This window comes from Biomphalaria glabrata, chromosome 12 (genome assembly GCF_947242115.1).
Source record: "Biomphalaria glabrata chromosome 12, xgBioGlab47.1, whole genome shotgun sequence".
NCBI lineage: Eukaryota > Metazoa > Mollusca > Gastropoda > Planorbidae > Biomphalaria > Biomphalaria glabrata.
In genome coordinates this window covers 25,466,691-25,610,869 of record NC_074722.1, presented here as the reverse complement: position 1 = coordinate 25,610,869, position 144,179 = coordinate 25,466,691, and the positions used below count along the sequence as shown (strand labels likewise).

General features: G+C 35.3%; 5 protein-coding genes and 1 long non-coding RNA gene across 15 annotated transcripts; 2 read left to right on the top strand and 4 right to left on the bottom strand.

Moving 5' to 3' along the window:
• Positions 1 to 15,183: 15,183 nt before the first annotated feature.
• Positions 15,184 to 17,704, bottom strand: LOC129921915 (uncharacterized). The gene is made up of 3 exons (XR_008773864.1): positions 16,888 to 17,704; positions 16,477 to 16,545; positions 15,184 to 16,114 (listed from the first exon to the last, which is right to left on the bottom strand). It is a non-coding gene; the product is annotated as an uncharacterized LOC129921915 (long non-coding RNA).
• A 7,096-nt stretch (positions 17,705 to 24,800) lies between these two features.
• LOC106068475 (pre-rRNA 2'-O-ribose RNA methyltransferase FTSJ3-like) lies at positions 24,801 to 59,378 on the bottom strand. 2 transcript variants are annotated; one of them, XM_056005189.1, is made up of 18 exons: positions 59,374 to 59,378; positions 41,622 to 41,694; positions 35,124 to 35,276; positions 34,616 to 34,695; positions 34,401 to 34,500; positions 33,865 to 34,177; positions 33,251 to 33,359; positions 32,234 to 32,334; positions 32,050 to 32,124; positions 31,816 to 31,947; positions 31,557 to 31,692; positions 30,296 to 30,504; positions 29,652 to 29,811; positions 28,905 to 29,299; positions 27,734 to 27,818; positions 26,057 to 26,149; positions 25,693 to 25,787; positions 24,801 to 25,048 (listed from the first exon to the last, which is right to left on the bottom strand). In XM_056005189.1, exons 2-18 carry the CDS (start codon positions 41,686 to 41,688, stop codon positions 24,826 to 24,828), a joined length of 2,526 nt encoding a protein of 841 aa, XP_055861164.1. In that variant the 5' UTR covers positions 41,689 to 41,694; positions 59,374 to 59,378; the 3' UTR covers positions 24,801 to 24,825. The 2 variants fall into 2 exon arrangements, with proteins under 2 accessions (XP_055861164.1, XP_013083295.2); XM_013227841.2 differs by lacking the exon at positions 59,374 to 59,378 and having other exon boundaries at positions 41,622 to 41,765.
• On the top strand, positions 41,973 to 67,751 carry LOC106056823 (eukaryotic translation initiation factor 3 subunit C-like). 2 transcript variants are annotated; one of them, XM_056005186.1, is made up of 24 exons: positions 41,973 to 42,082; positions 44,768 to 44,909; positions 45,693 to 45,758; positions 46,562 to 46,638; positions 48,148 to 48,260; positions 48,607 to 48,732; positions 49,163 to 49,211; positions 52,986 to 53,074; positions 53,327 to 53,448; positions 53,555 to 53,696; positions 55,227 to 55,489; positions 55,704 to 55,803; positions 56,853 to 56,965; positions 57,133 to 57,256; positions 57,466 to 57,501; positions 57,823 to 58,020; positions 58,293 to 58,418; positions 61,910 to 62,063; positions 62,383 to 62,576; positions 62,686 to 62,889; positions 63,185 to 63,344; positions 63,920 to 63,940; positions 66,494 to 66,553; positions 67,314 to 67,751. In XM_056005186.1, exons 2-24 carry the CDS (start codon positions 44,815 to 44,817, stop codon positions 67,364 to 67,366), a joined length of 2,685 nt encoding a protein of 894 aa, XP_055861161.1. In that variant the 5' UTR covers positions 41,973 to 42,082; positions 44,768 to 44,814; the 3' UTR covers positions 67,367 to 67,751. The 2 variants fall into 2 exon arrangements, with proteins under 2 accessions (XP_055861161.1, XP_055861163.1); XM_056005188.1 differs by lacking the exon at positions 63,920 to 63,940.
• An 11-nt stretch (positions 67,752 to 67,762) lies between these two features.
• On the bottom strand, positions 67,763 to 81,542 carry LOC106056825 (rRNA methyltransferase 1, mitochondrial-like). 6 transcript variants are annotated; one of them, XM_056005191.1, is made up of 11 exons: positions 81,452 to 81,542; positions 80,741 to 80,928; positions 78,010 to 78,143; positions 75,350 to 75,465; positions 72,569 to 72,633; positions 72,066 to 72,108; positions 70,227 to 70,306; positions 69,022 to 69,124; positions 68,775 to 68,886; positions 67,978 to 68,088; positions 67,763 to 67,888 (listed from the first exon to the last, which is right to left on the bottom strand). In XM_056005191.1, exons 2-11 carry the CDS (start codon positions 80,890 to 80,892, stop codon positions 67,815 to 67,817), a joined length of 990 nt encoding a protein of 329 aa, XP_055861166.1. In that variant the 5' UTR covers positions 80,893 to 80,928; positions 81,452 to 81,542; the 3' UTR covers positions 67,763 to 67,814. The 6 variants fall into 6 exon arrangements, with proteins under 6 accessions (XP_055861166.1, XP_013069144.2, XP_013069143.2 ...); XM_013213690.2 differs by having other exon boundaries at positions 81,430 to 81,465; XM_013213689.2 differs by having other exon boundaries at positions 81,383 to 81,456.
• Positions 81,543 to 84,394: 2,852 nt separating this feature from the next.
• LOC106056826 (arginine/serine-rich coiled-coil protein 2-like) lies at positions 84,395 to 96,095 on the bottom strand. 2 transcript variants are annotated; one of them, XM_056006121.1, is made up of 9 exons: positions 95,863 to 96,095; positions 94,485 to 94,824; positions 94,263 to 94,342; positions 92,950 to 93,087; positions 91,798 to 92,076; positions 90,866 to 91,019; positions 89,996 to 90,165; positions 86,526 to 86,645; positions 84,395 to 86,090 (listed from the first exon to the last, which is right to left on the bottom strand). In XM_056006121.1, the coding sequence occupies exons 1-9, from the start codon at positions 95,926 to 95,928 to the stop codon at positions 85,833 to 85,835; spliced, it is 1,605 nt and encodes a 534-aa protein (XP_055862096.1). In that variant the 5' UTR covers positions 95,929 to 96,095; the 3' UTR covers positions 84,395 to 85,832. The 2 variants fall into 2 exon arrangements, with proteins under 2 accessions (XP_055862096.1, XP_055862097.1); XM_056006122.1 differs by having other exon boundaries at positions 89,996 to 90,138.
• Positions 96,096 to 102,531: 6,436 nt separating this feature from the next.
• Positions 102,532 to 139,152, top strand: LOC106056824 (DBH-like monooxygenase protein 1). Of its 2 annotated transcripts, XM_056006546.1 has the most exons (12): positions 102,532 to 102,722; positions 104,408 to 104,597; positions 110,238 to 110,370; positions 112,460 to 112,594; positions 118,011 to 118,193; positions 119,401 to 119,564; positions 120,600 to 120,676; positions 121,445 to 121,611; positions 127,375 to 127,474; positions 131,613 to 131,804; positions 134,621 to 134,828; positions 138,509 to 139,152. In XM_056006546.1, the coding sequence occupies exons 1-12, from the start codon at positions 102,700 to 102,702 to the stop codon at positions 138,737 to 138,739; spliced, it is 1,803 nt and encodes a 600-aa protein (XP_055862521.1). In that variant the 5' UTR covers positions 102,532 to 102,699; the 3' UTR covers positions 138,740 to 139,152. The 2 variants fall into 2 exon arrangements, with proteins under 2 accessions (XP_055862521.1, XP_055862522.1); XM_056006547.1 differs by lacking the exon at positions 104,408 to 104,597.
• The last annotated feature ends 5,027 nt before the right edge of the window (positions 139,153 to 144,179 follow it).

The following is a 144,179-nucleotide window of genomic DNA, read 5'->3' as shown; positions in this document are numbered from 1 at the left end:
TACGAGGTGATTATGTTGGTTTTATCTTCTGCTTGAACATCTACCACCTGATATGACCTAGATTTAATGTTAGCAAAAAAAAACATCGGACCCTATTTTACCCCAAACTTGGTATCCCATATTACCCTCAGGGTAGTACACTGAAAAGTTTGTTATTACAACCATATCGCTGCGCTGATCAGAATTTTTGACTGTTTTATGCTTAATATTTGCTTATGTATTCTATATACCAAATAAAATAGGATAGCTTACATTTTCTGCATTTAGACATCCTTAAAAAAAATGCGACGCAATGTAAAGAGAACCACCAAACTTTCTAAAACATTTTATTATCCTAATCTTGCAAACCATAACGTGAATTTAAATTGCGAATGTTGTTTCTTAGCTTAAGCCTCGTTTCCACTTCGCCAGATTTTATATAAAACCGACCTATGAAAAAATAGGCCTACCACAAATGCTCATATTACCCACCATCTCATGTTATCCCACTTTCCCCCTACATCCACGTAACGGAGGTGGTGGCAACCAGTTTTTCTTGAGCCAGAGGCGAGTTGCCCGTAAAGAATGACTTTCGGGATGCGGTTGTCCTCCATCTGACGAACATGACTGTAAAGGTGCTGGGAAGACCATTTCGCGTAAGGATCTCAGTATTGCACACGCTTTCTTGCTGTGTGATTTTCAAGATCCTTCGGAGACAGCGCAAGTGGAATGAGTTTAGTTTTCTCTTGCTCTGCGTAGGTAGTCCACGACTCAGTGACGTACATTAGCATGCTCAGAACGCATTCCTTGTAGACCTCCATTACGGTTCTTGTAGTGAGCTTCTGGTTTTCCCAAACTCTTGGTCTGAGTCAGTGGCGTAGCTAGAGTATATGATGCCTGGTGCGGTACCTCATCTTGATGCCCCCCCCCCCAAAAAAAAAAAAAAAAAACAACAACTAACTAATTAATAACGTTGCAAAACCTTACTTTTTTGTTCAAAATAATATGTATTCATTAATCAAATATTGTTAATTCTTTCATGACCGTAATGACCTTTCATGACCGCAGCATTATCATAGCCTTGACCCCTGCAGTCCATTATGTCTAAGCCATCCGAACGCAGTTTCTCCAGAATCATCTCAGCGATTCCAGCAGCATGCGTGTTCTTTGTGTCGATGAAGTCAATAAAAGACTCATGAACCTGCACCCCGTCATTCTCCATGACAACATACCGTAAAATTTGGGAAGTTTGATCCAGCTTTGAGATGTCAGATGTACTGTCAAAAATAATAGAGAAATGTTTGGCTTGTTTTACTTTGTTTTTTAGCGTGATCCCCCAATATTGTAATAAATTCATTTTGTATTTGTGGAGACATGTATGTATTCGGTCTGGAACAAAACTTAGTTCGAAGCACATGCTCCCTCAAGAGTGGATCGTGCTTTGATAGTAATTTTACTAACTCTCCAGGTTTTCGTTTCTTGTATAATCAAATCTTGGGCCTTGTTGTCAATATTGTTCCCTACTCTCAGGCGAACTTCAAGTTCCCTCCAAGCAAGCGATGACTGAATGTGAGCTCTGCTGGTCTCATGTTTTTCTATTTTCGGGGATAACCTCCACCACTCATTGAATCCCTCTTTGGATTTAAATGAAGATTTGGTACTTGATCTTGTCAGGACTGAGTTCTGGTCAGCCTGGGTCTCCTGTTTACTGTAGAGGAGAAGGGGGGCAATCCAGGTTGTTGGTTTCAAAACTGTTATTGTTTTGGGTTGTGTTTTATTTGGTGAGATGTTTTGAAAAACATAATGTAACTCATGATAAGGGGTGTGTTTTTTGTTCCTAGTGCAGGACGGTTGGTTTTTTGGATATATAGTCTAAGTGTAGAGACTCTAACTATTTTTGCTGTATGAGAGTGAAAATAATGGAATTAAAGATGTTTATATGTCGGTAAAGTGGCATTCTGAATCTTATTTTATCGTTGTATGTGTCATTATGATATTATCCAGGACTTGGGTACATTTAGCATGAAAATGAGTCTTTGACATTTTGGGGGCCTGTCCAAAACAACTACATGCGATGGATGCATCAATCTCCAGTGAAGTATCTGCTGTATCCAGACAGCATATATCTCTGAGTACTGCAACCTGAGGTATCTACTGCACCCAGACAACGCATATCTCTGAGTACTGCAACCTGAAGTATCTACTGCACCCAGACAACGCATATCTCTGAGTACAGTAACCTGAAGTATCTGCTGCACCCAGACAATGCATATCTCTGAGTACAGTAACCTGAAGTATCTGCTGCACCCAGACAACGCATATCTCTGAGTGCAGTAACCTGAAGTATCTGCTGCACCCAGACAACGCATATCTCTGAGTACAGTAACCTGAAGCATCTGCTGCACCCAGACAACGCATATCTCTGAGTACAGTAACCTGAAGTATCTGCTGCACCCAGACAGCGCATATCTGAGTACAGTAACCTGAAGTATCTGCTGCACCCAGACAGAGCATATCTCCAAGTGTGTACTAATGAAAGAGTTCAAGTCCATAAGGAGCGGAAACTCGTCGTCTGTATTTTAGGCTGTTACTATCTAATAATAATGATTTAACATGCCGAATGTGTTCACTATTAGCAAGTAATAGTAGCACCCCTTCGTACGTCTAAACATAAGTGTATATGCATGGCCAATTTCGTTCCTTATAATTGGATTACCAATACGCTCATTCCTTAAATTATACTGAAGAAGCTGCTGCTAGATCTCATACTTATATGAATTTAACTTTTGTGGTACATTCTATTTGGATTATACTGAAGAAGCTACTGCTGGATATAATACTTATATGAATTTAACTTTTGTGATACATTCCAAGTACCGATACCGCGCGTAGGTATAAAGCCATGTTGGGATTACCTGTTGGATTATCTACCTGAAATAGACTAAGAGAAATCACATTATTGGATAACCTTGGACAATTGTCTTTAACCTGTTGGAGTACCAGTTGAACAACATAAGTAGGAACAGAGGTATTAGTATTATTTTAATTTTGCTTTAATTTTTTTTGTATGTATATCATTTTGTGAGGTAATATTGTAATAAAGGACACTGCTCTAGGAAAATGTCAGAGTTTATACCTCGTCCATTTGAGGAGATAGTAGCCCAGGCTCAGATGTTGGGGTTTAAGGGCAAAACGTTAAAGAAATTTATAGAGGCCCAACAGAAAATTGACTCAGATAGACTGACAAGGGAAGCGGAGGAGAGAAGACATATAAGAGAGATGGAGGACAAACAACTAGCAAGACAACATGAAATGGATAAGAAAGACATGACAGTTAACGACAACCCACAACAGAATAAACAGTTAGACAAAAACCTAAAATGCATGACAGACAACGAGGACTTGTTATTCTACTTAGAACTGTTCGAAACGACTGCTACTGCTAACGACATACCCAAGACAAGATGGCCACTTGTCCTCACTCACAAGTTAAATGAAAAACTAAAATTGTTTATGATACAAACAAAACTGATACATAACACTGACTATGATTTTGTTAAGGGGGAGCTCCTAAAACAAGCCCAACTCACAGAAGAAGCCTGTCGAACACTGTGGCATGAACTTTCCCCAAAGACGGACGATATGAAAGATTTTTATGTCCATTTGAAAAGGACATTTGACAACTGGCTTAAAACATCACAAACCCCAATGACAGTAGACGGTATAATTGACCTTATAATGAGAGACAGACTTTACAGTGTGCTATCTTCTGAGGCCCTGAAAGATATTTTGCTACGAAAGCCTACTTCAGCCCAAGAGGTCTTAGACTGTATTGATCAATTTAGAGATGCCACGAAAGGCTCCACACATATTGTAAAGGGAAGTAACAAAGTAACTAGTAACGATATCCCATATGTAGCTTTTGGTGCCACTGATCAATCTAACAGTCGTCGCCCGAATAATATAAACACAGAGGGTACACAAGTGATATGCTATAGATGTGGAAAGGGCGGACACATTGCTCGATGGTGTCGGGTAAAGATAAATGAGAATAGAGGGCCAACACAGCAATGACTAAGAGTATTACCAGAAAGGGGGCAACAAGTGGGATTATTTGCATGTCACACTGATACATATAATTTTCTAGATTATAAAGATAAATCAGTTGGTGGATTGAAAATAGTTGAGGGATTTTTAGGAGATCGAAGGGTATCTGTCCTACGAGATACAGGGGCGAGCATAATTGGGGTCCGAGAAAGTTTGATAGAAGAAAGTCAGAAGATAGATGGGTTTTTCACTTTAAAATTAATAGATGGACAAACTTTTCAGTATCCACTTGCTTGGATAGACATTGATACTCCATTTTTAAAAGGAGTCTTTGTAGCGGCCATGTTCAAGGACCCAATAGCAGATATTATTATTGGAAATGTTGATCAGGCTAAAGCATTTTTATATGGGAATGCTGTTACTAGGGCCATGGCGAAAGCAGAAGACAATAGGGTCAAATCGGAAGATAATGACAGGATTGGTCTAAGTAAGTGGATGGAATTGGACAGTGATTTTAGAGAGGATCAAAGAAATGATAGTTCGTTAGTTAGATTATGGGAAAAGGCGAAAGCAGGAACGGTCGAAGATAAGAAAAAGGGATTGGTATCATTTATAGTGGAAGAAGGTCTACTTTACAAAGAATTTGAGAGAAAAGATACCCCTGGGGTAATAGAACGACAACTTGTAATCCCTACGAATAGACGTGAACTAATATTAGAAATAGCACACTCTACACCTTTAGCTGGACATATGTCTATAAATAGAACCAGATATCGGGTATATTCGCATTTCTTTTGGCCTGGGGTAGATAAAGATATAAAAACATACATTAAATGTTGTGACCTTTGTCAAAGAGGTAGACACCCAGGAAAAGCTGGAAAGGTAGAACTAGGGCGCATGAATATTATTTCCACTCCATTTGCTAAAGTTGCTATTGATATCATCGGACCACTCCAAATGACAGATCGGAAGAATAGATTCATTTTAACGTTGGTTGATTTGGCAACAAGATGGCCGGAAGCTGTACCACTACCTAATACAACAACACCAGTAGTAATAGAAGCTCTAAGTGCTATTTTTACTAGAATAGGATTCCCGGAACAGATACTCTCTGACAATGGATCTCAATTCAGATCCGAATTATACAAAGAAATATGTCAGTTTTTTAAAATAAAGATTGTTAAATCAACACCATTTCACGCCATGTCAAATGGGGGCGTAGAACGCTTTAACGGGACTTTGAAGTGCATGCTGAGAAAGACGGCCGAAGCAGAACCTAAGAATTGGGATAGAGCTATAAACGCACTTCTGTTTGCGTACAGAGAGGTACCAAATGAGTCTACTAACATTTCCCCTTATGAAATGTTGTATGGAAGGAAAGTCAGGGGGCCTATGTCAATTCTAAAAGATCTTTTTACTAATCAACAGGTAGAACCAGAAATAAAGAATGTGTTTGACTATTTATTAGACCTAAAAAGTAGGCTGGCTGTGGCTTGTCAAATAGCTCAGAATAATAGCTCAAAACGTAAGGAAAATTATAAAAGGTATTATGATAGAAATAGCAAAGAAAAAGATATTCAAACAGGTGATTCTGTGCTTTTACTGAAACCACAGAGACAGAATAAGTTAGCCTTGCACTGGGAGGGGCCTTATAAAGTAGAAAAAAGAATTAACAAGTTTAATGTAAAAATAAAGAAAGGCAATCAAGTAAAAATCCTTCATGTTAACAGATTAGTAAAATATCATGAAAAAAACAACACGGAATGTACGGGTAAGGAAAATAGTGATCTACAACTCTCGGGAAGTGCGTCTCATGTCTTGTATGGGGGTCAAGGGGAAGAATTATTACATGCGTGCATAGCGTCCCTTGTAACCGACCAGGAAGATGATAACCAAGAGGATGAAGTTACTGAGTTACCTACTCTTGAGAGTACAAATTCCAGGGAACATATTAGTATCAATACTGAATTAACCGAATTCCAAAGGGAACAGATTCAGACGCTAGTTGAGAAGTATAAAGATATAATTACTGATATACCGGGTAAAGCGAAGGTTAAATCATTCAACATTGAGCTCACAACAGAAAAGCCTATTACACTGAGGCCATACGCAGTTCCTATTCATATGAGAGATGTCTTAGACAAGGAGATAGAGAACATGATTCAAATGGACATTATTGAAGAGTCTCAATCGCCCTATGCATTTCCTGTCGTTTTGGTTAAGAAAAAAGATTCAACAGTACGTACTTGCATAGATTTTCGGAAATTAAACGCGGTTACCAAATTTGACGCGGAGGCTATTCCAGACCAAGAAGATCTTTTCCTACAACTTAATAGTGCCAAATTTTTTACAAAGATAGATCTAACAAAAGGCTTCTGGCAAATACCAATAGAAGAGAATAGTAGGAAGTACACTGCATTCAGGGTACCAAGTGGTCACTTTCAATTTAAATATCTACCGTTTGGTCTGATTAATTCTCCTAGTTTTTTTAATCGGACTATTAGGACCATTCTTAAAGGACTGGAAAATGTTGTGTTTTATTTTGATGACATTTGTGTATTCGGGCATGACTGGTCATCACACTTAATAGCACTAGAGAAAGTGTTGTCCAGGCTAAAAGAATATGGGTTTACTATCAAGCCAAGCAAACTTGAAATCGCGTATCCTAAAATAACTTTCTTGGGTAATATTGTAGGTGAAGGAAACATATACCCAGAACCCAATAACAGAGACAAGGTATTAAATATAAAAGCACCAAAAACGAAAAAAGAGGTTCGATGTTTGCTAGGTATTGCTAATTTTTATAGCAGATTTATACCAGCGTTCGCGGAAATAGTATTTCCAATTACTGGATTGTTAAAAAAAGGGACACCGCCGAGGGTCAATTGGACTCCAGAATGTGACCGGGCATTAAGAAAAATTCAAATGTGCATGACACGGGATCCTATACTGAAATTACCAGACGTTAATAGACCATTTATTGTGCAAACAGACGCGTCGGACATAGCCATATCATGTTGCCTTTTGCAGGAAGTAAAAGGAATATTCCATCCTGTTAAGTTCTTGAGCAGAAAACTGTTGCCCAGAGAACAACGGTATTCTGTAATAGAGAGAGAATGCCTTGCCATTGTTTGGGGGGTGCAACGCTTGTCCAGATACTTATATGGCGCTAAATTCACAATTCAGTGTGACCATAGACCACTGGCCTTTTTGAAGAGCGCAACATATGGGAATAATAGAATTTGTCGTTGGGCTCTATTATTACAATCATTTAACTTTAATGTAGAACATCTAAAGGGCAAACTAAATGTAATTGCTGACTTTCTATCTAGACTAACAGAATAGACCAACATGACATTGATTACAGATAACTGACATTTAATATTTATTCATTTCAAAGTTATTTGTTTGCTAGGATTGGGGATATGTAATTAACCGCCTTCTACAAAAGGTAGAATATATGTTTGCACAATATTTTTTGTTTACATGTTGATATGTATATATATATATATAAATATAATTATAATTGCTTAGTATGTTGTATATAACATTTACATTTCGGAAAATATGCTTGTTCACTGACTAATTTTTTTGTTTACATATAATTATTATTGCCTAGCAGGTTGTGTATAGTATTGACATTTCATGTGGATACATCTTTTTTTTTTGTGTGTTTTTTTTTTTACAAACTGTAGGCTATGTTTTAGTACCAAGATTACTTTTATTTGCTTGTTTATATATGTACGTTTGGAAAATCTCTTTATTGGAAGTTTGTCTGTTTTAAACGAACCCAGAAACAGACAAAAATTAGAGGGGGGAGAAATGTCAGGACTGAGTTCTGGTCAGCCTGGGTCTCCTGTTTACTGTAGAGGAGAAGGGGGGCAATCCAGGTTGTTGGTTTCAAAACTGTTATTGTTTTGGGTTGTGTTTTATTTGGTGAGATGTTTTGAAAAACATAATGTAACTCATGATAAGGGGTGTGTTTTTTGTTCCTAGTGCAGGACGGTTGGTTTTTTGGATATATAGTCTAAGTGTAGAGACTCTAACTATTTTTGCTGTATGAGAGTGAAAATAATGGAATTAAAGATGTTTATATGTCGGTAAAGTGGCATTCTGAATCTTATTTTATCGTTGTATGTGTCATTATGATATTATCCAGGACTTGGGTACATTTAGCATGAAAATGAGTCTTTGACAGATCTTGTTGAGAAAAGTATGCAGGGGAAGCAAAATAAGGATTCTTTTTTTTTGGCGAATAACACATCCACTTTCTAAGAACTTTCTCGCCGTTTGACATTTGCCGGAAAAACAAACCCTTTGAAAGCTTTCTAGCCTTTCCTTTTGCTGATTCTTGATGTCTATCTGCCTGTCTGAATTGACTGTCCATACGCTGAACTGTTTCAGATCCTTGAGTGACAAGGTGTATGCGAATATTATCTGTGACATCAGGCCAATCTCCAATGTCGTTCAGTCTAGAGTTTATTATCCTGCTTTCTGTATTGTTTACACTGTCTGATGGTTCATCTTCTTCAGTATAAATAAGACATGCTTGTGTGCTGTCCTTTAGTCTATAGAACCTGCGGTATTGAAGTATTTTCTTCTTTTCAGGATGTCGGCCTCATCATTGTTTTCTGGATTCAATGATAACCGTCTCATCTTGCTTTGTTGCTTTTAATTGTTCAGTTAATTCAATCCAATAACAGCTCGCCTATAGTCGGTGGACTCTGGCAATGGTGTGACTTGAAATTGTCTCGATGCTTCTTTAGACTTAAGAAATTTAAGAAACGCACCTCAGTGCGGTCAAAGAAACTGCTTTATGCGGATGACATTGTCACACTAAAGTCCTACCCATCAGATACCATTTTCTGTAATACCGTTGGGTCGGTAATGAGGGACCCCGATAGATCTGGGTATGGGGCCCTTATAGACTACACAGACCGGACAGAACCAGAGATGCCGATTTCTCCGTCTGAGCTTAAAAGGGTTTTGAGGCGCCAGCCAGACTAGTCAGTCTTGAGCACTGTTCATCATTTTGTTTACGTTACAGTATTACAATTAATTAGTTAGTTAAAAAAAACTCGTAGAAAACAAAGGTTAGCTTATTTAAAAATATTGACATTACAATAGAATTATTTCCAAAATTAAACTATAAAGAATCATAAAGAAATGAATAAACTAAGACAATTGTTTAGAGCAAGAGTTTAGAAATATATTTGTAAACTCAATATCTAGATTAAACCAGTGGACTAAACAATGAAGTAAAAAAAGGTTGGCCTATCTTCTTCTTCTTCTTGATATTACAGAGCATTGATCAGTGTAGTAACAACATGTACCGTGTGTCCGAAATCTAGTAAATTAGATTCAAACTGTTCTATAACTTACATTGTATGGAAGAAATAGTCAAGGAGATGAAACAAAATAGCGACATGACTAGTTTATAAATCGTTAGTTCATGTTTAAAATACAGTAGTTTATGTTTGTTCGTGTCCATACAATTAGTCGTTTTTACTGAAACGCTCAGGGAAATAGGAAATTAATACACACTGGGGAAATTTTGGTGCCCCTCTCCACTTGGTGCCCTGTGCGGCCCGCACCACCCGCACATTGGTAGCTACGCCACTGGTCTGAGTCTAGCGAAGGTCGAAGCAGCTTCCCTATGCGTTTTTTTTTTTAAATCTCCTCTTCTTGGTCGTCTTGAATTGTAGATCCAATGTAGCAGAATTCATTTACGGCATTCAGCTTTTTATCGTCATTGAGGATGGGGGATGGTGCTGTAGCAGGTGGCCCCATAACATTTGTTTTCTTCGTGCTGATGGTTAGACCATACTCTACAGGCCTGAGAGAAGCGGGACATTAGTGACTCAAAGCTCCTCTTGTGAGTGTGCCACTACCGCTACATTGTCCGCGAATAGCATATCTCTTACGAGGGTGGTTCTGATTTTAGCCCTCAGTCTGGCAATATTGAGAAGTTTGCCATCAAATCTGGAATGGAGATAGATACCTTGGGTGGATTAGCAGTCTTTTTCTTCCTTCTCGCAGTGAAAAGAGTATTCCAAAGGGAGTCGGGTCCAGGACACATCATTGTTTACCAAACTGAAAAGTTGCTTTTGTATTCTGTTAGTTTTAAATATAATTGTACATGGCGATTAAATAGAAAGTCTATTAAGTCCCCCAACAGTCGGCCTATAGAAAAAAAAACACAGCTCATGTCGTGCTTTACATTGAATCATTTGAATCTTTTGCGTAAAACTATTGGCCTTTTTTTGGCTTGGAAGAAAGTCTTTGCAATGTAACTTCTCAAATGGTTCAGACGTTTAATATTGCAATTAGTATATTCATTATGAATTTAGTACGAAACATCAAGTGATGCAAAATCTCTAAATTATTGGGTAAAACATGCACTTTGTAACAAAGTAAAACGGCGCATTTTTTTCCTAAGAAACTTAAAAACATTGCATTAGTATTCGTTTCTGTGAGGCACCTGTGTTACGCCGACCACCTTTCAGATCATTAAAAAAGATTGCCTTTGGCTTATGTTCGTCCCCCATACAAGATAGCCTACGTGCCATGCCCAGTGTGACTATCGGACTATAAGAAGCTGTTTGTAGTGCAGTCTTGCCACCCTGTGTCCATGATGGGATGTAAACATCTTTGGTGAAGGTGTTCAAGAAGTCCTAGTAGCTTTCTGTAAAGTACCAATGTCTCAGATCCACATAGAGGAGTTGAGGGAACCACTGCTTTGTCCACACTGATTTTTGTAGGCAGGCGGAGCGATTTATTTCGCCACACTCTCGCTTGAAGGCTTCCAAAAGCACGACTAACCCTGATAAGACGCTTATCAACCTCCCTTAAAGGCAATGCATGATTTGATACTATGCTTTCAGGGCCGTCCTACAGGTTGCGGGGCCCTATGCGAAATGGATTGCGCGGGGCCTAATTTGGGTTGTGATAAGGATAATACGTGAAAATTAAGATTTTGTATTAGAAAAGAAATTCGTCTTGCATTTTATTTACATTTTACTAAGTACAAAATCACTATCAAATTAACTTTACGAGCCATCTACAGTAGATAGTAGTTTCCCAACAAAAAGCCGATAAACATTCAGATCTCTTATAGATTTACTATCGACTAGCAAAATATTGGGGTGATCTTTGGGGCAGGAGTAGCTTTTATTGCGTGACTTCTGGAACATGATTTCCGTTTTACCGAGGTTTATAGTTAAACCAAAAGAGGCGGCAGCGTACGCAAATTCGTTGAACGCGAGCTGGATGTATTTTGCTTGCTTATGTGATTTCGTTGGTAGGCTATACGAATACATTTAATTTTATAGGCACTGGTTCTCTTCTATCAATCTGAATCTGAGACTTGGGTACACTTAGCAATTATTGGTATAGCTTCTTGAACGAGTGTCCGCGCACCATCGCATACGAAGGCAAGACCGCTCTACAAATAGCGGATGTCCTCGCGAATGCCGATATAGACTGACTGTTTATTTTTCGATAGCTGCTATGGGCATGGCATATATCCTGTATGGGGAACGACCGTATGTCAAAAGTGTTTTTTTTTTAAAGTGATCTGAAAGATGTTCAGCGTGACAGAGGTTTCCTCAAAAGCCCACAGAGACCTGCTTTGTATAAATTAGCTATAACTGACAAAAGAGCGCAGCAGGCGACTTCTGAACAACTGAAGACCTCTACAAAGGCCATGGAATACACATTTATATCTACTGCCGAGGAAGGGTACACGGCGAAAAGAGAACTTAAACCGACCACCTGCGTGTGATAGGTGTGGTAAACTAAGTAGATCATAGCTAGAAATTAATAGGCCATACCCGCGTGAAATACTGCAATCCTCCTTTCTTTTCGGATTCGAGGATAAAGCCTTATTATAATTAGAATAAAATTGAGAACAAGAACCAACGCCAAACTACAAACTAGATACTTTTCTATAGATGCAGTTGTACATAACCATTTACTACAATCTAAAGACCTACGTGTAGGCCTACATGTCATCAACATGCTTCTAATCTTGGATGACCATGTGTAAAATAGGAAATGAGATTTTGCTCGATCTTCGATCATGACAAAAAAGCTTATTTTTAGTAGGCCTATATACCGATATCAGGTTTTAATCCTTCAATGGCGCTCGCCTGAAAAAACAACAACAACACACACACAAAAACCTCCGAAATAACGGTATTAACAAGAAAATAAAATTAAAAAATACTTTTTAAAAAAGCTTATACGGAGTGTAATTGTAGCCTATCAATTAGTTTGGATCAGTCGTAATAATTTTTTTTTATAAATCTAGACCAACAACAGTTTTTCTGTGTGTTTAGAAATATTTTTACTAATTGAATTGGTTTTGTTTAGCGCTATTTCATGTTTTCTGCTTTCTCAATACGTTACACCAAAATTCACCAACGTCTTATATATCTTAGAAAGCTAAGGAAATTTAACATCAACAAAACAATAAAGTTTTTTATACAGCAGTCTAATCATAATGGAACACCAGCTTCGAGTTTTTTACAAAGCCAAAGAGAGTCGAAGTGCCGTCGCGCATCATTTTCGCGCATGGTGCAATGTGGAGAAATCCATGATGATGCCAAAGAAGAGATTTACTCCGTCAGTCCCTTGCAATGGGTGTAAAACTTTCGTACGCTCTATTTGATTAGATGTGTAAAAACTTCATCCATTTTCTGACAATCTGATATAATAGATAAAATTTTCCCGAATAAGAGATCTTCACAAAAGTTATTTTTTTCGACCACCCTATAAAATGCCACATTTTTTCAAAAAAATAGAATCTAAATTCCGAAAATACAATCTTTCAGTGTTTCTGTGTTTGGTTTATTTACACTAAATCTGGATGAAGACCTGTCTACCGTTCCGCTAAATGCGTATTTGTTACGATATACTAAATTGCGCGAAATAAAAATAAAAAATAGGAGGCCTAATACAGTTTTGACACTCCAAGCTACGCATTTGTAATCGTTTTTTTTATTATTATTATCGAAAGGACTAGGCTATATATAGGCATACACGTCTCGTGGGAAACAAAGAAAAAGTTCATCTCGGTAATATTGTAGCCTAAATAAAATGAACAAAAAAAAAAACTATAGCCTAATCTAAAATGAAATAGATCTAGAGCTAGATTTTCTTGGACGAATGATACAAAATAAGTATAAATAATAAGTCATAGTCATATGAATCTGATAGATCTAAAACAAATATTGATAGTCATTCATTAATTAATTATTAGAATTACTTGACTACCAACTGGGTATTTTTATTGCCAAAATACAATGTATTTTATGTGCATTTGTTAAAAACAACAACCAAAAATTAAGCGTTCAACGCAACTAGATCTAATATTAATAATATAGATTCTAGATCTAGAAAGCTACTTCTCTAATTCAGTTTTCTAGTTTAATTCTAGTTAGATCTAGATGTCTAGACCAGTAGATCTAAATTCTAAATCTAGCCAGGGTTTTTGTCATGGAATAGTTCTATAAACCTGCAGCCGCCTACTGATCACGATATGACAGACTATTGATGAGATACTCTCTCTACTTCTATATAATATATTATAATATATAGATCTACATCTATATATATAGTAACCTAGTAGTAGATCACAGTAAAACTCAATGTGTACTTCCGACTTTAGCTCAACAAGTCTACTCCAAAGTATACTAGTTAAGTCACAAAGTGTAAAGGATCATTACATATTCAAATAAAAAATTTATAGGCCTAAATGAATCGAATAATCAGTCACTAATTTGACTAATCTAAATTGTTATTTTTTAAATGGCAAGTGTTAATACTGTTATTGATGACTTCTGACTTGTACACGAGTTGCAGAGATTCTAGCTTTTATTTTGATGACATGTTACGATATATCAATGATATTTAGATAAACGCAAGTACCTAGAGGAAAAGAGAGAAGGACCATTTAATATAAGGCAAAGAAGTAAGATGTTTATAATCCATCAAACTCACAGAGGACTTGTGTCATTTGTGACGGCATTTCATGCATTTACAGAAGCTACAAACTATGCTACAAAAATGATAGGCTTGTCTTTGATTCCTATGACTTATGAGGAATGCTATGTTTCCAGAGGCTACTCAGCCCCAGCTGTGACCTACATATTATGCCACACTGAGCACAGGCATAACCATTGTCCACCTGTGGTAGAATCAGTTGCTGTTGTTTTTTTTGCCGTCTACCCTCGGCAATTAATTTTCATTTGTAAGTGACCTCCAGCTGTCTCGTTCTGAAGCTGTATGCAAACAGGTGCTCTCTTATTCTATGTCAGTTAAAGTAAGTTGGCGCCTAAGCTTGTCTGTGATTTTGTGTTCTGACTCTACTCTAAATAAATTATATTTTATTTTAAAAATGCAAAATTGGAAATTCTGTTCTGATGAAAAAAAAATTATTAAACTAAAGTAGATGTTTATGGTTCTTTTGTATTTATTTTTAAATTATTTATTCATTAAAAATTAATTGCTCATTAACATTTACTTGAAGTAAAGATCAAAAACAAAAATTCAATACATGATCAGCTCTCAATTCATGCAGATCACAGCCCATCACTTAAATGTATTTACTGTCAATTCTACAGACTATTCATTTCAAAATGTTGCTTTAAATTGTTATATGACACAATCAAAGTACTGGTACCTCACATTGATGTAGGTAGGCCTAAAGCAGCTGAAATAATGACAAATTTTCATTCACTAACTTGTATTGTCATTTATTATCAGACGTGTCAAAACTAATGACCTGTATATATAATTGATTAAGCAGGAGCATCAACAAATCTTGAACAATAATTGTCTACAGAAAAACTTTATTCTTATCCAAACAATATACATTTACAATGTATTTAAACAAGTTAATTTATACAAATCTGTATGGCCTAAAGATTATAGCGTATTTTGAGCATTGTGTGAATACCAAGTTACATTATTACATGAAAATAGTGTACTCATTTTTTAAATATTCGGGTAATAAAAATTAAAAACTAATATGATACACTAAAATTGAAGCATTAGTAAAAAAAAAAAAAATTTCACTCAAGATCTATGTGAACTCTATGCTTGAAAAAAATCCTTTTGAAATTAATTTTTTAAAAAATAAAATTATGGTATGGTTCTTAAGTCAATGGAATGATAGCAGCAATTATTTAACAATTTCATGATTATTCATTCATCTCAATATACCTATAACTGAAAAATAATTCATAAGGTTTAGATACAACCATTTGAAATAATGATTATAATTTTTTTCTTAATTTGCTTAATTCAAATCTAATATAAACAAGATTTCCTCTGTCAAGAAACTTATGAGGGAACAACATGCATGTTCTTCTCAGTAAGTTTTGCAAAGGGAATTAAGAATATATGATGTTGCTTTTTTTTGCCAACATTTTAAACCTTCGCACCAGGTTTTAGTTTTAAGGAGAATGCACCATATTTTATATGTTTACTTTTGTTTGATTCTTATTTTAATTTTTAAAAAGTAAAATTTCCCTTACATATCTTGCAATCTATGGGGCAAATGATATAACGTTTATCAGTTTCTGTGCCCCATGGTTAGCGAGGGTGTCATGTACCCAGGACAACAACCAACCACCTTTTGAAAAAAAATCCCATTTCAGACCTCACAATCTATAGGGCAGATGATGTTAAGGTCATTTGATTCTTTGGCCAGTGCATCATGTGGCCAGCACAACAACCAACCATCTTTTACTTTTCCAAAACGAAAGTCAGCTACCCATTAGAGTTAGGTGGACTCAGGGCAAGTGCTTTACCACTCATTCACTGCACTCCCTATTGTTTTAATGGGGCTCAGATTAATAGTTTTCAAGTACAATATCAAACAGATTTAAAGAAATACTAAATCCAAACCTGTTTGCTGAATGACAGGATACACATAAATATGTATAGAGCTTACAGTATAATATATATATCTTAAATTAAAATTGGTCCAAGACTTTTATTTTGCAATATGATGGGATTTTCCTTTCTGGTGGTGCTATGCAGGAGTCCAAGAATCTCATCTTTTCTCATAACAGAAAGTTATCTAGTTATAAAAATAAATAAAAGGATTTTAAAAAAATAAAAATATGTGTGACATATGTGTTGACCATGCTAAACGTATATATATGTTATTAAGTATAATTATATAATTTTGCCATTCTAAAAATAGTTTGTACCTAAAAGGAGCTACTGCGTTAATGTGTAGACATGGCCCTGACCTTAATAGTTATGAATTATTACTAAAGGTGAAGGCAGATATTCAGTTAATTTGATGGACATTGCACTCATCTAAAAGCAACTATAACATATATTATGATTGACATTTTCATGGAAAACTAGTTTTTCAAAAATACAAGTACTTCATCTTATGAGAAAAGTGCATAAGGAAAAATTGCAATGCCTTACCTTTTAGAGGTGCAACCAATCATTGACTTGTCAGGAATGCATGCCTTTTTCTTGCATTTCCAAATATAACTGTAATTATACAATTAGGCATATTGGCTAATTTCTTTTGAAAACATTCAAATTAAAAAATAATATTAAATTGAATACATTGTTGTATCAAACATACAAATTATCAGACATAACTTTGCCTAATTTCATCTAACAGTTTATTGTAAAGGAATGGCCTGCACAACAGCCAAGTTATATTAGGCATTCATGAAAGATGAATTTGCTTAAGAGTGTTATAAAAAAAAAACTAGAGAAAAATGTTAAATTCCATCCCAAATATTTGGATGTTGCTTGACCATGAAAATCATACTTCATAAAATATCTTTTAGATAACTAAAATAAAAATTGCATAAGAGTACTTACAATAAATATTGAATGGATGCCAATATTATTAATGTCTGCCCAGAGAGTAGAAATAGTATAAGTATGATCCTTGAGCCATTCTGGTACATCATCAGAACTGGTTGCCATGGTTCTACTTGTTAATAACTGAAACATTACAAACATTTTTTTAAATTTATAATTTATCACAGACTAGAAAAGAAATGTTGCCAGGAAAAATACCAATGGTTAGAATACACCTGATGATACTTTTGTAGCCTTAAAATGCACCAAAACTTCATTCATTAAATCTGATAAGAAACATATATGTATCACACAAGTCAAAGTTGATCAGAGTGTCATAGCAAATAATTAACTAGATATGTGAGTTTTATATTAAAGTCCTGAATTTCAGGGGATAGATCCATAATTGACACCACATCATTTATTATTTCATGAACTCATGGGTCTGGGCATGTAAAATGTTTTACATAATTCGGATGTTCCTTCAGAGTTGAAGATAGTTTACTTCCTAGTCCAAACCTCCCGCAGGACGACGGGGGATGGGATCGGGCAGGGTTTGAACCCTCGACCGTCGATAAATCCGAACGACAGTCCAGCGAGCAAACTGCACGACCAGGCAGCCATCCCCGCATGGGAACTATTATTTAATGTATGGGGTGTAGGCGAGGCATGGATTATAAATTGTCTTGTATAGATTAGATTGGGTAAAACTTCCAGTCGAAGGTAACTTTTACTGATAGATCTGGATCAATTATAAATTTATGGGATCTAGGCCTGCATAAATTTTATCTTTTATTTATATATTTTATGTACATATATAACTAGTCTAGAATCTATAATTATATCTTAATAATATTTTGTTGTAGATGTCATATAATATCTAAAATATTAAGTATAGATCAGTACATTTAGAATTTTAGCTAGTAAATATTTTTATATTCCAAATCTAAACTGGATCTATATATTGTATATCTATCTAGAATTTATATCTGTAGATTTAGTATTTTAGCTAGTAAAATACTTTTATATTCTAAATCTAAACTGGATCTAGATCTAATTATTCTAGAAGCTTAGATCTAGAAGACTAGTTGTCAAGATTTGACTACACTATGGCTAAGGCTAATGCACTAGCTAAGTAGGCCTACTAGATAGGTCAAGAGACAGAGTACTAATAGACACTTGCCTCGTTGGGCCTCTCAAATCAGATACAGACTTTAGAGACAATTTAGGAAGGTGAATTTCGATCCAATTCCAAGATCTACAAACTACAAGTTAGAGTCTAGCTAGAGGTGCTAGATCTAGTCTAGAAGGCTGATCAATTAAAAATAAAATCAATCATTTCTAAAGTGTGTAAAATTATATTTTATAGATCTAATCTATCTATTTATAATATAGAAATCTATGTCTACTATAATATTTTAATATTTAAAATGATATGGCTGATGATATTAATTATTTTAATTGAGGCATTGACATACAAAGTAACAAAATAATTAGATCTTATAGCCTACTAACTCATAGACTCTACTTATACTGTATTCAGTGTATTGTATAAAACCTTCGAGTTTACGTTCCACTGTCTTGACTTGACTACATTGACTAAAAAGGGCACTATCACGGTGACTATGATTATTTATAGATCTAGAATACTAGTCTAGATTATTATCTATGATGATGATGATTATCAACTGGTAGATCTATAAGTATAATCAGTTATAAACTATAATCACTGCATTCGTTTCATTCACTGTCTGTATCAATAATAGTGTGATGTGAAAGTGAAGTCTAGATTTAGATTAGATAGAATTGATACATTATACATCTACTTTCTACTATAAAAAAGTATTATTATTATAGATCTACAATCTTCATCTACTAATATTAGTACACTACAGGTACTAGCTAGATCTCAACAGGCCAGGCAATAGTGCCAATACACTACAGTTACAGTTACAGCTATGACTATAGTCACTATTTGACTATAGACTATAGATGATCGATAGATCTAGATCTATAAACATTCATATGATCTCATGTATGGTCTAGATCTAGAGAAAATAGAGTGGAAATCATGATTTTATTAGATCTATTGAATTATTTTTAAAAAAATAGGAAATCATGATTTTATTAGATCTATTGAATTATTTTTTAAAAATATCTAGAACCATAGTCTAAGTACTCTAAGACTGGGTGTTGTAGATCTATATTATTCTAGATATAAGAGATCTATAGAAAAGTTCGGTTTTTAAAAAATGCGCATTCGAAATTTAAAATACCCAGATTTAAGTATTAATATACCCATATTGGTAGGTCCGCGTTAATCATTTATTAGATCTATTAAAGCATGTCTATATAAAAGATATTATTATTTAAAAATATATTATTATATAAAAGATATAGTTGTGAATATTTACTAAAAAAAAATTAAAATAATGAATTTTTTTACTTTTGCCAATTAACACTCTGGCTGGCAAAAAGGATGACTCCTCAATACTGTGAAAAGACGATAACTGCATGAGTTGGTTTGGAATTGTATTTTGTAAGACTAACTTTTAAAAAAATATCCTTCAAGAGAATAAACGAAAAAAGGTTTGTCAGAAGAAAAGCTGGCTTGACTACGCAAATAATGGACCAGCCTCTCTCTCTCTTGATATCTTGTTAAGAACATTGGTGACCGGGAAAAGTGGAGGATTTGGTTACGCGGGACAGATGATAATGATTTCATATACATAAAAAAAATCCAGATTTTGTGTAAAATACCCAAATGTGAAAGTACTGAAAACAGCTATTTTAATGGGGTGGCCTTAAAAAAATAACTTTTGTGACGATCCCTTATTCAGGAAAATTGTATAAATCACAAAACATTGTGAGAAAATGGATGAAGTTTTTAGAGATCTAATAAAATAAAGCGTAGGAAAGTTTTACTCTCATTGAAGGTCAGTCCAAGTGACTGGAGGAGTAAATTTCTTCTTTTGCATCCTCCTGAATTTCTCCATATTGCACCTTGCGCGAAAAAAGATGCGCGACGGCACTCCCCCAGTAAAAACTAGGAGCTGTTGTTCCATTAGTATATAGTTCCATGGTCTAATTAACTTTGTCATCACCTGCTGGTATGGTAGGCCTTATACTTCACTGGCACAAAGACATAGACTAAATAGGCTAATTAAAAAAACATCATATATCACTCGAACACAACTACCATCTCTTGAAGAGCGTTTTCATGAAAGATGCCTTTCCAAAGCACTCACGATTCTTAAAGATAACCTGCACCCACTAAACCACTGTTACATAAGATCTGAACGAAGTGGTCGTCTCCTTTCCATTAGGACTAAAACAGAAAGATTTAAAAACTCCTTCATCCCACTTTCGGTCAGAGTGTTACAAGATTATCTGTCGTCATCGAGTACACAGAAGTCTAATTTATAAAGCGCTGGTTATGAGTGTGTATGTGTTTTCGTGTGTGAATGTTGTTCGTATTTGCATTTATATTGTTATTGTACAGTAGTTACGCTATAAGGTTGTCAATTGTAGTCAAACCGAATTTCCATTTCATTGGATCAATACAAATTATCTTATCTTATGATCCTATCAGTTGAGTAGGACTTTCACTCGCACCCCTATTTGACAAGTAAGAGATAGAGACCTCCACGTAGTGACTGCAATGAGGAACAAGTCCTCATACACTGGCTTGATCGTGCTTCACACACACACACAGCGCACTGTTCATCCTTTGTTTTAAATGTATGAAAATAAAATTATTAAAAAGTGGGTGGGCCATGAGCCTATACAGAAAGATGGAGTTTCGATTAACATAGGTCTAGGTCTAGGCCTAGGTCCTATAGGTCTAGGTCTAGGCCTAGGTCCTATAGGTCTAGGTCTGCTATATGATCGCCGCACCTCCGTTAAAAAGATATTATTAGACATGACCTGGATGGAAGCGATGGGCGTTAAAATAAAAAGCCTATATGTCTGACCGAATTATGGGGATGGAAAGGGTGACAAGGCTATCTCAGCCCACAAATAAAATAAAATCAAAAGAAAGGTACGGTAATTAAAAAGAGATTTTATGTTATCACACAAACTCAAAAGCGGCGCCCGACGGGTCTTCCCATGGATAAAGAATTAATTTTCAAGTCATGGTAGGCCTATTATATTGTTTTAATTGATAAACGCAATGTCGCTACAAAATAACAACAAATCTAGACCTTTAATAACACGAACCACTGAAGTCTATATTGAAACTCTCTTCTAAATACAAGAAAAACAATCTTTAAAAAATACTTTCCAAAAACAAAGCTTATACTAAGTGTTGTATCAATTAGTCATGTACCGTACTTAAATTTGTAATAGATATAGACTAACATTAATAAATCTGTGCAATTGTTTTTGTTTAGCGCAATTTCATTCCTCGTCCCATATGCTAGGACAAATTTGTACAAATAGGCCTACTCCTTCTTCCCTAGTGCTAAGAGAGCATGGAATGGGTTGCCTGAGCTAGCCAGGAAAACCAGTGGCTTGGCAGAATTAAAGTCATTGGTTAATATGCATGACTAAATGCATGACGCGTAGGACGTAATCATCTTTTTTGAAGTAACGTCTGTATTATATAAGATAATATAAGAAGACTACCTATAAAGGGAACTAATTCAGTTTATATCACCACTTCTGTCAGGACAGAGTTTTGGTCAGCCTAAAATTGAGCTAAACAAAAACAATTGGTAAAAATATATCTGTCTTTGTAACCTTGTTTTTTTAAAAAGTATTGTTAGGAATCTCCCTATCCAGGCTCGCTGCAAATTGCACCAAACGACACCACCAACTTAAAGAACTTGACAACTCTGGGCTTCAAAATAACGTAATAGTTTAATGTCAATAAATAACAGCCAACACTGTACAATTGGCATCACGTAACACAAGACTGTACAAATATCTCTCCGCCGTATCAACTCTTGCACTGGTCTCTCTGTCTCGTCTCGGACTTGTACTGAGCCGTTGTAACGAACTGTAGATCGGGCCTTCTAGAACCGGACAGAACGTCACTCGATCATTGTGGGTGGTCAGATGACTACATCCCTCGTGACGCTCCTGAGCTCTGTTCACGACGTCGATCCTTCCCGAACCATCATGTTGACACTCGTCTCGGCCGACCGTCGTAACTCGTCACAGTTGACCGCTCGTCTAGCGCTGGCCTGGGGCGATTTGCGTCGGCTGACTACACACTACCCCCACCTGTGCCACCACCAGGTTTATAACAGTATTATATATATATATATATTTTTTTTTAGGTAAATTCAAGCTATGTCAAGATAGCTGAACATTTAAATTGTTAAGCTAGTTGCAAGGAATCTCACAACATTCTATTCCAGAAATTTCTCTTTGCAATGATCTAGATCAGGGGTGGGCAACCTTTTTGTATCGAGGGCCGCATTGTTTAAAATTTGGGAATGGCGGGCCGCATATGTATAAACAACTTAGAAAGATACTCTAGCCAGAGAATGCTGACCATGTCCTTCAATGATGCATGCTTAATCAAGAGGCCCGAACAAGCCTCGGGGCACACAACCCTCCTATAGAACCAAAACTATTCCGAGAACTGCCTGATCTGGAAGCCACTGCGTGGTTAATCTCAGATATAGGATTACTGATCTGAACCGTCCAACATGTACAATGAGAACGAAAAAGAACAGATGTATGTGTACACAAATAGTGTGGAATTGCAGCTTCAGGCACCCATAAGACTCCAGTGGAAGTACTGACTGACTCAAACTTCTCTTTGATTGGAGTCATGTCCTCTGGAGCAGAATCAGCTTTTGCACTAAATGGTGAGCTGATGGTATTGAAAACTAGTTCTTGACGTCTTAAAAATTTGATTTTATAAATTGCACACTAAAGGAATCGTAATAAGTGTTGTACTTTTAATCATTTCATTAGAAATAGTTTCACCTTTCAGCAAAGGAAAGTGACAAAATCTGTTTTCTTTCGCTTGCTTGTAGAAATGGGAAAGCCTAGTTTGAAAAGATTTAGCATGCATTACATTTCATATGCAAAAAAAACAAACAAACAAACACCATTGCAATATTAATCATGAAACACATGAAATCTGTCTTTCACTCTTCATTAGAAATATTGGTAACAAAGTTGCAGTCAATGTCTTTCAAGTAGGCCTAACATAATTTCTTCCATGAGATTTTGTATTGTTCTCATTTGCCTTGCCCATGCTAAGATAGCGGATACAATGGACTGTAATATTCAAAAATCGAAAATATCTGTGATTTACACCACTTGTTCTACTAATTTCCATTACTATGCTATAATAAGTAATAATGCGATGAAATTTTATGCAGCTTTGTGTTAACTTTCCTGTTTAGAGTTTATGGTTGGCATATTTTTTTAATAAAAAAAAACAAACAATAACAACAGTCAAAGATCGAGCTCCATCAGTTGATACACTTGCAATCTTGTTCCAAGCCTACCCAACATTCAACACAGTTCTTCATAGCATCAAATAAATACTGATCAGAGATTGTGTCTTCTAATGAGTGTATTATAAACATTTTCTTCGTGTACTTTGAACTTTTTATAATGAGTTTCAATTATTTATATAGATATTATTTTTAATATAGTTGCAATTTTATATGTATACACTGTGTGCACACCTGATTTCTTTAGGTGCCGGCGGGCCGCATAAAACATTTTGGCAGGCTGCATGTGGCCCGCGGGCCGTAATTTGCCCACCTCTGATCTAGATTGTAGAGTCCCTCTAAGCTTGTAGAAACCTAGGTTACAAATACATATACTAGAAATATTTTAAACATAGGCATTGTACTGTTCATGTAATTTGTGAATCATTTGAATCACTAAAAACAAGTGTCAAAGCAATATTCCACTTTTTTTTTCATTCCAAGTGTTGTTTTTTTTTTAATATATAATTTTAATATCACTAAAAAGAAATTTCAACCAGCTTTATTTATATTTTTCTAATGCACTATATTTCAATGTTGTGCTATTTCACATTTTCCACATCAATGAAGTATTGTAAACTGTGCCTAATTAAGAATTACTGTTATGGTACCTCATAGTGTACTTCTTGTTTATGTGCAGCTCAAACCACATTTGCATACTTGCAACAGATTTAGCCCAGTTGCAGTTGATTTTTTTGTTTAAAAAGACATTACTTTACTAGTGTTTATGTTTAAGAGAAAATAAGGAAAGAAAAAAAAAGAGAACTAGTTGAAGATTCACAAGAAGTAAGCAGGCTAAAAACTTTTTATGATCTGCACTTTAAAAAAAATTACATCCAGTTTCTGTGCAAATATATAATTTTAAAAAATCACGGAAAAAAATGTTTCAATAGTTGACCACCACAGAGCAGGCCTTGGATAATTGGAAGCCCTATGCGAAGTGAATTTGGTGGTCCCAAATGAAATAAAAAAAAAAAAAAAGAAGAAGAAACAGCGAAAAAAATAAAATTATGCAATTTATTAAAAACTTGTCCATCTATATCTAAAAATAACTGAAATTCATATATTTCATTTTGCATAGAAGAGTCAAGAGTTAGACTAGTAAACATTGAGTCATAGTGCTCTACTTATGGAAGAGATCTGATCCAAGTTTCGCAATTTTTTCTCTAAAATTTTTTTTTAGTCTTGTCCGAGGTTCCACTTAATGGAGGCCGTAGGCAGCTGTTTAGTTTGCCTAAGCCTAAGGCTAGCCCTGTCCACCACCGTGTTTGGTTACTTTTTACTAGCAACATACAAGTGACTATTATGACTGCTTAGACTAGTAATCAGATTATTTTTATAAATATTTAGTGACTTCTATGTATGTTTAAACTTATTAAAAATAAAAATAGTATAAACTTAAATATACCTAATAAAATAGATGTATAAATAAGATGAAACAAATGCAAAGAAATTCACAAACTCAGGACAGTATATTTGTTGATTTATTTAAATACTATTTTCTTACTCTTCCACGCTTAGCACCTTTGCTTCCCTTCTTGCCTTTAGATTCCTTTTTCAATTTTGCTTTTAAATCTTTTTTCATCCTACCATCAACAACTTTAAACAGTCCCTTAACACCAGCTGGACGTCTGACTTTTTTGCCAGCACCTTTCTTGGCTACCACATAAGTTAAACTTGGCTTGGATTTTTTCAAGAGGCCTGCCTTTTTATAGATTCTGAAGAAAATAGACAAGTTAAATTATTTATTACTACAGCTTTGATAAAATGTGAGGAGCATGGAAACATTTTGCTAGGCCGAAGAACCAAAGGTTCTGAGTTTAAATCTTGGTTGAAAAAAAATAAAAAAATTTCAAAATTATTTTATCTGGGAAGTTGTTTGTTGCACAGACCACACAATATCGCCATATACTGTTGGCAACAATACAATGAAAACCTAATCTTTGTTCCTTACGATGATGCTGGGAAACTTACTAAGGTATGATAAACAGAAGAGGAAGGTCAATGTGTAATAATGGTGTAATCATTTAGAAATATGGATATCCATCTACAAGTATTGAAGTTGGTATTAAAGTCAGTTAAGCTAAATTACAGGGGTTTTTTTTTCATTTCATTGAGATTGAATAGTAAAATCTATATTATTAGCTCCAAAGATCTTCATATTTCTAGGAAGTCCTAACAGTTAGCTATATTATTAGCTCCACATATCTTCATATTTCTAGGAAATCTAACAAGGTCTCACTGTTACAACTTCTTAATGAAATATATAATATAGAAAAAAACAAAAAAATTAGATTTATGCTAAATTAACGGTATCCAGAAAGTATACATGTACAATAGAAGAATTAATTCATTTTCTTACTGTTTTATCTGTTGCCATTTTTCTTTTTCGGAGACATCAATACTATCTGTTACAGCATTTGCTTTTTTTCTGGCATTTTCCTGGCGCTTCAGCATCTTAAAATAAATTTAAAATCCAATGATCAATCATAATCAAAAAGTTCTGATACATTTTTAAATATAAAAACATAACATAAAGTTAACAAATTTCCTACTTTTAATAAAAACCACCCTAACCCTGACAATAAATCATGTTCTATAAATAAAACTTCCCTAGATGTAACTTCATTGGTAACTCTAAAATTATAAATACCCGGTAACAACATGGAAATACAGTATAATCAGCTTGATATAAAATTTACTGTAATGGACTAAAAAAAAAATACCTTTCGTTTCTTTCTAGCCTTGGCTTCTGCTATTTTTTTAATTGGTTGGGCATCAATAGCTTTCATTTTCAGTTTATACTCTTCCATCTCCTCCTGATAAGTAAGAAGAAGAAAAAAAATGAACACCAGAAGGTATAATGCTATAACAATTTCTTCTACAATTCATTTACAAACCAATTCATTTAGTTGTTAAGACTGTTTAATGGTATCTTTGTGATACACAGAAAATCCATGAGGCAAGGATGAGACAGTCACAGAGTTGAATTTTAAATCCAATCCAGGAAAAGTATCGAGAAGAAACAATTTTGGAACAGAGATGCTGTGCAGTCAAGTTAGTGTTGGTACATTTAACTATTCTCACAATATGGTCATAAATTGCAAAAGTCATTTCACTACATTTGTCATTAACACACCATACATATACAGACAGGCTAGCCATCCAAGCTAGTCTTATTCCCCCCCCCCCCCCAACAGAAATGAATTTCTTTAGTTTATATTGTATTAACTTCTCACAAATCATTTCACTATCTTTCATTTCAATGTTTTCTGCATGTAAAGCCCTTTCTATTGTACACATTTGAGACCAAAGGAGAATCCACTGCTAAGGACAGATGAAGACTGCAAAAAGAGAATCAAAATCCACCACAGACAGAAACTGTTATGTCTGCACTGGATGTGGCAAATATATGGATTGCAGCTGGGACTGCATAGCCCCCATGAAATATATATAAAGTTCGTCCATCGTGGTTCGATGATGACCAATTTGTCATCCAGGGGGCTGAGGGCTTTGCACTGGGGTTTTATGCCTCCTCATGTGGCTGGTGAGACCTATGTGAGCCCGGAATGCACACTGGGCAGGTTATTCCAGCTAGAGCTAGTGTTGTCTGTCTTGCTTTTCTTTTCTGGCGTTTTTCTTCTGCCAGTGTTGTTCTTTTTTCCTCAGCAACCTGTGCGCCAGTTTTCACAGCGCGACGCCATGATGCTCTGTCATGTGCCTCTGTCTCCCAGGTGCCTGGGTCTATGCTGAACGCCTTCAGAGAAGCTTTGAGGGTGTCCCTGAAGCGCTTTCTTTGACCACCTTGCAAGCGCTTTCCTTCGCTTAGTTGGCCATACAAGAGTCGTTTAGGGATGCGGTGGTCTTCCATTCTGTAGACGTGACCTGCCCATCGCAGCTGGGACTGCATCAGGATTGTCTGGACGCTTTGCAGACATGCTCTTCAAAGGACTTCTGTATCTGGTATTTTGTCTTGCCATTTGACATTTAGTATTTTTCTCAGACATGTCATGTGGAAGTGGTTTAGTTTCTTTGCTTGTTTACTGTACACTGTCCATGTTTCTGAGGCATAGAGCAATGTAGGGAGGATGACGGCTCTATAGACCCCTAGCTTGGTGTTTGTGGTGATACCACATCTGTTCCAGACATTTGTAGACAGTCTGCCATAGGATGCACTGGCCTTGGCGATACGCAGGTCGATTTCACTATCGATTTTTCCATTTCTGGAGAGTGTGCTGCCAAGATATGTGAATTTGTCCACTGCGTTTATATCCTGTCTATTTATAGTAATGCTTGGATCCGAGTAGGCTTTCCCAGGAGCAGATAGATACATGAAATACAGCACTTCTCATTAACCTTTGGACCCAAACTAATGAAGTCTATTAGTAGTTGATGGAAATTACCTTAGATACTGGTCGTAATCGTTTCAAATGTTTTCTTTCATCCTGAACAAACCAGTCAGGCAAATCAGTGTCATCAAAGGCATATCTAAAATAAAAAAAGTAACATTCTTTAAGCGCAAAAACATTAACTAAGTATCCACTGAAAAACAGAAAATTTACTAAAAAAAAATGTTGAGAAAATTTAGCAATCACACAGGTAATGAAAAGGTATTAGATAACAGTTGCTAGAAAAACAAATTAACAGTATAAGAAATACAAAAAAATACTTTAAAAAAAAAAAAAAAGCTTATATATGTGTATCAATTAGTTTGGATCAGTCAGTGTAATTAAATTTGTAATAGATCTAGACTAACAACAATAAATCTGTGCGATGAGAAATATTTTTTAACAATTGTTTTTGTATAGCGTAATTTCATGCTTTTAGCGTTCTCAAAGGAACAACCTGAATTTCAACTTGTGGGCAAAAGCCTTCTTAGGCTTATCAAGTCAACATGGTAGCCACACTACTAGCGAAGAGTGTGTGAACATGGAAGAATGTATAGTTATGTATTTTTTCTATTTCATGTTTGTGTTCACTAAGCCTGAGATGGCTGCCTACTATAAAGGGGACTAATTCAGCCTACTATAAAGGGGACTAATTCAGCGTACACCACCACTTCAGTCAAGTACTATTTCTTTCCTTTGTTTTAGATAGCAAACAAAGTAATTTATTATCAATAGTTAATGAACTAATTGGTTAATTTTTTACAAATTGATTCTTGTGTTGTCAGGTACAAGAAATAATTGTGCCAAAGTTCAGCTTGATCCAAGTTTCAGAAATAACGTACTAACTTTTGGCCAGGCAGACAAACAGACAGAGTTGATATAAGCTTTGTAAAAAGAAAACAAAAACTGTTTTCACAAAAGCTCAGATGCATTAGTTAATGGTCCACTGTTGGTAAGCAATGCAGCTTAAAAAAAAGGGTCTTCATACTTACAACATGAAATACTGGAAATTATGAACTACATAAATATCAGCAATCACAACTAGAAGATAGTGAAACAGGATTATCAATAGCTTCTCTAATTTTTGGATCTAAACATAACAGACATACAAAACTAATAGGCTGTTACAATTTGTGCGAAACACCTTTGTAGTTAGTGGGTCATGTCATGTCATGAAGAAAATTACCTATGGTAACCAGCATCTATTATCTCCCTTTTTCTTTTATGTGATTGAACCATTGCTGCACCCATGGCTAGACCTTCAGCATCCAACTCTAGGTTTGAATTCAAGGTAGTTGTTGGTACAACCTCTATGTCTCCTATCTTAGACACTTTGGGCTCTGATGACTTTTTTTGTTGTTTTTTACTTGTATGCAGCAAGGAGTTGAATTCATAATCACTGTTTTCACTATCACTATCATCATCATCACCCTCATCACTTTCATCTACATGTTGTGACATCAAATCTTTTTTAGATGTCTTTTTAGACTTCCTTTCCTGCTTTTTATTGTCAGCAGAGGCTACAAGGTCATTAAATTCAAAATCATCATCTTCGTCTTCATCTAAATTTGCAAATAATTCCTAAAAGAAAAAACAAAAAAACAAAAGTAAAATGCTAGTAATTATTAATTCAAAATGTGCTAGAAAGCATGAGATACCCCCCTATCGTAAAAGCAAATGTAGTGTATCGTGATTAAATATTCATGAAAGTAGTAGGAAAAGTGTTGACTGGGTGTGCAATGTCACAATATCTCTTAGGAGACATTATGATCATCAAAAGTATCTTAAAAATTATTATATGCACTGTATGTTTTTTGTATTTCCCAAGAAAAAGCTCACTAAGATGCCCAAAGTTGATAGATGATGATTTAGAAAAATGTATAACTAGTCTCAATGTGATGTGATCAAAACAGCACTGGAGTTTATCACTGACCTTGTTGAACCAGGCTTTCTGTTTGTGCTGCAACAACCTTTTTGTTTCACCCATATCTACAATGAGTGGGTTTTTATTCTCTTTACTGCTGGCTTTCTTCTCGTCTTCTTCATCCTGACCATCTTCACTTTCCTCTTCAACACCATTCTCATCTTCTTTTCTTGAGTCAAATTAGCAAGAAATTAATATGGTTAAGTATGTTAAAAACAATGCGTTGAAAAAATTAACAAAACAGCACAATTAAAAGATTTGTTAATTTTTTCTTTCTTTCTAGTGATCTCAATTGATTGCAGTTTTGAACTCAAATTGCTTACAAAACAAATACAGACATGAAATTATTTATAATTTTCCAATGAGTTTAAGTGCTTAGAAATATATTACTTTTACACCCAAGAATCAAAATGAAATCAAAGGCCAGACTAACTGACTCTATCCTAATCCTGTGGTATTTTTACGTCTCAAGACATAATCTTTTCCCTTTGCAACTTCATGTGTAACTAAAGAGGCCAATCCTTGATGCACAGCTGCGATCACAGGTTGTGCATCTAATCCAAGACCTCGTCAATGTACTGGGCATAAAATACATCAACTGACCCTACCTCCTAATGACAGAGTATAAAATTAACAATGACTATTCAACTTACTCTGGGTCTTCATTAAACATGGGCTCCTCTTCCATCTCCTCTTCTTCCTCCTCACTCTCACCGCCCTCAATGCCTCTGTATTTTTTCTCACCATATTTATCATAATATTCTTTTTTTGGCAGCTTCACTGCACTGTCATCATCAGAGTCCTCAAACATATCTCCTTTATCCATGTGGCTCAGATCACCCTTTTCCACCTCTAACAGTTGCTGAAGACAAAATGTTTGAAAAACTTAAAAATGGTATTTTTACACATTAACTATGCATAAGCGGATCCCTAGACCAGCATAAGAAAAGTTAATTCTAAAGGCTAGAAAATAATTTTCTCCCTCAATTAAATGGCCACAAAATAACATCACAGAAATTAAAGATTGTTGGTAAAAAACCCAACAAAGATATGGCAACCACTAATTTATAAGCCACCATTTACACCAAAATCATCTGTAAGTCAGTAGAGAAACAGACCAGAAGCCTGGGTACAAAACAAAACAAAGAGGAGAAGCTGAAACAGCAGACATTGAGGAGCAGGATCTAAAAGGTAAACAAGGTAACCATTTCAGACCTTGCAATCTATGAGAACAGATGACCTAAAGCTAATCAGTTTCTAAAGCAGATGATTAATGAATGTGTCCTGTGGTCAGTACAACAACCAGCTGCCTTTACTTCTCCAAAAGTGTGTCAGATACTCATTTAAGTTGGATGGATGCTGGGGCGACCTAAAAATCCCTACATAAATAATCAGAGTCTGCAACATTATTACAAATTGAGACTCTCTAGGTTCCGAAGGCAAACTCTTTACTTCTCAGCCAACATGCATCTAGCAGGATCTAAACAAGGTTGAAAAATTTGTGGCAGCTTTTTTTGTCCTTATATAAAGGGAGACAATAAAGCCCTGAGTAAACATTTTTTTATGTATTTAAAAAACGATCATGTAAACTTTCACCAAGATACTCCCTTCTTCCCTCCCCCTTTCACAACTGGTCCAGACAAGTGATAACCCATTGAGAAAGCCTATAGCTAAAAAAAAAAACAATTGGCAAAAATATTTCTAATCACACAGAACTATTATGTCTAGGTCAATGATATATATAATTACATGACTGATCGAAACTAATTGATACAACTACACTTAATATAAGCTTTGTTTTTTAAAGAAGTATTTTAAAAATGTTTTTCTTGTTTTCCCTTATTAAGTGCACAATATTTAATCACTACTCTTGCCATTCTCACTTTTAGTTACTAGCTACCAAACTTTGCCTACCTTATGATTTCTAATTTTGGTTATATCAAACATGCTGATGTCATCCTGGATCACTGGCTGATCCCCTGGGATAGTCATCTTCATATCAATCCGAATTTTCTGTTTCATTTGTTGCTTGCGTACTTTTTTTTTGGCTCTAGTAAGAAGACCAATTTAAAGTATTAATTTTCTAGAAAAATATTTCACAAACGTTATATTTTTTATTTTAGTGGAAAGATCATATACTTTATTTAGCAAAATATATTGTAGGGTAACTTACTTTTTCATTGTGGCTAGCTCTTCTTTATTTTGTTGCTCTAAAATATTTTCAAGTTCTTCCATTTCTTTATCATCCATTTCAACTTCTTCCTCAGATTCATCAGTTTCAGCCTCTTCTTGTATTTTTTTTGAGCTGAAAGAAAATTCATGTCCTTTTTAGTTTTTACAAATTATTCTTACACATTCCCCCCTTCTCATATTTGTTTGTTCAAATAAAGTACAAATTCAATTTTACCTTTTCTGAGATGCTTCAGATTCTTTTTTTTTCTCTAATTCTTTTAACAATCTTTTTCTCCAGGAAAATATTGCTCTGAAAAAGAAATCTATGTAATTATAATTCAAATTAACGCAACATTGCAGGAGAAAAAAAAAAAGAAAACAGCCTAAAATGTGAACAGTGATTTTGATGGCAAACTTACTTAATATCTTTTTTACCCAAAACTTTAATATCTTTAAGACACTCTTTTATTTCTGGTGTTGTGAATGGATGATTTTTTATTTCTTCCGAGTCAAAGGCAATCTGGAAGTAAACAAAAAAAGCAAGGCTAATAGAGCATAATTAAAGTACACATTCATGTTTCTCTGGACTCAAATATACGATTCAGATATTTTGTAGCACAAAAACCAACTCTCCAAGGGTCACAGATTCAAAAAGCAACCACTATACCAATAGTATGTTAAAAAAAATAAAAAAAAAAAGAACAGAGAATCAACAGATCATGAAATTTAACAGCTAATTACAGTAGTAACATAAACTACTATAAGTTTACATCTTCACAGATCATAAAAAAAAAACAAAAAAAGAACTTCATAGTAAAAAAATATGAAAGTAATTTTGATTTACAATGAGAAATAGCTTTCTCTCCCCCTCCGTATTTATCAACAACATTCTTAACCCAATAACTCCTTTCCAGTTAAGAAAAACACTTCTCAGGCCCTAACCAAAAGGGATAACTCCGTATTTAAAAATATGTTTTTTTAAAAGATAATCAAATTTAAGATCTAATACTTATAAACAAACAAACAACTTTAAAAAATAAAACTATATGTCTAGTTAATAAAAAATATATACTTTTAATACCATCAGAATATAAAAAAAGCTTCAAAAATACCCATTTTCACAAGTGGGGTTTATACACTGGGGCTATGGGCCTGTTCGTTTGAAAAATTATTTAAACAATAAAAATCTTCCCGATTTTATTAAAAATAGAATCGGTAATCTCCAAAATGATTTGTAATCACGCTTGCAACGAGACTAGAAGAAATCTTTTTAAAAAGTTTAAAGCAAGTATATTGAATGGGGGATTTTAGAAACGTTCTACAACGGTTTAGGACAAAAACGGGAAAACGTTTCAAACTGCAGAAGGAGCTAATGGGTTACCCTAATGTAAAAATCCCACATTAACCTATCAACAAAAAAAGTCAAAACCAATTACTTCTGAAGACTGGGCAAGTAACTCCATGTAGTTATCACTTGCTAAAAATTCTGTTACTGGCAAAGAATGGAAAAGTGTGTAGTCTCCTTCAGGGTAACCTTCTCTCTGCCTGCACATGAAGAATAAACAAGTAAACCATTGGGTACATTGTTAATTACAATATCAAATTAAAAGGCAGAACCAAAGATTTGATTGTTAGAAACACTGAAGTTAAGAAATTCTCATTGTTAGGATTGAACCCTTTAAAATTATGGGATCAGTTAGTTTAATGTGGTACAGCTACTGAGCTTAGGATCCAGGCTTCAATTTTTGCTTAAATGTACTTGCACTAAATTATTCACAAAACTGAACAAGTTTAGTAATATTCAATATCTGATTATTTTGAAGTCACAACTTTATCTGGGTCTCAGAGCAATGAATCGCTAACATAAATTAATTCTGAACTTCTTATATGATGTTACTAAACTGAATGGTCTGTGAAATTTTATGAGATTTCACTGTAGTTGAGATAAATCAAACTTAAACACAAATTTTAATAAATTAGAAAAATAAAATTTAAGTAACTTAAAACTGTCCTTTTATTTACTTAATTATAGCACAACGATTATCCAAACCTTCGTTTCTTTTCTGGATGAATAAGATCTATACTAGGGCGTGGAGTTTTATCAACATCTTGGAACACAAACTTGGGATCAAGGAATTTTGGATCGATTTTATCAGGGGCTGTGTAACCTTGGCAAACAATGAATATCTCTGCTGATTCATTTCTTGAGGCTTGAGGTTTAGTAGCATGCACCTGCTTGAACATTTGCTGGAACACCCACAATAATGCATCATAATCTTTGGACCGGAACAGTTTGGTGATAAACCAGCCGCCTTTGCGTAGAAATTCTGTGGCTAACTTTAAAGCATGTAAAGTCAATTCAGCTGTAAAAATAAATAGAGTCCCATCAATAAACATTAGAGATGAAACAATGTCATTTAACATCCCATAACTCATAACTAAACATTAGAGATGAAACAATGTCATTTAATATTCCTGTAAGACAAAGGGAAAGAAAGCAAAAGACAATTCAATAATACTTCACTAAATACTCAAGATTTTAACATTTATTACAAACTATCAAAGATGCTTGTATACTTATCTTACCTTGCTGGTATGCATCAAGTACCCAGTTAGTTCCTAAATTTGGAGCGCCATCATTCATAACACAGTCTGCTTTTGCTGTTTTTAATTCCTTTCTTAACATCTAGATTAAAAAAAAATATATTTAAAATAGAAACTTACTGCCTGAAGGCAAAACATGAAAAAAAAAGGAGGAATCTGATTAAACAAACAAAAACAAAAAAACAATGAAACTGTACCTGTCTACATTTTTCTGTAGTTATGTCTTCTTGTAATGTTATTACATTTCTAATTGGTGCAATAGGAACAAGATCAACACCTGAAAACAAAAGTTTTTAAGCTTTAGAGAAGTTTTTTTTTTCATTCACTGACATCATTTTCCTTTCTTTATAATTTATAGGCATTCTTTTGACAAAGATTAAATTCTACTGAAGTATAGATACATTTAGTCCATGCTAACAAGATACTGAAAGTTTGTTAATATTTTAAATTTTCTATTTTTCACTAGGAAAGAAAAAAAAAACTTGGATTAACAAGAAAAGTTACAGCACAACAAATCTCAGAAATGTGTTAGTTCTTCCTGTGACTAATTTCTTGCCAAGTGCCTTTTCTATCTTTGTTATTAAAAAGATTATATGTAACTAGTAAATGAGGAAAACTATCTAGCAACTACATTATAGATATGTTTCAATGTAATAACTTAATGTCTTTAAGCACCTAAAAAAAGATTCTAAAAAAAAATACTACCGATGATAATATTTGACATAGGTGCATTCTCTGCAGCAACCTGTAGCCATCCACCAGGTGCTGCACACAAGTCCAGGATAATGTTTGAACGCTGCAAAAATTCATATTTCCTGTTTAGTTGAATAAGCTTAAAAGCAGCACGTGATCGATAGCCTGCAACGAATCATAAGTATAGATATATTATATTAGCAAATTAAAATGATCTTTACACAGTATGAGTATATACTAGTAAAATGTATGTAAACCCAGTAAATGAACTAGTAGTTAACTTAAATGATGTTGAAGCCTCAAAATAATTTCTTGGGATAAATTAATGAGTAAGCTATTTCAAGGTAGTTATACAGATTTACTAACAGTAAAGCTTGTAAAACAGGGTGTTTATATAAAATTGTAATGTCCTCAGACAATACAAATAAATCTTTGCTTTCCATTCCTATACATTCGTAACTAACAATCAAATTCATGTCAGAAAGTGTTGGGGGTCTTAACAATCTACGGACATTTTTTTTTCTATGCTGAATAATGTCTTGACATCCCCCAACACTCACTGGATAGCTGAGTATAAAAATTGCATACAACGTACTTTCATTGTTTTTTTAAGATAAAATAAAGGTGTTCATTAAATCTTTAATAGCTACTACATTTGAAAACACATAGAAAAATTAATACATTTTTTTAGTTATTCATAACATTACAGAGTAGCCCAAAAAGTAGGTTCATGGTTTTTATAGGATACTATGTATAGATAAAGTAACTTGCTTTGTAATACCTATTTAAAAGCATTCCTCCGAGTGTAAATCTACCTTACATAAACAGCCTTTTCCTTGCTGAATGTAATTTATTTTATAATGTAATGTTTATTATTTTAAGTTTGATATTTTTTTTTATTTCAGGGTTTTTCAAATAAATAGTCTATGCAATAACTATAACTATCGGCTAGCCCTAGAAAAAAAAAATGAAAACATCTATAAACTTGTCATCTATTGGTCTATAAAATTAGATCTGTTGCCAAGTTTCAACACGCATATTTAAAATAAAATCTGATGTCAAAGAGGGGTGGGGTAGGTATGACAAAATGTAAACGCCATCAGACATTTTTTCCCTGATGACGATATAAACCATAACAGACACAATGCATTTAAAAAATGCTTTAATCATCTAATTCTTTTATTTCAGGTATTTTCTGGTCAAGCAAGAGGTGAACTACCATGTGCAAAAGAAAAGAAAAAACTAATTGCCATACACGTCACAGTTATGTTGACCCGACAAAATAGCGTGAAATTTCCCAACAAAATAGCGCCAACTTATATATGATTTGTACAAAAGTACCGGATTTTTAGTAATTTATTGTCCTGGGCAGCATTTTTGTTGATGTCTCTATCTTTAAATAGATCTGAATGTATGCCATATTTGCAGAGAACGAGAGTACTTTAAATTTAATATCATTCCCCTTTTTCACCAATGTTTAAAATGCATAACTTGCTAAAAATAAAATTTTGAAATGTGAGGACCCTGTTCAAGCAGTGATGGAATTTCTATGTGACATTTCTAACAATTTAACTTTGTGAAAGTTTGTGTGTGTGTGTATAAATCTGACAAGTATCTTTGACTGTTTTCAAAGTACATTGTTGGTATGTAACTAAATGATATATTTTGAAATTGTACAATTTAGCTTATTATAATTTTTGCTTACTGTTTGCATATTTATGTTTTACTATATCTAAAGTGTTTCCTGCAAAATGACTGAAAAACAATGATAACATTCAAACAAAAAAAAAAAGGCTCTATTCATATTTTACGTTATCTAAAGTATGTCTTTCAAAATGACTGAAATATATTTTTTTTTCTGCGCTATTTTGTCGGGGTACCCACTGAGATAGTTCAGAGCATAGTTAACAAATTATTTTTGGGGGGAAGGGAAGTAATTCTGCACACATTTTTTTTTTAATTTATAAAAAAAAAAAATAATCATTTTTGGTCAATGGTTTAAAAAACATGTATTTATAAATTGCTTGTGTGTTTTATTGTCTTACACAGCAGTACACTAAAACATTTCTTTGGAAAAAACAGTTTTAATGAATCAATTGGCCTAATTAAACATTTGTGCACCATTTTATTGTAGGCTCTGTAAGCTTGTCAACAAAGTAAAAGTCACCTCTGCACAATAAGAGTGCAAACAATTAATAAAACTCGCAAAACACAATAACCAAACATACTCTGCAAATTTTATTTCAGAACATTTTTTTCTTCCATAGTTCCATAATAAATCAATCTACTAAGTGTTTGTGCATTATTAAAATATCAAATAAAAAGCGATGAATATTTATGAATTGCATTGTAATAATTGAATATCTTTTTTTATGGTACAACTTTAATTTCATGCTTATAGCATTCACAGAGCGCTATGGCCCAATCTTTATAACTACCACATAGTTTGCCACATCAAACACTAACATAACCATTATATGTCGATGGTCGATTGAGATTCTCTTTTCGCCGTCTACACCTGTCCTCTTTTGTGTATCCTGTGGCCGTTATAAAAAATCTACAGCTATCTCGCCTACAGTCAGATGACCTCTTCTATGTCAGTTAAAGTTAAAGCAAGTTGGTGCCTAAGCGTTTCTGAGGGACATCTCTGTTACATCTACCACTTTTCAGCTCACAAAAAAGACTGCCTTTTGCAAATGTTTGTCCCCCCTTATGGGGTAGTGCTTCTCCAGCATAACTGTCGGATCATAAGAAGTCCCTCTATACTGTCCAGCGTTCACTTGTACATTCCTCTTTGTAGTGCAGTCTTGCCACTGTATGTCCATGATGGAGCAAAAACATCTCTGGTGAAAGCGTTAAAGTAGTCTTAGTTGCTTTCTGTATAATACCCATGTCTATGATCCATATAGAAGGGTTGAGATAATCACTGCTTGGTAGACACTGATTTTTGTAGGCAGGCGGAATGGAACAATTTATTCAGCCAACTCACTCCTGGAGGCGTCCAAAAGCACTACTGGCCCTTGCTAGAAGGTTATCAACTTTTTATTCTAATCGTCATGTACATTGACATTTTGAACTTAAAGAGCACAAAAGCAACTCTTTAGATTGGGAGTCTTTACCCATTGCTCATTTTTACCATTACAAAAATGTTTCCATAAGTTATATATAGTCATTTCCGTCTAACGAACACCTCCTATTTTCTGATATTAGCGAACACCCCTCAATATTTGTTAAAATGAGCATTTATTTTGATAGCTAATACAAAACTAGTCTATTGTTTTTGTTTATACTCCATTTCTTTATAGTTCAGACACAGTTAGTTTCGTTTACTCTGAAAAACAAGTGTTTTACACGGGTTCAAAGAGCACAGGTAGGACGATGCCATTTTTTTTACTTCTAGGACAGACGGAGGGTAGGTTCTGGGTGGAGATTTTTTTATAGAAAATTTAGGTACCAGCTAAACAAAACCTATCTAAAATTCCTCTAAATAGCCTTAAAACACATACATGTCATAACCTTTGTGTAAATAGGGGGTGTTCACTAATATTCGCTTATTATTATCAATGACACTAACGAACGCTAGATCTACTTTTTTTACACATCACCAATGCTCTACAAATGTAAAAAAAAAAACAAAAAAAAAAAGTAGAGGGAAGGACAATCATTGATGGATCAGGTACCAAATTAGGCTACAGTCACTGAGCAGAGTGACCAGGCTAGACAAGCAGGGGTCGAGCAGTTTGGGTAAACTAGACCTAGGTTATGCTACAGTACACAGTATAGGTAAAACTAGTGTCTAATGGCCTGGTTGTGGCATTCGTTATAAACAGAGAAGGAAGCAATCAAGAGTGGCGAGAAGGAAGCAATCGAGAGTGGCATGGGCATAGCCAGGGGGTTGGGGTTTAACCCTCCCACTGGGGGTCAGAATTTAGTGACTGATTTTTTGCTTTGATTTTGTTTATTTTAGGTGAGATTTTAATACTAAACCATCACTTGCCCCTGAGGGTTTTGAGTTTAAAACCCCCTACCAGGGGGGTTTGCAGTTAAATCCCCCTCTTCTATAAAACAAAACAAAAAAAAAATTCAATGAAAATCCCCAAATTCCAAGAACACAACTAAGGAAGATTTTGATTTTAAAACCTCCTCCAAAATTTTTAATAAACCCCCTCTTCAATATAAAAAAAGCAAATTACAAACTCAAAATTCTATGAGCGTAGCCAAATGGGTTTTGAGTTTAAACCCCCTTTCAGCCGGGTTTGAAACTAAAAAATACCTCATTAATATTTTTTAAAAAGCAAATTTTTTTCTCACTCAAAATGCTATGAGCGTAGACAAAGGTGATTTTGAGTTTAAACCCCCCTTCAGAGGGGTTTGATGCTAAAAAATACCTCTTCAATGTAAAAACAAAAGCAAATTACACACTAAATTCTTTCAGAGTAGCCAAGCCAATGGGGGCTTTTGAGTTTAAACCCCCCTCCTCCAGATGGCATTCTTTTAAAGTTTAAAACCCCTCCAGATGGTTTTGAGTTCAAAATCCCCCTACAGAGAGATTTGAGGTTGAAAACCTCTCTCTTCTATTCTAAAGCAAACAATAGTCACCAAATTCTATGACTGTAGCTAAATGGGATTTTGAATTTAAAAAAAAACAACTCCAGAGGTTTTTTTAGTTTAAAGCCCCCCCTACCCCAAAAAATGATTTTGACGATAAAACTTCCCTTTTCGATATAAAAACTAAAGCAAACTACAGTCACCTAATTCCAAGAGCGTAGTCAAGAGAGGTTACACATTTCTACCAGTGGCTGGGCTCCATTAATAAAGTGCAGTCAATAGTCATCTGCCGAAATTGAAAAACACTAAATGTGGCTCAACAAAGATGGCTAAGACAGATTTTAGGAGTCAGTTATAAAGATCGGGTCTAAATCAAGGATTTGGCAAGACAAAATACCAGATACTGAAGTCCTTCGAAGAGCGGGTCTGCAAAGCATCCACACAATCCTGATGCAGTCCCAGCTGCGATGGGTAGGACATGTTTGCAGAATGGAAGACCGCTGCATCTCTAAATGACTCTTGTATGGCCAACTAAGCGAAAGAAAACGCTCACAAGGTGGTCAAAGAAAGCACCTCAGAGACACCCTCAAAACTTCTCTGAAGGCGTTCAGCATAGACCCAGCCACCTGGGAGACAGAGGCACATAACAGAGCATCATGGCATTGCGCTGCGAAAACTGGCGCACAGGTTGCTGAGGAAAAGAGAACAACGCTGGCAGAAGAAAAACGCCAGAGAAGAAAAGCATGGCCAATAACACTAGCTCCAGCTGGAATAACCTGCCCAGTGTGCAGCCAAACATTCTGGGCTCACATAGGTCTCACCAGCCACATGAGGAGGCATAAAACCCCAGTGCAAAGCCCTCAGCCCACTGGATGACAAAATGGTCATCATCGAAACATGATGGACAAACTATAGAAATCAAGGCAATCCTATGCCAAACTGGGAGTCGACCCCATAGAAAGATGTGAAAGAGCGTCGCATGAGGTTTGCAGGACATGTTCTCTGACAAAATGATAGGGATGCAGCGGTCTTCCATTCTGCAAACATGTCCTGCCCATCGCAGCTGGGACTGCATCAGGATTGTGTGGATGCTTTGCAGACCCGCTCTTCGAAGGACTTCAGTAACTGCGATATCATTGCGATGACATCCTAGTACTTGGCGCCACACTTTCATGGAGGTCCTTAGAGCAGGTGAGAAGAGGCTTCAGACATTGCCAATGACAGAAAGGCGAGGGTCTAAGTCAGTAAGAATTGCACATTAGGTTTTTGAAATAAAACTTTTTAATAGCATGATAATGCACCGCAGATACCTCAGAATATGCATTTTGTTGGCTTTCAATACCGGAAAAATTGCTTGGCGGCGGGTCTCTGCCCAGCGCTGGAGGAGCTCCCAGTGCTCCTCCAGACCCCCTTACTGGTAAGGACGAGGAGTCTACAATTTTTCCACTAACTCTAGGAAGAACATATTCTAGAGTACAATAAACGTCTTCCGAAAGAATAAAGGGTCAGAATGTAATAAAGATTAGTTATGTAAACACACTCACACACATACATTTTTTTTTCATGCCAGAGGTGGGGGGGGGGGGAAATCCTGGTTACGCCCATGGAAAGTGGGAAAAGTAACACTCACTTGTCTGACTTTGGTTAATGTAAAAAAAATGTATATAAAAAATAGAAAATTAAAGATAACATTTTTTAAATACAACTAATACAAGAACTATGAGGTGTTCGTTAACACACCGAGAGTGTTCACTAAGTTAAAGTTACAACAAACAATTTAAATTGAATTTTCATTACTCAGATTTAAATCTATAGAATAGTATAAATACTATAATGTATAATAGATCTAGAATCTAGTGAGTAGTAAAGACTAAAGTAATAACAGTATTAACACCACACACAAATCAGTTTGAAGTCTAGATCTAGATAGGTTAATTAACTTAATTATTAAACAAAAAATACCTGTTTCCTTGGCTAAACGATAAAATTTATCTTTTCTTGCTTTTCCAACCTTTAATTTCTTGCCCATGTTGATATTAGTCTATTTCGACCACCTGGTTATGTTTCTTTGAAAATCAGTCTTAATACCGAGAAATAAATTGTTTGCCTGCTAATTAAATAATACAATTTAAATGGGAAACAGTCTATGTGATTATACTAATACACATATTAAATTTAAAATTATTTATGAAACATATTTTTAAAGATAAAAACAAATCTAGATTTGTATTATTTTTATAATTGACAGAAATAGACTCACATAGGCCTAGGTAAAAACAATGTAGCTCTAGTCACTAGCCTAGGTAAACTACGACCTTCATATATTTTCGGTAATTAGTCTAACTTAAACTAGAAGTGTTTTCCTAACACCTAGATTAGATGCTATTCACGTGCATAAAATAGTCTTATATTATACAAAACGGGTTCGTTTTATTATTGTAAACATTACATTTATTGCACAATTATGATAATCATACACACGACTTTGATCTAGAGCTTTCCTTTGTTACAGGTCTAGGTCTATAGATCCAAATCTTAGTTCTTTCAAGTCATGATTATTCACATATTGTCTGAGACAGTTTGTCCGGCATAGAATTAACTTAAGAATATCCTTTTATCGATAGTTTAGTCATTATTATATCATTATATGATTATTGAGTTGACATTTCAAGTCATTTGTTACATTATTGTTATTTTTTTTTAGATTTAGGATCTAGATCTCCTACCAGATCTACTATCTAGAATAATCTAGATCTAAATCTAAACTAGATATTTCTAGAATTATATTCTAGATTCTAGATCTATCAAGTATTACTTACTATTAGTTATTAGTGAAAAAGAAGAGCCAACTTGAATTTCATATTTAGAATCTATATTAATATTATAATTATTAATTATGTTATGATTCATTTTTCATATTAATAATAATTAACATTATTTACTATAAATATAATTATAATAATTATATTAATTATTCATAATGACATAATAAATAAATAATGATCATGATTATAATTCAAATGACGAAATAATCATATATTCTAGATTAATAATAATAATAATAATCTTTATTGTCCGTATGGAAATTTGTCTTAGACTTACAATTTGTGCATTACATAAAACAAAAAACATAACTATAAGAAACCGAAGTCCAAAGTGTACATTCACACCAGACTCACTCATAATTTACATGTGACAAAGTTTATATCAGATTGTTCCTATTATGTCCTATTTAATAATTTGATTGCCAGGGGAACAAAAGAGTGTTTGTGTCTGTTTGTCTTTGCTATCAAATAATCAGTGTCTTGTATCTCTTTTGTGATGGTAAAATTGAAAATCACAAAATCCTGACACAAAGGGTGATTTTTTATTTCGAGTATCTTGTTAGCTTTTTTATAGATGTTTGTCTCAAACAACTGCCCAAATGGGGTTTGTTTTTTTGCCAATAATTTTACCAGCAGCATTTAGGAATCTATAAACTATAAAGTTATAAAGTTTATTTTTAATGCTCAGATTGCCATACCAGGCAGTGCTATTGAAACTTAAAATATTGCAGATGTGAGCATGATAAAACATAGCCAAGGCCTTTTCGCTTATATTAAACGAGTAGTTTTCTTAGTAATCGTAATCTTTGTTGCCCTTTTTTGCTGATATAATGTAACAATATTATCATCTATTTTAGGTCTATTAACAATACAATCAATCTTATGGCATGAGACATTTTTCATTACATAAGCTAGATATATAAACTATAAACCTATATAGATCTATAGAGTAATTTATTTATATTCTGGACATTACATTAATCCTTTACAGCTTGGTGTTTTTGTGGTCATTAAATCTTTATTTTGATATTTAATATGAAACAATCGCACTGTATAATGTGCTTGTCCATTTTCCAATGATTCTGACCCAATTTCCTTTCTTTTAGCTGTCTTTTTATGTAAGAAAAAATAATTTCAAATTTGTAAGTCAGATTGTTTTTTTTTTCCTGCTACCAGGATGACTTTACCTCTTCACCTTTCCTACAGGCCTAGGGTTAAGACTATATTTTTTTGGTAGGATAAGTCTATGATAATGAGCCTGCCAACGTTTATTCTGTTTACATTTTTGGAACTGATTTATTTGACTCATAAGCCATGATAAGCCAAGTTGTTTGATTTCATAAAAAAAAAATTAATAGGGTGTTTGTATTAAATTACGATTTTCTTACCAAAATTTATTCCAAACAACCAGTTTTGGAAATCAATATTAATGATCTTAAAAATTTTATTTTGTTATAGAGAAAAAATGGGCAAATGTTTGGAGTGAGCTTGATACATTGAATGAAGTTGAATGTCTAGATCTAGACCTATTAGATCAAGATTTATATAGAGAGAATATAGAGGATTCATCTATTTAGGCAAGAATGGCCATCCTAGCCTGTACTAGACTACAAAAGATCATCTATATTAGAAATTTATTAAATGAATAAACCAACAAAAAAAAAACACAAACATTCAACACACATCTAATCATGCAAACATAAAATAAGTCTAAAAGTCAGTGTAGAAGTCACTATTCAAGTGATTTAATTTTGGTAGAAAAAGTGTGTTCAAATTTTTTTTTTTTTTTTTCATTTTTATGCATAATTTGAAAACATCTTTATGATTTCATGTGAGGGACTATGCCTGGGGATCTTAAAATTTAGTTAATATTAATATAGAATTTAAATCCTAAGCTTATTGATGCCAAAAAAAAAAGAGACTGTTTAGAATAAATTTTGGTGTTTGGAATCAAATGAATGTGAACAAATTTGTTTGAATTAAATGAAAACATATGGCCTCTTAGACCGTAAATATAACAACAATTATAGGTTAGGGGTACAAATATAAGTAGTCATCCTTATTCTCCTTAAACTAAAGAAGATACTTCATTTTCTTTTCTATGTCAAACCATTATCAAATAATGTGCTAAGTCAAACTTATTGGCCTATTGGTGTTTGAATAGCAGAAATTACTCTAGGTCTACTTTTAGATTTTAGATTCATTTGTGGAGTGAAGTTTTAGATTTTAGATTCATTTGTGGAGTGAAGTTTAAGTTCATGAGAGTGTTCTTTCTTTTCATAGATTACCAACAAGGATAAAATATTACTTTGGCTGACTGTTAGATTACCATGTCACGTTTTTTTAGAGCAGGCTCTGACAGCGAGAGTGAGTCAGAGTCCAGTGGTGATGAGATACAGGAAATACGTACAGCTGCACCCACAAGGTAGGTCTGTTTTAGCCACATTTTGTTAGAGAACAAGTTTTTTTTTTTCCAATAATCCAATTAAAATTAATAAAAAAACAACAACTTTAAAACCAGGGTTGCGGCTGCCTCTTGATTTTCCAGGAGCTTCTGGAAATCGGAAATTTATTATATTATTTTATTCTCTGTACTATATAGATATTAGATCTATATTATATTTAATTAGATTTAATCTAGATCTAGATAGTGCCCTAGATTGTCTTAGGCTCTTGATAAATTTTAAGTCTCTGCTAAATGTTGATAGTGTTATTATCAAGAACATGATTAGGTCTATTTTAATTTCACTTCAGAGCAGTTGTTGAAATCAGTAATGAGTAATTATAAAGATTTAAAATGTACTCAGTTAAATTCTAGATTTAGTCCAATTCTAAAACTATAATGATAATAGTACTTTTTAAGCCGAAATAAAAGAAAATATTATTATAACTATTTGTTGTCTTACAATCAATTCAAATTTCTAACTGGCTTTACTACTCATTTCTTCCCTTATGATTCAGACCTAGATTTTATAGATCCAATAGATATGGTAATGTTAAAAATAATTCATGAAGTAGAATTCCAATGGAATAGATAATTGGTAGTGTGTAAAATCTAGTTTTAAATTGTTCTTTTAAACGTTGGTTCTTATATTTATTACTAAATGTTAAGTTCATTTTTTTTTCCTGCTCCTGAAATCAAATATTTTCTGCTGGAAAACTTCTGAAGTACAAGTCTGAGATCTGTTATTTGAAAATTATATTTCAGGGCTTTGCAGATTAGTGATGATGAAGAGGAAACACGTCGTGTAGTTAGAAGTGAGAAAGATAAAAGGTAGGTAACTTTTAAAAAAAAATGTCATTCAACCAAAAATATCATTTTAAAATGAGATGCTGCCTTGACAGAGTTAAAAGTATATTTATTTTTACTTAGCTCACTTTTTTTTTTAAAGAACTACTTTACATGTAAAAATATTAAAGAGTTTTAAAACCGTTTGTAAGCCATACATAGCTGCTGTCCACTTTGCGCTGAAAGTTTGTCAGCACTATTTAGTAGTTCATTGGACTTGGACTTCATTGTTAGGGGCTTGGTGGCTGAGTAGTGCCAATAGTTAAGGGCTTGGTGGCTGAGTAGTGCCAATAGTTAGGGGCTTGGTGGCTGAGTAGTGCCAATAGTTAGGGGCTTGGTGGCTGAGTAGTGCCAATAGTTAGGGGCTTGGTGGCTGAGTAGTGCCAATAGTTAGGGGCTTGGTGGCTGAGTAGTGCCAATAGTTAGGGGCTTGGTGGCTGAGTAGTGCCAATAGTTAGGGGCTTGGTGGCTGAGTAGTGCCAATAGTTAGGGGCTTGGTGGCTGAGTAGTGCCTCCAGTTCATGTTAAAATCTTAGTGAGGCTTGTAATTTTGAATCTCAGAATTTTTAGGGTGCTCCTCAGTCCTCTATTCTACTCTATTGGGTAACTGACATTAGTTAGGTAAAGATGATCAGTTGTTGTGCTGGCCACATGACGCCTTTACATCCTCTGCCCCATAGATTGCAAAGTCTGAAAAGGGTTATTTTGCTTTTACTTGATAGCTGAATATATATATATTTATTTATTTATTTTTTTATGGAAAAGAAAATTATATTACTACATTTTAGGTTTGAAGAGATTCGAACTATCATCAAGCAGCTAAAAAATCATAAGAAAATTAAAGATTTTGCAAATGTTCTCACTGGTAAGTGATCATGGATTTAAGAGTTAACAAAAATATTTCTTCGTTTGATAGTTACCTAAATCACAAAAGGCAAAAAGTATGACAAAGAAACAAACTTGTATATTATCAATATCTGTTGTGTTTTTGTTGATACAGTGTATATTCAATCGGAACAATAATTATATTTTGAAAATAGATTTGGACAGATTTCTTGTCCTTTAAAGAATAAAATGAGTAAATTACACATAACATATCCACATGTTGAAATACAATATTGGAGTATATTTAAGCCAAACAGGTATTATAAATTAAACAAAGCAGCTCAACTGAAGTCCTCTTGTCACTAGGTTCTGTGCCTTATGTATATTACAAGCCTTGACATCACCAAATAAATTTCAAAACATTTTTAAGCTGGTTATATATAGGGCACAATTTTAGGGTGATGTGATAACTTCTTGAAGACGGTATCATTCTAGATAAATTTTCCCTATTAGGTTAACCTCTTTTCTCTTGCTATGATCTGTGATAGGCTGCTTACTTAAGAACGTGTAAGCAGGGAAAAAAATACCTAAAATAGAATTTTATAATGCATTATGCGACCTTGAGAGTTGGCCATAGTGTACGAAATGAACAACAGTTTTTCTAACAAATGACATCACAGTGGATGGCAAAAGCAACCTCGGTGTTGCCACCTTTGGTAGAATTTATGAGTAAGAAACAAAAAGAAAAATTGAAGTAGAGATTGTACAAGTACGCTTTTAAACTCTATGTCCTACTTCAGTCACGAAGCGATTATGGATCATCTCATGGAAATGAGATGAATGTCTGGGCATTAGCTGTGGTCGAAATGATGTTGCCCACACATCAGCTCCCCTCTCTTCACCCAGCTGTGGTATCCAAAGGAACAGCAATGTCGATACAGTTGGGGGTCAGCTGCGTCAGTTCTGCCAGGGTGTAGCACTGGATGCTGCAAACTGCCTTAGGGTCACCAGCTCCTGATTTTTCCTCAGGGTTGACTCCCGAAGCCCTTCCCATGATTGGGTATAGCTGCAAGGTAACAGAGGTTTGAATTCAGAGTTTTCCGTCTCCTAGGTGGGTAGCCAGCCATGGCTAATGAGCCCCTCCTGCCCGAAGCTTACTGGTTACGGTGCCAGTTACTCGCCTTTGCCCCTTCTTCTGCTAGTGAGAACAGTTCCACCGACTCAATTTCTGAGCCATGCGTGAAGGCCAGGAGTTGAACTTGTTGTGAGAGGCTATTTGAGGCGCATGCCATTAGGAAGCATTCTATAGGTAGTGGAGAGCTTACATCCATTACCACTTTCGGCAATGACAACCTTGCGGAACTCTTAAATATACAGTAAATACACATTCTTGTTTCAAGTATTTTGTCAATAGTAATAGCTAATAAAGTAAAACTGTCCTCCCTGAATGGCTTTGTTTTAATTAGTGGATTGAAATTTCTTCTAGAAATGTAAGAAAAAAAATTTTAATTACTGACTACTTTAGATTTTTTGTTTTTAAATTCAATAGATTTTGAAGGCTTAACAAAAGCTTTTGAGAAAGCCAGAAAAGTAGTTGACAAAGAAGGAGTACCTAAATTTTATATCCGGACCATTGTTGAGTTAGAGGACTTTATCAATGAGGTAAGAGCAATGAGCTTTTTTTTTTAATATGTTCACATATGTTGAGCTTTATTTTGTTATGAATTTGCAGTTTGTACAGCTTTGTGATTGTCCTTCAAACAAGTATCACATTAGTTTTTCCCATACTTTTATCTGGTAAACCTTTCAAGTCATGATTCTTGTGCACATCTTTAAACTTTTTAGTCTTTGTTACCATGTTACTCTGTCTAGTCATAAGAACTGTAACACAAATATTTTTTACATCAAATTTCATGTTATATAATTTTTTGTTACAGTCATAAGTTATGATTTTATTCTTTTTTTGATTTTGCTTTTGTATCCACTTTTTATTATATTTTTTTTTTAGTGCTGGGAAGATAGAGAATGGAGAAAAACTATCTCCAAAAACAACTCTAAAGGTCTTTCTTCTGTTCGGCAAAAAATAAAAAAGTACAACAGAGATTTTGAGACTGATATCAATTCTTTTAAAGCGGTTTGTATTTTTTTCTTTTCTAACATGTTAAATGTTTCCAAGCATATTAAATAACAGTTTGATAATATTGTATGATTCATTTAGACCTTTTCTTGCTTGAAAATTGATACCCTCTCACTGTAAGGATTTCCATGGATAAAAGAAGACCAAGGCACTTGACATTGTTAGTTAGATATAAATGTCTGGAAACCTTTGATAGTTAAAAAAATTTGTATTTATTAACCTTGTTGTTAATTAATGTATGTTAAACCATTAGGTATTGTATTATCTATTGATGACTTAGAAAATGTAATCATTATAGTTGTAAAAATTCTTTAATATCATTATCTAAATACATTTTGTTTTGCAATTTAAATTATAAATTATTATTTTTTGCTAAGACAGATGTGTACCTGATAACATTTTAATGGGTTTTTTTTTGTTCTCTCAGAATCCAGATGCCTTTGAAGATGAGGCTGAAGAAGAAGAGGAACCAAAAGGTAAACCTGTTAAATAAGTCATAAAAAATACATTAAAAAAAAACAACAACAGTTCTATCAAAATGTTAATGTGAGAAAAGATTGGCTCAAAACTTAAAGGTCTTGACACTCCATCTAAACAAATTGGCCTCAATTAATTCATATTGAAACAATAGAGGATAAGCTTCTTAATCTTTTTTTGTTTCTAAGTCATTGTTTTCTGTTTTTGTGCATACTTGAAATAAATAATTTTTAAGAACAAGCCATTGTATGAGCACACCTACAGATACTTGTTTAACAATTAGGAGTAGTACTGTTTTGATTGTATACACTTAGCTGCTAAATGTTTATTTATAAAAAAAACAAGTTTCAGTAGCCACTCTTGAGATTCTTCTTCTTCATCGTTCTCATTGTTATGTTGGAGTGTTCATATGACTAGACCAATACATGAGATGAACTGCGCAGTGGTTTCCAAATCAGAGAGCTCTCCATATAGTTTTCTTTCTATTGGGGTGATTTGGGGCCAATGTCTTATACGGGCCTCTTGGTAGAGAGAGCAGTTTTGGAGGACTTGGTTGGCATTTTCTGGTGATACTCCACATGGGCAGATTTCACTGGTTCCAATTTTGAGCTTCGGGAACATGTGTTGTCACATTCTGTTGTGTCCGGTCCTGAGTCGAAAGATTACACGTTGGTCTTGTCGGGATAGCTTATAGTAAGCATCATCTTTCTTGTGATTTGGATGGGAGCTCGTCCATTTCTCATTTATTTTATCTACAATTAATTTCTTCATTTCTTCTGGATAGAGTGCAGAGTTTACTTGTGAGTTTGTTCTCCCACTCAGCCTTCTCGTTTCCTGCTAGTTGTATGTGAGCTGGTATCCATTGAATAACAGTTTTTTTGCGGTTGTTGTTGAGCTTTGTAAGTGCTGATCTGAGGTTTTTAATATAAGGGGAGTTTTGCAAGCTTTGGAGGGTTGTTTTCGCGTCAGTTAGAAAGACAATCTGACTGTGAGGGGAACTTGGATGATTTGCTAACATGGTAGCAGCTAGTGCTAGTGCTTCCCTTTCTGTTCTGTGACTGTCAGAGAACTCTCCAGTTGCAATGGATTTTTCTAGTTTTCCTCCATCTGGCCATTTGATAAGTATTCCAGCTCCTCCATTTGTGGTGGCTTTATGGGATGAGCCATCCGTGTAAACTCTGATCCACTGATTGCTAGGGTAATTGGTATGTAGAAAACAGTTCACTATTTCCTTGAGCTCTGTTGGTCTGTAATCAGATTTTCTTTTTATGTTTTCAATATGGTCCCTTATAGTAGGAAGAGGGCTTTCGTCCCAGGGTGGAGATTCATTATAGTGTATCGAGGATTCCAGAGTAATTTTTTCAAGTTGGTGTTTCTTTTTTAGGTTTAGAGATTCCTGTATGAAATTGGTCCTTTTGAGACGTTTTTTTGTGCCAGTTTTGTGGATTTTTGTTCTAAGTGGGTGTCTCTCCAAGGTTTCCAATTTAGTGAATTGGGAAAGGATTTTTATTTCTCTTCTTTCATCCAGAGAGATCAGGGCAGCGGTTTCCTCCATAGCTCTTATGGGTGTTGTTTTGATTGCTCCTGTCATTATCTTTAGACCAATATTTTGAACCTTGTCTATTTTTCTTAGGTTGGTTTGGGCTGCTGAGCCCCATGCTGTGGCACCATATTCTAGTACAGGTCTTACATAACTGGTATAGGTCTTTTTCAGGATGTTGTGATTAGCTCCCCAATCTGTGCCAGCTAATTTTTTCAAGAGGGATAGTCTCTGGATGCCTTTACTCTGTGTTTTATCTATTTGGTTTTTCCAGGTTAGTCTCGGGTCATAGGTGACTCCAAGATAAGTAGGGCTGTCATTTTTTTCTAAAGCTTCCTTATCTAATGTTAATTTTATTGTTTGTTGTTTTGTTGACAGTGAGAATATGGTATATGTTGTCTTTTTTGTGTTAATGGACATGCCCCAGTCTTTGGACCAATTATTGAGTTTATCAAGAGCATCTTGTAATCGAAATTTCGATGTTCCTACATATTCTTCTGTGCTAATTAAGGCAAGGTCATCTGCATACATGCTGCTTTTAACTTTTTTTGGTAGGTTTTGATTTAGATCGTTTATGAATATTAGGAAAAGTGTTGGGGGATAGGACTCCTCCTTGGGGGACGCCATTTTTTATACCCACTGTGAGGCTTCTTTGTCCTTGCATGCAAACTAAGGCTTTTCTATTATTTAGGTATTCCTTTATCCAGTTGTACATTCTGTGGGATATGTGATGCTGGATTAGCTTGAGCAAGAGACCTTGTTCCCAGACTTTGTCAAATGCTTTTTCTAAGTCAACCCACACAATTGTTGTTGGTTTCTTTTCTTGAAAGCCATCTTCTATTTCTTGTGTGATGAAGGCAATTTGATCTTCTGTTGATCTGCCTTTTCTAAAGCCAGCCTGGGCTTCAGTGAGTAGGTTATTTGACTCAAGGATCCATGTCAGCCTTCTATTTATTACTCTTTCCATCAGTTTGCAAGTACAGCTAGTGAGGCTGATGGGACGGTAGCTATCCAGTTTATTTCTTGGTTTGCCATGCTTTAGTATAGGGATCATAATGGCTTTTTTCCAGATGTTTGGAATTCTGCCAGATTTCCAGCTAGCATTGAATAATTGTAGCAGTTTTCTTTTGGCTTGAGGACCCAAGTGAAGAAGCATGTCATTTGATATTTTGTCTGGGCCCGGGGCTTGTTTTGGTTTGAGGACTTTTAGGGATTCATCTAGTTCCTTCATTTTAAGATTAGTGGTCATTCCCAAGGAGTAAGCTGGATTGTTTTCTTTAATTTTATCTTAGATTTCTGAGTTTACATCTTTATTTCTACTTTCATTAATTTGTATTTGTCCTACGCTTTGGAAAAACTTAATGAATTCATTTGCTGCTTCTTGGCCTTTCAGGGGTTTGTTGTCCTTTTCTATTACTATAGGAGTTGTTCTGTTTTCTTCCTGGTTGAGACATTTGGCTATACGCCAGAGTTTGTGGCCATCTCTCTCTACGTTTAGTTGTTCTGTTTTTTCATGCCAACTTTTCCTCATGGCGGAAAGGTAATTTTTCCTGAAAACTGCGTAAGCTGTTTTTAGATTTATGTTATTTTCTACTGTGTTTCTGGCTTCAATAGTGGCATTGTGGAGTTGTTGAAGGTGATCAGACCAGTTGGGGATATAATCTTTTCTTGCTCCTCTAGGAATTGATTCTTTAGCTGTTAGGAGGATTGCTTTGGAGAAAGCTGAGAATGACTTATTAACCTGATTTGATTTGCAGTTTATTGAAGTTGTGTATAGGTCTGTGAGCTTTGAGAATAGGTGCCAGTTGGCTTTTTTGTAGTTCCATCTGGGGATGGTGGAGTTTTCTGATATTTTGAAGGAGGTATCGATACTGATCAATATGGGTCTGTGGTCACTGGTGGCTAGCTGGTCTGCAGCTTCTCTGGTGCACTTTTTGGATAAGTTGTCTGTTGCAAAGGCTAGATCTGGAGTGGTTGATGTTAGCCAGGCTCTTGAAAAAAAGGTTGGTTTGTCCTCAGGTTTATTAAGCAAGATAAGTCTGTTCTCTGCTTGCCATTCTTCAATTTCTTCTCCCCTGGCATTTAGGTCTGGGTATCCCCAGCTCTGAGAGTGACTATTCATATCTCCTAAGATTAGACAGTCTTCTTGGTCAGGTATTTGAGATTAAAGTTATACATTTCTATTGCATAAAAATCTAAGCTGCTTTTTTTAAATTTAATTTATACTTTTAAGAACTAGCAGATGATGAGAGTGAAGATGAAAAACCTAAACCGGTTGCTAAAAAGGTAGAAGAGAAGCCTTCTAAGCCAGTTAAAGCTGCTGTAAGTATTTCTTAGTGCAATTTTTTTTTATCTGGATATGTTTATATCAGTTTTGTTGGTATCAATTTTATGCTTCAATGTACTCTAATGCCTAGTCTGGGAAAAAATCTAGTTTGTATTGTCACATAATCAACTATTAGTTTCTTAAAGTTTAAGTACCCATAACAAAAAATGCCAGTGATAGCAGTTTTAAGCAATCTTTGCTAAAGAGTTTGAAGTATTTCATTTGGAAATTATGCATATCTGACTCAGGTCGAGGATGACGATGATGATGATGACAGTGACTGGGGGTCAGAGGACAGTGAAGAAAGCTCCTCTTCTGATGATGACATGCCTGCTGTTGGTAAACTGACTGCTGAATACTTTCTTAAGTCGTAAGTACTGATAATAAATACAGTGTTCTCATTTTGACTTTGCTATATCATAATAAACATTTGCACACAGTTTATATTTTTTGTATTAATTTTACAAACACTATAGGACCACTGAGCAGGAAGCCCAAAGGAGAGAGGAGAGAAAGAGAGAAAAACGTTTGAAAAAGGAAGAGAAAGAAGGCAAGAGGAAAGAAGATGATGAAAGTGGATGGACTGAGGTTACCAGTGGCCCACCAAGTGTACCAGTGGTGAGATTTGTTTTGGTCATTTATTTAATAATACTGGCATTATGGCTTACTTGACACTTACATACTAGTTTTTATTGATTTAAGTTTTGTTTTCAACATCTAATGTTTCTGTGTTTTTTTTTAAATTAAGATATTATCGCACATATAACCCATGGGTTATCAGACCTGCCTACCGTTATGCAAAATGCGTATTCGTTATGCAAAATCTCCCAAAAATGACTGCCGGTACGCAAATACGCATTTAACCCGTCGTGTTACGCATTTCGTATCCTTTTTTTTTCCCTTCTCTCTTGACTAGCTTACGAGCGGTCACGGAGGTCACGCTAAGCCGTCCTGTTGGGGATGGGGGGGGGGGGGCTGAAAAGGTGGGGGAACACATTGTGTCCAGATCTATACGTTGGTTGGTTCAATGCAATTAGATTTAGTCTAAAAATAAAGAACACTACAGTGAGGGAGTTGGAGGGTTGGTACTGTCAGTGAGCAGATATACCAACGTGACTTTTTTTTTTTTTTTTTTTTTTGTAAGTTCATTAATAGAAATTAATTATGTTGAATCCCTGATTCCAGTATTCATTTGTATAGAAAAAAATATCGAAGTGCTATCGATTCAAAACACATTGAGTGACATTGTAGATATCTAGTCTAGATCTAGATCTGGATTCTAGATCTAGAATCTAGATAACTTGTTATACAGGAATAGATCTAGCTAGAGTCTAGCTAGTCATTACGTTATGTCATGATTCTCTACATTACTCTACAATCTAGATCCAATTTAGTTGTAGTATGATTTAGATTGACTAGGTCTAGATCTAGATCGATAACATCTACTACCATCTAGTCTAGATCTAGACTAGATTCTTAGTCTTAGTATAGAATAGATCAAGGATGAAGGTAGGCCTATGAAAGTTTGGAGTAGACCTACGTTTGTAGCGGATCCATGGCATCAGTAACACTCTTGAGCCCAGATCTAGTGTAGATTATATTCATTATATAGACATAGATCCAGATCTAGTCTAGATATCATCGTATTGATCTAGATTTAGATTGTAGATCTAATCATGACATCTAGATCTAATATTATATATGTGACAAAATAGTGGATCGTGTAAGTGTTACGCATTCTGGTGCCAAAATACGCATTTTGACCATCAGCGTTACGCATTTGGACTTTTTTTGGTAGGCAGGTCTGGGTTATGCAAGATTTTACACTGGATTGACTTAGGAATTAGTGTAAGACGTAATAATCTTTTTTGAATTAACGTCTTTATATTTATAAGAATACTAATGATAGTACTTTATGTACTGGTAGTTTACGCCAAGTCATGCTTTGCACATGTGAGGTATATAAGGGTGTGGGTTGTACGGTTTTTAAAATGTCTTGAAATGTGTGCTGGGTATTTAAACGAAAATATGGTACTAAAATTGTAACTTCTACTTAGCATGTTACGCTGTAGAAATAGTTTTTTGTTAAAGATTTTTGTATTGAGATGAAGGTAATTGCTTATTGTTTGTATAATATTATTATTGAAGGAAAAGCCAAAAATGTTTGCAAAAGATCAGGAAATTACAGTGGAAGCTGTAGTGAAGAAACTGAACGAGATTATTGCCATGAGAGGCAAGAAAGGAACTGACAGATCAGTCATGATTGAAATGTTGCGTGAATTGAAGACGATCGCTGAAGCCAATAACCTGGGGAAGCCTGTTATGGTGAAAATATGCTTCAACATTATGGCTGCAATCTACGACTACAACCCCAACATAGCCACTTGTATGAAAAATGATATGTGGGAAAAGTTAGTACAATTTATATAATATTAATATCATAATATCATTGATGTTTTCCACTTATTTGGACAAAATAGACAAAAAAAAATATTAATGATAGCCTTGACTCCTGAAAACAATATGAACCCACATATTAAGAGAAAAGATGTAGGTACATTATTTTTTAGTTCCATTAACACATTTTTTGTCCTTCAAACAAAATTGTACTGTTGTATTCCTCAGCTCTTGTTTGCCTACCATTCAGGAATTATTGGACACTTTGGTTGAGAACAATGACATTGTTGTGGGTGAAAATATTCCTGAAGAGAGTGAACAGTTGGATGTAAGCTACTTATGTTTATGTCAGGGTTCTTAATTATATATATATGCTTCTGCTGCTATGCTCTGCTTGTCTCTTGTCTTGTTGTGTTTCTTAACTTGGTTCCTGTGGCTCACTAGGGGTTTCTTGAATATTAAATAATACTTGCTTGGTACTTTCTTGGTTACTCAATTATAATTCAATACTTGCTTAACTCAAATACGAACACTTAATATACATCAACTCTAACTCCTTATATTCACGAATATTGATAATACTTTAATACTTAATAAAGCACACAATTATATCACTCTTATGAAATACACAAAACACCAGTCCATCAACTTATAAATATATAAATGCTTAAATACCAGTCCAGGAAGTAAACGTCCAACCTTCCTGGACCGGGAGCAAGACCTTACTGACTAACACATTCTCTCGCACATTCAACGAAGACTTAATCACTCAGTTCACAACACGTGCAACACTTCGCATTCATAACAAGGGGATATAACAATCACACCAAAAACTAACATTCATTCTCGCCATACCTCTCCCTGACAGTTAAATTTGTAAAATGTGGGGATCTATTGGTTGGATACAATTTAAAACAAATATTGTCTAAACATTTCTGTGATGGGGTCAAATAAATGTAATAAGCTTTGATCTATCCTTAGTTCAGTAGAAACTTTAGTAGAATAACTTTCCTGTTAGTCATTTTAATCCTCAATACTTTTTTTTTTAATGAATACATGTCCAATTAGAATTAAGAGTAAACAAAATGTTTGATTTTCTCTGTCAGCTTTATACAAATGTTTCTTATACACAGTTTGACTTGCTACCTATTTATTTAGAACATGCAGATTCTCATTAAGATTCAGTATACTTGTACAATGTCAAGCCTCTCATCTCTAAATTGTTTTAAATAAAATAAAGCCGCCTATTTATTGCCCATAAGTTCTACAAGAATTTCAGACAAACTGAAAACTATGATATAACCTTGTTAAGTAAAATTAGGTTTCTCTTTGAAAAGAATGAATGCATCAATTCAACAACTTGTATTTATTTTCCAGAAATCTCCTTATCGTATCAGAGGCTGCATTCTGACAATGGTAGAAAGGTTGGATGAAGAATTCACCAAAATGCTTCAAGCCTGTGATGCTCATAGCACTGAATTTGTAGAGAGGTCTGTTTTTATTTAGGACTGTTTTTATTTGAATCAAGTTTAAATATTTGTTTATTTAATTGACTTTGTTTAATGAAACTTTAAACAAAACATTTGTCCCTACATTGATGCACTGTATAGTTTTTTGGGAAGGATTTAATCATGTATTAAAAATCTCTAATAACTAGGTTGAAGGATGAGCAGGCTATGTGTGATATAATTGACAAACTAGAGAAATACCTTGAGAAGATTGGAAACAGTGAGGAGATGTGTCGCATTTACCTGAGGAAGATTGAGCATCTCTACTATAAGGTACTGTTTGTGGAGGGCTTCTAAACAAGTTTTCTTGGTTTAAATTACAAAATGAAATAATATGTTAATGTAAAATGTACACACACTAAAATATTTTAGAAAGGAAGAAAACTAGTTAGAATAGGAGGTACCTGTTGACTGACAATGCTAGTAGTGTGTTGTACCAATAGTCTGCCTACTTAAGATACCTTTTATTTTTTTGTTACCAGTTTGATGCCTCCTCCTTTGATCTGAAAGGAAACAAAGTAAGTCATTTACAAGCATTACTTGAGTAGTGTCATGTATTTAGTTTCTTAGTTTGTCACCTTACAATGTGTCTTGAGTATTGTCATGTATTTAGTTTCTTAGTTTGTCAACTTACAATGTGTCTTGAGTAGTGTCATGTTGTATTTATTCTCTTAGAGTTTGTCACCTTACAATGTGTCTTGAGTAGTTTCATGTTGTATTTATTCTCTTAGAGTTTGTCAACTTACAATGTGTCTTGAGTAGTGTCATATTGTATTTATTCTCTTAGAGTTTGTCAACTTGCTTTGTGGATTTAAAAATGAAATGATTATTTTCTTCAGGAAAATGGTTCTGAGGCAGTTATGGATAAAATGTGTAAGTATATTTATGCTAAAGACAGCACAGATCGCTTGCGTACTAGGGCGATGTTGTGCCACATATATCACCACGCTCTCCATGATCGCTGGTACCAGGCTAGGGACCTGATGCTCATGTCACATCTTCAAGACAACATTCAGCATTCAGACGTTTCTACACAGGTTTGTTGCCCTTTCTCCTTTTTATTAGTGGAATTTGTTCTATAAATAAAATGTATTTTAAAATAAGTTATTATAAGTTTGCACACTGCTAATATATATATTATAATTACTCTCTGGTTATTTAGAAATTTGTTTGAAAGATTCTACATTTTACTTTTTATAAGTTTATAAAAAAGAACAAAATATGTAAAAGTTTAATAAACCTAGATCTGTATTGTCAGATTTTGTTTTGTGGTGAGTGATCTCAATATCATGTATTTATGTATCAACAGATTCTATACAATCGCACATTGGTTCAACTTGGACTTTGTGCATTCAGACAAGGTCACATTAGAGATGCCCACAATGCTCTTGTTGATATACAGAGCAGTAACAGAGCTAAGGAGTTGCTGGCACAGGTAGTTTTTTTTTAATTAAATACCTTTTCAAACTGTTTCCACAATCACTGTCCTCATGTTGATTGGTATTGCAAATGTGAACCTAATTTAAAACATATAAATAAATATTAAAATAAATATATTTTTCAGGGTACTTATGGTAGGGAAATATTACAACATTGTATACAAAATAACAATTCTGAAGCATTAAAAAAGAAAACATGTTTTTTTAAAAGAATTTTAAAGCTTCGTTTATTTGAAAATAAAATATCAAATTGTGGGATATTTTCTAATCATTTGAACTGATTTAGTGTGTTGAAACATTCACATATCAACTGCACAATTTGACACCAGTTGTGTTCATCATCATCATCATCAAACTCCATTAGAGTGAGGGCTTGAGAGGCTCAAATCCTCTCTTGCAAAAGCCCTGGACAGAAACCCTGCTGTCTTGCGTAGTGCATGAATGTCGCCATACAGGTCGAGAATTTTGGGTTTCCCAGACCTGTCGAGACGGAGATCAGCAAGTCTGGGGCAGTCAAACAGAATATGAGGCACGGTTTCCTCTTCTTCCCCGCAGCGAGGGCACCATGAATCGAAATTTGGCCATAGCCAAGAGAAATATGAGCCAACAGGACAGTGGCCTGTCCTGCACTGTGCTATAATAGCTTGCTCAGGCCTGGACAGCCTCCACCACGGGGAAGTGCGGTCAGGGCGCCTCATGCGCTCCCAGACTCCACGGGCTTTTTGGGACTTGTCCCAGCACTCAAACCACTTTTCCATTTCTGTTTTTTGTATTATAGCCAGGGCTTGATGAAAGCTTACAGCCTGAAACAGTGGGTGGAATTTGCCCTCCCTGGTGGGCCAAAGAGTCTGCGATTGTGTTGCCAGTCACACCTATGTGACTCGGTACCCACTGCATTATTACAGGGGTGCCATAGCGTTGTTTGATGTTATGTGAAGCCATGATGACAGTGTTGATATTAGGGGGCCATGGTCCGGGGCTTTGCAAAGCATGTAGTACAGATTTTGAGTCAGTGACCACAACAATCTGTGTTGCCCTCAAATGTCCCTTGCCGAGTTGAGAGTCAATGACTTTTAAGGCTTCACAGACTGCCATGGTCTCTGCATCAAAACTGCAAACACTACCACATGGTCCAAAGATTTTGACTGTGTGAGAGCCAAGAAAGTCGATGTAGGCTCCATAGCCTGCTCTTCCAGAATCTATTGATGCCGATCCATCAGTGTATGCAAAAATAGCACTGGGCTTGAAGGTATTAATGGTCTCCAGAGCTAGGATTTGAAGGTCGATAGATGAACGGCTTTGCTTAGTGGCATTAGGGTCTACTAATTTCAAGCGTATGTCTGGGGTTGTTGGGCGACACCAAGGGGGAAAGGGATGAAAGCGTTGAATGTTTTGTCGGTTGGTGGAGAGGCCAGCTTCATCAGATAGTCTAGTGGCATGATGCATAAAAGACTGCATCTGGATACGTCTTCTGCATCTCCAACCATCCACTAGTTTTCTAGCTGGGAGGTATTCATCCAGCCTTTTATACCGCTCATAGCAGGTCAGTAGCAGGTCAGTACTGACCTTTCCCTCCTAAGGGTTAGTGGAGCTATATTAGCCATTATTTCAGCCGCATTCACTGGACTTGTCCTAAAGGTTCCACAGACAAATCTTAGTGCTTGGGACTGTATTTTATCAAGTTGTTCAAGAGCAGTCCTAGAGCCATAAATTTGCACAGGTAGGCTGTAGTCTATCTGTGATCGGACTGCTCCTAAATACAGGGATCGGAGCATGTCTGCTCGGGCTCCCCACTTCGTGGATGCCAGCTTCCGCACAATGCAAAGTTTCCCTGAGGCCTTTCTTACAACATCCTGGATGTGCTCACACATTTTTAGTTTGCGATCTAAAGTTACACCAAGGTACTTGGGTAGCTTTTCCATGCTGAGAGCCACTCCGTTGAGGGAGAGCTGGAAAGGTTGCCCGAGAATGCCAGTCCCGAGCGTGAACAGAGAATAGACCGTCTTGGAGGTGTTTATTTCTAGCCTCCATTTTTGTGTGTATGAGCAGAGCGTATGGAGGTCTTCTTGTAGCACTTTTTGTATAGAGGTTGCGCTCCTTCCGGATTTCCAAAGGACAATATCATCAGCATATAGCAGCTTTTGGCATTTTAGCTGAGCCGGTAGGTCATTTATGAAGGCCGTGAAAAGGGCACATGACAGGACGGAGCCCTGGGGGAGGCCGTGCTCGAGGGTCATTTCCCCTGAGACTTCTCCGTACATCCTTGTTCTTATTGTACGCTCTTGTAGGAAGTCTCTAATCCAGTAATATATCCGTCCCCGCACCCCCACGGCTCTTATCTTATGAAGCAAACCAGGCCGCCATACTTTATCATATGCCTGTTTTAAGTCAATGAAGACTGCGTATGTGCTTTCGGTCCTTTGGAATCCATCTGCTACGCTCTGCACAAAGATGTTGACTTGGTCTATAGCGGACATTCCAGCCCTGAAACCAGCCTGTTCTGGAGCTATAAGACGGGCACTCTCAAGGTACCAAACCAGACGCTCATTTACCATTTTTTCAGCCATCTTTCCCACACAAGATGTGAGTGAGATGGGCCTGTAGCCCTCAGCAGTGGAAGCATCTTTTCCCTTTTTTGGTATAGGAATAATGGTGGCACGTTTCCAGGCCCTGGGCAGATGACCATCTGCCCAGGTTCTATTTACGAATGCCAAGAGCACGGCCCTTCCTTTCCCCCCTACATGTTTAAGCATTTCGGGGGTAATACCATCCGGCCCGGGAGCCTTTTTAAGCTGGCATTTCCTTATGGCAGCATTAAGCTCGCCTATCGAGAATGGGGAGTTCATCGTTCCCTCAGCACTTTCGGTCTGTGGTTCCTTTCGGTCTTTTTTTTTCATCAGCTTTGCAAGCTTTATCAATGGCTTTGGACATTGGGGACTTCTTGGCAGCCTTGTTGATCTTGGCAAAATATTTGTTCAACAAGGTGGCAATTTTCTTTTTCGATGAAATGGTTACCCCACTCGGTGAAGATAATGGGGTTGCTGTTTTCGTACGCCCAGCATTTTCGAGATTTCTCAGAAGACTCCAAGCCTTAGAGCTATCCCTTAGGTTTAACCTTGCACAGGTGTTGGTCCAACGTTCTCGTTTTTCCCTGTTAACAGACGTTTTGACTAGTAGGCTGAGTCTGTTGTATTTCTGCCTGAGTGTTGGATTGTTTGGGTTCTTTTGGACCTTTTTGTATGCCCTTCTCCGAGCCATAACAAGTTTGTTGATTTCAGCCGTCCAAAAGTTTTTGAATTTTTTACAAGGGTAAGTTCGAGGAATAAACTTTTTAGCCATGCCCAGGATAGCTGTTGTTATTTGACGGTACACAAGGTCGACAGAGCTAGACTCTACTCTACTCTACCAGTTGTGTTAGCTGTTGTCATAGTTTGTGTTTCAGTTTAGTTTTGATTGTTCTGAACCAAAGGCTCTAATAATTTTTTAGGGTCTTGTTCCACAAAGACAACACGAACGCTCACCCGAGCAAGAAAAGATTGAGAAAAGACGTCTTCTGCCATACCACAAACACATTAATCTAGAATTATTGGAGTGTGTGTATCTTGTCTCTGCTATGCTTTTGGAGATACCTTATATGGCTGGTAAGAGTCACTATTTGTATCTTCTGTGAGTGATAGAAGTCACTGATGCACCTTATATAATTAATACTGTAACTATAGTATTTTTCTTTATACTTAGAATAAAATCATTGAAGATGTAATATTTATTTGAATTTACAAATCCAGTTAATGCTTGCAATCAAGGATAAGTTCTATATAACCAAAGTGGAAGTAAGCCCAAAAAAAACAACTACTACTGTTTGTCAGAAAATTGGACTATATTTTTATTATCTCTACAACTATTTCATATTTAGAATAATGTGTTATAAGACAGACTATAATTTGATTATTCAATGATTAGCCCATGAGCTGGATGTCAGAAAGAGAATGATTAGCAAAAACTTTCACCATGTCTTGAAGATGAGTGAGAGACAAACCCTGACTGGTCCCCCAGAGAGTATGAGAGAACATGTTGTAGCTGCAAGTAAAGCCATGAAAAATGGAGATTGGAAAAAATGCAGAGACTACATCATCAATGAAAAAATGAACGCAAAGGCAAGCCTTTCAATATAGAATTAAAATAACTTTTAAGAAAACGACTTATTGGTTTGTATTTTAACTTGTGTTACCGGTATCAATATTTGTTTTCCTCTCACTGATGCAGGTGTGGGATCTTTTCTTTCAAGCTGACAAAGTTAGGGATATGATTAGTGCTAAGATTCAGGAAGAGTCTTTGCGTACTTACTTATTCCGTTATTCTTCTCTGTATGACTCATTGAGTCTAGAGAGTCTGGCTGCCATGTTTCAAATTGAGTCTACTTTAGCACATGCAACCATCAGCAAAATGATCATCAATGAAGAGCTGATGGTAAGTAGTTTATATCTGCATAGCATTACTGTCTCTTGGTTAAGTTGAAATGATTTTTTTCTTACTTTGGATAAGAATCTTTAACTACTTTTTTTTTTGACTGTCAGGTTTAATTGAACTTATAGTTATGAATAATTCTATCATATAGACAAGCTCCTAAAGCAAAATAGCACTCAAGAGATGCATATGGAAAGAACAATGAGTTCTTGGTTTGTTATTATATAGAGATTGTATACTAACTTCTTTTGTTAATTTTGATGTCCTAGTTGCTATATCAAATGTATTTGTGTTGCAGGCATCGCTTGATGAGCCCACCCAGATTGTTGTGATGCACCGCACTGAGCCAACTCGCCTTCAATCTCTAGCACTTCAGCTGTCAGAAAAAGTTGGCTCCCTAGTAGAAAACAATGAAAGGATTATGGAAATCAAACAAGGCAACTTCTTTTTCAACAAAAGTAAGAGATTTATTTTTAGTAATACATATAGTTTGTAGTTTGTTTCTTTTTGCACTAAATCTTGGGGTGCTCAAGCATAACACTCAACTGAAGTGTATAGGGTGTTACCTAAAGAATATATTCAACTTTAGTGTGTTGGGTGTTACCTAGAGAATACATTCAACTGATGTGTATTGGGTGTTACTTAGAGAATATATTAAAGTGAAGGGTATAGGGTGTTGCCTAGAGAAGAAAAAAGTAGTGTTTTTTTTTTGACATAGTAAAATGCAAGAGATATTTAAACAAAACGTCAGGTGTTGAAATTAATGAAAGGGCCATTCATATGTTGGCCTCTTGTTAAGTTTATGTAGTGTTAAAAGAAGCTACTATTCACAAGTTTATTATGATAAACAAACTAAAGAATTGTTGAACTAGTTGTTATATGTTTTTGACTTAGTTATTCATTATATTAGCGTGCGTGTGTTTGGATTGAACGTTACAATTTTTACTAATAATTTTATATACTCACTGCTTAATTGAATTAATTAGTGAAGTTGTTTTTTTTAAATTAATGTATGCTGTATATTTTAACAAAGGCCATCCAGGGACAAAGCCTGGTAAAATTTCCTTCTTCCATTCTTGCTTCACTTCACACAGTTTTCTAACAGTGTCATTCTCACAGCTCATGTCATTGAAATAAAGCAACAACACTATACAGCCATCCCATTGTAACTACTTTGGTTTTGGGCTTTTTTCTAACTTTGATCTTTTGTTCAGATGCTGGTGTTAAGTATTTCTCAATCTACAATGAGCTCACACTTTGTCAAGTTTTATATTATTTGCATTATTATTTATGGAGAAGTTTATTTTATTTTATTTTTTGTTAATCTTGAATAAGTTATGTTATTGGGGGGGGGGGGGGGGGGGGGGTTCTGAATTATAATATTTAGGAACTACTTATGCAATGAAATTGTGATGATAGCCCACAATTAGCTAGAAAAAAAAACAGCAAAATAATTTTTAGTTTAGGTCTAAGTATTTTTATTGCTTATGTTTTATAGTAGATGCACCAATTGATATTAATTTAGAATGAACATGGTCCAAACATATGGTCTAAAGTATTTTCCAACTTATTTACAATTGACCTTGTTGTTTTATATTTTAAAGAACACTACTCAGTTTGAGAAGATATCAGTTTCTCTATCGCTATTCATCAACTTAAAAAACTAGATCTTAGAATGATTGAGATGGAATATAAAAAATCCTTTCACTTGGAATTGTTTTTAAAAACTGCTTGCTGATAATTTCCCTCAACACTTGCTTTGTTCTTTGTATTGATGAAAGTAAGCTATGCAACACATTTTTTCCATGCGGTACCTGCCATAAAGTACAAGTTTTATTGCCACAAAATGACAATAATTGACATGCAACATGGATGGCTGCCTGGTTGTGCGGTTTGCACGCTGGACTGTCGTTTGGATTTATCGATGGTCCCATGTTCAAACCCTGCCCGCTCCCATCTCCCGGTCGTCCTGCAGGAAGTTTGGATTAGGAAGTAAACTATCTTCAACTCTGAAGGAACATCCGAAACATGTTATAATGCCTGAAAAACTGCTCATTCTAGAATGTATATTGCTGGGGTTTAGTACTAGACATTTGGTCACTGTGATCCAACAATAGGCAGATGTGTGCCCCCCCCCCCCCCCCAATTTAACTACAGTTTAAACATGATCATAATGCATAGCATTTGAACTTCATATCAATTTTCATTACCACTAGTTAGTAGCCCATTTTATTTTCTATAGGTTTTAAGTCATTCTTTTTTATTGAAATTTTATTCTTCAAACAGCAAAGCTTAGATTCTGCAGTGCTAAAAAGTACAAAAATAACCCTATACCTTTTAAAAAACAAATCCTAAGAACACTTCCTTTATTTTGTACAAAGAATACACCTAAAAGCTAAGCTATATATCATTTTTTCTGCCATTAATGAAAATCTCTAATAGCATATACATTTAAGGGTTAAATAAGTCTTTGCTATTCTTTTTGAAATGCCAGTTTACTGTTTACAAATTGGGAGGTTGTAATCATAAAATAATTATTCCTATTTTCATGAACTCCAAATTGTCATTAATAAAGTTAAAAATAATATTTTCCAATCAAATAATTAAATGCAACATTATTTCGAATTAATTGAAACAGTTTCCCTTTTTTAAAGTAGATTTTAAACTGATTTCACTTTGCATCAATCAATATCATATCAGATACATTTTTTTTTTCACTGTGTACTTTATTCTAATCAGAGATTGGTTCTGTCAACTTGCATAACTAACCCCTTTTATGTGTGTGTATGTGTACATGGCCATCATTCTATTTTATCAGTGAAGCAGACATACAATTGTAAAACTTAAAAAAAAACAACTAGAGGGTAGATCAACTTTAGAACATCTGTACTTTTATTTTATATTAGACAAACATTGGAATCTGTTAACTCCATTTAAACATTCTGTTGAGGTTTGGAACTAAAATGGTCTGCCATGGCTCTGTATAAAGGCAAATGTTTGTTAAAAAAGAAAATTACCCTATGAGTAGTGTTTCTGATGAATATGGTATTATTATATCATTAGGTAATCTTGTTACTATTATCTATAAATAATAATGATGAAGACATACTCCTCTACAGTCTGGTCTCTATTATGAAACATAAACAAGAAACTAGATCTAATAAAAAGTTTAGTAAATTAATAATTGAAATTCTTGAAATTTATCACTTTTAACATGATGCCACACTTCTTGAGACTATTTTTTGGACATGTTTTTGTTTTCTTTTCCCTCTTGCTTTCCAACAGGATACGGTAATACTGGTTGTGTGTGTGTGATTGTGTGTTTTTTTATTTTTACATTCATGTTTGATTCAATTAAATTGCTACATTACATTGGTTTAAAAAAATAGTCATCTTTGTTGGCAGCTTTTCTGTTGTTTTTTTTTTTTGCTGTATCAGTAATTCATCTTTTTATTTTATTTTGTGTTACAGCTTTATTAAAAAAAAAGTTTTGTTATTTTAATGTGACAGTGTTAATAAGTAGAAATTTATATTAATTTAGATCTGCTAATAGTGTAGAATTCACAACCTGTCAATTATTTTTCTCATTTAATTTGTGTTTGTCTAGATCAAAGAGAGGGCTATCAAAACCCACACCAGCATCAGCAGCAATCACAGCAGCAGTGGGGTATGTACCCAGTACAGTGTAGAACATAGAAACTGACTGAAGCCAGTAGATAGAGTTAAAAATCACATAGAAGGTTTTCATAGTATCTTTTTTTTTACACCCATTTAACTATCCCTATGAAAGCCCATGAAAGATCTTGGCTTGCTTTAACACATCTATCCATTCAAATCTCTCCTGAGCTATTAATCTCCATGACCGAATTCTGAGTGTTTCACATCATCAAGCCATTTTATTCATTGTCTTTGAGTCTCCTGTCTTGAGTTTTGGCCCCTCTGTTCTCAGGCATCCCCAATGTTACCTCATTTTTTAAAACCCTTTTTCCCTCAAGTCCCAATTCCTCTAACTATCCTATGACAATCTGTATCAGGTAAGGTGTACAAGACTGATATATGGGGCTGGTGGTTTGAATATTTTATTCTTCAGAATGATCAAGTCATCAAAAAATACTTAGTTTTAATGAGGCATCATCTAGTTCTGTAAATGTTCTCATGATGTCAATAGTGTAATTTTTGGTACCTCATTGTATATCCTTTCCAGGAGGCTTCTATTGTACATTTCAACTACATTGATAAATGTAATGTTAAAAAAAATCTCTTACACATAATAAGCAAAATGTATTATTTCCATATTTAAATTGAACATACCTATCATTTGTATTTTTTTAAATAGTAAATCCTTTACTAAGTTGTAGGTGTTGCTCCTGCTGCATATTGTTTGATATTTAAAAACAAACCTTGAACACCTTTGATTAATTTGTCAGGTAACCGCAATCGCCAACAGAGGAATAACCCACAGCAGCAAAGAGCCTATTAGGCCAAGGCCATGGGGACAGCATCATGTGACATTGCAATCAGGCCCTGGTGCATCTGAGTATTGACCAGTTTCAGCAAGTTTCTGTCTTGAAAGCACTTTTATGTTGATAAGATATAATTATTTTAATTTAATCTGTGTATATTTCTGGATGGGATTTTCATCTGATGTTTCTATTTGGTATTGGAAAAATAGTCATTTTAATTCAATTACATACATATTGAACATTGTAGTAGAGTGAAATTTTTTTAAAATCTAATTTGAAAAATCTAATTGCCCTTAAGACTTGATTTAGTAATGTCTGTACTGTGTAAAGTAATTGCATTTGAAGAGTTCGGAGAGATATGCACAGGTTACAACATGGTTAAATAAAGAAAAACAAAATGAAGACTTTGTAGCTTGTTCTTGCTCTGTATTTATTACAATTATATACATTCAAAATAAATTACATTTATACTTCAGTATCTTGAGCTGAAAAATTCTGTCTGTTATTTCTTGAACTCTTAATCCAGTGCATCAAGATTCCTTTAAAAAAAAAATTCAATTTTATTCAATAAAATTGTAGTAAGTCCTAAGTAATAGAAAATAAATGTATTTGACCTATCAGAACCAACCTGCTGCCACAGAAACATTTAATGAGTCCACAGATGTATTTGATCCTGGTATACTGACCACAATATCACATATGTTTTCTAGCTTTGTTCCCATGCCAGAGCCTTCATTGCCTTAAAGAGATTGAGAAAATAATTTCAAAAACAAATTCTACCTTTGTAGGCATAATTAATCATTAAACTTAACATAGGTTTGGATAGATATTTGAAAAAATGCAACAGTTATTAGTTCAATGGAAAATATTAACCAACACTAACACAATTTGATTTAATTTTTAAAATTTCCTTTTTTTTTTTAACTGATTTTACAAACTGACTGCAACTTGAAGAAATGTTGATTAATTTAAACTCAGTGGATCATCATCTTAACATAAAATATGCTAAGAAACACCTCACCAGTCAGATATTTAAAAACTGATTCAGTGGATGGAACACCATTACCTTCCTCACTTCCCCCGACATCACATTTATTATCATTGGTAATTAAAGTACAATATTCAAACCATAATCATAGTTGAATTTCCATTGAAATGTTTACAATCTATTGATCCTCACAGGAAAATTTAAACAAAACAAAAATTTAGGGGAAAAAAATACAGCTAAAATAAACATACATATTTAAAACTTTAAGCTAAATCAATAATTACAACCTAAAATCATCAACTGCAAATGGCTACCCACCAAGTAAATACAAGTGGTGGAAGGTTATGAGATCTATATGCAACAATAATTGAATGCTGAAAAATATAGTTTTCTAGTTTAAAAGTTGTCACTGCGGTGGATAAAACTGCTTATCTTACCTAAAATCAGTAATGTTGGTTCTGTCATGTGAATTGAATTTATATCAACTGTCCTTGTGTTTGAACCAGTGCCTGTCCCAACAACTTGACCACCTTGACGATGCCACCACTGCTAATATAACATTTTGTGTAGTAATGAATCATTATGCTGGTGATGACATTCACATTATGTTTTTCAAAGCATTTCCTCCTAGTTATCAGGCAATCTTTCTTTATTATTGATAGAGGACTCCACTGAATGACTCACCTTACAAAATAAAGTTTCTGATGAGGTGACTGGGATGTTAATCAGACTCGCTACCTCCATAGCTCCTGCACTGGCTTTACTAACCACAGGACTAAGTTTGCAACTTAGAAAATTTTGAAATAGAGTTAAAAAGGTCAATGTTTGTTTTGTTACTGTAAAATAAAAAACAATTGTACATTATGGGACTATTGAAAGTGGTATTGTGTAGTGGCCAGGACATTATGGGACTACTGAAAGTGGTATTGTGTAGGGGCCAGGATTTGACAATTATACAGAGCAAGCCTGGGACACAGTCTACCTATATCTTGTGTCAAATGCTGTATCTTTTTTTAAAAAAGCTCTGTGGATGTCAGAGAGTAGATCATTGGTTAAACCCACCATATCACATGAAAATTCTAGACTTGTCTTTTTTCCCAAAACTAATTTAGGGTGATTTTGTGATTTAGGAACAACAAACATAACCAAAAAAACTTCCTTGAAATTTGGGAATTATTTCTAAAAGTCTATACTTAAAACCAATGAATGCAAAAAAAAATTTTCTAACTAGTTTTCCTTTATGACATAGGGGACTATGAAAATGATGTACAGCTATAAGTCCTATCATATCATGAATTAAAAATTAAGCCTTCCCAGGGAAACTGAACACCCTCATTTCTTTAGCCAAGTCCAAAATAGAAAACATAATAATTAATTTTAAAAAATTGGATCTTATTACAAAGTTTAAATGAACTCACTCTGTCTGCCTGGGTGGATGCTTTTACACTTTTTTCTCCCTCTTCCCGTTCTCAGATCAAGTTGAAATTTTGCGCAATTATTCATTGTCGATGAGAACACATGAATCGAAAAAAAAAATTAACCAATTTTAGATCAAATGGTGATTTTGTTTTATACAGAAAAAGGGTAGATAGTACTTGCAATATTGAAAGATATGGCAGTGATTGAATGGTGCTCTCACTTCACACAGCTTTGTTTTTTAAAAAAGTATTTCTGATATTGTGCTAATTTTTTAAATAACTTAGTTGATGACAATAAATTAATCAATGAAAAAAATTAACCAATTAGTTACACAATTAGTAGTAATTTAGTATATTTTTCATATTAAAAAAAATAGAGCTAAACCCTGCAGTATTAAGAGACAGTGATTCTTCCCCTTAGAAAAGCTTTGTTTTTTAAAAAGTATTTTAAAAATCTTCATTCCAACTAACCTGTTAACTGATGGAAATACAATATTATCAAGCCCCAAGTAATAAGCAGTTCTCAAAATAGCACCAAAATTCATGGGATCCTAAAAAACAACAATAAAAAACATAGACTAGTACTGAATACAATCATAGAAAATTTTAAAATCAACATATAATACATTATAAAGTAAATTAATATATAATAATAATAATTATAGCTTTTATATAGCGCTACTTTCATGCTTATAGCATATATATAAAGTATATATATACATATAGTATGCAAATTCACAACATTTTTGTGTTTAAACTGTGTAACACCAGAAAATAGTTTTACATTATAAGTATCCTACCTATGGACCACTTCACCTATCTGGGAAATATGGTTAGTAAAGACAGTGGAACTGATGACTATATAAAAATCTGATCAATGAAGCTAGATTTGCCTTTTCCACTATTTAAGCAATATGGCACGAGTCTATATCATGAGGTTACTGGAATGACATCTCATGGAAGAAGATTATCTCATGGAAGAAGATGAAGAAAGCTGCTCAGAACTTAGTTTGGTGGAAGAGGTGTGGTTGCAGCCCATTGCTCCGAGTATAAGTATAAAAAGGCCAAAGGAAACATGTACATGGACAGGAAATCACAAAAAAGGAGGGGGTCACACTGAAGTCATTCTAGATTTAGTGACTTTTCTTTTCTCACTTCAGATGTGAGTACTAGAAGAAATAACAGAAACAAAATCTGCGAACTAAAACTTGAATAATTTATAAATTGAATTGATATATCCACATCATCATCAAACTCCATTTGAGTGAGGGCTTGAGAGGCTTAAATCCTCCTTTGCAAAAGCCTTGGACAGAAACCCTGCTGTCTTGCGTAGTGTTAACGCGTCACCATACAGGTCAAGAATTTTTGGTTTCCCAGACCTGTCTGGGGCAGTCAAACAGAATATGTGGCACGGTTTCATCTTCTTCCTTGCAGCGGGGGCACCGTAAATCGAAATTTAGCCACAAGAATCCAAGAAAGTAAGAAGATTAATGAACAGACTGACTAGATCTTTCTTCTCTCTCTACTTTTAGATATAGATCTATATTTATCTTCTGGATGATGCTTGAAAGGGAAAAAAGAGTAAGGAAAGTACAATGTTGTTTCTCTAATGTCTTTACTTCATTGGCCTCCTTCAGTCGTAGAATGACTATGGTTCATCTCGCATACTTCCTCTTGTGGCTGTGGAGCCCTATTTTGGAGAGACACTCCCCTCCACAAATATCGCAGGTTAAGGTGTCTTTTGCCTTGGTGGTAGAGGAGCTGGCCATTTTTCGCATAGTCCGTTTTTCTTCCAGGGCTGAGGCCCATGTTCTTTCGTTATCCATAGTTTTCTTGGTCACTGTCTCTCCATCTGGTGCGGTCTAGAGCTATGTCTTCCCAATGGTCAGTATTGATGTTCACTGATTGGAGGCCCCGTTTTATTACATGTATGTAACGGAGGTGGGGGCGACCAGTCTTTCTTGAGCCAGTCACGAGTTGTCCGTAGAGGATGAATTTCAGGATGCATTTGTCCTCCATCTGGCGAACACGTCTAAGCCAGCGCAAGCGGTGTTGTCTGAGGGCTGTAAAGATGTCTTTACAGAAGATCCATGAGTTGTTTTTTTTTTACATGAGAATGTCATTTTAAATAAAACATTTTCACCAAATACCATAGACCATGCCTCCTAAGATTGCCATGTTGTCTTGTGATAGATACCTTATTTGTTAGCAGGCTGCAAGTGCTGCTTACTTAAAGGTGCTGGAGCTGATGGGTATTGAGAGAATGACAATGAATTTTAACTAAAAGACACTAATAAAACTAAAGCCTACTTGTATGTTGTGTAGTAATAACCAGAAGGGCAAACTGGATGTCCTGAAATACAAAATAAATATTTAGAAGCAACTAATATGAACAGACCATTAAGATTTAAAAACAAAACAAAGAGAGAAAGCAAGTTATAATGGTAATTAATATAATGATAGCATTTTCAACATTGTGTTTAATGTAACAAACTGCTTTGACTACATGGACAACAAAGAATACAATTCTTTATGTTAGTTATTTATCCTATGTTTTATCTCTAGACTTGTGCAGAGATTTTAGTGACAGAGCTGCATCATCTCTATTCTCTTATCCTGATATAACAGAGCCCACTGGCCTGGAAGCGGAGTGGCTAGAGGTATACTAGGATGCATAAGATAGCCAACTGTCAATCATTTTAACCAAGGCTCATTGCCTAGTGATCTTTAACATCAGGTCAATTTATACAGCCTAGGAAGACGTTACCTAGATCTGTTTTATATTCATAATATCCTATTATAAACCTACTGACCTAGGAAGGGACTTCTGCTCACTCCATTCAGTAATCTTTAGAAAGCTTACATCCAGGCATACTCCCTGTAAAAAAAAAAAGCCAATTATTTAATTGGTTGTTGCTCAAATTTAATGTGTTTTCTGTTTTCAGTCAATAAAAAAAAGTAAAGTTCCCCTTTCAGACCTTGCGATCTATAGGGCAGATGATGTAATGGTCATCTGTTTCTTTGGCCCATGGTTAACTAGGGTGTCATGTGGGCAGCACAACAACCAACCACCTTTACTTTTCTCCAACTAATGTCAGGTACCCATTAGAGCTAGGTGGACTCAGAGGTGCCAAAAAATCCCAAAATTAAAAATCCCAGTCTTCAGCAGAATTTGAACCCAGGACCCCTGGTTTGGAAGTCAAGTGCTTTACCACTCAGCCACTGCGCCTCCTTCACTTAATAAGCTGACTAATATTGTTAATGTTTTAACTTTGTAGAAAAGTTTTATCAGCTTAGCATTTTTAAAAAAATTATAATCACTGAGAGGCGTTCAATACAGACTCAAATAAACAAGTTTGAAATGAGGTTATATGGAGTTAGAAAATGAAACAATCAAAAAAATTTACCAATTAGTTAATGGATTATTGATAATTGATATCAAAATAAGGGGTATAAATGCTGCTTAATGAGAGATGTATATATGGATTTAATCCCCTTATTATGTTTTGATAAGTTGTTACTCCCACTTCGCATTCTCATATCACATTGAAATTTTGAATAATTATTTATAGTCGATGACAATATACGAACAAAACCAAAAATTAACCTATTTCAATTAATTAATTTTGTTTTATATAGCAGAAAGGGAGTTAAACCCTGCCATCTTCAGAAATGGCAGCAATTACTTCAATTAGCATCTTTTTCTCTTAGTTTTTCAGACAACAGCAACCTAAGCGTTTGTTTTAAAAAAATCTAAACAAAGAAAAAGGTTAAATGTTTTACACTTCTAGATTATATTTATAACTTACGTCAGTGATGCTTATTTTATTAGGGACAGGAAAAAAAAAAGTGGGGTGAAGGATTTCAATTTCTTCTTCTTCTTCATCGTTCTCATTGTTATGTTGGAGTGTTCATATGACTAGACCAATACATGAGATGAACTGCGCAGTGGTTTCCAAATCAGGGAGCTCTCCATATAGTTTTCTTTCTATTGGGGTGATTTGGGGCCAATGTCTTATACGGGCCTCTTGGTAGAGAGAGCAGTTTTGGAGGACGTGGTCGGCATTTTCTGGTGATACTCCACATGGGCAGATTTCACTGGTTCCAATTTTGAGCTTCCGGAACATGTGTTGTCGCATTCTGTTGTGTCCAGTCCTGAGTCGAAAGATTAGACGTTGGTCTTGTCGGGATAGCTTATAGTAAGCATCATCTTTCTTGTGATTTGGATGGGAGCTCATCCATTTCTCATTTATTTTATCTACAATTAATTTCTTCATTTCTTCTGGATAGAGTGCAGAGTTTACTTGTGAGTTTGTTCTCCCACTCTTGGCGAGTGTGTCAGCCTTCTCATTTCCTGCTAGTTGTATGTGAGCTGGTATCCATTGAATAACAGTTTTTTTGCTGTTGTGGTTGAGCTTTGTGAGTGCTGTTCTGAGGTTTTTAATATAAGGGGAATCAGAGTTTTGCAGGCTTTGGAGGGTTGTTTTTGCGTCTGTTAGAAAGACAATCTGACTGTGAGGGGAACTTGGATGATTTGCTAGCATGGTAGCAGCTAGTGCTAGTGCTTCCCTTTCTGCTCTGTGACTGTCAGAGAGCTCTCCAGTTGCAAAGGATTTTTCTAGTTTTCCTCCATCTGGCCATTTGATAAGTATTCCAGCTCCTCCATTTGTGGTGGCTTTATGGGATGAGCCATCCGTGTAAACTCTGATCCACTGATTGCTAGGGTAATTGGTATGTAGAAAACAGTTCACTATTTCCTTGAGCTCTGTTGGTCTGTAATCAGATTTTCTTTTTATGTTTTCAATATGGTCCCTTATAGTAGGAAGAGGGCTTTCGTCCCAGGGTGGAGATTCATTATAGTGTATCGAGGATTCCAGAGTAATTTTTTCAAGTTGGTGTTTCTTTTTTAGGTTTAGAGATTCCTGTATGAAATTGGTCCTTTTGAGACGGTTTTTTGTGCCAGTTTTGTGGATTTTTGTTCTGAGTGGGTGTCTCTCCAAGGTTTCCAATTTAGTGAATTGGATTTCAATTGAGAGAAGGTAGAATAACATGGAATACTGTTAGAAAAATTAAAAACAATACAAAAAGAAAAAAGATATGATACTAGTAGGATTATTATCTTTGTACCTGCTCAACAATTTTCTCTATTTTTTTAATAATTTCTTTTCTTATAATTTTTAATTAAGGATTTAAAAAAAAAAAGTGTTAAGTGGAAGGCAAAACACTTTTTCTTCTTCCAACAGACCACTTAAGTTAGGGATTAAGGGATGCAGTTCTTTCAAAATTCTTTTATTGCAATGCATTTGGAGAAGATTACAAAAACAAAATTTTAAATATGATCTTTTAAGATTGTTTTTAAAATGTTGTATTGATAAAATTTAAAAGCAAGCTCAGCCTTCCCATATTCCATGTGGCTTCCTTCAGTCGCGAAACGACTATGAATCATCTCATGAAAATGAGATAAAAGCCTGGGCATTAGCTGTGTTCAAAGCACATCAGTTACCCACTCTCCATGCAATTGGCTTAGGGCATACCGGTATACACCTTCAACAACAACAGGAAATGCTTTCATTATTTTGCTTTCAATTATTTACCTGATGTGGCCTGCTTCCTGAAAGTTGTTGCAAAACATCTGCCTTAACAATAAACACTGGCACCTTACAAAGTGATGCTACTTCAAGAATCTCTGATTTCACTTTATGTTGGCTACCTAAAAAACAACAACAAATATCAAATATATTCTTATTCATTTGTACCTCAAGAATACAATGGCAATAGTACTAAAAGGTTGTTGATAAATATCCATACTCAGAGAAACAAAAGTCATCATACTCCTTCCATTGGTGGAAAATTAAAAAAAAAACAACAACACATTTACACATCTTCAATTTCATTGTCTAGTGAAACACTCTTAAATAAAATAGCATTGATACTGTAATAACTTAAGTGAGGCAACTCAACGAGGACATAGACGTTTATTTACATAGAGACATGACAAACACAAAGGGGCATCTGCCTTGAGTACAGCATCTCCATATTGGCTCTCTCCTCGGGCGGAAATCGTTCGTCTCTTATGTCAACATCCGACTTGTCTGGTCACTGAAAGTGCGCACCTTCTTTCTGCACTATCTTGGATGGCGGTGCGCATGGCAAATTCATAACATTGCCCCCGTCTTAGCACTTTTCGTCCCGAAAAGAAACACTGCAGCTGAGGTTTGACAGTTCAGGTGGAGGTCATTCAGTGGGAGCCACAGGCGGCAGGGAGCGTGTTCCCCACGAAGCCATCCGCATTGTTTTCCTCCAGTGCCGCTTTCTCTTTCTCCAGTTGACCAGGCTGTTGTTGCGACGATGATGTGGCCATTTGACACACAAAGAGATAGTGTCAAGCACTGTTTTTTTCAGCACAGCCGTTGATCGGACACGCTGTCTCAGCAGACCTTCCCGACAGACGCCTCTCAAGGGAGCTGCAGGTTCACATGCAGCCACGTTGCAAACAAAGTCCAATGCACCGCAGTCATCCTCAGATAACAGTCTCACGTCCAGAAGATAGGTTTCTTCAGGTTCAAGTGGAAAATGTCTTCCTCTTGACAGCTCAGATTTAGAGTGGTTTGATTGACATTCATCAATTCCAATGTCGATTATGATGGTAGAAGTACATATGCCTTGTTGGTGGTTTTCTTGGCATCTAAATTCTATCTGTGATGCGCCGCACATAGAGTTCATGCTAAGCTTCTGAATGCAGTTGTCAAGCTTCGAATTTCCCTCGTGAGCACCGACAGATAGGCAGAGGTCTTTAAGGTCCATAGCAACAGGCTTGAACGCAGACCCAACGTTGTCTTGCTCCGTCAGGCTCATTGAGATACTGGTAACAGGTACAACAGGAACAAACGCTTCAGGCACGTAACAGACTTCAGTTAAGGTATTGGTAACAGGTACAACAGGAACAAACGCTTCAGGCACGTAACAGTCTTCAGTTTCTTCATTTGTCTCTTTCCGTTCGATTCGGTACATCTCGTTGAGATCATCACAGCAATCGTTGTCACGTTTCTCGTCTTGAAAGTCACAACCACAAGACTTGCCCACAACACAGACACAGACGGCGCTCCAATTCCCAGTGTCTCCGTCACCACTGTTTGTGCAGCCACAGTCTTGACCCGCAACTTCTTTACCGAGTCTACAGGCAACTGCTCCTTTACCAACGAGTCTACTCGAGACACCATTTTATCTACCTTTTTCCCCATACTGTTAATTTGTTCACACAATGCATCAATACCTTCATTTATCTTGCCAATAAGCTCATAAATCTCCGGTTCAATTTTAAATAGGTAGGTCTCCGGATCTTCGTCTTCATCAATCAAGGCTTGCCGGAGACGAGCTGTAAGCACCTACTTGCTACCACCAATTATCTCATATCGGTTACGAAGTTCCTTAATAAGCTCTCTGACCGAGAGTTGGTCTAATTGTTTCAAAGCTGCCATTGTAAATCCTACCTCCTCTCGTTGAGTTGCCTATAATCCCACTTCTGAGACCAATTGTAATAACTTAAGTGAGGCAACTCAATGAGGACATAGATGTTTATTTACATAGAGACATGACAAACACAAAGGGGCATCTGCCTTGAGTACAGCATCTCCATATTGGCTCTCTCCTCGGGCGGAAATCGTTAGTCTCTTATGTCAACATCCGACTTGTCTGGTCACTGATAGTGCGCACCTTCTTTCTGCACTATCTTGGATGGCGGTGCGCATGGCAAAGTCATAACAATACCTAGAGCTCTGTGCAAGAGGTCATCCAATAAAGTCCTTTTTGCATTTTGTCTTAAAATAGAAATAAAGCCAAAAATGTACAGATTTTCTAAGGAAAAAAATGCAGAAGACCTAAGAAAAGATAAGAGCACATGAAAGAATGGATAAGTCTGCCTGGTTGGACTGTCATTCTGACTTCTCGATGGCCCTTTGTGCATACCATGCCTGCTGCCATCCCCCATCATCCAGCTGTGGTTTGGACTAGGAAGTAAATTATCTTCAACTCAGTTCTATTCAAGCTTGGTCTTGTGGAATGCACTAAGGACTCTCACCATGACTGTGCTAAGTTTCAACCCCACAGAAAGTTTGGGGAGGATATAACTTTTATTTCTGAAGGAAACTCTGAAACTTATAAGTCACAAAGAATACAAAGTAAAGTTGCTGTAATTTCAATATTTGCAACTAGTTTCTAATGCTTTAAAACTAAAAAATAAATAAATATATTTTACCTTCATTTTGAAATTTGTCTTCAATAAAAATGCCATGGATTTTTTCTCTTTTCTGGCTTTTTAATGCTAATAAAACTGGATGAAGTCCAAATAATACTTCTCCTTTAACTGATGGAAGATTGTTACCTAGAGATCTAAAAACAAAAAAGTATTTTGTTTAGTGAAAACTTTTTTTTTTACATTTTAATTCTTACATCAATTGTATACCTGGTCACATAATGTAACTTACTTCCTAAAAATGATTTATCAGGTAGCAATTTTTTTTTTCATGAAATTCATATGTTGTATGTAGAAAAATAAAAGAAACATCTTTTTATTGTCTTGAGCACTACATCTGGCTCTTTGTCAATGAGATCCATTCTCAATGTATCTGTTGCCTAATGCATAATTGATCTGGGTGTATCCAAAAGTGCAAAGCTAGTGAAAAGGGTATCGAACACAAAGATGTATTATCCAAAATGTGCCTGCTAACGACACTGTAGTCCTCATAATTATATTTGGGAATTTGCCCAGATATGGTTGAAAGCAGCAAATGTAGACAAGATGAGTGGTACCACACTTATAACTTGAAGTCACAATGAATGATCTTACTGCAAATAAATAGTTTGCACCCATGATGACTGAAAAAAGGAGCAATGGTTTGATTGATCAAAGCTGGAATATATTTCATTTTAAATCATTCAACAATTATTTCATTCTATTATGGGAGGTCACATCTTGAAAAGCTTGTCCGTTGGATACAAATTTGTATTGTGAGCAACATAAAAGTTTGAAAATATGGTTTCATAGTGATCATGTCTCATGGCAACACTAACGAGAACATTATGTGCATCTGTTCTTCATTTCCAGCGCATTTTCAGAGAGATTCTACTTGTTTAAAAGTTATTATCAGTGGTACAGGTACTGGATTTGTCAAGTGTTCCAAAAATGGAACATTCAAAGTTAGAAATCTGTAACTAATACAATAATGATTATTTTGGTAGTTTCTTTTCACAGCATGATAGCAACACTATTATAGAAATAACAGAACCAAAAATTTTTAGTAGTTCTACGTGACATAGTTCATAGTATGCCTTCAGGTCATCAAAAATGTGCAGAAAGTTTACATAACTTTTACAGGAGGCCAAAATTTACGTTAATTTTTCAGGAGACCAAAAGTTACATTAATTTTTCAGGAGTCCAAAAGCTACATTACTTTTTAAGGAGGCCAAAATTTACAGTAATTTTTGAGGAAGTCAAAATTTACATCACTTTTGGAGGAGGCAAAAATCTACATCACTTTTTGAGGAGGCCAATAAGCTATCAAAGGCAGGTTCATCTATGGAACAACCAGATAGACCTGTTAACTACCTCACCCTAAGGTCAATGTTAGTCAACAATCACAAAGAGGAGTGTTTCAACCAATGGGCATCAGGAAACACAGGCAGAGCCATGTACAGAGAAATGACTACCCCTAACAAACTGGACAGTATTAACTTCCTCCCCCGCAAAGAACAATCTACAATCTTCCAACTAAGAACAGGACACACACCACTATTAAATTACCACCTGAACAAAATAAACTCCACACAACTACCCCTTTGCAGACATTGCGCCCACCCCTTTGAAACCGTAAACCATATCCTCTTTGAATGCCCCTCCCTAATCCACCTTAGGCAGACCCTACTTCCACTACAGCCCAACATAACCAACACCCTTTACGGCAGTGCTGAACAGCTGAAGAAGAAGAGGAGGCCAAAATTTACATTACTTTTTGAGGAGGCCAAAATTTACATTACTTTTCAGGAGGCCAAAATTTACCACTTTTTGAGGAGGCCAAAATTTACCACTTTTTCAGAAGGCCAAAATTTACATCACTTTTTCAGGAGGCAACAGCACACCTATCTATGCTATGCTGTGACTAACTCTGTGTGATAAGGTGTATCCCAAGAAAATATCACATTTTTATGGTGGCCTTGATCAGTAGGATATAAGTAACTACCCAATGGGGTTGGGTGTTCCAATAATGAAACACTCTGCATAAATGGGTTAAGGGGTTGATATAATAGTTTTCCTTCAAGTTATGATCAATTAATAATAATTGTTAAATAATTTTTAATAATAATTTTTAATAATTTAAAATTTTTAGCTGGGCAGTCAAAGATTTTTCAACAAAGACTTATTTATGAAGGATGAAGTACATTTTTATTAAAATGTAAAATGTAACTGTCGGGTTCCTTTTATTGCTTGGCTCGTTAGGGGTTACTTAAATATTACTATTAAGAACAATTATTTCTAAACACACTTCAACTCCAGATATCCATATAATACAAATAATACTTTAATATTCAATATGCACATAATGACATCTCAGTAAATAATACAAAACACCAGTCCAGGAAGTAACAGTCCAACCTTCCTGGACCAGGAACAAGACCTCACTGACTAACACACACTCTCTCGCACATTCAACAAAGACTAAATCATTCAGTTCATAACACGTGCAAGACTATTCACATTCATAACCTGGGAGTACATAAAAAAGGGGATATAACTATCATACCCAAATATCAAAGTAACATATTCATTCTCACCGTACCTCCCCCTGACAGTAACAAAGCACTGCAAACAACATGCTTATTATATCAAATATAATGCAACTTTAACCAACTTCATAAGTAGGCCCTGGCTAATAAACTCTGATGAAATCAAAAGCTTACTGATTACGATTTAACAACAATACACTTAATACCTTTTGTATTTGGCTTGGCCTGATAAACCATAATTATAACTTGGGACAGAAGTTGAATAGAGTAACTGTTGTTTTGATGAACCATCTATGAATTTGGTATTCTTGGTTGCCAATGTTATTGAGTTAACAAAAGTGTGTAGTTTCTGCTTCATTTCAAACTTTGATGATTTTCAAACTTACAGCAACTCCTGGCAAACAACAAATAAAGACAACTTAATAGGAAGGAACTCAAAACATAATTGTTGTAAATTATTTCAACAAAATCAATTACCATTAATAATATAATGACACAGAATAATTTAAAAGTGGGCCTTTATTCATTGCTTTCTTCTTAGCAAAGTCTGTTTAATATATAAATATTAATATAAAAATATTAATATAGTTTATATAGTTACTATTATACTATAGTAATAGTATATAATAGAGATCTATATAAAATATATAGATATTATTATTATTATAGAGTAGAATAGATTTAGAATTTAGATTATCACTATTTACTAGTATTTAGACTCTAAATTCTAAATGTAAATAAAATTGCGAGCCCTTGCCAGGCACGGGGCCAAATTTGAAGCAATAAGTAAAATCATCCTATATAATATAACCTAATATAATAATTAAGGCTGGCCCTGATATTTTTACTATTTTTAGTGATAATTGATAGCTCTAATAATTAGAATAAATCTAACAACACAATGTGTGAATGTTTACATTGACATCCACTTTGACCTCATGTTATACGTTTCCGATTTCGCTCTTTTATCATTTTTATGATTTAATATTTTTGTACTGCTTGTTTCTTAATAAAATTTCAGAGTTGAAGATAATCGTCTTACTAGAAGACGTAATTCACGTAATCATCTTCTTTTTAAAGTAACGTCTGTATTTTATAAGATAAGAAGATAGTCCAAACCTCCAGGAGGACGGCAGGGGATGGCAGCGGGCAGGATATGAACTCGGGTACGAACCGCTTTCATAATAATAAAATTATAAATAACAAGCAGATACCCGTGACTAGTATGTGTAAAGTCTAATTGAAATGGCCCGCTTTAAAACGCCCTCCCAATCAATAGACAAACGCACTCGACTTATGGCCTATGAATTCTATATCACTTTTGTCTCTCCCAAAAATGTTCGCCCCGTCCCTTACATCCCTCTATATAACACTACGGTCCCTACCCCTTCAAAACATATACATTTTGCCCGTGAATTCGATAATATCTGAGTGGAGTGGGTTTGTTTTTTTTTTTTTGTTTACGCCCCTCAAATGATCACATTTTAAAACAAAGAATACACTTAGTAGCATATAGGCCTAATAGTGCCCCCCCTTTACCCTTGCACTACACACATTTTTTACCTGTAAATTACTGAGAAATAAATAATTAACGTGGCACAATTTGAAAGAATTAAGGATAACAAAGATTTACTGCTGCAGGGTTGATCTCCTCTTCTAGAGACAGGGCATCTTGAGTTGTAGATCCAAGATAGCAGAATTCATTTACGGCATCCAGCTTGTTATCGTCTACGAGGATGGAGGGTGGTGCTGTAGCAGGTGGTCCCATAACATTTGTTTTCTTCGGCCATACTCTTTACGTGCCTGAGAGAAGACGGACATAGTGACTAAAGTTCTTCTCGTGAGTGTGCCATTACCGCTGCATCTTACGAGGGTAGTTCTGATTTTAATTTTGGCCCTCAGTCAGGCAATATTTAGAAGTTTGCCGTCAAATCTGAAATGGAGATAGATGCTTTCTGTGGATTTATCAAACGCGTTGTGGATTAACACTGAAAATAGTATTCCAAAGAGGGTTAGGGCCAGGGCATCCTTGTTTAACTCCGCTGTTTATACTGAAACTTGTGGTGCAAGCACCGTTGAACCGCACAGAATCCAACATATTTTGGTGAAAGGATACAATTACATTTAGCTAGACTTCGCTAGACTCAGACCAAGAGTTTGGGAAAACCAGAATCTCACTACAGCGACCATAATGTAGGTGTACAAGGCATTTGTTCTGACTACGTTATTGTACGGCAGTGAGTCGTGGACTACCTAAGCAAAGCAAGAAAGAAAACTAAACTCATTCCACTTGCGCTGTCTCCGAAAATCACATGGAAAGAAAATGTGCAATACTGAGATCATTGCGCGAACAGGTATTCCCAGCATATTTACAGCCCTCAGACAAGCTTTCTGCACTGGCTTGGACATGTTCGCCGGATGGAGGACAATCGCATCCCGAAAGTCATTCTCTACGGGCAACTCGCGTCTGGCTCAAGAAAAACTGGTCGCCCCCCACCTCCGTTACGTGGATGAAATAAAATGGGACCTCAAAACAGTGAACATTGATACTGACCATTGGGAAGACATAGCCCTAGACTGCACAAGATGAAGAGAGACGGTGACCAAGAAAGCTATGGACAGTGAAAAAATATGGGCCTCAGCTCTGGAAGAAAAGCGTATCATACGAAAAATGGCCAGCTTCTCTACCACCAAAGCGAAAGCCACCTTAACCTGCGATATTTGTATCTCTCCAAAAATAGGGCTCCACAGTCACATGAAAAAGTGCTCCACAAGATGAACCATAGTCGTTCTACGACTGAAGGAAGCCAACTATGCAGGGGTGAACGACTGTATAGAAAATACAATAAATATACATGATACAGGTAACCCTGTCGTATCAAGTAAAAACAGAGGATGTTTGGGTCACGAGGCCTTCATTAGCTAGACAAAAAAAAAAACGATTAACACAAAATAGACTTATAGTTCACTCATTTATCAGATGTTGTTAATTGTCAAAAGTCATCCTACATTCACTTACAAGGTACAGTGGAGAGAGTATGAATTAAGGGTGGTAAAAAGGGACGCAAAATAAAATACAGAAGCTTCTTCAAAAAAGATGATTACGTCGTACGCGTGTTCCTAGGTCAATCTAGTCATGCTTGTTAATCAGACTTAAATTCTGCCAAATGGTTGGTTTTCTTGGCTGTTAGATTGTCTTAATACATAAGAGACGCAGTGTTTAAAAAGTTTTGATGTTATTCCAGGCAACTTACAACCTGCAAGTGATCTTATTGCTTACTCTACTGCTGACTAGTACTAGAGTCTCGCCAAGGTCTTGGTTGTCCCAATGTGCTTTGTTGATTACAAAACAAAAAATGTAGTTGCCTGTTACTAATCAAAAAGCATTTGCCTTTAAAGCAGTGTTTCTCAAACTGTTTATCTGTGCAACCACCCTCCTTCCCATGGCCAGTTAGAAGTCTGGTGTTGTTTTAAGATATACCGTAAGGAAAAAGAAACAAAAACATGTCATTATAGGTCTATATGAAACAATGTTTTAGGTTATTTTTGCATATACATTTACAATGTTTGAAATCCATAATTCACTAAATGAATGTTCAGTAAAGCTAGTGCTAAGTAGTGCTTCGTCTACGTCTTTTCTAAACTAAAAAACTTTCTAGAATTTGTATGCCTTATTAATTTAAGAAGCTCTCTTCAATTATGTAAAACATTTCCTTTAGAATACTATTATAAATTATTAAATGTAGCTGTACACATTTAAATACTTATATATATATATTTTAAGTAAATAAAATCTTTTCTGAACAAATGTTTTTTTTTAATGTTCACACATCTGTACTACATCAATTGAACAACACACATTTACTTTTGAAACATCTTTATTTACATCTGATAGTATTAACCTGTACTTATCAGATCAATGTATAAACACATGAAACAATCAATGAGATACATGGGCAAAACTGACTGTGGACACCCAATAGAGTATTTACAGTCTCTTCAACAACAAATGAAATGTAATGAAGACTGCATAACCACAGCTATTAAATATAGTCACTCACAACAAACATCAATACTATTAAAGTTATACTCCCTGTAGCTTGTTGAGCTGGCATTCAAGTAAAACAATGAATAAGCAAACATACAAGCCAAGTTCTAGAATGACTTAAAAAAAAAAAAAAAAATAATGATCAGATATGGATTAAAAAATAATAGACTATTTATATTACTCAAAGTTTTTGGCTTACTTTGGTATGGTCTGTAGGAATGCACATTATAAATAGATAATTAATATTTCCAAATATCTAATCAGTGAACATTTTATATGAAAAGGTAATTATCAGTTATGAAATCTATAGCCTTATTTCCAATAATATCTATTGAAATAATGCATCAATGTCACTGTAGAGTTTATGATAACCTGGTACTAAAAAGTAGAGCATTTAATAAGGTGTGCGTGCAACATTTTTGTTGTGACAAAAGAATTTTTAAATTTTTTTTTTGCAGCATTCACCTCTTTTAGGTCTGCATACTTAATATCTGCTTAATTACCAACTTGACTAATGTGAGTCACTATTGAAAGTAGGTGTAAAATTATGGACTAGTCTTCGTTTACCAATTGTAATCATAGTTAACTTTTCAAGTATAGATCTGTAGTCTAAATGAAGATTATCTTATTGATCTAAACCTAGAAGTTATGAAAGTATGATAGTCATAACCTGCATAGCTCTGATGTTTGATATATCTAATTCATTACAGCAGAAGTCCACACATTCTCTAATAGAAGGAAGAAATAAATCTCCCAAACAAATAAAGAATAAAACATCATTCCTTTAAAATTAAAACTGTACAAACACTCTTAATCATGAGGACAGCATGACATATACAGAAAAAAAAAATTGTGCAAAGATATCACAAATACTATTTACAACATGACAATGTTAGCTCAGGTAACTGATATTACACTAACACCACTGAGTGGCAGTTTACTAATATCTTATACACACAAGTTCCCTCAAGAACACAAGTTAACTTTGAATAATCACTTATGATGCCAACATTAGTAGCCACTGAAAAATGTACTGAACACTGTTATTGCAAATTAACTTTTGATGAAAATGATACAATACATACAAGATGTCCTGACATTTATGTGTGTGGCTTAGTTTATACTAGGAACTAACAAACTATTTTGTCCAGGTATCAACATAATAAATGATTTTCGTATAAAACTATACATTCATTACAAAGTAGATTTGAATGAAGTTGACACTCAGTTGAAGATCTTTGTCCAGCAGGTCATGTTCCTGGAGGTGGATACGAGCTGGATCCAAACCCTAACCCTACACCTCTATGAGTGTGAGTTGCCATGCGAGCAAATTGATATTCCTTGTCTAACTTTTCAAACAGCTCCTTCTGCTTCTGTTCTAGCTCCTCCTCATCCTCTGCCAGACCTGAGTCTTCCTGCTTGATGCCCATCAACTTCCTGAATTTTTCTTTGGACTTGTCATCATGGTCACTGGACAGGGTAGTTGCATGCCATTGAGAATTAACTTCCTAGAGTGTTAAGAATGATAAAACATCAAATCATTAACAAAAAATATATGATATGAATTGAATTATGGTAGTCTGCTCAAAAATAAAAAGTTACATATTTTCAGTAGCAGAGTTACTTAAGAAAAACACTCTGTGGTCAGCACACAAACAAGCTTCAGGTGCTCAAAGTATACTTTTAATAAAATCAAGTTAAAAAAAAAAAAGGCCTTTTTTGTTGTGTACAGCAACTTAACTCCTCTACCAAAGAAAAGAAAGAGGAAGCACGGAAGACAATCTTCAAGTGAATCTCTAAATTTCAATTCCCTTCAATTTGCAAGTGTTCAATTCATGGTTGTACGTCTCACCAGCAGCAATGGCTCAAACTCTCTAATTTAAAATAGTATGTGGTGGTTTCACCGAACTATATATAAAAAAAAAGATCAACTATTTCCCTACCTTCTCTTTAGTCTTTGACCATAGAAGTTTTCTTTTCTGCACCTGTTCAGCATACTTGACTGGATTGATGGCAGCAGGGTTGTAGTATTTGGGAATCTCAACACCAGTCTTTTCTGTGGTCTGTTCACACAAATAAATAGAATTAAGGTTTAAATCAGTGTAGGATCACTACATAAGATCTTTGACAAATGCAAAACTGTGGGTCATTGTTCAACCTTAATCAGTACTTCTGTCATTAAATTCCACTAGAAAAATATCAAGATATCTTGATACTAATTACATGCAAGAAGTTATCTGTTATCTCCCAATCACCCCCTATTGTAAGTTGATTTTTGATATAGACCATCCAATTATTGTGGACAAGATTTTGTTGGTATACTAAATGAAAATACTAAGATGTACCAAATGAGATATAGAATGTAAACAACTATCAAACATGGAAAACCAAGAGCAGAAAGATTAAGGATAAATAGCGCTTGGTTGTCCTAAAGAGCTATAACAAGGTGGGAGAGTGTTTTGTGTTAGCTATGTAACACCCTTGTTAAATGCTCTACTTCAATTACTCTCAAACTAACTAAACTAGTAATTACTCATGAAATACATATGCGAGTAGATTAAAATTATATCTTGATTCTAGATCTACTCATTAATCTCAGATCTAGATCTAAACCAGATAGACATCTATATATACTAATGCTAGCTGAATATGACCTGTGGGCTGCGAGCAGGGTTTACCTGATTTGTCTAAATGTTTTGCTCTTTAATAGAGATAAGTTTAGGTATTTTTGTTAATTTTAAGGCCCCCTCAGTGTGGGAGGACATTAAAGATACACTAGGGTCTCTGCCATGACCCCTAAGGAACATTTATGCAAGTTTTATTATGATTGGTCAAACGGTTTTGATTTCTATGAGGGACATACATGCATATGCCTTACTTTGTGCTTTATATATTAGATTAGTCTAAATCTAGATTAGATATAAAACGTTTTGTCTAAAATGTTAACATTCTATAAAAACAACTAAGAGTGCATGAAAAGCATGGATGCAAGCAACAGAACCCCGTTTTGCCTGCAAGGGGGGGTTGGCAATCCCAAAAAACCTGCAAGCATGATGCCTCTTATACTTCTCGACATAAATAAAACATTTACCGCTATATATGTATATATATATAAATATATATGTCTTTAAATACAAACTATAAATTCTAAGCTTTTACTTAAATTACTATAATCTACATGTATGTTTATTTCATTTTTTTTTATATATAATATGCACATAGATAGGCCTACCTACTACTACTATATTAGTATAAATCAAACTTTGTAGCAACTATGTTAAAAGTTAACTCTATTTCAAATAAAAGATCTAATAGATCTAAATATTTATTGGCTGACAGAGTAATCAGTAGATCTTACCAAATATAGAACTAGTTAACTGGATCTTCTAACTAATGGTAGCTTAGAGTACTTAGTCTTAGACTGATTTTTATACTAGATATCTAGATCTAGTCAAGATGTTATTTTAATTCTATGATAATAGTAACAAAGTAGATCCATCAATTTACATCTATCTATAATCTATATCTATGTCTAATAAAGAAACTAGTAAGTATTAAGTTAATTAAGTATTACAGATCTAGACATACAATATTCTCTGAGTCTAAGTTTAGACTTTAACTTGTCTAGGAATAGAGTATAGAGTGTCACTAGAGCTACTATTTAACTAGATATTAGATTTTCTCTAGATTTAGGTATAGACTAGACCTAAATCCAAATTATATACTCTAGATTTAGTTTCAGATCTTGAAGTTAGATCTATATACACTAATCTAGTAATGCTAGATCATAGAAGTGAGCCCTGCCCCTACTAGCCCTAGCTAGAATCATCTACTAGATTACTAGATCTAAAATCTAAATCTAGACTAGAGTCTTGCCTTTTTTAAATAAGTTTTTTTTATTATTAGATCTAGAATCTAGATTTAATTAGATCTAGAATCTAGACTTTATTAGTAGAATATTATATCTGATAATAGATTATAAAATAATACTAATAGATACGATCTACTTTTGATCTATGCTGCTTCTGCCCAGGGACTAGAGTTGACTAGACTTGACTAGACCTAGTCAGGCTAGTGGTAGATTGTAACTGTAAGATTCTAGATAATTATTCCAATTATCTAGATCTAGCCTGACTAGGTCTAAGTCTAGTCCCTGGGCCTGGATATAATTAAATCTAGATTCTAAGACTAGATCTAAATAAAAAACTTATTTTAAAAAAGGCAAGACTAGAATTGACTAGATCTATATTATTATATAAGTTTTATAACTATCGTTACTATTATTATTAATACGGCGATGATCCGGTACGGTAATTTCGCATTTTCGGGTAAATACGTTCAACTTCTAAGATCATTTTAAAATGTAGAAATAGATCTAGAATCTAGATCTCTAGACTAGATCTAACCTTTAGGTCTGGTTTCAATTTTTATGCCGGCAGATCAAACTTATTAGAATTAGATCTAGATCTAGATAAATAGATCTACTTGCTAGATCTAACTTAGGCGTCTCAGGCCGGGGCCATACGGATTTGTTTCTAACTTTTGTTTACGTTTTTGATACAAAGCGAAAGTTCGGAAATAGCGCATGCGCTGTAGCTTAAGAATTGTAACTTCCTGTCTTTCTTTGAATTCGACTTATTAAGTTTTAGTTTGAAAGTACAAAACGTGAATGTGAAAAAACAAAAAAACAAAAAGTCCGATACTGAATCGGCAATCAGTCGGACTGGCGTTTGCCGGCAAGCTTTTTTTTAAACTTCGATTTTGCCGGCATGCCGGCTATCTTGCATCCATGATGAAAAGTGAAAGTCTCACAGATCCTGAGATGTGAAACAAGGCTTATCAAATTAATCCCAAAATGGCAGCTTGCACGTAGAGTACATAGGTCTATGAAAAAACTAGGATAAATGGGAAGGGAAGATGAAAATAATTGACCAAAATCTTTTATTGACAGATTTAAAAAAATAAAGAGAAAGGGGGGAAATCCAAACCATTAAAAACCTGGGTCCCTGGAAAAGTGTCACCCCTGCTCTAATCAGAATAGGTGCAAGAGTTTGAGCACCATTATCTTGCATGGGAAAAGAGAACATGTCTGATGGTCAATGCCAAATAGGTTAAAATTATAGAAATGATATTATGTTCTTAATAAAGAATTATTACCCTCTCATATGGTCACTTTAAGGTAAATTTATATTTTAGGTAAATTAGCTTGCGCTTCACTTCTAAATCTAGGTTACTTTATTTTGATAGCAATTATAATAAGTAGGTAGGCCAGACACTTAGGAATAGAAGTGAAAGGACTAGGTTAGGCCTAACCGCTTTGCATGACTGGAGTATATTATTAAAGTAAATAAAAAAAAAAATATCTTTACAGATGAGTCAGCATCAAGAAAAAATCTGACAATAAAACACTTACCTGCTTCTGTAGCTCTATCAATGACTGCATGGCAGCTTCAGAGGCTGTTATAGTAGCTGCAGCAATACCAGCTGCATTGGTAATTAAATTCGCCATTAAAGGAACTGGAGGTTTCTTCGGAGCAGGTACTTGTTGAGTTCCAGCTGTTTGAGTACATATGACAGTACCATCTAAAAGTAGAATAACAACAATTCATACAGGGGTGCCACTTAGTTTACCCTAACATGAAATCTTTCAAATTTTGACATGCCCAGAAACCACATTAGCCTCCCTTCCTAAACCCAGAAACTTATGTGCACGAGTGAATGTTTAAGTGTTGAAAATTTAAACTAGAAAAATAAGAATGAGAATCTGTCCATTGACTAACTAAAAGCATTCCTTGTTTAAATCAACCATATGAAAGTGAATATTATTCCACATCCTTCTATGAAAGAGTGACTAAAAAGTATATGAAGTGTACACTGACAAAATTGTATCACATAAGATACAGTAGAATTTTAATTATACCCTCATATAGTACATATTTAGATAGAAATTTGTATGATGATGCTTTAGTTGGTTTGATTGAAGATGCTTTAGATGTAGATGTAACTGTTGAGGTTTGATGCTTTTAATGGGGCTTTCAATGGTAATGGTTATAATGAGGCATTAGTTTTAGAGGTAAATAAAAAAAAACAAAAAATTGAGCCCTATAAATCAAATTTCTCAGTGTATCATGGAGAAGTGGCACCCCTAAGCCTAAACTTACTTACATTCTAATAAATGGTTTTATTCTTAATCTAAAAAAACTTGTCTTAAGATGAATAATTAAGCTTGTAGAATGAACTTTCAGCTAGGTAATTAGTAGCCAGAACTATTAATTGTATTTACCAGTATTCAATAAAGCAGTAGTGACATCTCCGCCTTCTTCAATAGCCTTTATCAATTGCTGTCTCATTTTTTCTTTGAAAGTCATTGGTTTAGATGGTGGTGGCCGGCCAAAACTTGCCCCTGCTTTTATGACTTTTTCTCCATATTTAATCACCTTAAAAAAAAAAATTATTGCAAAGTATTTTATGAGAAAAAGAAAAGATATTTATGATTTATTATTTAATATAACTGGATCACATGTTTCTCACAGTGTATGACAAAGTGTTGGGTGACAGACCTTTTGATTTACTCTACACTGAAAGGTTAGTTTACATGACAGAAGTTAGAAATGGAGACACAGTGGCTGAGCTTATGAACAGAGGGTCCCGGATTCGAAATCTGGTGTAGACTGGGATTTTTAATTTTGTTATCTTTTGGCGCCTCTGAGTCCACCCAACTTTAATGGGTACCTGACAATAGTTGGGCAAAAATAAAGGCGGTTGGTTGTTTTGCTGGCCACATGACACCCTCATTAATCGTTGGCCACAGAAACAGATGACCTTTAAATCATCTGCCTTATAGGTCGCAAGGTCTGAAAGGGGGAACTATTGTTAGAAATACGTGATACAGACAGAAAATCAGTTTTTTTTTGTAATGACAAGATAGTCCGACATTTGAAATGTAACTTTGAGAGAGAAAAATTGATAGGATGAAGCCATGTTAAGATTTTATTTATTTTTGATTTGTGTAGAACATTTTGAAAGGATATAGTATCTAACTAAATTAAGCTTTTAACTAAGTAATTTTACAATTTACATTTAGATGTACAAAAAAATGAAATTTTAAAATAAGTAAATTTATTTTTTCTATTCTTTTTTTAAATACATGTATTGGATTTATTTTTATACACAGACAACATTTCTATTAACATGCACAATAAACAAGAAAAATACCTTTCCTCCCCTTGGGCTTGGATTCCTTCTTCTGCTCCTGCTCCCACTGCGACTCCTGCGTCGGTGCTCACTGTTTTCTCTACTGCGACTTCGGTGATTACGGTCATGGCCATCTTTGCTCCTGCTTCTACTTCGTCTACTACGCTCACTATCTCTCCTATTTCTGAAATCTCTGCGCTTGCTATGCCTATCACGTTCTCTGTGCTTACTCCGATAGTAGTCTCTGTCTTTGGATCCACGTCGATCTTTAGAACGTGACCTGTGAGATCTGTGTTTCTTCTGAAAAAAAAAATTATATATGTTAAATACAAATAAACTGGAACCCAGAGCAAATAACCATTTCAAGAGAACAGAACTTGTTGATTACATGAATCATTCTATGCCTTATATACACTAAAATCCTACTTCACCTGCTGTAAATTAAAACATTAACAATTTTTTTTGTCATGGTCCTCAGAACATAGTTTTTATACACTACAAATATTGTACAAGCAACACTGACTGTACAAATGTTCTGCCCCAGATACACACAATTACGCATATCAGCATCACCAATAACTATACTGGTCCTGGGTTAGAACCTTGGTGAAGACTAGGATTTTGAATTTCTGGATTTTTAGGGCGCCCTTGAGTCTACCCAAATCTAATGGGTACCTGACTTTAGTTGGGGAAAGTAATGCTGTTGGTGTTTGTGCTGGCCACATGATGCCCTGCTCGTTAACCATTGGCCAAAGAAACAGATGACCTATAGATTACCTGCCTTACAGATCGTAAGGTCTGAAAGGGGAACTTAATATATATATAACAATGCTGAATAAATCAAAACTTAATAACTTAAAAATTGTCACTACAGTAGTAAACACCATGAAATGATCTTCCATACCCTAAACTATTTCATCCTCCAGTGAAACTATCATGACCAACCAGCTTCCCTATTCTCTCTCTCTCTCTCTCTCTATATATATATATATACACACACACATATTTTAAAGCTTTTGGAATATATAAAAGTGATTTAGATCTAATATAAATCAAATTCACTTAAGTATAATGCACAATAATTGTTTCTTTATTATCAGAAAATAAAATCAGAAAACGTTATTTTCTTTCATACTGTAAACATTCATTTATTGCAAAACACAAATAGCTTACTTCTTTCCTGCGATGCTTAGACCTAGAACGATGCCTGGATCTAGATCGGGACCGTGAATGCCTACTCCGTTCTGATGATCGTCTTCGTTTAGAATGTGGACTCCGAGATCTTGATCTACTCACTGATCTATTTTTTATCTGAAAAACAATAATAATGAATTGAAGAAAAAAAAAAAAGGTGCATATCATGCATTTAGGAACACACAATTACGAACCTAGTAGCACATAGATTAACAACAAAAAAACAAGAACTTACTGTAAAAAAAAAAATTTAAAATATGTACAAATAAATTTGTGTTAAGTGATTTCACTTTTTATTTTTAATTGTTACTTATACTGTAATAAATGAAACTAGACACTCTACATTGCCTGTTGTAATTAGTGAGCTGAACTATTGATACAAACAAAACAACACCAGGATCATGACAATGACTTATAAACAACAGGTATTGTACACAACTGAAAGTTATTTACTATTTTTTAAAACAAATTTTGTGTTACAATTTATTTAAAGATATATAAAAAGTTACACATATTCCATAATTATTTTGCTTTCGAAACTATAACCCTGATACTCAAAATTATAAATTACTAAAGTGTCACATCTACCAGGGTCAAAAAGTTTGAAACAAATGTCAGACCCTTCTTACTTACGCTGCAGGGCCGTCGCTGACGAGCCCAACTTACACTGTGGAAGTTACACCATCACATCCAGCATTAGTTCAGCATAACGGACCAACTACAGGTCCGCTCACAAGAGGAGCTCTTTTTGAAGTAGTATTACCTATGTATATAGCAAGCAAGAGGTCAAACTTGGGTTCTCTAGCTGTGGTCAAAGGCCTAACAGCTTTTGACTTTTGTATCAATACATGAGCGCGCATAATAAACAATAGCTTTGTATGGGTTAAATACTCACCCTATAAGTCTGACAGGTTTTTTAAAATGTGAAATTGAATTCACAAGATTTAAAAAATTTGCTTTGAGTTATAAGGCACTCAGTGATGTAAAAAAGAATCTCTTTAATTTGTAAATACTAGGGAAAAAAAATCCCCTTCTTTCTTTTCAATGCCGAGAATGAGTTCCTGAAGAGAATGGTTGGTTCCGAATGGCTCAATACTTTAAAAAATTATTTTTTTTTTTTGGTATTAACGAAAAGCAGGATAAATGAAAGACAATATATAGCAACTTAACTAGTTACACCCAGGAATTGAGAAACAAAATGTGACAGCTAACCCTATTTAGCTATACTATTTAATGCAACTGACAATGATGAACAAAAAAAAATAAATATATAAATTTCAAAACAACCGTACCCTTTTTTCAGCAGTCTTTTCTTGTGAGTCTTGCTTCAGATCTTTTTTCACTTCAGGCTTATCTCTAGACTCAGTTTTACCTGCAATTCGTACAAATAAATAGAAATTAAAAGTTAGTGATACAAATGTCCTTATATTTTAAATATTATATATTCACTAATAACCGACTTATTTAAACACATGAACATTTGAGAGTATCAAGATATGTCAATTGTGACTTACTTTCTTTGTTAGGTTTTGACTCTGTTTCTGAGTCATCAGAGTCAGTAGACATATCAGAATTAGAACTTTCATTCTCTGAGGAACTACTGCTACTGCTATGGCATCTATTTTTCTTCCTCACTCCTGGAGGAAGATGAGACTCATCCTCCTCTTCTTCTTCCTTATCCTTCTTTTCAGATAAATTTGAAGGCATAGGGTTTTCCAATACTTTTTCAGCAGATGGTGTTTGAACTTCCTTTACAGCGTCCTTTTTATCAGGCACACTTTCTGAACCAATCATTTTCTCAAAATGTTCCCATTCAGATTGAAGAAGTCCAGCTGATCCTGATTTCATAGATATCTAGAAAAGAAATGTAAAACTGTATGGTTAGTGCTGTTGTTTGATTCCATAATAAAAAAATTAATAGGGTGTTTGAATTAAATTATGATTTTCTTACCAAAATTTATTTCAAACAGCCAACAGACATCAATGTTAATGATCTTATATTATATTTGTTTTTTTTTCTTGTTTTTTTTTTATAGTCAGGGAATAAATGGGCAAATGTTTGGAGTGAGCTTGATACATTGAATGAAGTTAAATGCCTAGATCTAGACACTAGACCTACTAGATAGATATAGACTATATTATAGAATATAATTTAGATTTATAGAGTTAATAGAGAGAATATAGAGGATTCATCTATTTAGGCAAGAATGGCCATCCTAGCCTGTACTATACTAAAGATCATCTGTATAAGAAATTTATTAAATGAATAAAAAAAACAATTTTAACTTTTTGACGCTCTCATCTTCATTATTCCATGACAGTCCATGTCAACCGATCAATGTTAGGTCAAAACGTCACAAAAAAAAATCATAACTTTCTTACTGTTCAACTTACATTCATAATTTATACACCATTGGCCATTGGAAATTTCTTTCAAAGTATTTTAATGATGTTTTAACGAAAAATTGTTTTTTCAAAGGTAATTTTTTTATTTCACATCAGTCACATCCCTACATTTGAAGATGCACACGCACCATTAGTATTAGATTTTGAATTTTAACTTTAACATTTAGAATAATTTAGATCTAGATCTAGAGTCTAGAACTTAGAAAGCACGCTAGTTTCACATTCAATATCAAAATAAAGAAAAGATGCAATCAGCAATGACCACAAAAAACAGCGAGTTATTCGGATTCATGTAATGTCCAGAATAAATAAATTACTCTCTAGATATATCTAGATTCTAGATCTCGTCCGATCGAAGTCATTCATCGTTACAAGTCTTGCAACAATTATTATATTAAACAAACGTTACAAACTTACTTAACTTAGTGTTACAAATAATACAAACTTACAAACTGTTACTAAACTGTTAGTTACAAACTTACAAACCTGTTCAGTTGCTGATCTATTCGAAGTGTTAGAAGTTTCATCATCATAACTAGACAGTAAATCCATAGTTCACAATGATAGGTCTAAAATTCGAATATCATGCTTTAGCTTTGATAACAAATAATATAGATCTGTTCTTTATAAAATTAATACAAAATCTAGATCTATTAAAGACTGGTATTCACTACTCGATCTATAACAACAATGGCGTGTAGATTAGTCGTTGTAAATTTCCGGTTACGAATTGCCAGATAGGAAATGCTACCAGTAGTCAAAAAAACTAAATCTAGATTTATGAAAGACTAGGATCTAGCTCTTTCTCTCCTAATTAACGATACTATCTATCGTCGAATTGACCCCATTAAATTAAATTAATTTTTGGTTTCATAAAGTTGTATTTGTTTTATATAAAAAAGCATAAAGTCTCCTATAATTCTAGATATATACCAAAAGTAACTTTTTCAGGCAACAAATAAAAATGTTATTGAAGAAACATGGTAGAATGTACAAATATGAAAAATGAACAAGTCTGTCAGAATGTGGAAAATAATAACGGAGATAAAGAGCTAGAATATAGAATATATGGATTTGTTTTACAAATTCAAATAGGAAATCTGGCTACCAAGTTTAACAGAAATGCATTCTCAGTGGGGCCATCTATATTATAAAGTATACTAAAGTCACTATTGCGGAACAGTTTGCAGCTACTTTTAGTTTTGAATTTTTTGCTCCGTAATTGTTAGACCTATGGAAAAACTAAAAGTACCTAGGCGTTGCCCATCCATTTTCCGATAAAATGGACACATTGTTTAGTTTTTCAACACATATTTAAATTTAAAAATTCAACTCGACTGAGATATGGTCAGTCACAATTACGGAACAGGATTTTTTAAGAAGTCACAATTGCGGAACACGGTAAAAATGTCGGAACAAAGCCTATATAAAGTCTTATATAATACTTGAACTCCTTACTCTTTACACTTTTTTTTTTTAAATTAAAGCTAAAGACACACATTAGATCTAAGACTCACATTTTAGATTCTTTACCTCTTCTTTAATTGTAATTGACGTCACACTACTCTGATTTTCCTTACAAGGTTTATTTTCCACATATTCTTTTTTGTTATATTAATATTATATAGATCCTAGCAATGGAATTGAGATGCTACAGAAGGATCCTAGGCATCACATTCAAAGACCGCATCACAAACCAAGAAATCAGAGACAGTGTTACTGTAGCGATCGGAGCTCATGACGACCTGCTTACTATTGTGAAAAAACGAAAGCTAAAAACCTTTGGCCACATTACGAGATCTACGGGGCTCGCAAAGACCTTTCTTCAAGGAACAGTGCCAGGGAAAAGAAGAAGAGGCAGACAGAAAAAGCGATGGGAGGACAACATTAAAGAATGGACAGGCCTGCCATTGAGAGAGGTTCTGAACAAGGCAAAAAAAAGGGAGGAATGGAGAAAGACGGTCGACAAATCTTGCCTGGTGCCCCAACGGTCCAACAGACTAAGGGATAGGTAAAGGTAAAAGGTAATATTATATAGGTCTATATGATATTATGATTTGTCTACTTTTTTTCTGGACGTCTGGTAATCATAAATTCTATATTATATCTAATATTATTCACTAAATGTTTTTAAATTTATGTATACTAATGCAAACTCATATTTAAATTCCGAAAATCCAAATCCTTATGTAAATATTAAGCTAAATGCGCAGGTCAAATGAATAACATCTATAGTGTTCCACAATTGTGACTATCTTTAAAAAGGTAAAACCTGGGTAAACACCTCCCAATTTTTTAAAAATTGAATTCCAGAAGGATAGCTATGAAATTACATTTTTTCACATCCATTTATAAACCGAAAATTAGGTGTATCATGCAGGTGATGGGTCATTATCATTTTTAAAAAGCCTTAAGCCTTGACATATGCGGTTCTCCTGGTACGTGAAAAATAATGGACGATTCCACACCTGTCAACTTTAACCTGGAGTCAAAATTAATTTTCTGCTGTTAAAGGAAACCCTGTATATCGAAAATGTAGAGAAATGGACTATGCGCAGTACCGTTAGAGTAGTTTAGCAGAAAATTTCAAAATAAAGTAGATTTTAACTAATTTCGACGAGCTGTTCCGCAAACATGCCTGTTCCGCAATAGTGACTCGCTAGAATGTGTGGTGTATGGATGTATGTTACTTATAGACATCAAAACCGCTTGACCAATCTTGATAAAACTAGGCAGGAATGTTCCTTGGGTACCAATTTAGACCGTAGTGTATGTATTGTAGCCCTAAAACAAACTTAAGACCCTCAAAAAAAAAAAAAAAAAAGTTGTCCGACTCTATTACAGCTATAGTATTTTATGGATCTAGGCCATGTCTACAATGTTGACATGAGAAAAGATAGAAAGGATTTAGACCTAGATCTAATTTTAAGAAATACACTTTGCGCAGATAGTTTTTTACTTTGACACATGAAAATACAAAAGAAGATCCATTGATTTCATTATATAATAAAATTAACCTTCAATTATGTGTTTCAAAAGCATTTTTTACATAAATTAGTTCCTTATATCTGTGACTACAGATTTCCTGACGAACATTCTTTCATTAGACAATTCCGTAATGAATCGCGTACTAAATATTAATTCGTTTAATTGTTTACTTTATAATCCCATCCCTAGATCTAAAACTCTAATTCAACTCTAAGATGATAAAACTTCTCTTCGCACAGATAGTTTTATACTTTAACATATAAACATATTAATTAAAGTCCATTCATTTAATATTTTGATCAAATAAACATTCAAATTTGGTTTTCTAAAGCTACATACATTTACGAAAGCCACGAAGCCGAGTTGAGATAGGCTTAGATCTATATTCATTCATGAATCGCGTACTAAAAATTATTTCGTTTAATTGTTCACTTTATAATCCCATTCATTTAACAAAGCTATCGCTCTTTTCGTTTTTTAATAGATAAGAATGTATCGACCTCGGGTAAACCCATTTTCGCAAAACTAATTTTATTTTCGTAACGAAAGAGAAATTACGTGAATGGATTATTAGCTAAGTTTAACATACATCTAAATCCAATCCACTAGATTATTCAAAAGCATTTTTTACATAAATTAGTTCCTGATATCTGTGACTACAGATTTCCTGGCGAACATTATTTCATTAGACATTACCAATGGTTACACATTAACACATCTCTCTACTGAGTCTATTCCTAGGCCTAGGTCTAAAACTCTTATTGAACTCTAAGATGATAAAACTTCTTTTCGCAAAGATAGTTTTGTGCTTTAACACATAAATATACTAATTATTGTCCATTCATTTCATATTTTAATCAAATTAACATTCAAATTTGTTTTTCTAAAGCATTTTAATACATTCGTTCGCTGTTCGCTAAAGCTGCGTAGCCGTGTTGAGATAGGCCTATATTCATTCATGAAAAAAGGTCACGCATGCACAGCACAGAATGAACTCTATAAAAGCCAATGTTTAACTCTAGATTAGTGTAGATTTAGATCTATGTCTACCTCAATATATACTTTATACTTTATACACATGAACATACAAAATTTAGTCTATTCATCTCAAATTTTAATCAAATATATGTAGGCCTACAAGCAAATGTTTTAATTTGAAAAAAAAAAAAAAAAAAGATTTAAGCCTATTAGCTATTTTGATTTGATAGCTTCATTCACACTATTTTTATATTGACACATTTGCTTTACTTATTACATTATTATTTCGTTTAATTGTTTACAAAACACTCTCAGTTACTAAATCAACAGTAATGCGCAAATAAAGACCCGCGGGTCGCGGGTAACATATATCTAGTATAAATATAAACGTATGGCGCATGAATCATGAGCTGCATCATCGCCAATAATTTATCATTCTTCTAGGACAAATTTGTACAAATACTCCTTCTTCATAAGTTTAACAAGTATTGCTCTATTTCAGGGGTGGGCAAATTATGGAGCGGGCCACACGCGGCCCGCCATAGTGTTTTATGCGGTCCGCGGAACCAACAGAAGTTTTGTGTGCCGACAGATTATACATATAAAAAATGCAAATATATTAAAAATAAATAGTTTTTAATATCTATATAAACTATTGAAACTTCTGATATTTATGATGAAGAGGCCAAAGAAGCATTGTGTACGTGACAATCTAAAACGTTTAAAATAAAAAAAGGTGATTCAAATTGGCAATATGTCGAAAATATCCGACGCAAAGGCCAGTATTCATTCAATGCTAGGAAGAACTGTGTTGAAAGAGTTAGGTATCATGGAACGAGAGTGTAAACGCCGATGGAGCCGTGCTTTGACTGAGAAAAACATTAATTTGTTAATAAATAGAAGAACAATATCCCTACCATAAACTCTACAGGGGAAAGTTTGTGCAAAGCTGAATTGAATATCAAACATGTTATTGACCCAATTAAATCAGTGATCCAACCCAGAGCTAGGAGACTTAACCACTGGCAGTTCTGAGAAGTAGCCTACTTGATTTAGAAACACAACTCTCCGATGTTCAGTACCACTGCAGTAACCGCTGGGTTAGCATTGGCAAAGTATCGAGAAGAATATGGGTTTTAAAGGAAGAAATTGTTAAGTTCCTTGAAGTTGAACGACATTGACTGTGACTTTGTTATTAATATTTCTAATGAAGATTGTAAGACAGACTTCAAGTATGTAAGACAGAACACAAGTAGCCAATATTGCAATGTGTTGTTAGCACATGATATTTATGTGCGTGTTCAAACTTTTCAAATAAAGCTATCCCATTTTTCTTGGCAAGCAAGAGAGAGAGAGAGAGAGAGAGAGAGAAAGAAAAAGAAATTGGGAGTTAAATTTGAAAGCAGCAAATACACTAATGCATGGGCTATAAAGTATATTAGGGGGATCCTTAACATGTGACCCATTTACTGAAATTTGCAAAAAAAAAAAAAGAAAAATAAGATGTTCCGGCAAAAAACAAACAAAACAAAGCAATATAAAGAAGCCAGGGAACAAATCAGCCGGTGTGTTTTTCGATAGATTTAGACTAAGAATAATAAGTCTGTGCGATTAGAAATATTTTTACCAATTGTTTTTGTTTAGCACAATTTCATGCTTTTAGCTTTCTCAAAGCGCTATGACCACGCTTCCCACAATAGATGTAATGGTATGCCATATTTGCAGAGAAAGAGAGTATCTCATTCTCTTTTTCACCAATATTTCAAATGTAAAAATATAATAATGATTTTGAAATGTGGTGTCCCCGTTCAAGGGTTAGGTATGATGATGTGAGTGTTACAGAGGTGTGTTATAGTATAATTAGAAATCTTGATTACCTGCGGAATCTCTCTTTGATCAAACCAGAGCGTCTCTTGCCGCAACATTGGCAAACTTTGGTGTGTCTGGATTAGTTAAGCTTGCGATCACTTATCTCGGCAAATGTTTGTTTCATCTCATTGGTTCCACCTGCCGATGTAAATAGTGCAAAGATCTAGATGATGCTCGGCCTGATGTTGTATGACTATTGGGAGGACAACTGTATTGGTCGCCAGAGACGAAACCGCAGAGTGACTCCGAGATGTGCTATAGCATTATGTAATGTTAGAGGTTGGGTACGGGACAATCTCCTACGAACAAACAGTGGAGGGATGGCACCATGCATTGCGGCTATTGACAGGTCATCATCCCAGTGTCTACAAGTTAATCTCACAACTCTTTAGAGAACAGTTGAACACTAAGAACAAGATTCTGAGGTACAATGCTGGAGAACGAAGTAAAGCTGCAGCAAGACAAAGTACCTCCAACTTAATAGACGTCTTGCAGCTATATTGCTAATGTACGGAAACAAGCCACTGATGAAGTTTCTATTGCATACAGTTTAACGTTGTGACAAGTTGTGTGTGTGTGTGACAAGTATGGAAGTATGTTTGCGTGTTTCTGAAGTGCATTTTTAGAATATAAATAAATGCTATATTTTGAAATTTTTGCATAATGTTTAAGATATCTCCTGTTTTCTGCAAAATGACTAAAAAAAATGATTACATAAAAATAAAAAAATTGGCTCAATCCATATTTTAAGATATCTAAGTATTTCTTGCAAAATGACTTAAAAATATTTTTTCCGCGCTGTTTTGTCGGCGCTATTTTGTTCGCGCTATTTTGTCCGGGAACCATCAAATTCATCGAGAAAACTGCCTTTTTCTATTGTCTCAAACGGCATGGTTGACTTTCTAGACTAGGCTAAAGTGTCTATGTGGAATCCCAAATCTCTATCTGTGCTCCAAGGGAACACACTGGGTGTCAGTTCAATCTTCCTTGGTAGCCTAACTTACTGTGCCTACGCTTCTTACAGTTATTCCGTCTATGGTACTATGTGACACTGACAGCCATTAAAACTTTTTCCCACCTTCCCCTTGACAGGCGAACCCACCATATATTGGGTACGTTTCACCTCTGACCTCTAAGATCGTCCTACCTGTCCTTCTCGTGATCTATCTTGTTGACGTTTAGCGCTTTCTCATGCCTTGAAACTAACGCACCTATTATTTAATGCCTGGCTTCTCTCTCTCTCTGTTTCTCTCTCTCTCTGTTTTTCGCTCTCTCTCTCTGTTTGTCTCTCTCTCTCTATTTAAAATTAAAAAAAATATGATGTCGCCCCATATGAACACAAAGCACTTCCTGATCCTGACAAAGCCGCTACAGGGACGAAACGTTAATAACACTTGTAAGATACTTATGACAATCTTCCATATTATTAAATTGCACTAGTGTTGAAGTACCCGGATTTATACTGCATAGAGTTTGTTCTCATTGAAGATGGCAGAAATAAAGACATTACGGTAATTATTTAGCTTTTCAAAACAAATTATATTTCTTTCATCGCGTCTTACATACATATTTAAATAACCAAGAATATAGTAAATATTTTCAAAGTGACAATTGAAAAATCAATAACACTATGAACAACAACAATAGCAACGACAATAATAACTATGTTTTAATGTCTTTGAATGATTATATCACGAAAATGAAATTAAAAGTAGTAAGTTATTGGATGTTTATGCTTTTTGTTCTTATGTTTCTTCTGTCGTCTGCTTTTTTTTTCTACTTGTTTCTTCCATACTGATCATTTTAGATTATCAAAGATGCGAATTAGTTAAAGTTATCTATGAGCAATATTGAAGAATTGTTTTGAGATAAACAAATCTCTGCCTGTGATTCCGTCTGGGGTATATGACTCCAATCAGCTTCCTCCAGGCGGCTCGGTTCTTAACGAGTTTCTCCAACTGTCCCCCACGTTGTGTTCATCTGGGCAGCGTGGTCTAGAGGCTAAGTACGCTTGAACTTGGCTTGGCTACCTATGAAAGGGGCTCGAGGTTCGAGCAGATTTGTGTTTCCCAACCTTCTCCCCTCCCCCCCCCCCCCCCCCCCCCACTGGTCGAGATTGGACCATAGCGCTCTGAGCATGCTATAAGCATGAAAGTAGCGCTATATAAAATCTAGATCTATAATTAATCTGCTTCGCATTTTCACCCAAATCTCGGCGCCTTGTATCTCTGGGCGCTTCCTCTTTTTCTTTTCTTTAGGGTTCCAGGTAGAGCTTGTCGTGATGTTGGATGCAGGCTTGCGTGTGTATCAATCGACAGCGTCTCTAAAGGAAAGCCTTTTTAATGTGCTGCTGCTTAGTTCTTTGCTACAATTCTTCATTGATGATCTTTGTGACCTCAATAATTTCCTATAGACAGTTACTGATAGATCCTGAAATTTCTTGATGGTGGTAAAAGTTATTATCCAGGTCTCTGTTCTATAAAATAGTATTGGCTTCACAATGATGTTGAAGAACATTGGTGGTGGTGCTTATTTGGATCCTTAGGTGTTTTCAGCCCATTGAAGGCTGCTCGAGCTTTACTGACGCGGATTCTAACATCTGCATCTTTTCCTCCATGCTAGTTCATGATACTGCCAGTTTAGGTGAAGCTATCCACCTCTTCAATGCCTCGCAAACTGTAATGGTCTTGGTCTTGATCATTTTGCTGTTACAGTCTGAGTTGTTTGAAACAATGGTTTCGAGCGTGCTTACTTTGAGCTCCTACCCAATAACAGAGAAAAAAAACAACAGATTTTCAAACATAACTCCCGGACTTAACTATAAACAACCAACCATTAAAACACATTTATTAAATAAGATGTTTATTCAAAAAAGGACATCACAAACACATATAATATTGTCTGCATTGAGCGCAGCGTCTTTATAAGTTCTAGACTTGGGCGGGACTCCGTTGCTTCTTTTTAATGTAAACATCCTTTTCAATCTAGTTTCTAACAGTACGCACTTTCTGCACTAACTTGGATGGCGGTGTGCATGGCAGGGTTATAATATATATATCTATATGCAACTAATAAATAAAATAATATCATGAAAAAGTAAAAAAATTTAATTATAAATCTAATGCAGTTATTAAAAAAATAGGGTGATTAAAACTTCTCGAAACAGTATTAACTAAAATAGTTGGCACATATCCAGGTGTCTGACGTTTCTGTTGGTGTGGAATCACGCCTTTGGTTACATGCTGTATCAGACAAAGATTCCCAACGGAGACTCTGTTCCTCATCCCTGTAAGACCGACACTAAATGGCAAGGCGTAGGTCACTTTATCGACGCTGGCACTGGACTTCGAAATGCATTCGGCCTAGACTTTGCTGCTGAAGGTCATGTAAGTGAACAATCCTAGTGCTTTTAGCAGACATTAAGTGTAGGTCATATTTCGTATTCGTTAAGACTAAGAAAAAAGAAAGTAGTTCCTCCTAAATGATACCTTCAGGGAGCCAAATCAGTTGTAAAATGTTTGTATGTAAAATGTTTTACATGTTTCGGATGTTCCTTCAGAGTTGAAGATCGTTTACTTCCTAGTCCAAACCTCCCGCAGGACGACGGGGGATTGGAGCGGGTAGGGTTTGAATCCGAGACCATCGATACATCCAAACGACAGTCCAGCGGTCAAACCGTACGACCAAGCAGCCATCCAGTTCTTCAATTTATAACGAAGAGATTGTCTTACACTTTACTAGCTTCTCCGTAGCTCTAAGTCTATTTTTGGCTTTTCTTAAAATTGAAAGACTAGAAGTACACACTAAAAGAAGTTCTATAAAGCGTGTAGTTATGTGACGCAAGCCACAATGTTGACACATTTCAATCACATAACCTTTTCTTATTTTTAACGATCAATGGGTAGGTTCAGAGATCAGGGGGTAGCCGAGTTCCCCCCCCCCCCGAAATGAAACCCCCTCTCACAAAGGGGTGGAATTTTGCGACTGATTTTTAGCGGCCCCCGAAAGGGGAAAAGACGCTATTAGTTTTGTGTGAAAAGTCTGTCAGTCTGTCCGTCTGTCCCGTTAAGATCTCGTAAACTAGAAAAGATATTGAAAATCGGACATCACAATATTTTAGACCATTCAAAGTTCTGATGCAACGGCTACTTTTTTTTTTTCTGAAAGCGAAAAATCTAATTTTTAAAATCAGTTAGGCAAGTATTTTTTTAAAGAGAAAAAGCTACCTCCATTCTTATCTCTCATTTTGTCTTTGATATAATTTCATTCGGATGTTTTTTCTGAAAATATTGAAGCCTGCCTGGGTGGACCACTTCGGGGGCCGATTTTGAGTTTGTGTTTCCACACAAACTGTCTTTGGTAACCTTGTTTGTTTTTTCTACAGCCATCCAAGGTGGGTTTTAAGTTTAAAATAAAAAAAACCTCTAGTTAAAACCCCCATCTTTTATAAAACAAATAATGATGCAAACAACAGGCATCTTGTTCCATGAGCGTAGCCAAAGGGGTTTTTAATTTGAAACCCCCTCCAAATTTTTTTTACGATGAAACCCTTTCTTCAATATAAGACTAAAGCATACAAGTCATCAGATTCTATGAGCGTAGCCAAGAGGATTCTTTCTCGGTAAGGGTTGGGAGCGTGGCGGGGCTAAACACGTTTTATTTTTTCAAAGCTTATATCAATTAACTCTTGTCTGACTCTGGTTTGTTCACGTTATTTCTCTCACACTTAATCTCGATTCAAGTTGAATCAAGAATCGATTAAAAAAAAATAGCCAATTAGTTGAAAAACTTTTGCAAATTATTTATTTTTTTTTTGGTATCGGAAAAAAATGTACTTGACTAATTAGGTAGTATAAGTTGAATTAGTTCCCTTTGTATAGAGAATTAGTTGTTTGAACTTAACAATAGATAATTATAAAACCTTTTATTTTCATAAGCACTTCGATGGCACAGTGGTTAGTGTATTGGCCATTTTAAAATAAAATATATTTAAAAAGCGATCACGGTAACATTCACGAGATACTCCCTTCTTTATCACCCTCCCTTTTCCAACTGGTCCAGACAAGTGATAGGGTCATCAAGCATTGAGAATGCTAAAGGCACGAAATGGTGCTAAACAAAAACTATTGGTAAAAATATTTCTAATCGTACAGATTTATTATTGTTCGTCTAGATTCTAGATCTATTAAAACATGACTGACCCAAACTGGACGGAGTGAAAAAAAAAAAAGCTCCATTTTAACAAAATCTAACATTTATTAGTTATGAAAAGAAAAAGAGTCGCTCTATACTTTGTATCAAGGAGGTTTGTCTATTTAAAAAAAAAAATTCAAAAATGTTTTTTTTCTTGTTTATGACTGATGACACATTACAACATGTATGTAGAGGTAAGGGCATTCGATAGTACATGAGATAAGCACATGAACTTGCTTGTTACATTTCTCAGTTTTGACGAACTGGAAGCAATAGGACTATATCTAAGTTTGAACGCTATAAGTTTTCAAAGTAAAAAAAAAAAGAAATAAATTTAAATTTGGCTTTAAATAAAAACATGACGTAGTCAAATGCAGTGAACCAAAAACTGAGTTGTTTATTACATTTAAAATTCACAATGTTTATTAATAAATTATCTTAGCTTTGCTTATAGGCTATTTTTTACGTAACTCTAGTAGAGATTACATCTAGATTCTAGATATAGAAACTCTACAGCTAGATCTAGATCCAGTGGCGTAGCTAGCAATGTGCGGGTGGTGCGAGCCGTACGGGGCATCAAGTGGTGAGGGGCATCAAGTGGTGGGAGACATCAAGTGGTGGGGGGTATCAAACTGAGGACAAACTTTCTCAGTAAAACTTCACAAAACACATTTATTTGTTTTTGGTAATTTGTGATGTCCTATATTCTTTCTTAAATTAAATGTAAGCTGTAGACCAGCTGGAATCAAATTTTGCCAGATTTGTTTAAATCTCTGAAGGCAACTATTACTTTTTTAAGCCATACATAATGTTACTTCATTGTTCAATGCACAGGTTATGGACACGTTTATAATGCTGTTTTTTTTTCTTAAATCACTGATTGGTATTGGTCCAATCTCTTTTGTAGACAAATAGGTGTAGGGGGTATATGGGAGAAGGTTTTCCCACCGCTCTGAAAATACACCCCTGCTAGAGTCGGGATTCGAACTCAAATCCCCTAAGCGGTTTAGCCTCTCAGCCACACATCACTTGATTGGAGGGAACTTGACTTTTGTCTGTGACTAGGCAACAATATTGACAATAAGGCTTAATATTTGAATAAGCAAGAGGGGAAAAATGTGAAGAGATTATTTGTAGAGAATCTTGGACATCATGAGTTTCCTCTTAAAGCAGAATCTGGCACTTCGTGTGCATAGCGAACTAGTTAATGTAGAATTGGTAGTACAAAATTAAAGAAATATTGTGGAGTGAAATTATTATTTAAGTACGATCCATTCCTGAGAGACCAAAACAAAAGTACATATCTTAACAAAATAAAAACGAATAATTGTAATATAAACGTTCATGAAAATAAACAAAAATCACACAGAAAATATAAAAAGCAAATATTTCTCGATTATCTTCCACAATACACCTAAAATATGGATCAAAATTTTATTATACATTGTCATGCAGAGCCTCAAAAACTTAATGGCCACTAAAAAAAAATTGCCAGGCGAAAAAAAAGATGAAGATAGAGTTTCTATCAACACACACGAAAAAAGAGTTACTGATGGCAGACAAAATAGCGCCGAGAAAATAGCGCGAAATTTCCCGACAAAATAGCGCTGGCTTATATATGATGTGTATAAAAGTACCTGATTATTAGTAATTTAATGTCCTGGGCAGCATTTTTGTTGATGTCTCTTTTTCAATATTAATTGATCTTAAAGTATGTCATATTTGCAGAAAACGAGAGTACTTTATATTTGAGATCATTCCCCTTTTTCACCATTGTTTAAAATGCATAACTTTCTAAAAAATATGATTTTGAAATGTGGTGACCCCGTTCAAGCACTGATGGAATCTCTACGTGATATTTCCTACAATTGAACTTTGTGACAAGTTTGTGTGTGTGTGTGTGTGTGTGTGTGTATAAATCTGACAAGTATCTTTGCCTGTTTTCAAAGTATACTTTTGGAATGTAACTAAATGATATATTTTGAAATTATTCATTTCAGCTTATTATAATTTTTGCTTACTGTTTGCATATTTATGTTGTAAGATATCTAAAGTGTTTACTGCAAAATGACTAATAAAAATAATGATAACTGTCACGATCATCAATGGTGTTGATGTCACAATCAGACTTGAACTATATTGTTCCATCAATGATCGTGATTGCCGAGGATCTTGAAATGATCTTTCGATAAGATGATCGTATAGAAGTAGACAGATCTATGTTGATAATACGATCATACAGAATGTTGCCAATTGATAAGAGGATCATCTAGGTCTAGGAGTTACTACTTGTCAGATATGATCTAAGTACGATCTAAATTCAATGAAGAAACTTCTCTTCGTCCAAAAACAATTACTTTAATTAATAACTTGAAAACACTATTCACAAATAGTTACAATGATTAAAATGTACTTGAATTGAATCTACACAATAGTATATCTGAGTCTTGATACAAATAAAATATATATTCTCAATTTCACGTTACGTACAAGTTAGATGTTAATACTACAACTTCCGAGACAAGACTGGCCGGGAGCTAAATGCTTCATCCGGGCTTCAGCTTGTAATCACGTGATCAACAACTTACCCCTCCCAGACCAACCAATCATTGCAGTCTAATGTACAACAATTAACTTTCGGAACCAATGGAGTTCATTTAATTACATGCTTGTTTTTTTTTCCCAGCTATGTCAAGCTATGTCGGCAAACAACCCGAAACTGTTACCATATATGGTCATAGTGTACGTGACAATAACATTAAAACATTCCTATTTTACGATATCTAAAGTATTTCTTTCAAAATGACTAAAATATATTTTTTTTTGCGCTATTTAGTCGGCACTATTTTGTTCGCGCTGTTTTGTCGTTGCTATTTTGTCTGTGCTATTTTGTCGGGGTACCGATGGAAATACTTCCTTGGACCGTTTTGTTCATTAAATAATAACCACATAAGAACAAAGTCATGATAGATATGAATTTTAGTCGTCTTAATTGAACCCTCTGATGGAAATCAATCTCGATGGTTCTCCCAGCGACATAGACAAAAACAAATTTTGTCTGGAGCTTCAATTAACTGTCGCAGTTTATCCAGAAGTTTCCGAACTTCCAAAATAGGAGTCTGTTAAGCTTTAGAGTTTTATAAAAAAAAAATGTCAGTCATCTAATCTTTCCATCTTGATTCGAATATTTTTTTATTTACTTTTGTGGCTAGTGTGGCTACATCCAAGCGAAGTTTTGCAAACTGACTTTGATGAAGAAATACTTACAATCAACGATGACGAATCTACGACTCACTAATCTGGCAATTTAGTCTATTAAACAAGACCTAGTGGGAAAAAAATGATTTCAATAAAATTATCGATAGTTTGCAGGCTAGAAAGCACGTGAGATTCACTTGTATTTTGTAAAATCGATTCTTTGCGAAATAGCCATCCTTAAATAATGACTACACTTTATTTCGAAGTTAGACACTTTTTGCTGTTTTAAACTTTTTTTTGAAGGGCATCATGAGAAATTGCCGCACATGGCATCAAATACCCTAGCTACGCCACTGACTAGATCTTAAGACTTCTAAATCAGAAGTCTAGATCTTAATGTCTATAAAGTGAAAGTACCAATAAATAATTACATAATTATAGAAGCACCTCTGGCCCAATAAAGTATCGTCTTTGGTACATCAAGCTGACGGTGCCGAATTACGAGCAAAAGTATTTTAAATTATTATATATATATATATATATATATATTATTTTAAGTTTATAATGGAGGTGTTGTCTTTAAAAAAATGTATTTTAAAAATGTTTTTCTTGTTGTAATTCATTCGAACTTTTAGAAGTGGACGTCAACTTTATGTCATAAAGACTCGGATGGGGATGGCATGACCAATGGTCAAGAGCTAGGAGATCCCAACTGTACGTGGACTGAAACGTCCACACCCTATCGAGTCACAGGTTTAACTCACCCAGGTAAATCTCTCTCTCTCTCTCTCTCTCTATATATATATATATATATATATATATATATATAGATAGATAGATATATAGATATATAGATATATAGATAGATATAAAAGAATGCTATAAAATCTATCCCATCCTATCCTATCAGTTAGAAAGCAGGAGCACAAGACATGGTCTGTTGACCGTCTTTCCATTTCTCTGACTTTTGCTAGAATTATAGTATCTGTTAGGAAGCGCCGTGGCTGAGTGATAAAGCGCTTGGCTTTCGAACAGGGGGGGGGGGAGGGGCCTCGGGTTAGAATCCTGAGATTTTACATTTCGGAATCTTTGGAGTACCTGGCATTAAATGGGGAAAAGTAAAGGCGGTTGGTCATTGTGCTGGCCACATGACACCCTCGTTAACCGTTGGCCAAAGAAACGGATGACCTTTTTATCATCTGCCCTATAGATCGCAAGGTCTGACAGGGGAAGTTTACTTTTTGAATAGTATCTTTTAGTGACAGGCCCGTCCATTCCCATCGCTTCTTTTGTCGTCCTTCTTTCCCCTGGTTCGGTTTTTTTTTCGCAGAGGGTCTTTGTGAGCCCTAGGATCTGGTCATATGGCTTGACATCCTTAGATTACGTTTATTAAAAATGATCAGAAAGTCTTCACGTTGTCCAGGCATCATTGTGATACTCTTTCGGATTTCTTTGTTTGTGTATAGATAACAGCAAATAAGTTTTAAAACTCAGTTTTTACATCATGTTAATGAAAAAAAGAGTCCACATTTTATAGCTCAAAATGAACGGATAAATCAGCTCATTTTTTATATATTAAAAAGTATGACTCTATATGTCCTACTAAAGTGAAATTTCATCAATCTGGATCGGAAGTGCACAAAGGGCCTCTCCCTCAAAGGGGGCTTTCATAAATAAAACATTAAAAAAAAATATTGGATATGAAAAAAAAAAAAAAGAAGGAACATTCTACGAACTGTATAATCACTCTTATCTACAATTCCCATAGCAATAATATGAGGCCATTTTCACTCTTCAAAACAGGGCAGGGGCCTCCACAATAATCTTGCCCAGGGCCTTCACAATAATTTTACCCATGGCTTCCACTTACTTAAATCCGGCCCTTCTAATACTCAATGTTCAATCTGCTAATGGCAGAGGGTTATACAGTCCCAGTGAATGAAACTTATAAGTGTACAAGCTTAGTACACCTTTCATACCCTGTGATTTATTTTGCAGATGATGTAAAAGGTCATTTTTTTCTTGTGTTCCATGGTTAACGAGGGTTTCATGTGGCCAGCACAACGATAACCGCCTTTACATTTGTCTGAATTTACAACGACCTCTCTGCACTAAAATCTTGAAAGCTTTGTGTACCACGTGATTAGTGAGATAATTAACACTGTATAATATTTGAAGGATAGAATAAATCGAGCAATGCTTGTGGTCATTCTAAATATGTTACGTATATGTTAAGCAATAGAATTTGAGAACACTAAAAATAATGAATTGGCGACCAGGCTTCACGTTGTCTGCTTTCTGACGTCACTTGTACGTTACCTCTTCATGTTCATGAAAGCATTCGCACCGTGATGTACCATTTCATACAAGGAGCTGTGCATCAAGGGGTGCAACTTATTAGTGACATTCATGTAGTACATAGTAATGCAAGCACTTATTCACAAATATGTCATGAATAATTAACAAAAATATGCTATGAATAATTAATTACTTAATTATTTAAAAAATTAAAATTAAAATGCAGTCATTTTATTTTAAAACAAAAGAATGTAGGAGGAATAAGAAAAACTAAAACCTTAGATATAAACTCGCCAGCAGCGAATGCCAGATAGTCTCGTGGAGATTCTTTGAAGAAACTCCCTTACCTTTATCCAAGTCAACCAATGTTACATATTGCCCTCTCTGGATCATGGTTGTTCCCGTCTTCTTCTCCCCTTCCCCACTTTTAAAAAATTTCCAGCTGAGATAGTCTGGTGAAATGAAAAGTATTTAAAAGTACAAAGTTGCAACATTTTAAAAAATCTGGCAAGGTTTTTAAATAAAATATACTGCATTTATTGACCGTCAAATCATCTAGGTATCTGTGACCCATGGGAGTCTCCATCATGTCTGCTAAAAACTGTAAACCATTCACTGTACAAGACACAAGGAGACTGGCTTCATGCGATATGCAAAGCTGGGGACTTTGTTTGTCCCGGGATAAACGAAACAGGTAGATAGCTCTTTTTTTTTTCAGGAATATGTGAATGTTAACTTTGAGAAAACTAATAATAAACTGTGCCAAAGTCTTGAAATATAAAAACCTGTTTTGGAAATGTGACACTATCATACAAAATAAAAATATCGCCGAAGGATTTAGGACAGAAGAACTATCAACCCATTGGCTGTCTGGTCGCGTGGTATGCGCTCTGGACCGTCGTTCGGTAGTTCGATGATCCCGGGTTCAAACCCTGATCACTGCTATCCCCCGTCGACCTGTGGGAGGTTTGGTCTAGGACGTAATTGTATTAAAATATGAAGGAACGTCAAAACGTCCGAAACATGTCAAGTGTATTACAACAAACAAACATTGGGAGTGAGAAGTTGGAAAGAAAAAAAAAGTATTTTCCAAAGGCACTGTCAGACTATGGGAAGATTATAGTCAGAGCGTATACCCCATTTTAAGTACATACTATGAACTAAAAATTTTTTAAATAATTATATCATGCGGACACTATGTGGGAAAAACTCTTATTTGCGTAAAATTTAGATGATGTATTTCAAGATTCAGATAACATATCATCATCCCTTCTGTACTATATATATATATATATTGATTAATCTACTAGCGGATCCAGAACTTTGGAAAAAAAAGGGGGGGGGGGAATTTTATCCAAAGCCTAATCCTATATAAACCCTAACACTATGTGTAAACACACAAACATAGCTGATACCCGTGCTACGCTTCGGATTACAAAGCTTTACAACAATTTTGTAGTCTCTCAAATTCTATAAGTTCCTTTTTTGTCTCTTTCCTCATTCAGACCGCAACCTCTTATTATAGAATATGCACTAACACTTCTAAGGCCCTTCAGTTGTAGCCTTGTCATCTGCCTGCATTATAATAATACCCCCTCAAGACACTTTGTTTAATGCAGTGTTTCCCAAAGTGTGTTCCGCGGAACACTGGTGTTCCACGAGGCCTGAATAGGTGTTCCAGGAACTACTGAAATAATTAATTAGCAGGCCACTACGTCAATTAAATCCTTTAAAAAAGAAGTAAAGTGTTCCGCTTACTACTCAGAATAAGTGAAGTGTTCCTTTAAGGAAAAAGTTTGAGAAAACCATGTTTTAATGAAACCACCCTCCCTCATCAAAACAAATTCTGCGACAAATTCTGAATACGTTATTTTCCCCACATCCATTTTCGGATAATTTGAAGCTTTGCACAATTATTTATTGTACCTAAAAAAACACAAATTAATAAAGACAAACTTAACCATTTAGTCAAGTACTGGTAATTAATTATATTTTTTATTCCAACAAGGGAAATTAATCCTTCAGTATTAACAGATATGGCTAAATATGTAGGGTTTTGTCTACCTAGATAATTGTACACGATATTTCTCCCACACCCATTCTTGGATCCAGTTGATAACTTCCACAATTCTTTCTTGTACCTAACAAAACAGGAATCCATTGGAAAATTAACCAATTAGTCCATACCGGTGGATCTTTTACCTCACATAGTTCACTGTGTGGCTGTGAAATGTACATTGGAAAGCTTTATAAACACATTAAGCGTTATCGGCAATTTAGTTGAGTTGCTTACATACTTATCACAATTGATTGCTGGTATATTAAAGAAAGATTCTCTGCCTCATCGGTACTATTTGTTTAAAAATAGCGTTGGCAGAAGAAAATCTTCAGACAAAAGAAAAGCAAGGCCAATGACACTAGCTTCCGCTGAAATAACCTGCCCAGTCTTCAGCCGTATATTTGAACATTTCAGGCTCACATAGGTCTCACCAGCCGCCTGAGGAGGCACAAAACCCCAGTGCAAAGCCCTCAGCCCTCTGAATGACAAAAATGGTCATCATGGAATAGGAAATTAAAATAAGAAATTAAAAGATGCCGAGACATTGGAAAGTTACAATGTCTATATGCAACAGTTAAATAGGATCATAGTAATTCATAATACTCTTAAAAGCTGCTTTGAAAAAAAATAATAGTATTATTTTCTTCTTGAAAATATAAATATAAAATCAATAGAATGATGTTCCAATTAGATGTCTTCACTTATATAATGAAAGAGTGACAGAAAATCTGCAGGTATAGTGGAAGAGAGTCTTGTCTAGCACATATTCTATTTTGTTTTATTTCATTTCAAAACTTTTAGTTGGTCTTATAAATTATGTTAAGAGAAACACGCAGTGAGACTCCCTGAGGTCTACCAGACACGTTCAAACCCATAGGACAATAGAAGAGACAAAGCCTTACAAAGTAGGACAGAATAATAATAACAAGACAAAGTGAATGTTCAAAACCAGGCTTACAAAGTATTTAATGAACAATGTTAGTAAATTATACGCTGTAAAATCTATCATTGTGTTTATCATGTTTCTTAAACAAAGTGACTTTTATAATTGTTTATCATTCGAACAAAACAAATAAGTTTGCAACTCCATGACCGACATTTTCTTGTAATAGTTTTAATTGGGAAAATGTTTTCATTTTGGTAATCTTATTTTATAATCTTTTAATTTCGATCTGGACTGGACTTAAAGACAATTAGATCAACCTGATAGTAAGAATTCAAATAAGAAAATACCTTATTATAATTATTTTAAACATCATTTATTTTTTTGTAAACTAGCTGCCACTGAGGTGATGATAAAGTTAGGGTTAAAGACGAGTTTCATGACAAGCACTTTTTTCAGACAAATAATGAATTGCACTGAAGCCTTGTTTAACATGAGGATAACAATAATTAACAATACGCTATGATTCTATCACTAGTGTGGACCAGTTGGAGAAGGGGAGAAAGAACGTGGTGTCTGGGTGATCGCTTTTTAAATGTATTTTCTTTTTAAATTAAAAAAAAAGGAAAAGACCTGAATTCGAACTTGTGGCCTGAAAATGATTCTCTTTCTCAGGCTTCTCAAGGCAACACGGTAACCACTCTGCTAGCGAACAGTCTATGAACATGGAAGTTTGTATAGTAATCTATTGTCTCTATTTCATGTTTGTGTAAACCAGTGATGTCCATAGTACGGCCCGTAGATCATATCCGGCCCACGAAGTGGTTTCATCCGGCCCACCGAAACGTCAGTACAAAAAAATAGAAAATCCCCCCCCCTCCAAAAAAAAAATATTGAAAAATGTATTTTTACGCAAAAATTCGTTAAGGTCCTGGCTTTTTGTCTGATGGATTGGTATTTTGACATGCTGGTTTATGTAATGGGAGAGCCGAAGAAACTAAAAGTAGACTCCGAATTTAGAATCTACCAGCAAAAGGGAATAGATCTTTACTTTTTTTGTGGAACGTGATAATAAGTCAACATATTTGTTTTGTAAAGTGTGGCTGTTTTAAAGCACAACAATATTTTAATGGATTATAAAACATTCTTAGTTTGAGCCGCGAATTAAAGATGATTAAACTACTCCTGAAGGATCGCTGCGAATATTAACCAACAAGAGACAAAGGAATGACTCGTTGGTAAAACTCTCTAAAATGTTGCTCACATTTTAAGTAGAGAAATTAAGCCAGTTTCCGACGCTTTAAAAATGAACTTTTAATATCCCATTAATTAACATAATTACTAGATTGACAAGTTTCAGGTCAATTTCATTTTGTTTTGCAAATTTTTTGGTCATGTGGCCCGCGACACGAGTGTCGGAAATTAAAATGTCCCGCAGGTCGAATTAGGTTGGGCATCTCTGGTGTAAACTAAGCCTTAGACGGCAGCTTAATTGTCAATGAATGACAAGACGAATACCAGAGACTGATTGAATGGTGTAATACTGGGTTCTTACTTCCTGAAGTGCTCTAGACACGTGACGAGACAAACACTATACGACTGACTCAAGTCCGTTCAGCAGACAACATTAAGTTTTTATTTACAACATAATAATAATATACTGCACTCCTTGTTAGTGCTACAAGTCAAGAAATAATAATCATATCCGCATAACAGCGGTATCAAAAGTATCCAATACGTTAACAACAAATCACGTCCGCATCTCAGCGGGTAACAATAAGAACAATTACTACTAGTGACACTGGAGCTTCAACTATAGATATCCATTGAAATACGAATAATACCTTAATATCCAATAAGCACATTATGAAATCAACTCTCAAATATTATTAATCAACAATGACTAGTCCTTCGACTCTCATGCTATATGCATACATATCCACCAGTCCAGGAAGAAACGTCCAACCTTCCTTTACCGGGAGCAAGACCTTACTTACTTGACTTGACTGAACTCAAAGTCAACTTTTCATTCTACTTCCTGTTTTCTACATCAGGAATTCCACGTGTCTTTTAAACTATTAACATGACGTGAACTTTAGATCATGCAATGTCAACTAAGACTGTGACATTAATGTAAAGGGGACTAATTCAGCGTATACCACCACTTCAGTCAATTACTATTTCTTTCACTTGTTTGAGGTACCCAAAAAAGTAATTTATGATCAATAGCTAATTAACTAATTGTTTATTTTTTAAATTGATTCTTGTATTGCCAGGTAAAATAAATCATTGTGCATAATATCAGCTTGATACGAGATTGGATGTCAGAGAAATAACGTGTACAAAGTTTTGGCCACACAGATAGACATGCACCAACGCATATTCCTGACACTGCAGTTCACTATCCATCCTATTAAAAAAACAAACAAAAATCCTTTTAAAAAAAAAGCTTATTCATGGAAAGAACGCCGTCTTAAAACTATATCTACCAACAAGCTATTTCCTTTACTCGATATCAGACAAAATAATTAATAACCAACAATTATTTGACTAATTGAGTATTTTTGTTTATTGATTCGTGTTTTGTTTGGTACATTAACTAATTGTTTAAAGTATCAACTAGATAGGAGAATGCGTGAGGGAGAAATAGCGTTAACAATTATTTCAGGGGACTAAATAAACCCAACAGATTTAACCAGATCTGTGAATACTAAAGTATTAGTTTCCCGTGTTACTAGTAAACAAAATAATGAATTACCAGTATTTAATTGTTTAATTGGTTACTTTTGTTTTAATGATTGATGTCTGAATAATTATACGAAATTTTAACTTGATCCGAGAGTGGGTGGGGGAGAAATAACGTGTAGACACTTTTTTATTACCAGACAGACAAACAGACAGACAGACAGAGTGAGTTGATATAAGCTTTGTAAAATGGCAATAAGAGATACCTTCAACACCTGTCAGTAAATTGTTCCCCACAGATTGAGAAAAGCTGATTTAGATTAAGGAGAGTTTAAGTGTCGCAAAGCTCTAAATAACAAAATTGGGGAGAGAGAAGGCAAACGACGTAGGCCTATTCCTATACTCATAATTGTGTGTATTTTAGCAGTTTAAACATACATCGCCAGTGTTCCATTTGTAATAATTCTCATCTGATGTTTCCAGGTGTGCAGAACCTCACAGTTCGCTTAGACAACACTAGCGTACCCGCTCAGGTCACCACTTATATATGTCAGTACATAGATCTTGTCAGGGAAATAGGGTCAGGGGATTTTCATTTGATCGCTGCTGAACCAATCATCGACAACGCCAATGTTTTACATCACATGATTTTATTTGGTTGCGATGGTAACGACCTACCTACATCTATCTATCTATCTATCTATCTATCTATCTATCTATCTATCTATCTATCTATCTATCTATCTATCTATCTATCTATTTCTCTGCCTGTCTCTCTTTGTATTTATCTGTCTGTCTATGCATTTATATGTATGTCTGTTTGTCTATCAATCAATAAATCAATAAATCAATAAATCAATAAATCAATAAATCTATCTATCTATCTATCTATCTATCTATCTATCTATCTATCTATCTATCTATCTATCTATCTATCTTTTCTATTTCTCTGTCTGTCTCTCTTTGTATTTATCTGTCTGCCTATGCATTTATATGTATGTCTGTTTGTCTATCAATCAATCAATCAATCAATCAATCAATCTATCTATCTATCTATCTATCTATCTATCTATCTATCTATCTATCTATCTATCTATCTATCTATTTCTCTGTCTGTCTCTCTTTGTATTTATCTGTCTGCCTATGCATTTATATGTATGTCTGTTTGTCTATCAATCAATCAATCAATCTATCTATCTATCTATCTATCTATCTATCTATCTATCTATCTATCTATCTATCTATCTATCTATCTATCTATCTATTTCTCTGTCTGTCTCTCTTTGTATTTATCTGTCTGTCTATGCATTTATATGTATGTCTGTTTGTCTATCAATCAATCAATCAATCAATCAATCAATCAATCTATCTATCTATCTATCTATCTATCTATCTATCTATCTATCTATCTATCTATCTATTTCTCTGTCTGTCTCTCTTTGTATTTATCTGTCTGTCTATGCATTTATATGTATGTCTGTTTGTCAATCAATCAACAATCAATCAATCAATCAATCAATCTATCTATCTATCTGTCTATCTATCTATCTATCTATCTATCTATCTATCTATCTATCTATCTATCTATCTATCTATCTATCTATCTATCTATCTATCTATCTATCTATCTATCTATTTCTCTGTCTGTCTCTCTTTGTATTTATCTGTCTATGCATTTATATGTATGTCTGTTTGTCAATCAATCAATCAATCAATCAATCTATCTATCTATCTATCTATCTATCTATCTATCTATCTATCTATCTATCTATCTATCTATCTATCTATCTATCTATCTATCTATCTATCTATCTATCTATCTATATACCTAGCCACATCATCGTTCATTGATATTTAATCTAATCCTATTAAGATTCACAAAACATAACTCAAGGTCCATTTGAATGTGGCATGACTGCTAGTCCGTCGTGTCAAGATTTTCTCATTGCCTGGACAGTGGGACTAGCCGGAGACTGCTCACACCCTATGACTGGTATTAGGCTCGGTCAAACTGGATACAAGAAAATTGCCATCCAGGTGAGTTTGGACTTTTCATATTGTTTTCTGCTCTTAGATGCCTAGACATTACACGACTGATTTTTCGCTCTGATTTTGTTTATTTTAGGTGAGATTTTAATGTTAAGTCATCTCTTGCCCCAGCGCAGCCAAGTGGTGTTTTGAGCTTAAAATCCCCCTCCAGGGGTTTTTCAAGTTAAAATCTTCTCTTCTATATAAAAAAATAATACAAACGACAGTCACCAAAATACATTATCGTAGCCTAAAAGGGGGGGGGGTCTAACACCCTCCCCCAGAAATAAAATCCCCCCCCCCTTCGCGGGGGGGGGGGGGCGGAGTGTAATTTTGTGTCTGATCCGCCTACTTAAGAGATTTTGTCTTTACAATTCTTCTTCAACTCACTCATGATGCCCATTGAAGACCAGATTCTGCTTTGAGAGAAAATAAATGATATCCAAGATTCTTTTCATTATCAGATTTTTACCTTTGATCCCTGCCGTCAACCATTTTAACCAGAGAAGACAATTTCTCCATCTGAGATAGCACTATGAGAGCCAGCCAGGGTTATCAATCAATTAACAAAGTAGCAAAATAAATACATTTTTAAATCCAATACAGTTGTTCATGTATGTAGCCTACAACGTGTGCAGTTTTTACTGAGAAATTTTGTGCTCGGTTTGATGCCCCGTGCGGCCCGCACCCCCCCCCCCCACATGGCTAGCTACGCCACTACAGCTAGCCGTCCGATGCGCCGAACGGCATGGGAGGATCTAAGTCCTAAGTCAGTAAGAATAGCAGATTGGGTTTTTGAACTAACATTTTTTTTAATAGCAGGATAATGCACTGTATCACTGTAGATGCCTCAGAATATGGATTTGTGTGTGTGTGTTTTAAATACCGGAAATAGTGCTTGGCGCCCCAAACTCCCCTGGGGAAGCACACAGCGCTCCCCCAGACCCCTTTGCTGGCAAGGACGTGGTGTCTACAATTTTTTTTAATAACTCATATATATATATATAGTTATGAAAGATATTTAAATTTTACTTTTTTTTCTAGCTTCATTGGAACAATCCATTCACGAAATCAGATTGGACAGATAGTTCAGGACTCAGGATTTACTATACTCCAAATTTGTAAGTTGAACAAATATAACTCAAGTTCTAGCTATGATTAGAAATAAAAAGTGATTCGCGGGTCTCTCTTTGGGCAAAGATTGTACTGACTGGCGCGGCCTTAGCGGGCTGTGTTGGGCGGTTTGGTTGGCGTCCACGAGCTAGGCTCTAACTAGCCCGTTCCCTGGTGCGCTAGTGGAGGAATTCAACGCGATAAATGGTAATTCCAATACTGGGAATGTCAAAAAACGTGCGCCGTCCCACTCCTGCCCTGCAGGAGACTATTTTGCCAAACTGTGGTGGTGATTGCTGAGATAGGTTCTTCCTTGCCCTCCATAGTGACATGAGTATATAGGCCATGCACGCTGCTGCATTAGAGACTGCTAGGCCTGAATAGTTGTTCCACGAAGTACTGAAATACAGAACTAGTAGGCCACCACGTGAATTAATCTCTCTAAAAAAATAAGCAAAGTGTTCCGCTAAATACTCAGAATGTGCAAAGTGTTGCGTTACCGAGAAAATTTGGGAAACACTGATCTAGAGATTACTGACTTAGTCATTTATTAGAACTCTTCAACATAATAAAGAGAACCTAGAAGAAGAAAAAAGAGAAATGGAACTTATAGAAATATATAGGTCTGTGCTGGAATTTCTTGTTCTGTACTCGCTGTAAAAATCACGAATATAGAAATAAAGTCAGCACTTTTTTTTTCGATTTTGTAGAATGGGTATAACAAAACATCACTTTTGATCAGACTCAATGATTGATTCTATTTGTGCTTTGTCTAGGCGAACGTACGATGCTGGGATTTGGATCACTGGTTCTAACTATTTTGTCCTGCCCCCCAAACTTCCATCAGTCACAGTGACAAGCACGTGTACCAAGGGCTGCACCAGAAATGTTGTCACAGGGCCAGTCAACATCACAAAGGCAATAAATCACATGCACTATGCTGGTGAGTAGATTAACTCCACAAAAATATTTTGTATTTATATCTATAATATTAGCGCAATGAACCCTGATTGATTCATCCATTAACTAACTTGTTGTTATGCTAAGAACATTAAGCCTAATGATTAAGAACTATTAATTATTTGTTGGAGTAGTCTCCCTTGTGATTTTTAAAAAATAATTTCATCCAAAATGGCGGCTGCCAGGATTTCAGAGTTTTGCTATTAAACTATTATTGGTTATTTGTTCACTACTTGTGTTGTTGAATCTATAGTCGTCAAGTTTATAACATGGTGGCAGCGAAGTATCAAACCCACATTTTCTAAACAATTAATAGTTATTACGAAATAACAATAACTAGAGAAAGAAAATAGAATCTTCAAATCAGGTCGAAACCTAGATAGAAGAGCAAAGATGGCGGAGAGTCTGAATTTAACCAAGGGCAATATCTCAGAAAATTTCAGAAAGTGAAAATGGCTCGTTGAGGTCTACATGGCGGCTTCTGGAGCCAACACAAAACCCAAAGAATAGCAAGTGGCTATTATACTAGACTGGGCTGGCCCAAGAGCTATTGAGATACACGACCATTTCACTTATGAGCAAGACGAAAAACGACCCTAAGACTGTACTTCAAAAACTAGAAGAGTATTGCAATCCTAGAAATAATTAAGTAATGGAGACCTTTAGATTCTGGAATCTAAAAGAAAGCTCCCCCTTCGACAACTTCTTGACAGAACTGAGGACGCAAGCAGACAAATGCAAGTTCCAGGACAAAGAAAGAATGTTGAGAAACAAAATAGTATTCACAATGAATATGTCAAGAACTAACACTGAAGAAAACCATAGAAATATGCCAAGCTTTCCAACAATCCAACAACAGCTTGAATGAACTAAACAATGTTGAACCACCTATATAGATTGACAAAGTAAAATCTAAAGGGGAGAAACCATGAAAGTAGAAAATGTCAAGCATGGAGACTGGCTTGCGCTAAATCCAAAAAGTGAAAACATTAAGCAGCTAAAAAAAAAAAAAAGCACTGTATATCATGGGCGTAGCCAGAATTTTTTTTCGAGGGGGGGTTGTGGGGGATTTTTTTCTCATTTATGTGTGTGTGTGTGTACATAATCTTTATTACATTCTGACCCTTCATTCTTTCGGAAAACGTTTATTGTGCCCTAGAATAGGTTTTTCCTGGTGTTAGTGGAAAAATTGTAGACTCCCCGCCATTACCAGCAAAGGGGTCTGGGGGAGCGCTTGGAGCTCCCCCAGCGCGGGGCGGTGCCCCGGCGCCAAGCACTATTTCTGGAATTGAAAGCCAGCAAAATGCATATTCTGAGGTATCTACAGTGCATTTTCCTGCTGTTAAAAAGTTTTATTTCAAAAACCTAATGTGCTATTCTTACTGACTTAGACTCTCCCGCGTCATTCGGCGCATTTGCCGTCAACCTGTTTCCACAAAAATCTGTCACTGGTAATGTCTGAAGCCTCTTACCAACTGCTCAGAGGAATTCCATGAATGTGTGGCGCCAAGTTGTATTAGGATGTCATCGCAACTCTTATGCGTAATTCATTTTGTCAGAGAACATGTCCCGCAAACCTAATGCGACGCTCTGTCACAATCTTACTAAGGGGTCGACTCCCAGTTCGGCATAGGATTTCCTTGATTTAGACCCGATCTCTATAACTGACTCCTAAAATCTATCTTAGCCATCATTGTTGAGCCACATTTAGTGTTTTTCAATTTCGCAGATGACTATTCACTGCACTCTATTAATGGAGCCCCGCCACTGGTAGAAATGTGTAACCTCTCTTGAATATGCTCTTGGAATTAGGTGATTGTAGTTTGCTTTAGATTTTATATCGAAAAGGGAAGCTTTATGGTCAAAATCATTTGTTTGGGGGGGGGGGGGTTTAAACTAATAAATCTCTGGAGTTTGTTTTTTTTTCAATTCAAAACCCCATTTAGCTACGGTCAAAGAATTTGGTGACTAGTTTGCTTTTCTCTCTGTAGGGGAATTTTAAACTCAAAACCAACTAAAGGGGTTTTAAATTAAAAAAAAAGCCATTTGTAGAAGAGGGTTTTAAACTCAAAACCCCTCCATTGGCTTGGCTACGCTCAAATAATTTTAGTGTGTAATTTGCTTTTTTTTTTATATTGAAGAGGTATTTTTTTTAGCATCAACCCCCCCTGAAGGGGGGTTTTAACTCAAAACCCCTTTTGGCAACGCTCATAGCATTTTGAGTGCGTAACTTGCTTTTTTTTTTCATTGAAGATGTATTTTTTAGCTTTAAACCCCGCTGGCGGTGGGTTTAAACTAAAAAACCCTTTGGCTACGCTCATAGATTTTAGAGTGTGTAATTTGCTTTTTTTATATTGAAGAGGTATATTTTATCTTCAAACTCCTCTGGAGGCGAGTTAAAACTCAAAACCCCTTTGACTACTCTCATAGAATTTTGAGTGTACAATTTAATTTGTTTTTGTCAACATCACAAAGGCAATAAATCACATGCACTATGCTGGTGAGTAGATTAACTCCACAAAAATATTTTGTATTTATATCTATAATATTAGCGCAATGAACCCTGATTGATTCATCCATTAACTAACTTGTTGTTATGCTAAGAACATTAAGCCTAATGATTAAGAACTATTAATTATTTGTTGGAGTAGTCTCCCTTGTGATTTTTAAAAAATAATTTCATCCAAAATGGCGGCTGCCAGGATTTCAGAGTTTTGCTATTAAACTATTATTGGTTATTTGTTCACTACTTGTGTTGTTGAATCTATAGTCGTCAAGTTTATAACATGGTGGCAGCGAAGTATCAAACCCACATTTTCTAAACAATTAATAGTTATTACGAAATAACAATAACTAGAGAAAGAAAATAGAATCTTCAAATCAGGTCGAAACCTAGATAGAAGAGCAAAGATGGCGGAGAGTCTGAATTTAACCAAGGGCAATATCTCAGAAAATTTCAGAAAGTGAAAATGGCTCGTTGAGGTCTACATGGCGGCTTCTGGAGCCAACACAAAACCCAAAGAATAGCAAGTGGCTATTATACTAGACTGGGCTGGCCCAAGAGCTATTGAGATACACGACCATTTCACTTATGAGCAAGACGAAAAACGACCCTAAGACTGTACTTCAAAAACTAGAAGAGTATTGCAATCCTAGAAATAATTAAGTAATGGAGACCTTTAGATTCTGGAATCTAAAAGAAAGCTCCCCCTTCGACAACTTCTTGACAGAACTGAGGACGCAAGCAGACAAATGCAAGTTCCAGGACAAAGAAAGAATGTTGAGAAACAAAATAGTATTCACAATGAATATGTCAAGAACTAACACTGAAGAAAACCATAGAAATATGCCAAGCTTTCCAACAATCCAACAACAGCTTGAATGAACTAAACAATGTTGAACCACCTATATAGATTGACAAAGTAAAATCTAAAGGGGAGAAACCATGAAAGTAGAAAATGTCAAGCATGGAGACTGGCTTGCGCTAAATCCAAAAAGTGAAAACATTAAGCAGCTAAAAAAAAAAAAAAGCACTGTATATCATGGGCGTAGCCAGAATTTTTTTTCGAGGGGGGGTTGTGGGGGATTTTTTTCTCATTTATGTGTGTGTGTGTGTACATAATCTTTATTACATTCTGACCCTTCATTCTTTCGGAAAACGTTTATTGTGCCCTAGAATAGGTTTTTCCTGGTGTTAGTGGAAAAATTGTAGACTCCCCGCCATTACCAGCAAAGGGGTCTGGGGGAGCGCTTGGAGCTCCCCCAGCGCGGGGCGGTGCCCCGGCGCCAAGCACTATTTCTGGAATTGAAAGCCAGCAAAATGCATATTCTGAGGTATCTACAGTGCATTTTCCTGCTGTTAAAAAGTTTTATTTCAAAAACCTAATGTGCTATTCTTACTGACTTAGACTCTCCCGCGCCATTCGGCGCATTTGCCGTCAACCTGTTTCCACAAAAATCTGTCACTGGTAATGTCTGAAGCCTCTTACCAACTGCTCAGAGGAATTCCATGAATGTGTGGCGCCAAGTTGTATTAGGATGTCATCGCAACTCTTATGCGTAATTCATTTTGTCAGAGAACATGTCCCGCAAACCTAATGCGACGCTCTGTCACAATCTTACTAAGGGGTCGACTCCCAGTTCGGCATAGGATTTCCTTGATTTAGACCCGATCTCTATAACTGACTCCTAAAATCTATCTTAGCCATCATTGTTGAGCCACATTTAGTGTTTTTCAATTTCGCAGATGACTATTCACTGCACTCTATTAATGGAGCCCCGCCACTGGTAGAAATGTGTAACCTCTCTTGAATATGCTCTTGGAATTAGGTGATTGTAGTTTGCTTTAGATTTTATATCGAAAAGGGAAGCTTTATGGTCAAAATCATTTGTTTGGGGGGGGGGGGTTTAAACTAATAAATCTCTGGAGTTTGTTTTTTTTTCAATTCAAAACCCCATTTAGCTACGGTCAAAGAATTTGGTGACTAGTTTGCTTTTCTCTCTGTAGGGGAATTTTAAACTCAAAACCAACTAAAGGGGTTTTAAATTAAAAAAAAAGCCATTTGTAGAAGAGGGTTTTAAACTCAAAACCCCTCCATTGGCTTGGCTACGCTCAAATAATTTTAGTGTGTAATTTGCTTTTTTTTTTATATTGAAGAGGTATTTTTTTTAGCATCAACCCCCCCTGAAGGGGGGTTTTAACTCAAAACCCCTTTTGGCAACGCTCATAGCATTTTGAGTGCGTAACTTGCTTTTTTTTTTCATTGAAGATGTATTTTTTAGCTTTAAACCCCGCTGGCGGTGGGTTTAAACTAAAAAACCCTTTGGCTACGCTCATAGATTTTAGAGTGTGTAATTTGCTTTTTTTATATTGAAGAGGTATATTTTATCTTCAAACTCCTCTGGAGGCGAGTTAAAACTCAAAACCCCTTTGACTACTCTCATAGAATTTTGAGTGTACAATTTAATTTGTTTTTAATATTAAAGAGGTATTTTTTACATTCAAACCCCTTCTGAGGGGGGTTTAAACTCAAAACAGAGTCAAAACCCATTTAGCTACGCTCATAACATTTTGAGTGCGTAATTTGCTTTTTTAAAATATTAAATAAGTATTTTTAGCCTCAAGCTCTACTGACGAGCATGGTTAAACTCAAAACCCCTTTGGCTACGCTCATAGAATTTTGAGTGTGCAATTTGCTTTTTTTTTTATATTGAAGAGGGGGTTTTAAAATAAAATGTTTACTTAACTGTGCTCTTGGAATTTGGGGATAGTCGTTTGCATTTTCTTTTTGTTTTGTATTATAGAAGAGGGGGATGTAACTGCAAAACCCAGGGTAGGGAGTTTTATACTCAAAACCCCCTGGTAGGGGGTTTTAAACTCAAAAACCCCTGGTAGGGTGTTGTAAACTCAAACCCCCTGGTTAAAGGGTTTTTAAAAACCCCATTGACTGTGCTGGGACAAGTGATGGTTTAGTATTAAAATCTCACCTAAAATAAACAAAATCAAAGCAAAAAATCAGTCACTAAATTCCAATCCCCCCCCCCCTGCAGGGGAAGGATTTCATTTCGGGGGGGGGGAACCCCAACCCCCCCGGGCTACGCCCATGCTATATATATATATATTCTGAATCCGTCCTTGTATAAATAAGTGTTGGTTTTTTCTTTTCGAATCGCACTACGAAATATTCAATAGTATAAATCGCTCATGTTTTGAAATAAACTACTAGAAGTCTTGACGCTATTTCAGGAAAACAGATGAGCATCGAAGTACTAAGGGATGGTTCTCACTACTTATATTTGACTAACGAACCAATCTTTGTCTACGACAGTCCACAGGTCTATCTTTAGTAAGTACGCCCAGTAACCAAGGACGCCCGCAGGGGGGTGCAAGGATTCTTAGTAGCCAAATTCTAGCCATTTTTTCGCACCATCAAATCAATTAACTTCTAAGTAGCAACTGAACAAGTCGTGCTTCCACTGGTTAATGTAGTAGTAGAAATATGTAGATTAAACCTAGGCGTATGGAATGGATGGCCAACTATGTATGTACGCGCCTCTGAATTCTAAGTAGCCAAATTTTAACAAATTTTTTATATTTTATAATGAAATACATCTTTTAGATCTGTTTTTTTTTATTACGTAGATGTAGATTTAGACAAAATTCGGGGGGTGGGTGCAAGTGCATCACCATGAACATCCCTGTTTGTGCCCATGCATTATTGATTCAAGAATTTAATAAATTAATGTTCAAGAAAATTTTGCGCATCGTCTTCTCAGTCTAAATCTAAAGGCCTATCATTGGAATAGTATAAAGTGTAGTAACTTAACAAGTAGTGCTTCCACCGAAGTACCGTTGTAAAGATATGCTGTTATTGTAACTAGAATAGGTAAATCTGTAGTTCATGTCCGACCATGTACGATTTATTCTAGGCTTGCAATTCTTTGCTCTATAAAGGATGTCACATTTTCTATAGCATGTTAGTCGTGACGATTTGTTTATATTTGCACATAGCTATAGTCAATATGAATGTCACTAGGTCGACTTTCACAAGACACTCTGTATGGCAGGAGATCCGCTGGTCGTCCACTGCTAAGGTATACTGATATATGCAAACGCAACATAAAGCTCTTCAAAATCGGCACTAGCATCTGGGGAAAAGTGGCACTGGATAGATCCACATGAAGAACGAGCATTAAAGAAAGGTCGTGGATTGCAGATGCCATACACAATAGTAGTAGAAAGAAGGGTAAAAGTAAAAAGGATTGGCCTCTTTAGTAAGTAGTTGCAAAGGGAAAAAAATCCTTTCGAGACGTAAAATGCCATAATTAATTGTTATAATATTTAGTATTTAGTTACGGTTTTTGCCAATTATCTTTCGATGTGGTAAATGTTATATTTTCTTTGAACAAAAGTTAAGAGTCTTTTGGAGTTGCTGTCAGTGTTAGTGCTCTTATAAAACAGCAGGTTAAACACGTCCACCAGTTTACAATAGAAGAGATACAAGAAAGTTCTTCACATGCCATCGTCCGAGTCAAAGCGTTCATTTGGATCAACGGAGCACCGTCAGCAGCAAGAAGCTAAAAAATACATCATAAATAAACTGCATTTGCTGGGTATTTTAGTAAAGAAATTGTAGATATCTCAGGAACAGAGCAGAAGTGTTCGGTTTATCGATTGCGATTGTATTCGACTTTATTGGTTTAGTTCCTTGTTGCTGCATGTGTCTAATGCCATTGTACAGTCTAGACATGGACAAACTACTCGGCCAAGGCTGACCCGTAATGGCTAGCAATCTTTATTCAGTAACTGTCTCTAGCGATAGCGTTGGTGCCAAATTTACCTCTTTTGTGTGCGACACAATGAACTGAGAAATACGAATCCATTCGAACTTTAAGTCTCAACTTTGAGATCTTTGACTGTTTGCTGGATCTTAAAATAACGCCTGCAAGTGAAACCAGATAAATTGCACACATGTAATAAATGTCTCCTCTTCTTGTGTTTCTGATTTGTCTTTTCAGTGTCGTCAATTATTCATCTATTCTTGAACCAGTTTCCATGGTGTTGCAGTTTTTCCAACTTAACATAGTGGCCGCTCAACAGCAGTCACATTAATGGCATAATCAAAAACCAACTTGAAAATCCTAAGGAACACGTCAGAGGTATCATCCTGAGGAAGGATATTGAGTTGCTGCTGCCGAGAATTCGCAGTCAACAGACACACTGAGAAAACCCCTACATGTTTTAGTTTTTGGGAGTTATTACAGAACACCGTTTTACATTACATATCTTAATTCTTAAGTTTCTTCATTATGTCTCGCTTTTGAATACTAATGGTCAGTTCAACTTGTTTTTTGTCTTCAACCTAAAACGATGCAAAAGCTGCAATGCAAAGAAGAATATCAGAACTGCGCGGTAAGCGTTTATCGCCAGCTTGTCCATCGCGACGAAAAGCAATTCATAAATAAAGTTATTGATAGTTTCGGCAGCCACAGTCAACATTTGCAGTTTTTGTTTGATTGAACTTAGGCAAGTACGGGCCTCACGTATAAAGTTAACAATGTGTACAGTTAATATTTTGTTCACGTGCTTAGTTTCTTATTTTTTTATTTCATGAAAAAAAAATTACTGTGTATTTAATATCGATTAGGTATGAGGGCGCGAATGAGGGGGGGGGGACTCTTTTCTTTAATATTATAATAAGAAAGTTGAGGATACGACTTTGATCCATGGGTGGGGACTTGCACCCCTCTGCAAAAAATCCTGCTGGCGCCCATGCCAGTAACCTGACGCAAATAATGTATGTTGAGAAATGCATGTTACAATTGAAGCACTATGAACTTCAATGAAGAAGTATGATAGACTGACTCGCATCAATATGGGATCTGTGGGGAGCGTGGTCGAGAGGCTAAAGACATTGTACTTGGTGAGACTTGGCTAACTATGAAGGGGGCTCGAGGTTCGACACCCGACTTAAGCAGAGTTGTGTTAACTGAGCTCACGAAGGCAGCACGGAAAACCTTCTCCCAGATACCCCCTCCCCCACTGGTCCGCAAATGAGATTGAACCATAGCGCTCTGAGCATGATATAAACATGAAAGTAGTGTTATATAAAAGCTATAATTAATGTATATAAAAGCTATAATTTATATTTGTCATATTTTGTATGCATAAGTTATAATGTGTTAGGATATCTTAGAAGCATTTGTTGTCCAATCCTGTGTATTGAGATTACAATAATATAAGTAAAACATTAACATTTTCAAAGCTAGGATCAGTATCGTAGCAAGGTACCCACGCACCTAGTTTTAAGAATATGATGGTGCTACCTCCCTCAAGTGTAATGTAAATCAAATCGAGTCATCCTGTCTGTCTCAGTACATTTACTATCTTTTACAAGTATTTGTGTCTTTACACTCAAATCAGTAATGGTTTCTTGCAAAAAAGTACACTGTACAAATGCAATGCATTAAAATTTTTTTTTTTCAAGGGCTCTCTTGATCAAGGTCCCAGATACAATGAACTAAACCTTACTATTGTTGCTAGGTCACTGCATTGATTGTATATATAGTTTTGGACCAAAGTCCAAAATAAGTCAATGAGGGAAGTTGCCGCCCGACTCAGGAACTAAGCAGTAGGGCTACAAATTGGCCTTTATTGCCGAACGTTTATTTTACATGAGCCAGTTCAACATATTTGGGAAAGACTCACTAGTTCATAGTCAACACTCAAAAAGTTTGGGAAAGACTCACTAGTTCATAGTCAACACTCAAAAAGTTTGGGAAAGACTCTCACTAGTTCATAGTCAACACTCAAAAAGTTTGGGAAAGACTCACTAGTTCATAGTCAACACTCAAAAAGTTTGGGAAAGACTCACTAGTTCATAGTCAACACTCAAAAAGTTTGGGAAAGACTCTCACTAGTTCATAGTCAACACTCAAAAAGTTTGGGAAAGACTCACTAGTTCATAGTCAACACTCAAAAAGTTTGGGAAAGACTCACTAGTTCATAGTCATCACTCAAAAAAGTTTGGGAAAGACTCACTAGTTCATAGTCAACACTCAAAAAGTTTGGGAAAAACTCACTAGTTCATAGTCATCACTCAAAAAGTTTGGGAAAGACTCACTAGTTCATAGTCATCACTCAAAAAAGTTTGGGAAAGACTCACTAGTTTATAGTCATCACTCAAAAAGTTTGGGAAAGACTCACTAGTTCATAGTCAACACTCAAAAAGTTTGGGAAAGACTCACTAGTTCATAGTCAACACTCAAAAAAGTTTGGGAAAGACTCACTAGTTCATAGTCATCACTCAAAAAGTTTGGGAAAGACTCACTAGTTCATAGTCAACACTCAAAAAGTTTGGGAAAGACTCACTAGTTCATAGAGAACACTCAAAAAAGTTTGGGAAAGACTCACAAGTTCATAGTCAACACTCAAAAAGTTTGTTAAAAATGTTCTTCATCTGATCAATTCTCTCTTCCATCCAGCACTGACGAGGTCATCACACTTCAAGCAGGCGATGAACTGATCACTAGATGTACCTTTACTACGGCCAACAGAAACACCACTACCTTTCAAGGGCAAGCAACTTTGGATGAAATGTGCTACGGGTTTTTGACTTATTACCCAGCACAGAATTTGAAGAACAAGTTTTGTCTTACAGAGGGGCCGGATGTAAGGTGGGTTAGGATTTCAGTATGCCCAAGGTGTATTTAATCTGTCACAATACTATTGAACTCGTATCTTCGTGGGTGGAACCTGGACACGGATCTCGAAAACAGCTCTAACGATTTTCCTCGAAACCTGACAGTTGATGTATATCGTTGAGAAAAGAATTAACCACACTGGAAAAGTTCTAGTTTGACCATTATAACTTTTCAAAGTATAAAAAGTATTTAATTTTAATTTGGCTAAAGAACTAGAAAATATTTAATTTGAACACACTATACATCTTCGGGTATTTCCCCACGTAAGCCCTATTGCATAGACTTATATATTATACTAGACTGGAAACCGGAAAAATCTTATCCGCGATTGATCGATTCATATCTATAGATTTTTATGTACGTAAACTCTTTTTTTGGAGTCGCCCCAATCAATCTTTTAATTCTGTCTTAGAAAAGTAATGATCTTTCATTTTCAAAGTTTAGAAATAATGCAAAATCATTTCTTGAATATTCACGCAAAAGTATGAAACAAAGTCATTTCCTATTTGTTTCCATTTAGATAATGTTTCAAAAATCCTAGATTGAAATAATTCATGTTGATTTAAATCAACTTATGTAAATTTAAATAGATTGATTACCTAGATCTTTCGAGATTATGTATCTAAAAATTGCAAAATAATAATTATGAGACAAGGGTACTCTTATTTTTCATGCTCAATTACTAGATCTAGATCTAAAAATTATATGTTACATAGGTTAGGGTTTAAAAAAAGACAACTTTACTTCTTTTAACTACTTTACAAAACAACGCCTTGATCCAACGTTCTAACAAATTTTCACGACATTTTTTGTAGTGTTAACAAATCTCCATGTCTAGAGTAGTATATATAAGCTTCTACCCTATTGCTATGCCCTATTAAAAAATAAATGTTCAGCAACATTTTGCGCATCCTAGATCTAAAAGCCTATCATTTAAATATTATAAAGTGCACTAGATCTATACATTCACTTCACAAGGATTCTGTCTCGGGGGTGGGGGGTGGGGGATGGGAATGTTACGTTTAAAAAAAAATCTAACATTCATTAGTTATTAAGATCAGAATAATCTCTACAAGTTGTATGAAGGAGGCATTGCATCTTTTTTTTTTTTTAATGTATTTTAAATGTCTTTCTTGTTGTAGGCTATACATATATAATACTTTTACATTGGTTTGGTTCATTGACGGATCGCCCCTCCCCCCTCACTCGGCCGACCCCCCCCCCTCTAAGAAATCACACAATTTGTATACCAATTTATTAGTTATGTAAATAATATATACTAATTATTTATATTTCAACCTATTTTTAGATTATTTCGCCCTAGTATGTTGGTCCATTTGGTGGGGTGGGAGGTGGCGATGGCATCAATCCCCCCCCCCCCAACTATAAGCTTTAAGTGGGGGGGGGCGGTTAAATTTACTTGTAGAAATCACAGCTTGTTAATAGAATCAATTAAATATATATATGATTAAAACTTGTTATTGATATTTCAACCGATCTTTATATTATGTTCCCCTGTTAGCCGATTGGGTGGGGTTTTGGGGGGGGGGGATACATCTACTGTCCTTCCCACTAGTTCCCACCTAAGCCCTTTGAGTGGGGGGCGATCTTTCTTTTATGGAGAAATAATAGTTTATGAACAAAATTAGTTGAATTACTATATAATTTTTATATTATGTCGCCACCCTTCTGGTATGTTGGCCGATTCGGTGAGGTGTGTGTGTGTGTGGGGGGGGCGATTGCTTCTAATGCCCTGAGTTTGTGGGGGGGTCCTATTTTTATGGAGAAATCATAGTTTGTGAACAACATTTGTTGAATATCTATCTAATATAAGCTACATATTGAACTCATTTGTATATTATGCCACACACACTCTTATATCAAATTTTACCATTAGTAAATATAAAATGAAAAAGGGCTGTACCAGGTGGGAGGGGAAATACATGCAATTGCCCTTCGCCCATCGAACAAACCAATACTTTTTTTGTATTTTTGTTAAGAAATTACATAATTAAAAACAATTGTCACTATATAATTTATGTATGCTATAAATTAAATTCTTATATCGAGTCACCCCACTCCTAGTCTTTAATGCCAAATGCAATCATTAGCAGAAATTATTAAAAGGAGAAAGGACTAATCGTTTTCACTCTACCGCCCACTCCCTTTTCCAGACAAAAACATGCTTACTGGGCGTTAGCGTTAGGGTTCGGAAAAAAATCTCCCCGCCCCCACTCCAAAGTTCTGGATCCGCTGGTGGTTTGGTTGTACTAGCTGTACGAGCCAACGACCAACCATCAACGGAAGGTTTGTGCTAAGAAATCTTCAAATCTGAAGGATCATTCGAAACAAATAAAACAAAAACTAATCCAATCCACCAAACTAATGTATTCAATTCCATCTTATCTTATCTTATCTTTAATGATACAGACGTTACTTAAAAAAAGAAGATGATTACGTCCTACGCGTCATGCATTAAGTCATGCATATTAACCAATGACCTAAATTCTGCCAAGTCACTGGTTTTCTATTAACTTCCACTCTCTTCAAGGGTTTATGGAAAAAGAAAAAAAGTTTGTCAGATGGTGGAAGTCTGGAAATTTATAAACTAGCAGGGAAATTGTACAGCTTCTACGCTAACAACGTTAGTGTCGTGGGTTCCATCCCCATAACTATCCTATCCGATTTTATTTGAATCTAAAGAGAGACATTTGAACAAAAAGTTTGAATAGTTTTTTTTTTTTTTAATTTAAATAAACTTGTATAACATCATTATTTTGTGAATTTAGCTTGTGTGACACGCAGACAGCTCAAGATCATGGATGCCCTATATTAAGCTCTAAATTAGTTGACCAACTATACACATCTGGTCTGTCCCAGCAGCTAGAAGACAAATGCATGCTTTTTAGCCCTTGTAAGGAGGAATGTAAAGAATTTCTTGTTCCGCTGATTCAAAGCAACAAATGCTTCCAAGGGGAATTATTTGAATACATCAAGGTTAGTTCTTTATGTACTCCTTCAAAGTCATTGTCATTTGGGACCTGAAGGTTTAACCACTTACCTTGGAATTGGGTTTAGTGGAGCGGGCAAACGAAGTCAATCTTTCGGAAGCAATGAGATTGACTGCGCCGTTGAAGCGACGGGCGGTTTAGACATCTGTCTGTCTGTCTCTCTATCTCTGTATCTCTCTCTCTCTCTCTCTGTATATTTTGAGGTTAGCAGTGGTATCAAGCAGGGATGTGTGCTCGTACCTACTCTGTTTGGCATATTCTTCTCCTGTCTACTGCATTATGCGTACAACGATATAAACGAAGGTGTGTTTCTCCATACAAGATCCTCTGGAAAACTATTTAATGTATCAAGGCTGCGGGCAAAAACCAAGTTTAGGAAGATACTTATCAGGGAACTCCTGTATGCTGATGATGCAGCTATTGTGGCTGATTCTGATATTCAGCTTCAGTTCCTGGTTCACAAACTATCTGCTGCTTGCCAGAAGTTCGACTTAAACATTAGTCAAAGCAAGACTAAGATTCAGTCCAGGACACAAATACTGCACCTCAAGTAAACATTAATGGCCAACCACTAGAAATTGTGGATCACTTTTGCTATCTCGGTTCCATCATAACCAACAATACTCTACAGCAGTGATTCCCAAAGTGGTCTATATAGACCCCCAGGGGTCCACGAAGACTTCCAAGGGGTCTACGAAAGTGAAATAATAAATTGGGGGTCTATGAGATGTCCATGGGGGTCTACAATAATGGATTTCATTTGTGACTTAAATTTTCACTCCCATTAATGTAATTATTTCCTACACTGATATATGATCTGTACCTTAGTTAATCTTTTAAATATTTATCCTTCTATTCAAACGAAAAATGTTTGTATTTAATTTCAATACTTATTTAAATATCTTAATTTTGTCTATATGTAAGTTATGTTTAACAAAAATAAATGTAGATTGTACACCGTTGATTATTTAAAATTGGGATTCATTCCTTCCTTGTCAAACAAGCGGTTGCCTAAATGCCTTTTTATGATGATATGAAACTAATTACGCTGGAGGATAATTTGAGACGATGCCACCCTGATAACAAGATAAAAGTTTGAAAAAGATAAGTTCAGAATAGACCCACAAAATCTCTCTTCGACATCATAAAGAGAAGATGATGGTTTGTGAACGACTTACAATATCTCTTTATTTATAGCCAAATACGGAAAACACTTTAGGTAAAACATTGATTTTACCTGCCGTTGAAATAGTTTTAAAAACTGTTTTACACAAATCTACATCTGATACTATTAAACGAATTTCTTGCAACAATACAGTTCAAGGGAATATCGGTGTTGTCTTTATATGAGAAAAGAGTCCTTGTAATCACAACACATTTCCGTAAGGATCAATAAAGCAGTCTAAGTCTTAGTCTTAAAAGCTTATTATGTAATTCTTTTCAAACGACATTAACAGTTTGGGATCAGTGGTCTAGCAGGCCCTAGCAGGATGTAGCGCTGTTTGCTGCAAACTGCCTAAGGGTTGCTGGCTCCTTATTTTTCCTCAGGGTTGACTCACAAAACCCATGTTTATAGTTGCAAGACAGCAGAGGTTTGAATTCAGATATCCTTCTGCTAGGTGGTAGAAAGCCAAGGCTACTGAGTCCCGCCTGTCCAAGGCTTACTGGTTTAGGTGCCAGTTACTCACCTGTTGGTGAAAACAGTTCTGCGGACCCAATATTTGAGCCACACATGAAAGATCAAGCAATACAAGAGAAACTGCTGTTTGTGAAAACGTTTACAATAATCCCTAAAGCAAATTAATTAATTAATATTTAATGTTTCAAAGACTACTTTATATAACAACAAATTCCTATATGAAACATCTGTAGCAACGGATGATGAGCCTACAAATAAAAACCCCTAACATTTCCAGTGTGTTTGATGATTACAGAAATATATATTTTGTTATTTTAATTGGTTTAAATTTAAATTTTATCAATAAAAATGACATCTGAATAACTTCAAATGCAGCTTTAAATTACTTTTTCCATCTGAGACTCACTACATTTAGAAATAAGTTTTAAAAATGTTGATGAATTTGCAAAAATGCAATATAATTTAAGCAGGGGGTCTACCGAAAATCAGAAACCATGGCAAGGGGTCTACGAGACAAAAAAGTTTGGGAACCACTGCTCTACAGGACATTAACAACAGGATAGCCAAAGCAATGGCCACCATGTCACGGTTGCAGAAAAGAGTGTGAGACAACATATTGCTGACTAACAATACTAAAGCATAAGTCTGTCGGACCTGTGTGTTGAGCACCTTGCTATACGGAAGTGAAACTTGGTCAACTTACTCATGGCAGGAAAAAAAGCTGAATGTCTTTCACCTCCGATGCCTAAGGCGGTTCTTTAAAATAAGGTGGCAAGAAAAGATAACCAATGAGGAAGTGCTATGAGGATGCCAGGACAGCAGCAGACGCCTTGGCAGGCTTGGCCACGTTTGTAGAATGCCTGTGGGTCGACTTCCACAAGACTGTATGGTGATCTAATAGAAGGCAGGAGAGCCGCTGGTCGCCCACTTTTACGTTATACGGATGTATGCAAACGCGACATGAAGCTCTCTTTAAAATCGACACTAGCATCTGGGAAAAAGTAGCACTGGATAGATCTACATGGAGAGAGAGCATAAAGAAAGGGTCTTGGATTGCAGATGCCAAACACAACAGAAGCAGAAAGAAGGGTGAAAATGCAATTGCGCCTGGTAATCACAGATGCCCAACCTGCGATCGCAGCTGTGTATCAAGGATCGGCCTATTTAGTCACACAAGAAGTTGCAAAGGGAAAAGATTTCTGGAACAAGACTTCTGTTTTCTATATGCAAATTCGTTGACCGCGTTCTGGAGATCATGTTCATTGTGAGCTAGTAGGGCGCAATCATCGGCATAGATCAGCTTTGGTACGACTATTTCCTTTGTTTTTGTATGGTACAGTAGACGTAAATGATTGAACACGTTGCTCTCTGAGCGAGACCTGACGTAGGTGCCTTTGTGCAGTCGCTGTCTCATTTAACCCAACACTACGCCAAAGAAGCTAGCGAACTGAATAGGGGCAAGAACACAGACCTGCTTCACCCATTTTCTAATGGAAAGTGACCAGGCAGGTCATCAATGTGTCTAATCTGGGTTTTCTGTTCAACATGAAGGCTGTTCAAAATCCTCTATAAGCCATCGTGGCTGACCGCGTCAAAAGCCTTAGTGAGGCCACCAAAGGAGGCGTATAGATTTATTTAAGTTTAATCTCTGCAGTCTTCTTGCAATTGTCTCAAAACAAATATCATGTCAGATGTACCTCTACCGGCTCTAAAGCCACACGACTTGTGCAAAGATCATTGATGAAAAGGTCATGGAAAGATAACTCTTTTATTTTTTATTTCTGTAAGTCGGACTAGATTTACCAGACGTAACTTTCGCGGCGACAGAGAGTGCGGCTCAGAAAAAAAAAAGAGGGGGGTGGGAGAACAAGTAATCTTCTCACTACGCCGCGGGTCAACTAATATATATATATATATATATATATATATATATATATATATATATATATATGCGTCAAAGTATGAAGAGATGTGTAAACGAGCTATATCGTAATACGGACACACATATTATTTTTTATGTTTTACAGGGGCGGATCCTCACTCGTAGTTACGATGGACGGCAAATAATGGCCAGGTTGAGTTCATGCGAGAAAGAGGTTTACGCCTTACTGAGCTATCAATCTAATCCAATCTCTTCAACTGATACGAGCGTGTGTAAAGCTAGCAGAGGAACACAGCTGACGTCTGCTGTCAATAACTTTGCTTCCTTCTTTATTATAGCATATAGCTTTGCCTTTCTCATTTTTTTAAACCAATAATTTATTTAACGGAAATGTATATCCTATTTGTATTATTATTATAGTCATCTTTTAAGTTTGTAGTCATTCTCTGGCACTGCAACGATGGAGATTTACTAAAGGGAAACAAAGTCTATTGTTGTCTCCCTTTAACACTGTCCGCTGATGAATTTTCTGACGGTGTGGCAGCTCTGCAGCTATCTGTCTGGTAACAAGGCTCTTCTTAGATAGGTCTAGGCCTCTAATATCAGTTGTCACCATCCCTTAGGCTGATATCAAAGCTGTGTATCTTGTAAATTGTGTGAACTACCGCTGTGTGTGTTGAAGTAGAGGATTTTACAAACTAATTGAGAGTGACATTGTTTTATTTGAATTTGTTGTGTGATGTATTTTATTTATAAGTACTTGAAACAATACAGTTATGTTTTACTATTTGGAATTTGCTGTGATATTTGATATCTCAATTTACATTTGTATGTTATTATGTTTATAACAAAGCAAAATATAATTTCTCAGTTGCCTATGTCAGCTTTTAGAGGTCATGATTCTCTATCTCTATCTTATCTTATCTTATCTTATCTTATCTTATCTTATCTTATCTATCTATCTATCTATCTATCTATCTATCTATCTATCTATCTATCTATCTATCTATCTTATCTATCTATCTATCTATCTATCTATCTATCTATCTATCTTATCTATCTATCTATCTATCTATCTATCTATCTATCTATCTATCTATCTATCTATCTATCTATCTAAGACAAGCCTTATTATTATTATATATACATATATTTGGAGATTTTTATAAATGGAGGCAAATCTATAATTAGCAAGCTTTTCGGTGTATCCGGTGAACAGAATACAGAATAACTTATTAGCGAAGTATTATAAGAAACCATTTAATAATTCGTGTGCAATTTCCTGAACTGTAGACCTATAATTAAATTTCCAAGTCATTTCGTTTGTGATTCAAAATAATTTAAATTATTTTAGTTGGCAGTGATTTATCAATGAGGCGTCCTTGACCTTTTTTTTTTACATCGTTTCTTTCTTTAAACATTTCTCTCAATCTTTCTATAGTCATTTTCTATAATATTTCTTTGGGTTCCATTGTATCACTTTCACTTTTCTTCTTATTGCTTTCCCTTCTTTTTCTCGCTAAACGATTCATTTTCTATAGTTTTTCTTTGGGTTCCATTGTATCACTTTCACTTTTCTTCTTATTGCTTTCCCTTCTTTTTCTCTCTAAATGATTCATTTTCTATAGTTTTTCTTTGGGTTCCATTGTATCACTTTCACTTTTCTTCTTATTGCTTTCCCTTCTTTTTCTCTCTAAATGATTCATTTTCTATAGTTTTTCTTTGGGTTCTATTGTATCACTTTCTCTTTTCTTCTTATTGCTTTCCCTTCTTTTTCTCTCTAAATGATTCATTTTCTATAGTTTTTCTTTGGGTTCTATTGTATCACTTTCTCTTTTCTTCTTATTGCTTTCCCTTCTTTTTCTCTCTAAATGATTCATTTTCTATAGTTTTTCTTTGGGTTCTATTGTATCACTTTCTCTTTTCTTCTTATTGCTTTCCCTTCTTTTTCTCTCAAAATGATTCTTTTTTTTAATCTTTGACGCAAACGAATCTTTAAAATCAAAGTGTAAACAAAACGCAGATAACTGTTATTAACTTCTAGTGAGAAAATCTTCAATACACAGACGTTTTTAATTATATATTTAAACTGTTACTTACTATTCAATGCTCTCTTTCTCTCTCTATCTCTCTCTCATTTATTCTATCTCTTTTTCATCCTCACCCACTCTCTCACTCTATTACTTGTTTTCTTATTCTCTCACCTTTTACCTCTCTCTCTCTCTCTGTCACTCTGACATTACATGATCGACAACTACTTTCTACTTCAACCAGCATTTGTTAAAACATTCATTCACTAACAACTATTAAACGAAACAGTGAAAACTATTCAGTCTTTGTCCCAGACTCTCTATGTAAACCAACTTACCAACTTTTCAATGTGAGGATCACACTTTGTTATCTTCGTGCTCAAGAAAGCGAGATTATGCTAATTGTCTATTCAAAGGCTTTACATTAACCAGTTAAATAGCTTTCGAGTCCATTTTGTCAAGCCCGACTAAATTGACAGTTTTTCTCCAAAAAGATGTATATTTTATATGTTGAGATAGCAGGTGTTTTTTTTTTTTAATTCTTTGTATCATCTTCAAGCCTCCTTCCAACACCAAAGCAAGAGCGGATCCAGAAATTTTAAGCTGGGAGTGGGGGCAATAGTATCAAAATCTATCCATAATCTTAATAAACACTAACCCTATTTTTTTAAAAAGTTAACCCCTACCCTTCACATCAATAAAAAAAAAGTTGACTACCTAGAGAAACAAACCGTTGGTTTCGTAACAATGGTCTTATATTATTTAGGCAGTATACAAATAGCGTGCAAAAGATTATTTCAGCTAAAAAGCAAAATATTAAAAAATCCTTAAAAAAAAGCTTAACTAAGGAGAAGAACCCCGCAATTACAGCCATATCTCTAAATAATGCAGAAACAATTTCCCCCTATTTAATATCAAACAAAAAATCATCTATCTACATGTTCAGAATATGACAAATAATCTCTGCCAGGAAAAAACTCTGCAGCTTTTTAATAACATTCATTTGAATCTTCAAATAAATAATTTCAATTAAAAAAAAAATTCCCCCCCACAATCTCCTCTCATAAAAAGAAAAAAATAAATTGCTACCTAAATACCTCCACCACAACAAAATTTTGAAAAAAAACAAACAAAACAACCAACAGAACAAACAAACGAATATGTTTATTCGTATTTAAAAAAAAAATTACTTCTTCTCCAGAGTTCCATAAATGACTACATTTACCCATCCTTACTCAGGATTCAGTGTTAGCTTTTCTACCTAGACTCTCCCTCACATGACTATCAGCATTAGGTCTAGATCAACTAAACACTTAAGCTTACAAGCCAATAGATTTACATTCTTTATTGACAAACGTCTGGACCAAAGCAAACACGTGCACATTATCAAGCATCCAAATCTAAGAGTTTTGTAAAACAGCAAACATATATAACGTTTTTGTACAAATAGAACTTATGATTAGAACAGCACGGCCAAGCTAGTGCACTTAGAGGAACACACTTGATTGAGAGATTTCAGTATAAACCCAGCCTTGATTTCTTTCCACAAGTATTCTTGTACTTTTCTTTTCCGGACTAAAAAACTTTTTTTCTTGCTTCTCACGTTCATCAATCAGTACCCCCCCCACCCGAGTCAACATTAAAGTAGATCTAAGTTCTTAAATAATGACCTCGTCACTGGAGCGTAACTATGAGTACAGTACCTAAGAATAACTGACCCACATTTTAATGTCGAGTCATTTTGTTTGGTCAGAATTTTTTTTTCCGTCGAAAGATAAATTATTATATTTTCTAAAGAATACGTAAAAAAAAAAACACACCCTTCCGCAGATCTAATGTAACAGTAACATTTAATGCAGAGTCGAGGCAAATGTTTTTTAATTTAGCATGAGCCAGTTAGGTAAGACCAATAAACGCATCGTCAAATTAGGCCTGAACATTGACTGCAACGTGACAACTAGTGGTCAGTAGAGACCAATAGCTCGTTGTCACGTGACAGATCTGAGTGTCCAGACCTACTAGGACGATTGGTCTGGCTATGCTCCAATCTCTTGTGATGACCAGTGTTGGGAGGGGGGGGTATCTAGGAGAACGTTTCCGTACTGCCTTTAGGCGCTCAGCAACTTGAGTCTTGCTTCGAACTCTAGTCCCATAGGTTTTTGCCTCTCAGCCACCACTCATCCCACACACATGGCTAGATTGACACAGCCACACATCTCACACACACATGGCTAGATTAACACAGCCACACATCTCACACACATATGGCTAGATTGACACAGCAACAAATCTCACACACACATGGTTAGATTGACGCAGCCACATATCTCACACACACACACATGGCTAGATTGACACAGCAACATATCTCTTACACACATGGCTAGATTGACACAGCCACATATCTCACACACACACATGGCTAGATTGACACAGCAACATATCTCTTACACACAAGGCTAGATTGACACAGCCACATATCTCACACACACACACACATGGTTAGATTGACACAGCCACATATTTCACACACACATGGCTAGATTGACACAGCCATACAATATATCACACACACATGACTAGATTGACACAGCCACACAATATATCACACACACGTGGCTAGATTGATACAGCCACACAATATATCACACACACGTGGCTAGATTGGCACAGCCACATATTTCACACACACATGGCTAGATTGACACAGCCACACAATATATCACACACACATGACTAGATTGACACAGCCACACAATATATCACACACACGTGGCTAGATTGATACAGCCACACAATATATCATACACACGTGGCTAGATTGACACAGCCACACAATATATCACACACACATGGCTAGATTGATACAGAGACACAATATATCACACAGACGTGGCTAGATTGACACAGCCACACAATATATCACACACACGTGGCTAGATTGATACAGCCACACAATATATCACACACACGTGGCTAGATTGACACAGCCACACAATATATCACACACACGTGGCTAGATTAACACAGCCACACAATATATCACACACACGTGGCTAGATTAACACAGCCACACAATATATCACACACACACATGGCTAGATTAACACAGCCACACAATATATCACACACACGTGGCTAGATTGATACATCCACACAATATATCACACACACGTGGCTAGATTGATACAGCCACACAATATATCACAAACACGTGGCTAGATTGATACAACCACACAATATATCACACACATATGGCTAGATTAACACAGCCACACAATATATCACACACACGTGGCTAGATTGATACAGCCACACAATATATCACACACACGTGGCTAGATTGATACAGCCACACAATATATCACACACACACATGGCTAGATTAACACAGCCACACAATATATCACACACACGTGGCTAGATTGATACAGCCACACAATATATCACACACACGTGGCTAGATTGATACAGCCACACAATATATCACACACACGTGGCTAGATTGATACAACCACACAATATATCACACACACACATGACCAGATTAACACAGCCACACAATATATCACACATCCCACATTAATGGCTAGATTAACACAGCCACACAATATATCACACATCCCACATTAATGGCTAGATTAACACAGCCACACAATATATCACACATCCCACATTAATGGCTAGATTGACACAGCCCCACAATATATCACACACACATGGCTAGATTAACACAGCCACACAATATATCACACATCCCACATTAATGGCTAGATTAACACAGCC

Coding starts and splice junctions, on each gene's coding strand:
- LOC106056824 (XM_056006546.1), top strand. CDS start 102,700: ATGGCAGAAATAAAGACATTACG. Junction 110,371..112,459: donor CACAGGTTTAACTCACCCAG/GTAAATCTCTCT, acceptor CAAATCATCTAG/GTATCTGTGACCCATGGGAG. Junction 121,612..127,374: donor AAATCACATGCACTATGCTG/GTGAGTAGATTA, acceptor ACGCTATTTCAG/GAAAACAGATGAGCATCGAA.
- LOC106068475 (XM_056005189.1), bottom strand. CDS start 41,688: ATGGGCAAGAAATTAAAGGTTGGAAAAGCAAGAAAAGATAAATTTTAT. Junction 34,501..34,615: donor CTACAGAAAAATGTAGACAG/GTACAGTTTCAT, acceptor TTTTTAATCTAG/ATGTTAAGAAAGGAATTAAA. Junction 29,300..29,651: donor AGAAAGCCTGGTTCAACAAG/GTCAGTGATAAA, acceptor TTTTTCTTTTAG/GAATTATTTGCAAATTTAGA.
- LOC106056825 (XM_056005191.1), bottom strand. CDS start 80,892: ATGAAGCAGAAACTACACACTTTTGTTAACTCAATAACATTGGCAACC. Junction 68,887..69,021: donor CAGAAACTTTATTTTGTAAG/GTGAGTCATTCA, acceptor ATGTTATATTAG/CAGTGGTGGCATCGTCAAGG. Junction 68,089..68,774: donor ACCAACATTACTGATTTTAG/GTAAGATAAGCA, acceptor AATCTCTTTAAG/GCAATGAAGGCTCTGGCATG.
- LOC106056826 (XM_056006121.1), bottom strand. CDS start 95,928: ATGGATTTACTGTCTAGTTATGATGATGAAACTTCTAACACTTCGAAT. Junction 93,088..94,262: donor AAAAGACTGCTGAAAAAAGG/GTACGGTTGTTT, acceptor ATTGTTTTTCAG/ATAAAAAATAGATCAGTGAG. Junction 86,646..89,995: donor TGATAGAGCTACAGAAGCAG/GTAAGTGTTTTA, acceptor TTGTGTGAACAG/ACCACAGAAAAGACTGGTGT.
- LOC106056823 (XM_056005186.1), top strand. CDS start 44,815: ATGTCACGTTTTTTTAGAGCAGGCTCTGACAGCGAGAGTGAGTCAGAG. Junction 55,490..55,703: donor AAAAATGATATGTGGGAAAA/GTTAGTACAATT, acceptor TGTATTCCTCAG/CTCTTGTTTGCCTACCATTC. Junction 62,577..62,685: donor ATGAAAAAATGAACGCAAAG/GCAAGCCTTTCA, acceptor TCACTGATGCAG/GTGTGGGATCTTTTCTTTCA.